This window comes from Crotalus tigris, unplaced genomic scaffold (genome assembly GCF_016545835.1).
Source record: "Crotalus tigris isolate CLP2741 ecotype Arizona unplaced genomic scaffold, ASM1654583v1 scf7180000020926.639216, whole genome shotgun sequence".
Lineage (NCBI taxonomy): Eukaryota > Metazoa > Chordata > Lepidosauria > Squamata > Viperidae > Crotalus > Crotalus tigris.
In genome coordinates, this window is record NW_024098259.1 from 7,692 (window position 1) to 151,870 (window position 144,179).

General features: G+C 38.5%; 1 pseudogene; it reads right to left on the reverse strand.

Moving 5' to 3' along the window:
- Positions 1–17,425: 17,425 nt before the first annotated feature.
- Positions 17,426–84,650, reverse strand: LOC120319660 (annotated as a pseudogene).
- Positions 84,651–144,179: the final 59,529 nt, after the last annotated feature.

A 144,179-nucleotide genomic window follows, 5' to 3' on the forward strand; every position in this document is an offset into this window, starting at 1 on the left:
AAGATTTGTACTCAGTATGCCTCCTTCAGCAAAGCAAAGCTTTTTGGCATATTTGTTTCATATGTGAGAACAAATGTATTGGGTTAGTTTATGCCCTCTTGTTGGCTGTAAATGCAATCTGGAAAACAGAAGATTGCTCATATGGTCTAGATTTGTCCTGTAATTGTTCCATTTGGATTTGAAATGCCGTGCTTTGTTAATATATTTTTACAATGATTATTGTTTCCAAAAGATGTCTTGCTGTTTTATCCCTATTACATTGGATTCTCCTAACAGAAAGAGTTATAGTCACTTTAGCCTAGGATGCAGCCAACCTTTACACAACACTGGAATGGCTAATCCAACCCTGACTGGCAGCAGTAGGTAAGCAGCTGACAGGTGCTTTCTATACATTTGAATGAGTTAGGGCAAGAAACAAAGGCAAAAAATAGGACTTTCAAGAAAGTTGATTTAACCTCTTTGAACACAAAATCATAGGGCTGGAGGGACTGGAAGATCTTTTAGTTCAACCTCCTGTTCAAGGCAGGAGACCTTATACCAGGAGGTCTACAAACTTAGCTATCAACGCTGGTAATATTGAATATTCTTGCTTTGACAAAATACGCCGAACTGTCTGGTATTTTTAGAGTTAACTCAGATGACAGAGAAAGGGGAGGAGAATTATAAGGAAAGCCCGAGAAAAGGAACGGAAGTGAATCTTTGCCCTCCAGGTTAATTGGAAGATGAGAATCATGACCCCAAAGTAGGGGAGGGGAACTGCCTGGAATGTTATGTGCAAAGGAAAGGAAATTCAGATCTTGGCATCCACCATGCCGTGGTGACACTGGTCTACACTAATAAAAGGCTTTTTAGGTTAAACCATGCCTGAAAGTTCTTTGAAGTGTTTCATTAGTCAGACACATGACATCAGCAAGTTTAAGACCTGTGGACCTCAACTCCCAGAATTCTTCAACCAGCCATGATGGCTGAGGAATTCTGGGAATTGAAGTTCACAAGTCTTAAAAGTGCCAAGTTTGAAGACCCCTGCCTTATACCACCCCGATCAAGTAATTTTCCAGTCTATCTTTGAAAACCTCCAGTGATGGAGTATTCACAACTCCAGGAGGCAAGCTATTCCATTGATTAATTGTCAGGAAATTTCTCCTTACTTTTTAGTTGAATCTCTCTTTAACAATCTTCCACCTATTGCTTCTTGTCCTGCCTTCAGGTGCTCTGGACAATAATTACAATAGCACTGAGACTTATATACTGTTTCATAGTGCTTTATACAGAGTCAGCATATTGCTCCCAACAATCTGATTTCTCATTTTACTGACCTTGAGCAGGGGACAGGACTAGAAGACCTCCAAGGTCCCTTTCAGCTTTATACTTATAGATGGAAGGCTGAGTCAACCTTGAGCTCATCAGGATTGAATAAGTCAACCTTCTCTTTTGTGTAATAGCCCCCTCAAGTACTGGAAGACAGCTGTCATGTTCCCTCCTAATCTTTCTCTTTAAGAGGCTGGACATAAGTAGTTTTGAATCCTTTGCTGTTTTGGAAATGATTCATCTTCACATCTTGCCTTTGTTCATTTAGACTGCATTATCAATGGAATGTACGTGTATAGAAGAATGCCTATGAGCTAATCTCCTACAATAAAATGATTGTTAAAAAGGGAAGCTTTTCAAAATCTTCATGAAAACAAAAAAGAAAGAAATCATCTAAGTTCTTCCCAGAAACCCAAATTGCTTTCTTGCTGAGAATTTTAGAAATTAGGAGACAGGCTGCATGAAATTAGAAGGAATTTGCAGAGTTTTGGTAGCCTTCATCTAACTGCATGTAGTTTCTATTTAATTTTTTAAAATTTGCTGCATAAGTCTCTACTGTAGTTATGTTTGGAATGGTCAGCTGTAAAAGGAAAAGAGGCTGCCAAAATACACAGCGGATAAACACTGTCAAAACTGACACCAACCAGAGCATAAAACAACTGGAAGAAGATGTATAAGATTGGAAACTATGGAGAGAGCTGGTCCGTAGAATAACCAAGAATCAGACACAGTTGGACGGATAGCATCACCCCATGAATCTCTAGGTCACCAATTACTAGATTACCCTTACTGCTATTGTTTTGTTTAATTCCAGAGGGGATTATAGAGGAATCTCTAATATTATAGGATTTTTTAACTATCTAAAACCTTCCTCTTTCTCTCCCACACGTAGGCTCAGAGAATGGAATGAATTGCTCTCAGACCATAAGATGAAACTCAAGAAAATCTGTCTGTGGATGATTAATGGCTCCAACTTTTACAGCCAGCTTGAATTCTAGTGCCATTAATTTCAACTGTTGCAGCCGGCTCCAAGAATCCAAGTTTGGCCTTCTTCCTGTCATTCGGCTCTTGCTGCTAAAAGAATGATGATTTTACTGTTCTTTATGTTGTCAGTCTCCTGAGCAAGGAGTAAGGTACATTTCAGCTGTACTACAGTTAGCATCTTAGAACTGCAATTTCTTCTGCAAGCATGGATGGATGGCCACCAATCACTTGGAGGAGCTTTGAGTGTTTTGCAAAAACCTCACCAAGATGAATTATTAAAGCAATGATGTTCAGTGAAACGCCAATGATTATCTCTCATCTGAAAGGCCTATTTGGCTTATATTGACTGTATTATCCATCAGAAAATGGTCCCGTGAATATTACAGCAAAGTTATGACTAAATTGAGACTATTTTGTAATATTTAGAATTGAGCTGGGCACAAATAATCTTTTGAACTTCTCTACCAGATTTCTCTACCAGAAGAAATATTGGGTGTCTGATTTCTCTGGATTTCTCCAGGGAAAGGAAGAAAAAAATGTAGTAGTAGTAGGGACAACAACATTTCAATTTTCCCCATTACTGAAATGTGAGGAATCAAGGAGGCTGACAAGTATTGGATTGAACATTGAACATTGAACCATTCCTGCCACCCCAAACTGGCCTATTCTTCACTAAGCAAGATTCAAGAATTCACACTGAGAATCTTTTTCAAAATTATCTCCTCCATTAAATAATTTTTTTAAGCAACTAATATTTCAAAGAATTGAGTAAGAAGAGGAGGGTATGTGTGTTCGGTGGATAATACTATCAAATAATGGAAATGCAAAAGTTGGAAAAGGCCTTGGAGCTCATCTGGTCCAAATCCCCTACCCTGGATAGGAATCTAGAACTGAAGCATGCCTGAAGATGATGTCTCTGTTCAGTGAAAAATCCAGTTATTTGCTTCCAGCTTTTTCCTGTCTTCCTGGACCATGTTCTTCAAGAGGAGTGTGTCATGACAATATTATCCCTGAAAGCTTTTCAGAGTCCTCAAGATTGTGTTTCCATGTCATTTGTTGCCAAGAATATCTGTATAAATGGGTATTGTGGCTAGAATCGAAGACTCTTAGAAGTGTTTCCATTACACACTCAAAGTGAACCAAAGAAAAACAAAGCATTACTCTTGACAAACTATCAGGCCAAGAGAGTGCTGACTTGATCCCTCTCAGTGGGGAATTTCCAATCACCACCATTCATTCTGTTAAGTACTTTGTTCACCTGCGAATGATGAAGACACATGGTGATGTTAAACAGCTCTTTATTCTTCTTCTAACAACTGAACAAAACCCAAAGGTACGCAAGCCTTTTTATGTGGCCAGAAACCCGGACAATGGCAAAACAAAGTAACAGCGTTTTTGCGCCTTGCGCATGTGCGCAAGGCTGGCGTCGCTCTGTCTGGTCCCGGGCAGCTTTTGGAATGCCCAGGACCAATGCAACGTCCCTAGCTTGCTTTTGCAGGCTCAGGACACAACACATTCCTTTCTCCTTTTCAGGACACAGGCAGGAATCCTTTCCTCTGCTGAGACTATATAGCCCTTTTCCTCAGTTCATGAGACTTCTGGCAGTGCTTTTCAACCAGGAGTCTAGAAACATCATAAACAGAAAGGCCCTGGAAGAAATAGTTGGTGGACAGCTTACTTTTAGCCTCCTCATCTTCCCTTACAGGTAAGCAGTTGGCATGCACTTAACAAGATGTGTAATTCTTGTATTGTCATCAGAGAGGAAAATGAATATGCTACATCCATTCCAGGTCACAAGTTCAGTCCATATCAATGTCTTTTTGATAAACAGAACCCTTCCCCTCAACAATTTCTGCCAAGCTCTGCTCCCTCAGTGAGCTTGCTGTCTGGAAACTTTTCTCTTATTTATTCTGCAAAGCTCCTCAAATAACTCATCAGGAAATTTCTCCAATAACCCACAGTGGAGAATCAACATCCCTCAGAAAACAATCAGCAATAGTCAGGAATCAATCTGGAACAGCACTCCCCCAGAAAAAGCTATCCATGATTTGGGGACTTTTTGAATTTATGGGTCTTACATGAAATATTGGTAGAGGCCATGGCCAAATGGCACTTTGCTCTACTTCAGCTTGTGACCCAATTATGGATTTATACCAGGAGAACTTGCCAAAGGTAATTCATGCCCTGTTCATCACTCTTGGATCACTACATTATACATTGTATAGAGTTGTCTTTGAAGATGACTTAGAAATTGCAACTGGTTCTAAATGCAGCAGTTAGACTCCTAGCAGGGAAACACACAATTTCAATGAATTGGTTACCAATAGGTTCCTTGGTACAATTCTAGGTATTTCCTATTGAGCCCCATATGGTCTGGCACTAGAATACATCAAGATTTGCCTTACTAAATATGAAACTGCTGACAGTCCAGATATTCTGCTGAAGATCCTATTCATGCAGATATAAGAAATAAATGGATCAACTACATTGTCAAATCTAGCACCTCAAATATATACCTGACTCTTCCCTTTTGGTGTTTTGAAAAGCACTGAAAACAATTATTTTTTTCAATTGGCCATTGGCCTGGAATGGGGACTTGTGCATCATCATTTAATTTTATGGCTATGAATAGGTGTGTGTTAAAGTATTTGCTAGAGTTACTACACTTTGCTTTGTATAGTAATAAAAGTCTCCAGATCGAGATGCTCTGCACTACAAATATTGTAATATCCACGCATCCTAAAATTATATTAAGCACAACTGATTCTCCTAAAATCTTTGAGGCAATGATTTGAGATTTGAACTTGATAAATCTCATTCAAACTCAATATTTCTTCTCCTTCAGCAAAGCTATAAGGAACTATCTACCATTCTTTGCTAAAGCTGCACAGTATCATTTTGAGACTGCAGTGTCAATATCATATCTCATCATTTTTGGTGGCCACTCATCAATCTTTTACAACAAATCTTACAAATGGTTTATTGTCATTTTTTCCAATGTATACAAATTGATATAACTTAAGAAATTGATCTAATTCCTGTTGTTAGACACTGATTTATTGTTGCAAAACTGTAAAATATATCCTTATTGGATCCCTGGTATTTAACACTATGTAAAATCGCTTCAACTAAAAATTTGACAGAACATCAAATAGCTTCAAAAATCTAACAGTGAAGAGAAATTTTATTCTGATCTAGTGTTCACTTACTGGCTCTATTAATTGTTTTTCCTAACAGATTGTGATGGCCATTTTCATATATGAACCAAAAATATCAATGATTTAGTTATTCTTATTTCAAATAATATTTCTCAGATTATTATATTGGGTGTGATGTGCAAAGATTTTTTTGGGGATACTGATACATGGGAATAATAAAACCTTTAATTTAGGATAAATGTTCTTAAAATAAAGATAATTTCTAGGATACTTCATAGTTTGTATGGAATTTCTAGATATATACTTGGAAAATATTTTCAAAAACCAAATACTTTGCTTCATCAATTTCTATGAGGTTCCTCAGTTCTGAAGATATTTTTTTTGAAAAAGATACAATTTTCAATTAAGGATTGGGTTTTAGTTTTATGAATCCCAAAATAATAGTACCAAATTCTGGATTTCTTCACTTAGTGTAATTTCTCTTCATGGGTCTTTTTGAGTACTTATATATAACATGTTAAGTTGGATGCTTTGGATTCAAAATATAAAAAAATAACAATATTTGTTATATCTCATGGTATTATATCAATTTTAAAACTGCAGCATATTATTTCTGGAAAAATGTGTTCTGTTTTATCCCATGATATATTGATGCTATGAATAATCCAGAACTCAGATTTATTTAAATCAACCAGCCAACCAATCAACAGTTTTACTGAGAACCTGGATGGATATTGATTTTTTTTTTTACTTTAGATCAACTAGTGGATAACTTATCATTTTCTATGTTAAAAGATAAATACCATTTGACAGTTGCCACCTACCAGCAGTATTTATAATTACAAAATTTATTGATAACAATTTAGATCTGTGCATTTTTAGCCTAAGGACTCTTAAGTTAGAAGAGGTCACTAAATCCTATGAGACCAAAAAGCCCAGCATCAGTCTCTATAGATATCTATTATCAATAAATGAATTGCAAATGCAAGTTTTAAAGACTGAATGGAGTAAGGAATTAGAGACCCTCAATTGGTCTATGGCATTTACCACAAAAATAGTCTTTCAGATTTATTGGACCCTATCATGTTTTTAAAGAAAAGGAATGAATAAATCACTATGCTGTTGGAGATTCAATCAGAATAACTTTTATATTAAAATGCAGCATGTTTTTGTAATGTCCTAAAGTTAATATGCTCTGGGAGAAGTAATCATATTTATTAATTTGACTCTGAGACAAAGCTCATATGTTTGGATACGCAAATCTTTTTTCACTACATACCCATTAGCTTTGGAAGACCTGAAGGACCAGGTTAGCGACAGATGGTCATAGAGGAAATATACTGTATCTATGTGGTCACTAAAAGGTGACATTAGTTTGATACCACATAATCAATGTGTTTGTGTGTGTATGTGTGTATGTGTAAGTGTGTGTGTGTGTGTGTGTGTGTGTGTGTGTGTGTGTGTGTTTGTGTACGACTTTGAGTCAGCATTGATTCCTGGAACTTGCCTAGACTAGTTTGCAGTTTTCTTGGCAAGATTTCAGAAGTGGTTTGGCATTGCCTCCTTCCTAGAGCTGAGAGAGAATGACTGGCCCCCAAAATAGCTGGCTTCATATGTAGGATGGGACTGAAACTCCCAGTCTCCTGGTTTCTATCCTGGAGTCTGAAACACTATAGCAAACTGGATCTTGTGTGTGTGTCTGTGTCTCTCTCTCTGTGTCTGTTTTGATTATGTGCCATCAAACCAGTATGAACTCTTAGTGACACTACACACACAGAGAGAAACTTCCCAATTTTTTTTAGTTTGTTTATTTTTCATTTTATATTTGGTTTCAATTACCTTCAATATTCTGCTGCTGCTGTGATCTTTTGAATTGGCAGCCAACTCAAAGGTCCCTGGGTGGGCTCTCTGGATGGTATCTATGGACCACATGGGAGACACTGTCAGGCTCACGGGTGAATCTGTAACTGTGATTGAAATTTTGCATGCAGAGCATATGCAAAAAAAGCATGGGGCTTTGCAAGGTCATGGCTGCCATCTTTATTTTTCTCACCGCCTATGAATGCCCTTGACCAGGCATTAGCATTTCTTAGGAATCAGCTTTCTTTAATTTTATTGATGGATGAAGCACGTCTCCTTGTTCAATTTATTTACTACTATATTTAGTTCAATTAGTGGAGGAAATAGGAAGCTTTGGTAATATATTTCTTCTGTAATTCATGTTTGTAGCAGTAATTTAAGCTTTTATTTTGGTTGATCTTTTTTATCAGAATAAAATGTAAACTGTAAGTCAAAATGTTTGGATAATTCCCAAGTTAAATATAAGGTATGAGCAGCCAATCCAAATACATTGTCAGGATCAGAGGCAATATAGCTTGGAATAACACAGCATCAGGTTCTGTGACAAGCTGGATGAAAAACAAAACCTCTTATTGCTTCATTTGCTATTTAGCCCAATGTGAACAAGTGGACCTTGTTACTAAGTGGAACACATGCTAGGAGCAATGACAGCAACATAGCTTAGAATAACAGTTACTGAGATACGAAAATGGAAAATGTTTTTCCTTTGTACCCTATTTATGGATTTCCAAGCGGTAGACTCTACTTTTTATACAAAAACCCAGCATGCTTGACTAGATATAGCCTTAATTCAACATATAATTTATACTTCAATCATCCTGATAAAGGCTTTCATTCCACACTATTTCTATTTCTTGCTTTGTGTGATCAGTTGCAACATGGATGAACAAGCAATGGCTCTAGGGCCAATTGCCCCACCCCATCTATTTATTATGGCTTGGAACTCTCTCTGAACATAACTGCTGAGAATTGTTGGAGGAGGAGTGGCAGAACCTGGGGGCGGAGTTAAAAGAAGGATCAGCCTAGAATTTCTATGTAGCTACAAGCAGCCATATCCCAACCCGCCTTGAATTCTATGGATCTATTATTTAACTCCAAGCAGATACTAACCATCGGTTGAGAAGATTCCTGTGACTGGGCTACTTAGCAACAAATCAGTTTAATTGGACCTTTATGTACGGACCTGATTTTTCACACCTAATATGAATTGATTTTGTAGTTTCCTGCCATTTTGAGGCAGGAAGAACACATGCTTCATTTATGAAGGTCCTAAATGAAGCTTAATACAGCTTAATAAAGCAAAACAGAAACCTCAGCTTTCTCATTTGCACTATCATTTTATCTACTGTAGCCTTAAGAGTTCTCCCAAATGTTAATTTTGGTCCTCAGACACCAAAAGTTCATCCAACCTGAGTTGTGTTATGAGGTTGATCATACTAGATTTGATCACAAGCAATTTCTTCTTTCTAGGTAATTGCATTAGCATGTTTCCTTGTTTCTCACTCTTCTTCTTTTTGAATTCCCTCCAATTATCTTTTAAAAATGTATTATAGAAAACTCTTCAGTTTTGTTCCTTTCCATCATGTGCTGGTATTGCCACCTTCATTTTATTTCAGAGATCCAGTGTGATATAATGATTAAGATACTTAATAGAAGACAGGAAGAGTCAAGTTCTGGTCTACCTTCAGCCACAGAATCTCCTTGAGTGCTTTTGGAGAATCTCTCAGCCCAATCTATCTCACAGGATTTTGTTGCAAGGGGAAAAAAAAAATATGAGGAAGAGGAGGAGAAGGGAGCACAATGTATGTAGTTTTAAGCTCCTATACAAAGGGTGGAATATAAATCTAACAATAATAATTCAGTGCACCCCATCTTTGGAATCTTCCAAGTTTGTTTCAAATGTTGTTATTTAGAACTTCATTAGTTTCAGTTTCTTTTTTATCTATATGGAGGTTGGGGGAATGCTTTCATAGCCAGTCTGCTATCAATGCAACTCATAAGAAATGTACGAAGAATGAGACTATACAAAACCTGGCTCCCTGGTATTAGTGTCTAATAAAAATGGCTGCAAAAATCTGTGTCTTGCAGTTCTGATTTGCTTGGGAGGCTTGATGCTGACATGTGATGTGAGACAGTCATTTTAGCATTAAGATTACTGGGAATCAATGGCCCTGTCATCTGTCCCTGCCAAAAGGTTGCACAGAGCAGTCCGCCCAGTTGCTCTGGGAAATGGCAAAATGCCCTGTTAAATTGTTAACAAGCTGACAAGTCCATAGCAAGTTAATGCATCCCCTGGTTTAAGTGAAAATTCAGCCATCCTTTCAGACCTCATTGAGTGAAGGCAAATATCTGACATAACAATGTCTACCTCCTGGTAGAAACAACAGCAAGCTGGATATTTCAATAATTATGGGCCATGTTATTAATGACATTGACAAAAGACTTTGCCTTGGCTTAGTCTCCCCATCACACCACAAGATCTTGTTCCAAATGAGAAAAAGTTTACAGCATCACAGACATAACAGTGTCTATGATGGGTAGAGATAAATGCCTCAGATTTTGCTTTCTCTTTTAAAGCAATAAAAATGTAGCTGAACAGAGAAAACCTGCATAAGCACATTTTACTCACTCACTTTCCTATATGAAAGACTCAATCTGTTGTGAAGAAATTCTGAGAGAACAGTGCTGTACAAATGAGAAGTTTCATAGGAAAGGCAATCTATAAGAAATATATGAATAATAATCTTGTAAGTAGAATTTACCATAAAAAATAACCACATAGCAATTGCAGATGTCTGCTGCAGAATCCAGGATAAAAATGTGCCCACTTTACAGAATTGCAGACATTGGTTATATTTACTGCTCTGTGCAATCTGGAGCATATTTTTGGAACCAAAAGTAGTACATACTCCTATTATCTGTGGCAAGTTGTCTTAGTGGCTGTATACTACTTCCTGAATCATAGGTAGTTTTCCTAGATGCTAAGGAGCAGCATTGGAACAGAGTTATTGTATTCCTGTTTATTTTTGTGAAATTTATAAATGCACCACTTGGTCACTTGGTAAAGAAAAATGTAGCATTAGATGACCCTTTGGTCTCCATGGCTAGCTGAAGAATTCTGGGAGTTGAAGTCCACAAGACTTAAAGTTGCCAAGTTTGGGGATCCCTGCCTTAGAATATTATTAGTACTAGAAGGACCTCTGGTGCTAAATGATGAAGCATTCCAGTCATTACCAAGTTAGAAAGCAACGGAACTGATGGAATACCCACTGAAATATGGCAAGCAGCAGAAGAAAACTTAATTGAGGTTCTAACCAAGCTATGCCAGCAGATCTGCAGAATGATACAATGGCCAATAGGTTGGAACAGGTCAATACAGTGGTGGGATTCAGCCTGTTCGCACCACTTCAGCAGAACCAGTAGCTAATTTTTTGTTGCCAAGGCCCAGAATGGACTTCCAGAAGTGGCATCCACACAGAGAACCAGTTGTTCACACATATTTGAATCCCAACACTGCGTCAATTTATATTCCAATATAAAAAACAGAGTGTGCAAGCTACATTACAATATCTTTAATTTTACGTGCTGGCAAAATAATGCTTAGGATCATCCAATACACATTAGAGCCCTATATAGAAAAAGAAATGCCAGATGTTCAAGCTAGCTTTAAATTCATGTTGGATAATTGAAAAAGCCAAGGAATACCAAAAACAGGTCAGTATGTGTATCATTGATTATAAAAAAAAGCATTTGTGTTGATTATATCATTGTGGCATGTGCTCAGAAGAATGGGAATCCCCAAAGATTTAATTGTCCTCATAAGAAACTATATACAGGTCAGGAAGCCACAGTCTGGACAAAACATGGAAAAACAGACCAGCTCTCGATTAACAAAGGGAGCAACAAGAGTGCATATTCTCCTTTTATTTATTCAACTTAAAAGCAGAGTATATATTAAGAGAAGCTGGAGTGGAAGAAGATGGGCTGAAATTGTAAAGCATCTGTAAGCAATAGTTCTAAATGTCAAAGAGGACAGTGAAAAAATGGGAATATTAAATATAAAGACCAAATTAATGATAATAGGTAGAATAATCAGCCTTAGAATTAGCTATTAAAGTGGTAGGTAGATTCTGTCTAGGCCAGGGGTGTCAAACTGCCGGCTGCGGGCCGGACGCATCACCAGAAAACTGCGCCCACCCCATTGCCGGCAATGGAGAAAAAGCTCCGATACATCGTGCAACGTCACGTGACGTTGTGAATTTGACATGTCTGGCCTAGGCTTATCCATTAACAGTAAAGGAACAAGCAGTGAAAAAATACACCACAGACTAGTACTCAGTAGAGTAACCATAAAGGCCTTAGAAAATATATTAAATGCTATGATATATCTATAACCATAAAGATCAAAATCATGCAAGCTATGGTATTCCTGTGACATTCTATGGAAGCAAAAGTTGGACTTTAAAGAAGTAGGATAGGACAGTATTTATGCTTTTGAACTTTGGTGCTGGAGAAGACTCCTGAGGATATCATGGACAGTCAAGAAAACAAACTAATGGTCAGTGAATAAATCAGCTGGGTGTTCTTACTTAAGGCACAAATCACCAGACTCAAATTATCCTATTTCTGACATATTATGTGAAGACCTAGATCTCTGCAAAAGATTCCAATGCTGGGGAAAATAAAATAAAAAAGAGGATAATCAGCAACAAAGTAGATGGATTTGGTTACAGAGATGATGTGTGCACGACTGAGAGGCATAAAAGAACACATTAAGGATAGATTGTCTTGGAGGAAATCTAACTATGTGGTCACTAGGAATTGAAAACGACTGGAAGGCATATAATTTATTTATTTATACATCAGCCTTCACATACGTACATGTATATGTGATCAACCTACCACCTAGATATTTTTTTTAAAAATTGCCATCTTAAAAATTCAGATAGTTATCACTAGTTGCAATAGTTTTATTAAATGCTGTTGTTATTTTTAAGGAAATCTCACCATATTGTCTGTTGCCTCTAATAATAACTCATGATTTTTTAGGTTTCCCCATAGAATCTGATACAGTAGTGCTGTCAATCTTTATTTAACAAGAAATGTCAGAAAAAGATACAATAAAAGCAATAATTTTCCATTATATGCTCAGCAACAAATTGATCAAATTCCCTTTGTGGTTGAAGAGAGGATTTAGGGAAGACAATATACTAAGAAGGTTGCAACACCTGCATTTTTGAAACTCAGTCCCCAGCCAGCAACTCACCAATAACACAAGGACCATTTTTCTATCCATGTCAGGAGCTTTTTCCAAATGGACCAATTCTTATCTTTGACTTTCTTCATTAAGGTGTCATTTAAGTTCTCCATGGTGCTCATGACAGGTTTTTGCCTCCTGAGGGATTAAATAAAAAATAAATGCATTGGATTTTAAGTGATGAGTTTAGAATCAAAACATTTTGCGACTTCACCATTGGAAAATGTTTCTGTAGCTAGACAGGAAAGAGTTCATATATTTGTTCATTTGAAGAGTTCACTTTACTTACACAAAGGAGTTGCCAGCCTGGCTGGGAATTTTGGAAGTCCACTATAGCTGTGAAGGATCAGACTGGACAGACTGAGTTTGAAAAATGTAAGAAGATTAAGAGCCGATTTTAGATTAAGAAACATAGTGCTGTTTTTCAGCCAACAAAAATGGATTGGAAAAAAACTACCTTTCAGTATTTTCAATTTTTTTTAGCATTGTCTTCTTAGTGCAGTCTTTATGTATTTATTTTAATACCAGCATTATATTTTATAAGCACTCCCCAAAAAACTGTATTTGTACACCATAACAAATTAGGATAAACTGGGCTCAGGTAGCTTTGAATTTGGTGTTCAGTTTGGGAATCCAGTCATAGTCTTAAACATTGTATGCACCAGGCATCACGTTTGCTGATAGTATGAGCTATTTTATCAAAACACAATGATTTGGTTTTTTTTTTTTTTGTTAACCAGTGGTTAGGGTTTGCATGAGCTCAGCCAATTGTTTTATCTTATCTTTAAGCTTATCAGATACTTAGGAGCTGAGGACTTGGCAGCATAAAGAAACAACAGCCAATGGCCAGCCATCAACACACCAATTAACCAATAGGAAGGCAACACATAAGTATGATGCATGAAATAGCCAAAACACTTATTCTGATAGAGAGAAGTTCTCTGAGGATAGGCTTCTCCATGAGTGTGAAAGCTCAGAAGACTAGTTTCTCTGGTCCTGATGACTAACCCAGATTGGATCTTTCCACTAGTTCTGTGTATGGCAGAACATAGCATGTGCTTCAAGATGATCTCTGGACTCATGTCACTGAGCTTTACGACTTAGACATATAAGTAATTGTGTCCCTTTCATTTCAGGGTTCTTTCCATTGTGGGAAGAATCCAAAGAAAGAAATATTTTGGGAAATATTAAAAAGGCAGAATATATTTCCCCAAAGGAATAATGGAGAAGATCTTTAAAAAAGAAACCAGCCCCCAGAAATCAGCCCAGCCCCTAGGCAGAAGCCAGCTTTTAGAAATGCACATTCAATAATCCTTTCAGAAAGGTTGGAGCCTTCCAGCTAGAAACTGAAGAAATTAGGAAGACAAAGAAACCTAAAATCTACACACCACCACCCAAATTCTAAGGACAGGAGACATAATAGGATCAACCCACCAATAGCAAAAGGGCATACTCAGACTCAGGTCAAAGTACATGACACAGGAAATTGTTGTTGTTAGTTGCGAAGTTATGTCTGACCCATCACGACCCCCATGGACAACGTTCCTCCAGGTCTTTCTGTCCTCTACCATCTTCTGGAGTCCATTTAAGCTCACAGATACAAGAAATACAAAGCCTCAAACAGAAACAGGAAACAACCTCAAGAGCCCCAGAAGGTATAAAAGCCCACCACTCTGTTCCATGTGGTCAGTTGTTTTTTTTCCAGAGTCATCTTTCTATCTTGCTCTCCTCTACAATGAACTACAACTTTCTTTCTAAAGCAGTCTCCACGTTTGTTTATTCCTGGCTTGGACCAGACCCCGATGAAGATTTTTCTTTCAATACCATATTGCAGCTAACACTGACCATACTACATCTGAGTTCATGCAACATGCTAAGCCATGGTTTGCTTAAGCCGAATTTATTATATAAATCACATTTGTCTTCACTCAACCAAAATGCTAAATCATTCTATGGTTATCATGGGACATCAACACAACTTTCCTCTGATATCCATATGAATCCTTGCTTACTTCTCCATGCATTTCATCCTTCTCCCTTGCTGTAGTTACAAACTGACAGCTACATCAATCAATTTGTAAGTGAGTCTCATTAGCTAAAAAGCAAAGCAAGCAAGAACTTCCCTCTGCAGAGATTTCTACTTAGCAAAACATCTCCAGCATCTAATCCACAGCTGCTCCAGCGGCTGTTTCCTTAACTAGAGCCTTGTTCACCTTATAGTTGAAATGGGTCCCATTGTGTGGCTAATTATAATGGAGATGGAAGTGAAACAAAAATCATGATTTTCCATAGGGACAGACTGAATCTTAACACTCAATTTTAATTTTTTTCCCCTTGAAAAGTAGCATTTACTCTATTGCCAGGATCTCTGGTATGGTGTTTGAGATGGCAACTGTCTTAAGCAGATAAAATATTACTGTGCTCTACTGTAGCTGAGATAGGTTTAAAAGATTCTGCATCACAGACTGCTGCTGGGTAAATAAAGTGACTTCCCTCTGCAAGTTAGTGGCAAAAACAGTGGAATCAAGGGTCCAAGAGGCAAATGCCCTCAGCACACTAATAAATGTTCATTTTTTGCACCGTTCAGCATTAAACAATCTCAAGCAAGAGACAGAGAAAAAAAAGAACAGATTTGGGAAGGAATGCTGAGCTTTGGATCATACATGCAATCTTGTATTCAAGATTGTAGGTCAAGGAGAGAAGCAACCTAGAACTAAGGAGAAACTTCCTGACAGTGAGAACAATTAATCAGTGGAACAGCCTGCCTCCAGAAGCAGTAAATGCTCCAACACTGGAAGTTTTTAAGAAGAGACTGGACAGCCATTTGTCCGAAATGGTGTAGGGTTCCCTGCCTGAGCAGGGGGTTGGACTAGATGACCTCCAAGGTCCCTTCCAACTTTACTACTATTACTATTACTATTCCTGAGTGCAATTTCTGGTAAGACCATAATAAGAATGTCATGAAAAATGGAGAGAATCCATTAAGACATTTCTATTATATGTTAAAGAATAACAGAATAATGGAATAATGGAGTTGGAAGGGAATTTGGAGGTCTTCTAGTCCATCCCCCGCTGAAGCAGGAAACCCTATACCATTTCAGACAAAGAGACAAACTCTTCCTTCCACTTATGCAGAAAAGCAGAATTGGCACTTCAGTGGGATTCAGCTGCAATTCTGCAAAAATATTTCAAATATTCCACAACTCTTCCTGTGCTTTCATTCAATGTCTGATGTCTCTTAGTTGAACTAGAGCTGCAGAAAATGAATGCAGCAGCTGTGTTTGCAGCTGAAGCCTTCCCACAAGCCTTTATGAGGCTGTATGGGTGACTCTCCCAATTTCCTGCCTTTTGAATGTCATTATAACTCCCATTAACCTCAGCCAGCATGAACACCTTGTATTTGGAAGCCTTTCCAGCAGCACCTTTGCTTCTGAAGATAATCATGTTTATAGTCCAATACATTTGGAAAGTATCAGATTGGGTGAATTCTATTGCAATTTATTGTTGGAGGATCTATAGAAGAAGCCTTTCCACATGTGCCTGGCTTTCAGTATGACTTCCTTAGGATTCAGTCACTGAGCAGCTCTTCAGAACCAGCCCCCAAGCTGAAAATTGCTTGCTTGAAATTTTATAAATTATAGCATTCTGATTTCCTTATTTATTAAATGATACTTAGCTTTGCCTTGCTTTATGTTATGATATAGGCTTGTTGAATCTTGACTTGTTAATTCTGTCTGGTCATTGACTCATCTAGCCTAACACCACATACTGCAGCTTGTTAGAAAGAAAATAAAAAAAGACAAGGATGTTCTCAGCCAGTTTCCTTTGATCTTTTTGCTGGAGATAGTATGGATTGTAGTGATATTAATCTCAATCAATAAAGTATAGGATGTGCATTTGTTCCCTCAAGCTGTAGCTTTGGGCTTGCAAGGAGGGTTATCTGCAGACTCTTTAAATATAATATGTCAGCAGGTGCTGTGGGCTGGATGTTCTTGTTGCTATTCTCTTTCTTTGGATCAGCTTTCTAGCTGAGATTTGATTGACACACGTCATATGGGGTTTTAGGACAATCCTTTTAACTTGGACCAACAGGCCTTGAAGTATTTTATTTTTTATTTGGGCAATGTATGTACGCTTTGATGTGAATGGATACCTGTTATAGCAAGAGTTGGGGTTTTTTTGGTATGGGTTATTGAAGCAGTATCTGTGAGAGCTGAAGTTACTGCATTTATTCTTTTCATTTTTTATACTGTTAAGTGGGAATGTAAACAGCTGAAAGTTCATTACTGAAATGACCTAATGAAATTGTTGAAAGAAAAGTCTTCATCGTGGTTCAGTCCAAGCTGGGAATAAATATGATGAATGCTTTAAAAAGAAGGTTGCAGTTTATTGAAGAGGAGAGCCAGACAGAAAGATGGCTCTGGGAGAAAGGGGACAGCACATGTAGGGAGTGGGTTTTTATACCCTCTGGAGCCTTTTGTTTGAAGTTGTTTCCTGTTCCTGTTTGAGGCTATTTCCTGTGTCATGTATTCTGACCTGAGTCTGGGTGTGCCCTTTGGCATCTGTGGGTAATCCTATTATGTCCTGTCTTAGAGTTTGGGTGGGGTATGTAGATTTTAGGTGTCTTTATCTTCCTAAGCTGCTAGCTTCAACCTTCCTGATGGTTTACCTCTGCATTTCTATAGAGCTGGTTTCTGCTAGGGGAAGGGAGGGAAGGGCTATTAAGAAAAACTGGGCATGCTTTTCTGCCTCTTTAAGATCCTTGGAGGAAATATATTTTCCTGCCCTTTTAATATTTCCTTCTCTGGGGAGCTGACTTCCCACAAAATAAATAAAAATACATAAGTATTTGTTCCACCTGTCAGCTTGTAGTCTGAGCTAATGTAGCAGTTTTGCTGAATACCAGAGAAGTGTAACCTTTTGAGTGCCTGGTGACCATCTTTAATGGGCTCCTGGATGCTGAGGGCAAAGGTTTGATACAGAGTGAGCAGCTCTACAATACACAGATGAGTGGGCTTTAAGGATCTGCATTCTTCGTGTGCTTCCCTGTAAAAAAGGGAATTTGAGAGAGCCAAATGTTTCACACTCTAATTTTGGATCTAAAGTATTCATAAGCCAGCTTTGTCTAACCTGGTCCCTTCAAAATATCTTGAATTTTTGTTACAATCCTTACCAATTCTATGGGGATGATCATCATCATCATAATGCAGACATCCTGGGTGGGTGTGAATGACAGGTGTTGTAACCCAATTATGCTAGGCATACTCACTCAGTCCAACTCTCCTCAAAGGGTTGTTGCGGGAAAATAGGGGGAGGGAATATTATGCATGTTTGCCACCTTGAATTATTTAAATAAATAAATAAATAAATAATCTACACCTTTCTTCTCAATATGATGATTAAAAGATGAGGAAGGAAAATCAGCCACAGTAAAATGAGGAACCAGAGAGTGTTGTAAAACACAATGGAGTGATATTTAAGTCTAAGTGGTATTGGTATTATTATTCCTACACAAACACACACACACACACACACACACACACACACACGATAGATAGATAGATAGATAGATAGATAGATAGATAGATAGATAGATAGATAGATAAACAACTTTAGGACATTATTATGATTATTATTAACTATTATTCAGTCTTATATGATCACCTGGAAATATATTTCTGCCTTTGCATGATGAATTCATCATGGCTTTTAGTAATCTTTCTTCCCTTGCTCAACGTGTTCAAGGCAATCTCTTACATAACATGACAAGTGGAATAACCCATCGAGATAAAAGGGTCATTCTTCAGAGGTGATTTAGTCACATTGTACTTAGGAGTAAATTACTTACTTTTCCCTTTGATCTATGACTGACTATAATTCCTGTCATATAAGTTTCCCGAAAGCGTTTAGAGTGATTTAAAGTAACTCAGATTCCAGAATTAGTAGTACTTAAAATAGTGTCACTCCTAATTTCTTCCTTTGGGAGGAATAAGAACATTTCTTTGGGGTCATCTTTCAGGGAGAATGAACCTCTCACTTAAATCTACTCTGAGTTACTAATGGAAAAGCTCTGGATTAAAGACCTATTCTAAAATCACAGGGATGAGATCATTTTTGGGTCTTCTGCATTGTGCACTGTTGGCTTTGGCATCTACCTCCCAAAAGAGGCAAGCTTAATGCGACCAAGTGGGTAGATCAATATTAGTAAACTGTTCTGTCCCTGAGTTGGCATCACTTAACTACCCAGTTGATAAAGACTATTAAGTGTTGAGTATCAGAAAAACACAAGATTAAGTACACTAAGCCTCTCAGAGGCTTAAGATATCTGCTTTAGAATATATATATATATATATATATATATATATATATATATATATATATATATATATATATATACACCAATGGAAACCACAATTTTGGCAGTGTGTTCTTGTGGGGAACTTTAACAGTTGCAATGATGAAAACTATATGAGTCCCACTGTCCTACAGCATAAAATGGCATCTACTTGAAAAGTTGTTTCAGCTTGGAATCCCAAAAGGCAAATTTGAGAGAGTTTAATCTATTTTGCAGAGCCATTAGGAAGCTGATGTTCCAATCTGGACTCCTTAGAGCAAAACAAGAGAAATGGGGAAGTAACTTTAATCTGAAAGCAAATGCCAATGATTGTAGACATCTGTTATCTGTTATGCCTCCTTTTTGAGCCATGCTGAAAAAGAACTGGGTGCTGAAAAATGCAACTTCTGACTGCATCACACTGATGGTTGACAGTATAATTCCACTCAATACTTTATGAGTTTTCTCAAGGATTTTGGTTGGAAATGGAATATACAGCTTACTAGGGAAATAAACAAGGCAATTATCAAAATCACCATCCAAGTGCACAAGGCAACTATAGTAATATCATCATCACCATCATCATCATCATTGTCGTCATCATCATTGTCATTATCATCAAATTTGCCACCATGCCCATGCTTTGCCTTTACTTACTTACTTTACTTTATACTTTCTTTGGCAAAGTGTCATTAGACATACAAGGACTTATAAATGTTGGCATAAAATGGATGTTCTTTTTATTGAATCACTTCTTGTAAAATGGGATGTAGTCTGTACTCCTCCTTAGAATGAAAAGAAGGAATGTCTCTTTGTGCATTTCTGTGCTAAAGTATTTAAACGGTGCACTCAGGCAATTCCAATTGTAGATTGAAAAAAGTGGAAACTGCAGCCTGTCTCAGTGATGCAAATCCAGCATTCTTACATAATCCCTCCTCTCCTCCAACATTTTTGGGGGTATAATTTAGTCTACAATATTTTTAGACGTTCACACTGTCTATTTTAATTTTGCAACTCAAGGGAATGGCATTCTTAAGGGAACCAAGGCTCCAATTCAGCAGTGTGGAATTTAATGCACTTTGAGTTGCATGTCGGTCTTGAGAACCCCAATTGTAGCTCCCTGACCACACCAAAATTATGCTGCTGAAATGTTGTCACAATAAGGTAACTGTCATCACAGTGATGGGAGTTTTACCCTCATATTTTTTTGGGGGGGGGGGATAAACTCTGCCAAGCATAATGCCTCCAGTAATTTTCTGACTTTTCTGCTGAAAACTTTCTCTCCAAAAGTTCAAGTATGGCACAAGAGAATATGTGATTTGATACCAATTGATAATAAAAACAATTAAGGAATTAGAAATTGCAGGAAGTTTGGAATCAAGGGCTATGTAATGCTGGAGCTCTTGATTTTAAGAAAAACTAAATCTGAGAGTTGCCAGATTTATGCTTTGAATTTAAAAGAAGTGGAGTTTGCAAAATTCAGAGTTATGTTAAGTAGGATCCTAAGACAGAAAAAGCTAATGAGAAAAGAAGCTTAAAAGGAGAAGCTCCTAAAGAAGGAGATAATTTTATATCATTCAAAAGAGGAATTTGGGTGGGGAGGGGGGAAGCAGAAGAAGCCAGTGTAGCTTCTTCATGAAAATGAAGACCTGGTTTTTTAAAAGGAACTTATATGGGAAAGGTGGGCGGATCACAAAAGAGTGCAGACAAGTATCCTGGAACTGTCCATCCGGAGCCCAGAAAGCAAATTCTCAGAGAAATCTGAGATTAATAAATATGCTATGTAAAACCAAATGAAATTCTTTGAATATGTGAAAAAAGGAGATGAGCATGAGTACTATCTACTGCCAGAATATTGACAGGCAAGAATGAAATAGTAGAAAGCTCCTATTTTGTTTCAGTATTCTCCCAAAAACAAAACAAAACAAAAAACAATGAGTTGCACTAGGAAATCTTGAAGAGCAGAATGAAGAGATATTGTAAGCCACTCAGGGTTACCATGTGGTAAGATGGGCAGCTAATACATTTTACAAATAATAGAATAACAGAGTTGGAAGGGAGCTTGGACGTCTTCTAGTCCGACCACTTGCTCAAACAGGAAATAGAATAGAATAATAACTTTATTGTCATTTTGAATGTATACTAATCAGCATATATTAAAATGAAATTTGATTGCATACAGCTCTCAAAGGATCACCACCTCTGATATACACTACATAAATATGACAAAAATAAATAAATACAGAATTATGCACATACCCATTGACAGTTAGAACAATTAACCAGTAGAACAACCTGCCTCCAGAAGCGGTGAATGCTCCAACACTGGAAGTTTTTAAGAAGAAACTGGACAGCCATTTGTCTGAAATGGTATAGAGTTTCCTGCCTGAGCAGGGGTTGGACTAGATGACCTCCAAGATCCCTTCCAACTTTATTATTGTTGTTGTTGTTATTATTATTATTATTTTTTATTGAAAAATTTTTGAAAGTTTTACAAAAAACAAAAAAAGACAACAACAAAAAACAAGACAACCCTCACCCAAACCCTCCCAAACCACCCCCTCCCTCCCCCCGAGCTTCCCAGAGCTGAATATAGGCTTAATTAAAATTTTAAAAATTCTAAAAAAAATAATCAACTTATAAGATAATTAACAATAAAATATATATAACAATAAAAACATAAGCATTAAGAAAAAAAATACTTAAAAAAAGGAAGAAAAAAAGATATAAAAGAAAAGAAAAGAAAGAAAGAATACAATCTATAAAATACAAATTTAAATACAAATTATGAAAAAGCTAGATGGTATTTCTTTATAGCCAATTTGTATTGTATGAAATTTATCCATTTTTCCCATACGGCAAAAAATTTCTCTTGTGATTGATCCTTTAAGAAAGCCGAAATCTTTGCCATTTCTGCCAGATAAGAAACTTTAAAAAACCACTCTTACAAAGTAGGCAAAGATTCCTTCTTCCAATATTGCCCTACTAACAGCCTTGCGGCTGTAATCAAATTTAGCATCAATATAGTCTCTTGAGTATCACAATAGGTAACAATACCTAACAAAAATAATTGTGGGGTAAATTTTACCCTCCTTCTAAAAATTCTTTGAATATTCCACCATATCTTAATCCAAAAAGCTTTTATATTTTTACACGACCACCAGATATGATAGTAAGTAGCATTCAAACATCCACATCTCCAACATTTAGGCTGTAAGTCAGGATACATACGAGACATTTTTTGTGGATCAAGGTGCCATCTATAAAACATTTTATAAAAATTCTCCCTTAGGTTCTGGGCTTGCGTAAATTTAACATTTCTCACCCAGATAATTTCCCAGGTGTCCAATAGAACTGGTTCACCAAAATTTTGTGCCCATTTGATCATACATTCTTTAATTAATTCTGATTCTGAATCCAGTTCCACTAGAACCCCATAAATTCTCTTAATATGAGTTCGCCTTTGATCTCTTACTTGTTTAAAGAGATTCTCATCTTCTCTAAGCAAGCCTGTACTACTATCCATCTTCCATCTATCCACTATCTGTCTATATTGAAACCATGAATAAGTAATATTTTCATATACTAAATCTTCCAAAGATTTTAACTGCCAATTTTGACCATCCCATTTAAGTAATTGTGTATAAGAAACCCTATCCATTTTAACTCCTCTCCTTATCCCCTCTATTGCATGCCCAGGTATAGCCCATAGTGGTATTTTAAAATCACTTTTGTAATATTTCCTCCAAACCCGAAGTAGAGGAGTCCTTATAATATGAGATTTAAAAACCCGATCCACTTTTTTATTAAAAATTAGATAGGCATGCCATCCAAAAAGTAAATCCCAACCCTCCAAATGGAGTATTTCTACATTTGTTAAGTTTACCCAATCACTAATTAGTGTTAAGACCACGGCATCATAATATAATTTCAAATTCGGTACCTTGAGTCCACCTCTTTCACGGAAATCCTGCAAAATTTACCCTTGATTTCTTTCCTGCCCAAATGAATTTATTAATACCTTTCTGCCATTCATTTAAATTAACCTCATTCTTTAAAATGGGTAACATTTGAAACAAAAAAAGAAATTTTGGTAAAACATTCATTTTAATCACTGCAATTCTTCCCATAAGAGATAACTGTAACTTCTCCCAATTCTTTAAGTCTTTCTGTACCCTGACCCACAGCCTTTCATAATTATATTTATACAATTTTGCATTAGAAACAGACAAAGTAACCCCCAAATATTTTGTCTTATCAACAACCTCAAAGTCAGTCAAATTAACCAAAATCTGCTTGTCCAAATTAGTCATATTTTTAGGTAATATTTTAGTCTTATTATTATTAATTTTAAAGCCCGAAACGCGTCCATATTGATAAATCAATTGTAGTAACTTTATTACAGAATAGGTAGGTTGAGACAAAGTAACCACCAAGTCATCTGCAAAAGCTCTTAACTTATATTCTTTTTTGTTTACTTCTATTCCCTTTATTTCCTGCGACTCTCGAATTTTAATCAGCAAAATTTCCAATGTTAAAACAAACAGTAACGGTGACAATGGACATCCCTGTCTTGTACCTTTTTCTATTGCAAAAACCTCTGACAAACCCCCATTGACAATAATTTGTGCCATTTGTTTTTGATATATAGAACCAAAAGCTTGTAATATTTTTTCTCCAAAGTTCATCTCCTCAATTACTCTTAACATAAACTTCCAGTTCAATTGGTCAAAAGCTTTTTCAGCATCTAAAAATATCAGCCCAGCAGAGATTTGGTTATTTTTATCTAAATATTCTAATAAATTAACAACTTGTCTAACATTATTTTTCATGTACCTACCAGTTATAAAACCCGATTGATCCTTATGTATAAGCCGATACAAAACCCTCATGAGCCTATTCGCTAAAATTTTTGTAAAAATCTTATAATCTACATTTAAGAGAGATATAGGCCTATAATTCTTTGGTAAGGTAAGATCTTGATCCTCTTTTGGAATCAAAGATATAAAAGCACTGCGCCATGACGGAGGAATCTCTGAACCCTGTAATATGTTATTAAAAAGCTCACATAAAGGCTGGGTCATCTCTTCTACTAAAGTTTTATAATAAATGGATGTCAAGCCATCCGTACCCGGCGCTTTGCCTAATTTTAATTGTTTAATAACTGTCACAATTTCCTCATTGGTAATTAAATCATTAATTTCTTGTTTCTGATCTTCTGTTAATTTAGGAAAATTGGCCTCACTTAAATAATTATTTATGTCTAAAAATTGTACATTAGTACTCTTATATAATTTTTGGTAATAATCTAAAAAAGATTTCTTAATCAACTCCTTCTGATACACTAATTTGCCATTGTAATTTATTTTATCTATAGTTCTCTGTCTCTGTTTCTTTCTTAATTGATAGGCCAACCATCTCCCTGGTTTATTAGCATTACAAAATGTATTTTGTTTCATAAACAATAAGTTAGTTGCAGTTTGATCAGCCATCAGCATGTTAAATTGTGTTTTTAACAATTTTATAGATTCTTTAATCTTTTCATCTGTAGGATTTAGAATCAGAGACTTTTCTTTTAATTTAATCTCATCTTCCAATTCCTTACGTTTCTGGATCTGCTTTTGTCTATGGACATTATTCATTTTTATCAGAATCCCACACATAAAAGCTTTACCTGCGTCCCATACCATTGATATTGATGTTCCCTTGTGCATATTTAAAGCAAAATAATCCTTTAAACACTCCTTTAATTCTTGAACATTCCTTTCTTGTCTAAATAAGTTCTCATTCACCCTCCAGGATCTCCTCTCCTCTTTTTCATGAACCAATTCCATCCAAACTGGACTATGATCCGTCAATGACCTAGGAAAGATTTTAACATTCTTTACCCTGTTATATAAATCAGTTGTAATCAAGAAAAAGTCAATTCTTGAAAAAGATTGATATCTATCTGAGAAAAAAGTAATATCTCTCTCCTCTTGGTTACGTTCACGCCAGTAATCCCTCAGCTCCCAGTCCTCTTTCAGATCAAAAAAAGCTTTGGGTAATTTAGCCTGTTTAAAAAAAGTGGAAGAGCCTTTTTTGTCCCTTTGTGTATCTAAAACACCATTCCAATCTCCCATTAATATCACAGATCTATAGTCCAATGAAATTATTTTCTGATGTAACAGTCTGTAAAATTGTTCCTGTTGTTGGTTTGGTGCATACAATCCCACTATAAGTATTTTCTTACCATATAAACCCAGTTCAATCATAACATATCTTCCTTGAAAATCTGATTCTACCAGACGAACTGGTAGATTTTGCTTGACATAAATAACCACACCCCCTTTTTTCCCAGGGGCAGGAGATACAAAGTGAGATCCCAGACGAGCGTTGAGTAAATACTTTTGATCTTTAAGTTGAATATGAGTTTCCTGCAAACAAATAATGTCATTATTATGTTGCTTTAAATAGTAAAAAATTTTCTTTCTTTTCTGGGGAGAATTAAGGCTGTTAACATTCCAGGTCAGGAACTTTGCCATCTCCCTTAACCAAAAGCCTGGAGAAGACTGCCTGAAGCTCTACCATTGAGGAATGTGTTGCAGAACTCTTGGGTCTTGCTCCTCCCACCGGCATTGAGACACTTTCATGAGAAGATTCTTTAACTTCTTTCTTCTGTTGTTCCTTTTCCTTACGTCTATATGCAGCACGAGTCATTCTTTGCTCTTTGACCTCTGTTTGGCACAGCCATTCCACCTGTGATTTTCCAGCAACCATCAAACCTAATCCTTCAGACTGCTGTTCCACCTCCTTGCCGCCCAGAGCTTTCTGAATCTTAGATGAAGATGAGCCTGCTCCCAGGACCGTATTATAGAACTCTTTAGCTTTGGCAACTGTATTAAGTCTGTAACGTGTCCCCGCATGGCTCAAAACAATACCCATCGGGATCTCCCATCTGAATGGCATCAATCTTGTTTTAAGCTCATTAGCTAGAAAGGCAAAATCTTTTCTATTTCTTAAAATTTTAGATGGGATTTCCTTTAAAATGATAACATCTTGGGCAGCAATCTGGAATCTCTTGTTATAAAAAGCTTGTATGATTTCATTACGCAGAGATCTCTTTACAAAGTAGATCACCACATCTCTTGGCAAGTTCTTTTGTTTCGCAATCCAGGAATTAACTCTGTAAATTTTTTCCACTTCTCTACGTAATTCATCTTTATCCCTATTCAAAACAACAGCTAGATCATTAATCACCATCTCCATCAGATCTTGGTTCATATCTTCTTTGAGACCCCTGATTCTCAAAGCATATTCCATTTGCCTATAGTGAGACATAAGAATATCCTCTTGTGAAGTTTCCATCTTTTTTTCCATATCTTGGAATTTATCCTCAAGGAAATCTACTTTTTCTTCAACTTCTTCAACTCTGGAATCCAGTTTCACAACCACAGAAGCCAATCCTGATAAAGCTGCAACTATGTCTTGCCTCAAAATAATATTATTCTCCACTAAAAGCTCCTTCATTTCCTCTTTAGTTTCAGATTTATTCTGTTCAAAAAGATCTTTCATTTCCTCTTTACTTTCAGATTTGTTCTGTTTAAGAAGGTCCTTCATTTCCTCTTTGCTTTCAGACTTGCTCTGTTCCAGAAGTTGCTTCATTTCCTCCCTGATTTGGGATACACAGCATTTCCCATTATATCTTTAATGTCTTGTGCAGATAAGCCTGGCAAGGGAGGAGAAGGTGGAGGTGTAACCTTAGGTTGCAGCACTGGTAGTGTAGCTTTAAGTTGTTGTTGTACAGTTGCAATTGCAGGAGAGGAAACCACCTTAGAAACTATAGAAGCTGGTTGTCTCTTTGAAGCCATTTTTAAAAATCTTATTCTCTCTCTTTCTTTCTTCTTAAAAAAAAGAAAAATACTAAAATCCTTAAGATTAAGAAAAAAGACCAGGGAGAGTGCAAGAAAAAAAACTTCAAAACCTCCAAAACCCTTTAAAAGAGAGAAAAAAAAACTTGAAAGAAAAAGGGACTGTTTTAAGTCCGTTCTTTCTTTCCGGAAGAAAAAAAAAAAAGCACTTTCAAAACGCCATCTTACTTTCACTCTCACTCTCCACCCAAAAAAAAAAACAAAAACAAAAGAGAATCAGCATAAACTAAAAGAGAAATAAAAAGAAATAAAACTCTACACTCTAAGTAAAATCCTTTAAACAGTTCTGTCCGCTTTAAAAGTCACTCACCAGAAAACTTTAAGCACGGAGATGGTAGCGGCGTTTCGCTTTGTTTCCAAAGAAACAAAGACAGCTGGGAGGCGGAGAAAGCACGAACTCCGAGGGAACACTCTTTCTACCTCCCCAAAAAAGAAATCCAGGGGGGGTTAAGAGGTTCTACCTCTATTCGTGTGGTCTCTACCCCTTCCCTTCGCCCGGGAAGGGGATTTCGAGCCGCGGGCCAGCTGGTGTGCGCTGTGCTCCGCAGATCTGACGCCGTCCCAGGAGGACGGCTACAAAGTAGCCGCCATCATCGTCGCTGACCACCGGAAGCTCCCGTTGTTATTATTATTATTATTATTATTATTATTATTATTATTATTATTATTATTATTATTATATGATACAGAGAAACAACAGTCTAGTTCGGGTTATGTATACATGTACATGGAGAGAAAAACTCTATACAATTTCAGACAAATTTTGTCCAATCTCTTCTTAAAAACCTCTTGTGTAGAGCACCCCAATTTCTGGAGGCAAGTCGTTCTGTCAAGTGGTTTATTGTTCTGTCAGGAAATTTCTCCTTAATTCTAGGTTGATTCTCTCCTTAGTTAGTTTCCATCCATTGCTTCTTGTCCTGCCATCAGGTACTTTGGAGAATAGCTTGACCCCCTCTTTTTTGTGGTAGCCCCTAGATATTGGAACATTGCAATTATATCACCTCTTGTCCTTCTTTTCATTAAACATACCCAATTCCTGAAACCATTCTTCATATAATTTTTGCCTTCAGATCCCTAATGATCTTTGTTGCTATCGTCTGCACTCTTTTCAACACATGGTAGGAGAACACCTATCAGGATCCAAAAAGATCTAGGCAAACTTGAACAATAGGCCCTATCCAACAAAATGAGTTTCAATGTGGAGAAAAGCAAAGTTTTACATTTAGGCAGGAAAATTCAAAGGTACAAGTACAGATTGGGCAAGACCTGGCTCAAAAACAGTAACTGTGAGAGGGACCTTGGAGTCCTAGTGGACGATCACTTGACTATGAGCCAGCAGAGTGCAGCAGCAACCAAAAATGCTAATACAATCCTGGGTTGTATAAACAGAGGCATAGAATCAAGATCAAGGGAAGTATTACTACCACTTTATAAAACCCTAGTAGGACCACACCTGGAATACTGCAGCCAATTTTGGTCACCATATCACAAAAAAGATGTTGAGAGTTTGGAAAAAATTCAGAGAAGAGCAACTAAGATGATCAAAACCTGGAGACTAAAACATGCGAATAATGGCTGTGGGATTTGGGTTTGGCTAGTCTAAAGAAAAGAAGAAATAGGGGAGACATGATAGCAGTATTCCAGTATTTGAGGGGCTGCTACAAGGGGGAGGGGGTCACTTTGTTCACCAGAGCACCAGAGGGAAGGACAAGAAACAATGGTTGGAAACTGATCAAAAAGAGAAGCAACCTGGAATTAAGGAGAAACTTCCTGACAGTGAGGACAATCAACCAGTGAAACAGCTTGCCTCCAGAAATCCTGGGTGCTCTATCACTGGAGATTTTTAAGAAGAGACTAGACAATCACTTGTCTGAGATGGTATAGGTTATCCTGCTTGAGCAGGGGACTGGACTAGAAGACCTCCAAGGTCTATTCTATTCTATTCTATTCTATTCTATTCTATTCTATTCTATTCTATTCTATTCTATTCTATTCTATTCTATCAACAACTTTTTTATATTGTGGTGACCAAAACTGGATGCAATATTCCAAGCGTAGTTTACCAAGACATTATAAAGTGATATTAACACTTAACGTGATATTGATTTGATCCATCTATTAATGCAGCTTAGGACTGCATTAGCTTCTTGGCAGCTGCAGCATACCGCTGGCTCATATTCAAGTGTTTGTCCACTAAGACTGACTGACTGACTGACCGACCGACTGACGGACTGACTGAATGTTACGTTTGAATGTTGAAAATGATGGAAGCATGGCCATGCAATACCTCTTTATTTTGAGATTAAATTTGGAGGACCAAAGGATTTGCATCTTAGAGCACTGAATGAATTAGCTGATAGTATGGCCCAATTCTTATGTCTCTTACATTATGTTTCATATGTAGACTCTTATTTTGTATCTTGAGAGATTCTGGACAATAGGTGAGATAGCAGAAGACTGTTCCTGTCTTTATAAAGAGACAAGGGCAGATATCAGTTTGACACTGATGTCTAGAAGATTTTAGACTAGGCCATGAAAAAAAAAATCAATCATCTTGGAAACAACGCAGTAATTAATAGATGTTAGCATCAATTTCTAGTTCTGCCTTAAGTGTGAACACAGCTATTTAATTTTGAGCCAGTCCCCTTCTCTCAGCCCTGGCAGTGGTAAGCCACTTTTGAAAATCTAATGGACTTGTCCAAGCAGTTGTCAGAAGTCAAGACTGAATCAAGGACACATGGACATATGTGGAAATGCTCTAGGCACAGTATATCTTGACTTTAGCAAATCATTTAACAAAAGGCTATTCACAATCACCCAAGACTTGGTTACCTCCAGTTTCGATTACTGCAATGCACTCTACATGGGGCTGCCCTTGAAGACATCCAGATGCTAGAACTGATCCAGAATGCAGCAGCACACATACAGTTTTGGGTGCCTTGTGATTAAGCTGAGTAACACCACGCCATGCAAGTAGTATTGTGAGTAGAATTGCTTTCCAGGTGCAATTCAAGGTGGCAGTTTATCACTTTTAAAGTCCTACATTGTTTCCAAATCCTAGAACTAAGAAGATATTTCCTGACAGTTAGAACAGACAGTTAGTGAAATGACTTGCCTCTAGAACAGTGGTTCTTAACCTGTGGGTCGGGACCCCATTTGGGGTTGAACGACCATTTCTCGGGGGTCGCCGAACAATGCAGTCCGCCATTTTCCCCCCCTTTTCCTTAGCTGTGCTACTCCCTTTTATTCTATTGGCTTTTGAAAGCCAATAGAATAGACTCTCTTGAATAGAGTCTAATTCTATTGGCTTTCAAAAGCCAATAGGAATTATCCAGGCTGTCTCTGCCCTGCTGAGCCCACCAAAAGTCCCATTCTGTAAACGGTGCTGCACCAGTTGAGTAGTCCTCGACTTACAACCAGTTGAGTAGTCCTCAACTTACAACCGGTTGGGGGTCACGGCATTAAAAAGGTTAAGAACCACTGCTGTAGAAGTTGTCAGTGCTCAAACACTGGAGGTTTTTAAGAAGAGTTTGGACAATCATTTGATTGAAATGGTATAGGGTTTCCTGCCTGAGCAGGAGGTTGGATTAGAAGACCTTCTGATTCGGCTTTGGATACACCCCACATCAAATGCTGTGTCCACTTCTGGACAGAGACATCTATAGAACTGAAAGCTTTTATTTAAATGATGAAAGCAGTGTCATAATGGAAACATTGCCGTTTTTGTAGATATGTGAAAAGTCACAATGTACTATAAAAAAGGCTGGAGCAGATGTGCTTATATTGGTATGACATTGCTTTTGTTGGTTATTCCTCTTGAACTCTTTCCATTCCTGTGGACATATTTGATTCTAGGCAACAAAATTTAAGGTTTCAGTTATATTGGAACAAGTTCAGAAAAGTGCAATGAGAATGAGCACAGAAAATAAGTTCTATAAAGACAGACTGAGCAAAGAAGACTTCAGGGAATAGTACTCTTCAAACATTTGAAAGGAGATCACACCAAAAAAGGTCAAGACCTGTTTTTTTTATATCAGAAAATGTGCAGGAAATAGGATATGGCTGTAAGTTTCCAATTAACTTTAACTGAATGTTACCAAACAACAACAACAACAAAAAACCCAACACCAAAACCCTCACCACTTCCTAATATAATAAGAGCATTTTGTCAGGAGAACTGCTGGTGGAAGTGGCAAATTTATGGATTACTTTACTCTTTTTCAACTGGGCTTGTATCTTTCTTTAAACTTGTCAGTGTATTCAAAGACTTTCAGAATACAATCTTTATTGTTTAGTGCTGAAAAGACAAGTTCTCACATATCAAAGGAAATATATAAGAAGAAAGAAAACATGTTTTCCTGTAGTTAAAAAAGAGGCCTAGATTGACCTGTTAAAAGTGCTAATATTACCTTTTAAAATGCAAATAATGAATCCTACAATTCCAAGTTACTGTGTATATTCAGCCAGAGACTAGATCAGTGGTTCTCAACCTTTTTAATGCCGCGACCCCCAACCGGTCGTAAGTAGAGGATTACTCAACCGGTCATAAGTCGAGGACTAAACTGATGCAGCACCGTTTGCAGAATGGGACTTTTGGCGGGCTCAGCAGGGCAGAGACAGCCTGGACAATTCCTATTGGCTTTTGAAAGCCAATAGAATTAGACTCTATTCAAGAGAGTCTATTCTATTGGCTTTCAAAAGCCAATAGAATAAAAGGGAGTAGCACAGCTAAGGAAAAGGGGAAAAAAATGGCGGACTGCATTGTTTGGCGACCCCCGTGAAATGGTCGTTCGACCCCAAATGGGGTCCCGACCCACAGGTTGAGAACCACTGGACTAGATAGCCATTTGTATGGAATATTTTTATCTGGATTTCTACCCCTAGCACAGAGTTGATGTGATTAACCTACTAGTTCTTTGATCTAAGATCTATGTCAACTGTGTGATTTTTTACAGAAACGCTATATGAAAGCAGGGAATTTGAATGCAAGGTTTCTGCAGGCATTCTCATTTGACTTCCCTACAAAAGGCCCCCAGAGTGGCCCAAGATTATGCTACTGAAATTCAGTTTATTATTTGCATTCTCCAATCATAGTTAGATCTGGAACTCTTACACATGGATGTTTTTTTAGCTGTAGAAAATGTTGTAACCATCTATGCTCATGACCCAGTAGTGTATAGAGGCTTTGTAATGCAATGAATTTTACAAAATGGTCCCCTAATTTACATAACTATTAATGCAAAGTGTTGGGAATTTTAAAAATGCTAACAACCCTGCTTTTGTACTCAATTATTTAAATTTCTCTCAATAAAGCTTTTTTAAAACATTAATTAATGTAACAGTGCCAGAAAAAAGCAAAAGAAAATGAAACCCAAAGGAAGACACAGGAGGAGAATGGCCAAAATGAAAAGGGAAATAATATTTGTTATAACTGTGGTGTGACTGGACATAGGCCTAACACAAGGGTAGGCAACCTTGGTTCTTTTATGCCTACCCCTGGCCTAACATTATTCCTCAGATGGTTCAAACCCTTCACACCTTAGTTTCCCCTCCCCCCTCAAAAAAATCACAGAAAAGAATGGGAATGGTTTTGATAAATGTTACTGATCAAAAGTAGTGAAAAAACATTAGTAAGACCACAACTAGTCACCCCATAAAGTGGGCTCAGAGGGCGGGTTCATCATCACTAGTGGTTTAGGGCAAACTAAAGATGTATCTGGGGTTGCAGTGTGTGTTCAATTCTCAGGGCTAAACCAGAAAATCACTATGGACGTTGTGGAGATATTATCCCACAAAGTATTTCTGGGTCCTGATCTATCATTCCATAGGCAATCTGTCTCTGACAGAACTATTGTACTATGCATACAAGAGGAAGGATTGGAGAAGATTTTGAGAAGAAGCTGACTAGCGGAGACTTTGGCTGGCAGCTAAAAGTATTGGATTAGACTCTTCTAGTGATTGTTGAAGGTTAGCTGTCAATCTTTCAGTTATAATCTGAGTAACATTTGTTGATAAAATTAAGCATAGATTAAATAGTTTCCACTATTGGGGTTGAAGATACAATAATGGAAGAAAGGAAATCAAAGGTCTTGCTGTCAGAGAATTGCTAGTCAAGTGACACCTGTCAGCTCTTCAGTTTGAGATGAATAATGGATAGTAAAATACTGATAAAGTGCAAATAGTTTTACTGATTTTTCTCTTTGCTGGAAGAGGATTGAGAACATCTGGCCTATATGGGGCAAAACATTTCCATCCCACCCTTAATTCCTTGTGAACCATCCAAAAGCCGGCCATAATTTTCAAGCCCATCTCTAATGATGTCACTGGGGAAAGAGGTTAGATGCGACATTTATGCTGGAAAAAAATTGCCCCACAGTGCAAATGAACAGAAATGATATGCAAAAATTATTTGACTTCTGAGAATTTGACAGGCATTGACCATTAGAAAGAACAGATTTGGTGAAGATTTACATGTGCTCTGAAAGTCTCCTTTTTGATGAGTTTGCTGAAAGGGTATGGGAAAATTCACTAGAATTAGGAAAATCATAAATGCAGTGTGATAAAGCAATGAATGTTGACCTGTTATTTCTCACACTTCTTATCAAAGCCTCAAAGGAATGAGTTGGCTTGCTAGAATTTTCAATAATGTCAATGGAATGAAATTTGATTTGTGCCCTGTGACAACAGAATATTATGCTGGAAACCCTATTTGTTTATCTCTTAGTCCCATTAGTTCCCCTGGGTAAAGAAAAATTTTCTAGTTGATATACCAGACATCCAGGCAACATCATGTTACCATATAGAAACTAAAAAGAATCACAATTAAACAAATGTGATAAAATGCAGAAATAAGTTCAAAGCATTTATATAACTGGAAAGTCTCGTTTGATTTTAAAGAATGGATTCAGGATATGAATTTGTTATTAGTTTTTGAAAAGCTTCTGTTTTCTAAAAGATGATGCCAAAAGTGGCTATATAGTCTTGATATTCAATGACAAGGACTGAATGAATAGAATAGAATAGAATAGAATAGAATAGAATAGAATAGAATAGAATAGAATAGGAGATGGAAGGGACCTTTGTGGTCTTCTAGTCCAGCCACCTGCTCAAGCAGGAAAACCTATACCATCTCAGACAAGTGAATGTCTATTCTGTTCTGGCTGTCTCCTGAACATCGGCCTTAGTTATGTGCCTCTCTTCCCATTTTTTTTGTATTTGTCCTTTTTGTCTTTCACTTTGTCAAAGAGATCTTTGTGCAGCCATGCTGGTTTCTTCTTGAATTTCTTGTTTTCCTTATTCAGTGGTATTGTGGTTTTCTGGGCTTTTATGATCGCATTTTTCAGAGTTTCCCATGCTTCTTGGATTAGATAAGATAAGATAACCTTTATTGTCATTGGGCAACCATAAGAAAGGCTGAGCAACAAAGAATTGAGGCTTTTGAACTATGGTGCTGAAGAAGATTCCTGTGAGTCCCTTGGACTGCAAGGTGTTCAAACCAGTCAGATCCTGAAATTGAAGGCCAGATCCTGAAGTTGAAACTCAAATACTTTGGCCACATAATGAGAAAGAAGGACTCACTGGAGAAGGGCCTAATGCTGAGAAAGATCAAGGACAAGAGAAGAAGGGATGACAGAAAATGAGGTGGCTGGATGGAGTCACTGAAGCAGTAGGCGTGAACTTAAATGGACTCCAGAAGATGGTAGAGGACAGGAAGACCTGGAGGAATGTTGTCCATGGTGTCGCGGTGGGTCGGACACAACTTTGCAATTAACAACAACAACAAATACTGTGGGCACAATGGCATACATCAAAAATGAAATTTAGTTGCCTGCTCTCAAAGTGAAACACATACATGACACACACCTAAACATACTATGAACAACATATGTATAGACCCACATTCCACATATACGTAGCAATAAATATTAAATATTGTCCATCTTGAATATATAATGGAAGGAGGAAGCTTGAGAGTTCGCAAGGTTAATGCTGTATGGAATGAAACTCTGGCTGAATCTGGATGTTCTGCTTCGGATACCACGAAGCCTCTTCCCAGAAGGTAACAAGGAAAACAGATTGTGAAGAGGATGTGTAGTGTCCCAGATAATCTTACGGACCCTGCTCAATCAGCACTTCTGTGCTATGTCCTGGATGGGAGGGAGGGAACTGCCAATGATCTTTTTGGCCATTCTCACCACTCTCTGCACCGCCTTCCTGTCTGAAGCAGTGATGCATCCAAACCAGACTGTGATGCTGTATGACAGGATGCTCTCGATTGTCCCCCCTGTGGTCAGGACAGGGGAAGGAAGATGTGCTTTTCTCATGCAGCACAGAAAATGCATGCGCTGTTGTGCCTGCTTCACCAGTTTCTCACTGTTGAGCTACCAAGTCAGCCTACTCGTTAGCTGCACACCCAGGAATTTGATGCTGGTAACCATCTCCACAGGTGAATCATTTATGCACAGAGAAGTGTGGCTGTGCCTGCCTTTTCTGAAATCAACAATGATCTCTTTGGTTTTTCCAGTATTTAAAACTAGGCTGTTTTCCTTACACCAGTTCACCAATCCTTCAACCTCCTTGTGGTAAGCTTCCACCTTGTCATCCTGAATAAGGCCCACTACTGTTGTATCATCTGCAAACTTCACAATATGGTTGGTGGCAAACTTAGCACAACAGTCATGAGTCAACAGGATGAACAGCAGCGGTCTTAAGACACAGCCCTGAGGAGAACCTGTGCTCAAGAAAATGGTATTAGAGGTATTTGTTCCAACTCACACATATTGGGGCCTGTTGGTAAGAAAATCAAGAATCCAGTTGCATAAATGAGTGTTTAAGCCTAAAAGGCCCAGTTTGTCTATTAGATGCTGGGGAATGATTGTGTTAAACGCCGAACTGAAGTTGACAAACAGCAAATGCACATGAGTATTTCTTTCCTCTAAGTGCTTCAGGCTCAGATGGAGAATGGAAGAAATAGCATCCTCTGTAGAGTGATTTGGTTGGTAGGCAAACTGAAGTGGGTCAAAAGCTGGCGGGAGGCTAGATACAATAGTGTCCTTTATCAGCTTCTAAAAGCATTTCATGATGGTGGATGTCAGTGCAACCGGACGGTAATCATTAAGGCCTGTAATTGTGGACTTTTTTGGTACTGGCAAGATGATGGCCATCTTAAAACACGATGGGACCACTGCCTGCTGCAATGAGAGGTTGAAAATATATGTGAAAACACAAGCCAGTTCCCCTGCGCATTCTCTGAAGACATGTCCAGGGATGTTATCTGGGCTTGCTGCTTTCCGAATGTTAACTGTCTGCAGTGTTTTCCGGACAGAGGTGACATCAAAGCTTGGCACTTGCTCATCTGGATGGGGCACTGCTTTCCTAGCAGGAGTGCTATTTGATGCCTCAAATCTACCAAAAAATGCATTCAGTTTGTTTAGGAAGTCTGTGTCATCCTTGCATCTTGATGGAGCCACCTTATAATCCGTAATGGCCTGGATCCCTTGCCACATTCTCCTGGTGTTTGTTGGGTCCTGAAAAAAGTTCTGAATTTTCTGGCAATGGACTTGCTTTGCATCTTTTATGGCACTTTTCAGATTTGCTCTGGCTGTTCTAAGTGCCAGCATGTCACCAGATTTAAAAGCCACATTCCGTGCTTTCAGCATCTTGTGGACCTCATAAGTCAGCCACGGTTTTTCATTTGCCCTCACAACAATGCAGACATCTTCTATGCACTTTTGGATACATGCAGACACCGTGGTGGCATACTCTTCGACATTTGTATGTTGGTTATCGGTAGCTGCTTCCTTAAACATGCCCCAATCTGTGCACTCAAAGCAGTCTTGTAGTGCTTCTGTAGCTCCCTCTGTTTTCCCCTTTAGGATTTTCATCCATAGGATCTTTCCTAGGTTCTCTCTGAGTTTGTTAAAGTCAGCTCTTTTGAATTTTAAGACACTGGTTGGATTATTTTCTATTGCTTGTGTTTGCATTATATTAAATTACAGTATGACGTGGTTTTGTTATTGTTGTTAATTGCGAAGTCGTGTCTGACCCATCGCGACCCCATGGACAACGTTCCTCCAGGTCTTCCTGTCCTCTACCATCTTCTGGAGTCCATTTAAGTTCACACCTACTGCTTCAGTGACTCCATCCAGCCATCTCATTCTCTGTCGTCCCCTTCTTCTATTGCCCTCAATCTTTCCCAGCATTAGGCCCTTCTCCAGTGAGTCCTTCCTTCTCATTAGGTGGCCAAAGTATTTGAGTTTCAACTTCAGGATCTGGCCTTCTAAAGAGCAGTCAGGGTTGATCTCTTCTAGGACTGACCGGTTTGAACGCCTTGCAGTCCAAGGGACTCGCAGGAGTCTTCTCCAGCACCATAATTCAAAGGCCTCAATTCTTTTGCGCTCAGCCTTTCTTATGGTCCAACTTTCACAGCCATACATTGCAACTGGGAAAACTATGGCCTGGACTATACACACTTTTGTTGGCAGGGTGATGTCTCTGCTTTTTAGTACGCTGTCTAGATTTGCCATAGCTTTCCTCCCCAGGAGCAAGCGTCTTTTAATTTCTTGGCTGCAGTCCCCATCTGAGGTGATCTTGGAGCCCAGAAAAATAAAATCTGTCACTACCTCCATTTCTTCCCCATCTATTTGCCAGGAATTGAGAGGGCCGGATGCCATGATTTTGGTTTTCTTAATGTTGAGTTTCAAGCCAACTTTTGCACTCTCCTTCTTCACCCGCATCAAGAGGCTCTTTAGTTCCTCTTCACTTTCTGCCATTAGAGTGGTATCATCTGCATATCTTAGGTTGTTGATATTTCTCCCAGCAATATTAATTCCAACTTTTGATTCATCTAGCTCTGCCTTTCTCATGATATGCTCTGCATATAAGTTAAATAGGCAGGGCGACAGTATACAGCCTTGCCGGACTCCTTTTCCAATTTTGAGCCAATCAGTGGTTCCGTGTCCAGTTCTCACTGTTGCTTCTTGACCCGCATATAGGTTTCTCAAGAGACAAATGAGATGGTCTGGTACTCCCATCTCTTTAAGAACTTGCCACAATTTGTTGTGTTCCACACAATCAAAGGCTTTTGCATAGTCAATGAAGCAGAAGTAGATGTTTTTCTGGAACTCCCTAGCTTTCTCCATGATCCAGCGTATGTTGGCAATTTGATCTCTAGTTCCTCTGCCTCTTTGAAATCCTGCCTGTACTTCTGGTAGTTCTCGATCTACATACTGCTGGAGTCTAGCTTGTAGGATTTTAAGCATGGACAGTACTAAAAGGCAAAAAGATATGACGCTGGAAGATGAGCCCCTCAGGTCGGAAGGTGTCCAATATGTTTTTAGTACTGTCCATGGATTACCCCTTTATGGATTACTGCCTTGTCATGGCAAAGGGGCTTGCGTAACTCAATGAAGCTATAAGCTATGCCGTGCAGGGCCACCCAAGATGGACAGGTTATAGCAGAGAGTTCTGACAAAATGTGATCCACTGGAGAAGGAAATGGCAAACCACTCCAGTATCTTTGCCATGAAAACCCCATGGACAGTACTAAAAGGCAAAAAGATATGACGCTGGAAGATGAGCCCCTCAGGTCGGAAGGTGTCCAATATGCTACTGGGGAAGAGCAGAGGGCTAGTACTAGTAGCGCCAGAAAGAATGAAGTGACTGGGCCAAAGCCGAAAGGACGCTCAGCTGTGGATATATCTGATGGTGAAAGGACAGTCTGATACTGTAAAGATTTTTTCTCCATAGGAACCTGGAATGTAAGATCCATGAATCAAGGCAAGCTAGACGTAGTCAAAAAAGAGATGACAAGAATGAACATCGACATCTTAGGAATCAGCGAACTAAAATGGACAGGAATGGGTGAATTTAACTCAGATGACCATCAGGTATACTACTGTGGGCAAGAATCCCTCAGAAGAAATGGAGTAGCCTTCATAGTCAATAAAAGAATAGGAAAAGCAATACTGGGATACAATCCCCAAAATGACAGAATGATCTCAATTCGAATCCAAGGCAAACCATTCAATATCACAATAGTCCAAATCTATGCCCCAACCACTGGTGCTGAAGAGGATGAAATTGACCAGTTTTATGAAGCCCTACAGCACCTTATAGAATTAACACCAAAAAATGATGTCCTTATCATCATGGGGGATTGGAATGCTAAGGTAGGAAGCCAAAAGATAACCGGAATAACAGGCAAGTTTGGCCTTGGAGTACAAAATGAAGCAGGGCACAGGCTAATAGAATTTTGTCAAGAGAATACGATGGTCATAACAAACACTCTTTTCCAACAACCCAAGAGACGGCTCTACACATGGACATCACCAGACGGTCAACATAGAAATCAGATTGACTATGTGCTCTGCAGCCAAAGATGGAGAAGCTGTATACAGTCAGTAAAAACAAGACCAGGAGCTGACTGTGGCTCAGATCATGAGCTTCTCGTTGCAAAATTTAGGCTTAAATTGAAAAAAGTAGGGAAAAGCACTAGGCCACTCAGGTATGAACTAAATCATATTCCTGATGAATATACAGTAGAGGTGACAAATAGATTTAAGGAATTAGATCTGATAGACAGAGTGCCTGAAGAACTATGGATGGAAGTTCGCAACATTGTACAAGAGGTAGCAACTAAAACCATCCCAAAGAAAAAGAAATGCAAGAAAGCAAAATGGCTGTCTGAGGAAGCTTTGCAAATAGCTGAGGAAAGAAGGGAAGCGAAAGGCAAGGGAGAAAGAGAAAGATACACCCAATTGAATGCAGAATTCCAGAGAGTAGCTAGAAGAGATAAGAATGCCTTCTTAAATGAACAGTGCAAAGAAATAGAAGAAAACAACAGAATAGGGAGGACCAGAGATCTCTTCAAGAAAATTGGAGATATGAAGGGAACGTTTCATGCAAAGATGGGCATGATAAAGGACCAAAATGGCAGAGACCTAACAGAGGCAGAAGAGATTAAGAAGAGATGGCAAAACTACACAGAAGAACTATACAAGAATGAGCTTAACATCCCAGATAACCACAATGAGATGGTCATTGACCTCGAACCAGACATCCTAGAATGTGAAGTGAAATGGGCCTTAGAAAATCTGAGCAACAACAAAGCTAGTGGAGGTGACAGTATTCCAGCTGAGCTATTCAAAATCTTAAAAGACAATGCAGTAAAAGTGCTACACTCAATTTGCCAGCAAATTTGGAAAACTCAACAGTGGCCACAGGATTGGAAAAGGTCAGTTTACATTCCAATTCCAAAGAAAGGCAATGCCAAAGAATGTTCAAACTATCGCACCATTGCACTCATTTCACATGCTAGTAAAGTTATGCTTAAAATCCTACAAGCTAGACTCCAGCAGTATGTGGATCGAGAACTACCAGAAGTACAGGCAGGATTTCGAAGAGGCAGAGGAACTAGAGATCAAATTGCCAACATACGCTGGATCATGGAGAAAGCTAGGGAGTTCCAGAAAAACATCTACTTCTGCTTCATTGACTATGCAAAAGCCTTTGATTGTGTGGATCACAACAAATTGTGGCAAGTTCTTAAAGAGATGGGAGTACCAGACCATCTCATTTGTCTCTTGAGAAACCTATATGCGGGTCAAGAAGCAACAGTGAGAACTGGACACGGAACCACTGATTGGTTCAAAATTGGAAAAGGAGTCCGGCAAGGCTGTATACTGTCGCCCTGCCTATTTAACTTATATGCAGAGCACATCATGAGAAAGGCAGGGCTAGATGAATCAAAAGTTGGAATTAAGATTGCCGGGAGAAATATCAACAACCTAAGATATGCAGATGATACCACTCTAATGGCAGAAAGTGAAGAGGAACTAAAGAGCCTCTTGATGCGGGTGAAGAAGGAGAGTGCAAAAGTTGGCTTGAAACTCAACATTAAGAAAACCAAAATCATGGCATCCGGCCCTCTCAATTCCTGGCAAATAGATGGGGAAGAAATGGAGGTAGTGACAGATTTTATTTTTCTGGGCTCCAAGATCACCTCAGATGGGGACTGCAGCCAAGAAATTAAAAGACGCTTGCTCCTGGGGAGGAAAGCTATGGCAAATCTAGACAGCATACTAAAAAGCAGAGACATCACCCTGCCAACAAAAGTGTGTATAGTCCAGGCCATGGTTTTCCCAGTTGCAATGTATGGCTGTGAAAGTTGGACCATAAGAAAGGCTGAGCGCAAAAAAATGGAGACCTTTGAATTATGGCGCTGGAGAAGACTCCTGCGAGTCCCTTGGACTGCAAGGCGTTCAAACGGTCAGTCCTAGAAGAGATCAACCCTGACTGCTCTTTAGAAGGCCAGATCCTGAAGTTGAAACTCAAATACTTTGGCCACCTAATGAGAAGGAAGGACTCACTGGAAAAGGGCCTAATGCTGGGAAAGATTGAGGGCAATAGAAGAAGGGGATGACAGAGAATGAGATGGCTGGAGGGAGTCACTGAAGCAGTAGGTGTGAACTTAAATGGACTCCAGAAGACGGTAGAGGACAGGAAGACCTGGAGGAATGTTGTCCATGGGGTCGCGATGGGTCAGACACGACTTTGCAATTAACAACAACTGTCCATGGAGTTTTCATGGCAAAGATACTGGAGTGGTTTGTAATTTCCTTCTCCAGTGGATCACATTTTGTCAGAACTTTCTGCTATAACCTGTCCATCTTGGGTGGCCCTGCACGGGATAGCTTATAGCTTCATTGAGTAATGCAAGCCCCTTTGCCACGACAAGGCAGTAATCCATAAAGGGGATGACGTGGTTACTTTCACCCAAGATTCTGGCAATTTCAATTCCCTCAATTCTACTCTATTAGTAAGGATTAAGTCCAGTATAGCTTTGCATCTAGTTCCCACTTCCACCTTTTGGGTGACAAAGTTGTTGGCTAGGTTGGTTAGGAATCTGATCTCCAGCTCACTGCAGAGTTTGTCTCCCAGTTGATTTCTGGATAATTGAAGTCTCCCATTACTACTGTGGTATGCATCCTACATACATTTGTTAACTGGTTGGCAAAGATTTCATCAAGCTATTTTCCAAAGCGCCTGAGGGCAGGACAAGAAGTAACGGATGGAAACTAATCAAGGAGAGAAGCAACCTAGAACTAAGGATAAACTTCCTGACAGTCAGAACAATTAATAAGTGGAACAACCTGCCTCCAGAAGCGGTGAATGCTCCAACACTGGAAGTCTTTAAGAAGAGACTGGACAGCCATTTGTCTGAAATGGTATAGAGTTTCCTGCCTGAGCAGGGGTTGGACTAAATGACCTCCAAGGTCCCTTCCAACTTTATTATTATTGTCGATCATCGCACAATGAGCCAGATGTTCAGACTGGATTTGGCATTTTGCCTACCTATCGAGTCCTTACCCAGGACCTGGGATAGGCAGATGTGGATGTTTGATGGTATTACAGATATCATCGCAGGATGGAAGCAGTTCCTAATAAGGCCGCCTTTTGCAATTGACTAATAGCGAATTTGTCAATGCCAATTGTGTTCAAGTGGTGCTCCAGTTGTTTTGGGATTGCACCCAAGGAGCCTATGACTATTGGTACTACCCTTGCTTGCTTTTGCCACAGTCTTTCTATTTCTATTTGTAGGTCTTTGTATTTTGTTATCTTCTCCAGTTCTTTCTCTTCTATTCTGCTATCTCCAGGCACTGCCACGTCCACTATCCAGACTTTTTTGTCTTTCTTATCGACAATTGTTAAGTCTGGGGTGTTATGTTGCAGGTGCTTGTCTGTTTGAATTCTGAAGTCCCAGAGCAGTTTAATTTTATCATTTTCTATGACTTTCTCTATTTTATGATCCCACCAGTTTTTGCTTACAGGCAAATGATATTTTTTGCAGATCTTCCAATGCACCATTGTTGCTACTTTGTCATGCTGCTGCTTGTAGTCAGTCTGTGCAATCTTCTTGCAACAGCTTACCAGGTGGTCCACTGTTTCTTCAGCTTCTTTGCATAGGCGCACTTACTGTCTGTTGCTGTCTTCTCAATTTTGACTTTATATGCATTTGTCCTTAAGGCTTGGTCTTGTGCAGCCAGAATTAGTCCCTCGGTCTCTTTCTTCAATTTTCCTGCTCTTAGCCATTGCCAGGTCTTGTTATTATCTGCTTTCCCAGCTATTTTTTTAATGTATTGGCCATGTAGTGTTTTGTCTTCCCATGCCTCTATTCTGTTCTTCATTTGGTCTTTCTTGTAGGCCAGTTTGGTCTCTCCAGTAGTTAGTAAGCCTTCCTGATATACTAATTTCAGTGCATCTTCATCATTGTTCTTCAGATATTCTTCCAAAGCCATTTTTTCTTCTTCAACCATCTGATGTACTAGTAGCATTCCACACCCACCTATTTGCCTTGGTGAATAAAGTTTGTCAATGTCACTGCGTGGATGAAGGGCATGATTCATTGTCATTATTTTTCTGGTCTTCCTATCCATTGCTTTTAGTTCTGCTTGAGTCCAGTCCACTATTCCAGCTGTGTACCTAATGACTGGAATTGCCCAGGTGTTGATTGCCTTTATGGTATTTCCTCCATTGAGTTTGGACTTTAAGATCTTCTTCACTCTCTTGATATATTCACCTCTAATCTTTTTCTTGACTTCAGTGTGCTTGATGTTGTCAGCTTGAAGGATACCCAAGTATTTGTAGTAATCTTCTTCATCCAGATTCTTAATGTTATTTTCATGGGGCATCCTGATTCCTTCATTTTTCACTATTTTTCCTTGTTTGATAGTAAGTGTGGTACATTTGTCCAAGCCAAACTCCATAACAATATCTTGGCTACATATATATATATATATATATATATATATATATATATATATATATACACGGACAGTGTTGAGCAGCGATTCTATTTTTATTAATATTACATTTATATTATAATATAAATATTATATAAATATTATATTTATATAATATTTATTTATATAATATAATAATATTTTATTAGATGATGATGATGATGATGATGATGATGATGATGATGATTATTAACAGTCCTCCTGTAAAGCTGAAACAATGCACTGAGAGAAAAAATCAATCAGGTTTCTGTCAGTTGTTCTATTCTTCCAACCATCTATGTTCCATATCAGGAGATGAATATAGGTCACTGGTCCTAGTGATTACTGAAGTGGTAGAGAAGTCTTGAGTTGAGGGGCAAGTCTCATTCAGTGAGTCTGCAGATGTGATGTGATCAAGGATCCTTTCAGTTGTTCAGTATACACACTGATTAGAAATTATCCAATCTTTGTCAGACCCTGGTGGCTAGACTGCAGAAGTGTTTGTGGCAGGCTAATGTTTTTGTGAGGCTTCTTGACAGAAACGTTTGCCAAATTGTTGATCTGCAGCATTGTTAGCTGCCCAAGAGGCTACTATTACTATTGACAAAGAGTGTTGTCTTATTTCAGGAATTAACATCTTTAATTGATAGGTTTATTTATCCATCAAATTGATATAAATAACCATCTCACAAGAAGTGTGGGATTGCATACAATATTAACATGGGATCATCAGTTTTTTTGAAAAGTCAATTTAGCTGAAGAGCAAAGGCTCAGGTCAACTCGTGGAACTCTAGAGTTAGATGCATCCTAGTTTCTAAAAAATTTCAGGTATAAACACACAGATTAGAAATCAGTGAAAATTCTGTGATCTTAAAGCATCAGATATAACTTCTTGGACAAAAGTAGCATCAGTGTTTATATTCTAAAGTCTATCAATTCAGTTGGGACAAATATAGGAACTAAAAAACTGTCAAGATTATACCCTAAATTTTTTTGGGTGGAATTATAAATATATATAACAAAAATATCTTTTTGATTGAAAGAAAAACTGAAAAAAGAAATAACTGCTGACATCTAGTGGAGACTCAGAGAACAGAACACTAACAATAAGGCAAAGTGCCTAGAAACAAAGAAAAAGTTGTTCCTTTGAATTGCAAATAACCTTGAAGACAGCTGGGAACAAAGGAAGAGCCAGCTATAAGATTAAAAAGTGTTTGAAAGAAAAAACAACAATACCTGGACTATTGCTTAAATCTAAGAACTGTTTATGGAAAGAAAAACCTTGGCTTTTTGGCTAATCTTTTATAGAGGAGAATCTGTAGGAAGGATTTAAAGTGACTTAACATACTGAACTGTAATTTTGACTGACTGATAAATTGACTTTTGAATTAAAACATTGATGAAAGATTATTTGAAGGGGGGGAGACAACATGGATATCACATACGCATCAAAAAATGACAGGATGCCACATTCAATATTTTCTCCTGAAGGACGTAGCCTGGAAAATCAAGGGCTTCCAGAAACAATATTTCAAGGCAAGATAAATACTTTCCAGGAGGAAATATATGTAATGTTAGGACAAATAAAAATGGCAATAGACTCAAACCACGAGGAAATGCAAAACAATTTAAATAAGCATATTTCCAATCTAAATTTACAATTAAAAAACACCCATGAAATAACAACAAAGGCACAAATAAATCAGACAGCAGACTATAAATTAGAAGAGTATGATCAAATTGATGAAACATCAAAGGAAAAGAATTATAATTTGACACAAACAGGAAAAAATCTTCAAGGTTCTGATACAACAAGAAGAATGGAATTATTAGGAGAACCATCAAAGTTTGGGAGACAGAAAGTATTTATCTTACTTTCTTCATCTTTTGTATTCCCAACAACATTTGTAAAAATACAGGAACTGCTGGGTAAGCAGATTACATCAACTTGGAAAATTACTCGGCAAAAGAAGAAGACCAGAGACAAATACAAGAGATTTGATTCGCCCTACCAGATGGACTATTATGTGAATAAATATTTGTTTGAATATGGCTAAAAGAACAGAAAATTTTGAACACAAAGGGGCCTTATAACAAAAAGGATAAGAGATTTAAGTAATATAGTATGTTTTATAATATATGAAATGTTAAAATAGTAGGTTGATATAACTTTTATTAATATATAAGTGAAATATAAACTGATTAAAAAGGATGTTATATCTAGATATTATAAGATAGATTAAAAGTATAGTATTTTTATAATGCATGATAAAAAATATTGGGAGGATGTATCTAAATGGGAAAATTTGGACAGTTAGATGACTAATATGAAGAAATTATGACTGATAAAAATTGGATTGAATATAAGGGAATTTAAGCAAACAAAAATTATAAAAATAGGATGTATGCTGAATTAATGAGATGATGGTTATGAGAATAATATAAGCTGAAAAAAGTTATATAGAGAGATTATTATTATTTGTATAAATACAAAAATTGCCTATATCTAATCATTTATATATTGAAAATATTAAGAATTATATTTTGGCTAAGGTTGAAGAAGGAGAATACAAACGGGAAAAGAGAAGATCCAAGAAATATATCATTAATTAATATATTAATTATGGAATTATCAAATTTAATTATTATTGATTGTTAATGAATTATTATTGTCTTTTTTTTCTTGTGAAAATATAAACCAAGGCAACATGCTGTACACCAGGCACTGGAAATTGTTATAGTTAAAAACTAATAAAATATCTATTAAAAAAAGAGAAAATAATCCAACCAGTGTCTTAAACTTCAAAAGAACTGATTTTAACAAACTCAGAGAGAATCTAGGAAAGAGTCCAAGGGTGAACATCCTAAAAGGGAAAATAACTCAAGAAGCATGGGAAGTTCTGAAAAATATGATCACAAAAGCCCAATCCACCACAATACCACTGAAAATTCAAGAAGAAACCAGCTTGGCTGCACAAAGTTCTCTCTGGAAAGAGAGACATATAACTAAGGCTGATTATCAGCAAAGATAAAATCAAGAAAGCAAAGGCTCAGAATGAACAAAGACTTGCAACAGAAATCAAGGATAATAAAAAAAAAGTTTCTTTCAACATATAAATAACAAGAAAAAAGTCAAGGAAACTGTACGTCCGCTAAAGAGAGAAGATGGCAAGGAAGCAACAGTAGGGAGAAAGCAGAGCTGCTTAACTCATTCTTTGCATCAGTCTTCACACAAAAAGAAACTATAGCCCAACATACCAAAAAAAAAATTACTGCAAAAGACAAACTAGAAACAAAAATTAAAATAAGCAAGAAAATGGTAAGAGAACACCTATCCAACCCTGACAAATATAAATCACTGGGACCCAACAGACTACATCCCAGAGTTCTGAAGGAGCTGGCAGATGTTATCTCAGAATCATTCACCATATCTTTCAAAAATTCTGGAGCACCTGGGAAGTACCTAAGGATTGGAAAAGGGCTGTGATTTCCATCTTCAAGAAAGGAAAAAAAAAAAAAAAAAAAAAAAAAAACGGATCCAGGAGACTACAGACCAGTCAGTCTAACATCAATACCTGGGAAGATCTTAGAAAAGATAATCAAAAAACAGATCTGCAGACAACAAAAGCAAACAAAGTTATAACCAGTAGCCAGCACGGGTTTGTTAAAAACAAATCATGCCAAATCAATCTTAGTTCATTCTTTGATAAAGTGACTAAATTAGTAGACCAGTGAAATGCTGTGAATATAGTATACTTAGATTTCAGTAAGGCATTTGACATAGTAGACCACAACCTACTAATTGGTAAGCTAGGAAAAGGTGTAGTAGACAACATTGCTACCAGATGGATTTGTAGCTGGCTGACAAACCATACTCAAATGAGTAGTCCTCAATGGTACTACATCCACATGCAGGGAAGTAAGCGGTGGGGTACCACAAGGTTCTGTCTTAGGCCCAATACTCTTCAATATCTTCATAAATGACTTAGATGAGGGAATAGATGGGTAACTCATCAAATTTGCAGATGACCCTAAACTGGCAGGAATATCCAACACACCAGAAGACAAACTCAGGATCCAGAAAGATCTTGACAAACTTGAACAATGGGCTCTATGTAACAAAATGAACTTTAATGTGGAGAAAAGCAAAGTTTTACATTTAGGCAGGAAAAATCGAAGGTGTAAGTACAGATTAGGTGAGACCCGCCTCAAAAACAGTAACTGTGAGAGGCATCTTGGAGTCCTAGTGGACGATCATTTGAATATGAGCCAGCAGTGTGCAGCAGCAGCCAAAAAAACTAATACAATCCTGGGTTGTATAAACAGAGGCATAGAATCAAGACCACAAGTATTAGTATGCTTTATAAAACCCTAGTAAGACCACACCTGGAATACTGCAGCCAATTTTGGTCACCATACTACAAAAAAGATGTTGAGATTCTTGAAAACGTTTAGAGAAGAGCAACTAAAATGATCAAAGGCCTTAAGACTAAAACATATAAAGAATGGCTGCAGGGTTTGGCTGGTCTAAAGAAAAGAAGAAACATGATAGCAGTATTCCAGTATTTAAGGGGCTGCCACAAAGAAGAGGGGGTTAGATTATTCTCCAAAGCACTAGAGGGCAGGACAAGGAACAATGGTTAGAAACTGACAAAAAGAGAAGCAACCTGGAATTAAGGAGAAAATTCCTAACAGTGAGGACAATTAACCAGTGAAACAGCTTGCCTTCAGAAATCTTGGGTGCTCCATCACTGGAGGTTTTTAAGAAGACACTTGACAGTCACTTGTCTGAAATGGTATAGGTTCTCCTGCTTGAGCAGGGGGCCAAACTAGAAGACCTCCAAGGTCCTTTCCAGCTCTATTCTATTCTATTCTATTCTATTCTATTCTATTCTATTCTATTCTATTCTATTCTATTCTATTCTATTCTATTCTATTCCCAAAAATGCAATGTTAAATGAATCAAGCTTAAGTATGCAGAATTTGCAAAGAGCATCTCAGAAAAAAGCATGCAATGAAAAGCATTCAGATTTGTAAAAAGAGCTTACATTGTAGGTATTTCTTTTTTGAAAGCCTCCGAGAAATTTAAGTGATATGGGCTTAGTAATCCTAGGTGTTCTGAGACCTGCAAAAATTAAGCCTGGTCTCATAAGGCTTAATTAGTAGGATAGATTAAAGGACAACTATATCCTGGCTTTTTTGGGACCCCTGAGGAATTAAACTTGCATATTTTTGCATGCAAAATTTGTTCTTTGTCACAGAGCTACAGCTAGCCCATGCTGATACAGCATCTGCTTTCAATGCATTCAGAAAAGAAAATTTGGTCAAGAGACTGTAGTTCTGCACACCATGGTGTAAAAAGCTCTTCCTTGAGTTCCTTATTTGCTGAGAATATCTTATTCAATTTTTTCTCCCATTGCTTCTGCCTGCTATATGATGGAAGCAAACAGGAAACTTGAACAAGATGCCAAGACTTTTCCAAATAGCCAACCTATCTGTTGATAAATGCCTGAAGTACACCCTGAATTCTCTAGTACACCTCCTTTGTCTGAGTACATGCATCGGTACTGATGAAACAGGAGAAAGCATCCATGAGAAAGCATTTTTTTCTTATGCACACCCCCCTCAAGAACTGTATCCTTTGCTGCTTCTCTTTTATAAGAAATCATCACACCGTTTGCCAGGGGTTTCCCACTTTTCACCAAGACGTGAAGATTCTTCTCCATATTTCATTTGATTCCAAGTCCTGGGTTGCCAGACTATGAGGCACAGTCAAACCTGTTGTCCTGTGCTGCTGTTTTATATATCATACATTTTAATCATTTAGTTGGAGGGCAACAGAAAGGCAGTAATGTCTCCACAAACAATAGCTGCCTGTTTTTTTATTGCTTAGTTGCAATCTTTGGCTCACTTTTTCAAGGAAACAGCCGTTAATGAAAAGCTATTTTCTGATGTCAGGAGAATGTGGTAGACAACTCATAGTTCAATTTCTTTCTTTTTCTCGCTCTTCTAAAAAAGTTTTTAAACAACTCTAATTATGTTCTATGCTAAATCCAAATGGAGTTCAATCCAAGATGGAGATTCTGCCAAATGCCACTAGGATCTGGGTTTTGTTATACAAATCAACTAAGTTTTCTTGATATTGTCTCATTGTACATTAACATTTCTCTCTGTTGCTGAACATATCATGAAATAACATCATGATCTATAACATATTTCATCACAAAAGGTTCATGAGCTTTTTGACACATCAAACCAACAGGAAACCTTTCTATTGGCTCAGTAAATTCCCATTATTGGCAGAAACAAGTGTCCAATTATAATTGCAATGATACAACCCATGTTTACATATCAAGTGGATTGAGAAGAAAACTTCATTTCTATCAGAAATACTGGGATTGGAGGCACTGATGGCCCTTGAGGTATTTATGAATTCCAACATCTTCCAGTGTCCTTTATCACTGCGTATGCTGATTGGGATGCCATGATCTTAGTTCAAGAAGCCACTGGTTTCTCATCTCTAGAAGCAGTTATTAGATGGGTTAGTCTATTAGTGATATGTCCATTAGCAAGAGTAATTTCTCTTCACTTAAGACAGAGGCTTCATTTTGAACTTCTCAAGCCCCAGAGACTTTCTGAAGTTTAGATTGGCAACCATTTGTGTTATTTGTATTCTTCCCAGTAGAGGAAAGAAAATGATTGTGGAATATTCTGTGTGTATGTGTGTCAGTGTTGACTCCTGACAACTGCCTGGATGAGTCCCTGCAGTTTTCTTGGCAAGTTTTTAGAAGTGGTTTGCCATTGGCTTCTTCTTAGGGCTGAGAGAGAGTGACCGGGCCAAAGTCACTGAGCTGGCTTTGTGTCTAAGACAGGACTAGAATTTACATTCTCCCAGTTTCTAGCCTGGTGCCTCACTACTGTACCAATCTCCGTACTCTGAGATTAATAAGATTGGAATCTCTATGTGATGTGACCCTATGTTTGGATCTATAATAATTTTCTGAAGTTGACAAGCAAAGAATCTGAAAAAGCCACTTCTCTGAAGGTTTTTGTTTGTTCCATCTGATTTTGTACTGCTCTGTTTTCTGTAGGTAAACACAATGTACTTTCATAGGCATTATATAACTGATGGATTTTTTCCCATGTATTTAAGACTGTATGTCTTTAACCCAAAGGTGCTTTTTCAAAAGTCAACTGGACTTTCTTTGCTTTTTTCTTTGAAGACGTTTGGCTTCTCATCCAAGAAGCTTCTTCAGTTCTGACTGAATGGAGGAGAATGGAAGGATTTATTCCTTGCAGTCATCTAGAAATCCTTCCATTCTCCACCATTCAGTCAGAATTGAAGAAGCTTCTTAAAAGATAAGCGAAATGTCTTCAAGGAAAAATCAAAGAAAGTCCATGACTTTCATGACTTGGATAACTGAGAATCTCCATAGATATGTATGCCTTTAACTTTTTCCAGTCACCTATGCTGAATGCCAAAAGTGGAAGCAGTGGTGGGTTTTGTTTTTATTTAGTTTTTAAATCTGAGATAAAGAAATGCTTACAGAAATGCAACAACTAAAAGTATTATAAGCTGTTAATTTTTTCCTCTTGGTTCCCTATCTTCTTGATTCTGAAGGTTTCTTATACTGTACATCTCTGGCTGGTGACAGTAGTTACGGTAGATATCATTCTCTTCCTTCATTACTGCCTTTTACTAGCTACTTTTACCAGCTACTTTGATTACATCACAGTATTACTTTTTTATACTTTAAGGTTAATTTTATCCTTTTAACTAGTCAAGAGCATTTTAGAGTATTCACACCAGCTCAGCCAGTGACAGCAAATTATGAATAAATTAGGATTACTTCCTTTTTTAAATAGGATTTTACAAAGTTCCACATATTTCTTCAAAAATAGGATGGAAAGAATTAATGATTTTTTTTAAAAAAAATGGAAAGTGAAATGAAGAGATTCTTGATTTAAGCTAAGGACTTTGAATGCTAAAGTCTTGTATAATCATGGACATTAAATTGTATCCCCATGCCTTCCTACTTCCTTTCCTCCATTGTTTCATCTGTAAGAATGGCTACAACTCCATTACTTGGAGCAGCGAGCTACAAGAATTAGCTTCCAAGAATAAATTATGGTTTACCAGAAGATAATTATGGATGACAACACTGCTTTTGTTTCTCTTGAAGTTTTATGAGCTAAATTGCTCAACAGACATGGGTGCAGAGAAAATAATTTCATCATATTATAGCAGTTGTGAGAAACAATCCTTGCACTTCCCAGCGAAGCAAGAAAATTTCTTCCTGGCGGTATAAAACATAGAATTAAGGCTGCAGAAAGAGCCAAATTTCCATTGAGACATTTTAAAGCAAATGCTGAACAATTAGTATCAAACTCTATATTCATGTCACTTACACTAGCCTCATCACAATTTCTTCATCCTTATCCATACTTTCTCTGTTATTAAATTTATTTATTTATTTTACAAAAACCTTGTTTGTTTCTTTTTTTTAAAGTTAACAGTAACTATTTGCAATGTTGTCCTTAGGATTGTTTACCAAGTAAATGAGGCTTATCTGAAAAGAGCTATAGCAAATGTAGCTTATTAAAATATTTACATACCTGTTCCCTCTTGCATGGTTCAAAGCAGCTTGTGCATTAAAAAATTAAATATAAAAGTTAAATAATTAAATATAGGCTTTTCAGTTTGATCCACGATGAAATGTGTGTTATGGCTTAAACTCTGTCCCTTGTGTACATGCTTCACAATATTGCACACGAGGGATGTTGCTCACATTGTAAACTCATGAAATTCTGTAATATTGATGAAACCTTGCTTATTGTAATGTTCCCACCTGCTGAGGCTTCAAATTGCCATGTTAAAATGGATTGCAAATCAAAAGTTTTGCTCATGGTCGTTCATTCCTTACCCACTTTCCAAATAGATTATTGAAATGAGCTCTAAATGGAGTTCACTAAAAAAGATGGGGAAGCTTCAATAGGTCCAGAGTGCAGTTGCACATGCTATTTTGGGTCTATCAAAGTTTGTCTGTGCTATACCACCATTGTCCAAGCTGCACTGGCTCCCAGAATGCTTCTGGATGCAATTCAAACTGCTGGTTAAAGTTCATCTTTAAAAACATGCCTGGCACAGGGAAAGATTATTTGTGCAATTGATTCTCTCTGAGGGTTTCTGTGCATCCCACTAGATCGGCCAGAATGGGTGCAGTCCAAATCCCCTTTATGAAACAATGCCATCTGATGAAAGCTAGGAGACATGGTTTCTTGTCATGATGACTTCCAGAAGACTAAGAAGGTCAAGCTTTCTTGAAGGTCATGAAGATCTGGCTCTTTCACCAGGTGCTATTGTATTATCTTCCTATCTATTTTTAGCTTTTATTATTTTTTATAAATAATATTCCTTCCTCCTCCATTTTCCTATTGTATTTTTTGAGAGCTGATTGCAACAAAAAATCATTTTAATGTAATGCTGATTAGTGTACATTTAAAGTGATAATAAAGATTCTGTTCTGTTCTGTTCTGTTTTGTTCCATTCCGTTCCGTTCCATTCCATTCCTCACAGCAATAACCTTGTGAGTTGAGTTGGGCTAAGAGAGTGACTGGGACAAAGCCACACAGCTGGCTTTCATGCCGAAGGCGGGACTGAAACTCAATCTTCTGGCTTCTAGCCAGATGCCTTAATCACTAAGCCAAACTCTTATAGTTGTTATAATTATGTTTCTGTATATTGTTAATAGTACTAATGTTAATATTGTTAGGTTGTTATTAGCTGCCCAGGGGCTATGTGTGTAAGATAGTTGGCTGTATAAATTTCCTAAATAAATATTAATCCAAGCTGGTTGATTTGAAATGCTTTGCAGCTTCTCAATAGTCTTTCACAAATTCAATGGTTGTTTTCCTGCTTTTTGTACTATTAAAGGTAACAGGCTGCAACGTTATTTCCATCTAAAAAGTTGCTAGGGCAGGTTCAACTTATATGATGGACTCTAATATGATAAAAACAGCTGACTAATAACTTATTATTGTATCCAACACTATGCTGATCAGAACTCTTCTGGAATGGGAAGATAGCAAGATAAAAGTGCTTTAGACCCTATATATTGCAACAAGCTTTATTTTGTTCTTTCTTGTGATAATGGAAGATTACACTCCTGTTCTATTTCAGCCAATACAACATACCAGAATAACAGAGTTGGAAGAGACCTCTAGTCCAGTGGTTCTCAATCTGTGGGTCAGGACCCCATTTGGGGTCGAACGACCATTTCACGGGGGTCGCCAAACAACGCAGTCCAACATTCCCCCCCCTTTTTCTTAGCTGTGCTACTCCCTTTTATTCTACTGGCTTTTGAAAGCCAATAGAATAGACTCTCTTGAATAGAGTCTAATTCTATTGGCTTTCAAAAGCCCATAGGAATTGTCCAGGCTGTCTCTGCCCTGCTGAGCCCGCCAAAAGTCCCATTCTGCAAATGGTGCTGCAAGTTGTCTGCAGCGAAGGCGAGCTGTCTGGAAGTTTCCACCCCTCCCTGCTGAGCAACTACTAAAAATGTAAGTAAAAGAGGGCCAGGGGTGGGAGGTAGGAGGCCGGCGGGCGCAGGGAGGGTTGCTGGCATGCATGGGGCCCGGCGGGTGCCTTACCTCTCTTGGGCTGGGTCAGCTGGTGTCCCAGCTGGTGGTCGGCCTGCGCCATCTCTGCCACTTGCCAGCTACGCCTCGGCCGGCTCAGGGAGCGGCACCATGCATGCGCAGCCATCCTGGGCAGGGAAAGTCCTCGACTTATGACCGGTTGGGTAGTCCTTGACTTATGACCGGTTGGGTAGTCCTCAACTTATGACCGGTTGGGGTCGCAGCATTAAAAAGGTTGAGAACCACTGTTCTAGTCCAACCCTCTGGTCAAGCAGGAGACCCGATACCATTCCAGATAAATGGCTGTTCATTCTCTTCTTAAAAGTCTCCATTGATAGAGCACCCACAACTTCTGAATTTATTTTTCTAACTTAGAACTTAGAATTCTGCTAATCTCCCAATACTCTGAAAATATGGTCATTCGAGGCTGAGAAGTCCAATATGCTCTTGGCTCAAGCTTCACTTTGAAATTCTGTATTAATACAGTTCTACCTTTTTTGACAATTAGTGACAATTCATAAGCCACTGTTTGCCAGACATGTGAATTACAAACATCACTTTTCTATCCCAGTCTTTCCTAGTAACTTATATATGTCTGTCAGCTTGTTTCTTCTGCCTCTACTGCAGGGGTGTCAAACTCGCAATGTCACGTGATGTGTCGCAATGTATCGTGACTTTTTTCCCCATTGTCGGCAATGGGGTGGGTGCAATTTCGGCATGATGCATCTGGCCCGCGAGCTGGCAGTTTGACACCCCTGCTCTACTGGTTACAGAACTGTGTGGACTGTAGAGCCAATAATCAAGCCTTGAAAGTGATCAAGAGGTCCATAAAGGGAAGTAACATCCTTCAAGTAATTCATCAGGTCAAATCTGGCATCTCAGAAAAATATGCACTTTCTTTTGAAAGTTTTTATTTTTAAGTAAGCGTAGGATACTTGCTGTTTTGGCTCAGCATAATTAAGGCTCCTTTTTGGATAATCTGCTCTCCTTTCCTTCTCCTTGTAATCTCTGCTTTAATAGAAGTACAGGGGAATATTTAAAAAATGCATTGTCATCATCCCTGTTAAAGATGCCATTTTGATTCTTTAAAGCAAGAGTACACAACATTTGTATTCTTAAGGATGCAACAGGCTTTGCAAGCATAGTGAAGCCTAAAGGGCTAAGCAAGTTTAGGGGAACAGGTTTTTGAATATTTTAAAAGGTTAAATTAGTGCCTTAATTCTCCAATACCTAAATTATCAGTTTTGCTTTTTAATCCACACTCCAGAAACTGCAATAAATAAATAAATAAATAAAAATGCAAATTTTGTTTTCACATTTCTGGGAAATTCTAGGGTTGCAAAATAAACGTTGAAGGGCTACATGTGACTCCTACGTGCTGTCTTGTTGTATAGCAAAATATGGATATATAATTTATTTGACTTTCCACATTTGCTACTTGTGGAAAGTTATGGATCCTGCTGATACTTGACAGCGTGTTTTAATATTTTCCTAAGGTAACTACAGAGACTTTTTCAAACTAATTTTGTATTTCTTAGCAGCTCAGCTTAATATATGAAGCTCAAATTGAATAATGTCATTTTTAAATCACTTGGAATCAAATCAGGGCTGATTTACAGAAGCCTATAATGAGAACGAGGATGGTACAGTGATTAAGAGGCCTTTCCTTCTGCCCTCCAAGTGTAGATGTTTAGCATCAAAAAAATCTGGATTCATCTTGGGCTTCTGACATTAGTTGCACTGATAACAAAGTGGTCACATGCATGTAGTAAAATCACAAGACAAATCTCATCCTTTCTTGTATCTCACCGTTAGATGCAAGCATAAAAATAATGGTTTTTGCATCATGATGTCATCCCACACTGATTTCCTCTTGCCCTCTATGGACAGCTGTGAAGCTTGCTTACTTTTCCTTGACTCACTCATTAAGTTTCCATAACTTTCCACAAGTAGCAAATGTGGAAAGTCAAATAAATTATATATCCATATTTTGCTATACAACAAGACAGCACGTAGGAGTCACATGTAGCCCTTCAATGTTTCTTTTGCAAGCCTAGAATTTCCCAGAAATGTGAAAACAAAATTTACATATATTTTTTGCAGTTTCTGGAGTGTGGATTACAAAGCAAAACTGATAATTAAGTATTGGAGAATTAAAGCACTAATTTAACTTTTTAAAATATTCAAAACCCCCTTCCCCTTAACTTGTTTAGCCCTTTAGGTTTCACTATGCTTTGCAAAGCTTGTTGCATCCTTAAGAGTACAAATGTTATGTACTCTTGCTTTAAATATTCAAAATGGCATTTTTAACTGGGATAATGACACAAAATGGCTATCAGAGAACCTGATGCACAACACTGCAAACATTTATATGCATATTGATGTTTCTTCTCAGTCTTCACTCAATTCTTCCAAAAATCCCAACCAGTATTCTGTAAAAAAAAAATGCTATTGTTATGTCCACATCACAGGCTTTTGGGAGTTACTAATGATGTAGTGTGGCCTAGATAATGTTTATATCAGGGCCTTAACTATTATGAATGTTTGGGAAAGAGATGGCCTTCAAATTTGGACCAAGAAAGAAACATCAGCTAATTAAACATTGACACTTTTCTAGCTGTCTTGAATAGTTACAGTTATCCAGCATATATAATAGGATGCTGGTTGCCATGGTGATTGTCCCCTACATTAAAACCTTCTTTGCAAAGGTTCTTTGATATAGATTTCACCTGTCATAATTTGAGGATCTCAGTATGGTGCTTGTCCTTCTTTTACCCGGTTGTCTATTCTACACCTCACTAATCTCTGCAGGGAATCCATTGCTTTCAGAAAAAACAGTTTCCTTGATGTCTTTAGAGGTAAATTGTTTCAGGTATCATGTTTCAAAACAAATCATATTATAGATTCATTTAGTGCAATTTATGAATTTATTGCTTCAAATTAACTATGTATAAAAACAAAAATTCTTTAAACTAAAAGAAATATATAAGGAATGAAGTGCAGTATCCAGATATTTTGGATTATATTTTATTGATTTGCAATTTGAATAGCTACATGACATCAAATGGGTTGGCTAAAACACAAATTAGAGAATGCTTGATAGTATATATTAAACTTTCCTTTAGGTATGGATGATTTTGTCAGTTTAATGTTTCTCAAGCTTCTTGTCTTATTAATGGTAATTATTCAAATTTGTCTTTCAATATTCATATCTACCCAAACTAACTTTACAACTGAAAAAGAAGCAGGGTAGGAAGGAAAAAAGGAGGGTTCTGAATAAATTGCTCAAAAGCCAATAGGTTGCTTTTAACTATGAAAAACCCATAGCAGGGATGTCTATAGAGATTCTCAATCATTCCAATCATGGTTGTCCCAAAGATGCATTTTCCAAAAGGCAACTGGATTTTCTTGTTTTTTTCTTTAAAAACATTTGCTTCTTATCCAAGAAGAGTCCAGAACTGAAGAAGCTTCTTCAATAAGAACTGAAATATGTTCAAAGAAAAACCAAGAAATTCTAGTTGCTTTTTGGAAAAAAAGCACTTTTGGGACAAAGCAGGGATGAACAATATTTGACTGAGTAGGTTTGGTGACAGAGAAAAGTATTCCAGAGTTGCAACTTAAGAACGCTACAAAATGTAGCAATCAAAATGTTTTCTGGAGTGAAAGGGGCGTTGTCTTACCTGAACGCCTTTTCTCAGCATGATGATGGAGAATCCACGGATGGGTTGTCTTAATCTATCTGCTCCAATTGGACTAAGTCTGAAATTGGTAACGCCCCCTCTGTGCCAAGTGCACCCCAGTTTTAGACTAAGGCGATATCCAGACTTTAGTCCGACGCGTCTGAACAAATGGGAACCAGGCCAACTGACCTAATGGGAGGGAGTGGAGTCTCCATCATCATGCTGAGAAAAGGCGTTCAGGTAAGACAACGCCCCTTTCTCCAGCATGATTGGATGGAGAACCCACGGATGGGACATACCAAAGCCCTGTGTCCCTAGGGTGGGGAATTAGATTGGGCCTGGGTCCCATCCAATGTTAATGCATGTTCTAGTACCTTGCGGCCAAATGAAGCCATAGAAGATGCGTATACATCCATCTTGTAGTGACGGACAAAGGAGGAGGGCGATGCCCATGTTGCTGCCCTACAAACTTCCTCTATGGATGCCTGGGTAGACCAGGCTGCTGTAGTGGCTGCACCCCTGGTGGAATGGGCCGTGATATGGCTGGGAGCTTGAAGTGACTGAGTCTGGTATTCCAGAGAAATACAAGCTCTAATCCACCTGCCTATAGTGGGTGAGGAAACCTTTTGTCCTAACGACGAAGGGTGAAATGACACAAACAGAGCCTCAGTCTTGCGGAAGGATGAGGTCCTCTGTATATAGCAATATAAGGCCCTGCGAACATCCAATCTGTTCCACTGAGCCTCTGTGTCATTAGATGGGTTCGGACAGAAGTCCGGAAAAACTCTGTCCTGGGACCTATGATACAAGGAGTTGACCTTGGGCACGAAAGAGGGATCTAACCTGAGAGTAACCCTGTCCATATGGAAATACACAGGTCCTTTCTTACTGACAGGGCAGCCAGCTCAGAGATCCTTCTGGCTGAAGTTATAGCAACCAGAAATGCCACCTTCATTGATAATTGTTTGAGCAAACAAGTGTCAATAGGCTCAAAGGGTGGTGAGACAAGAGCCTGTAGAACCTGATGAAGGTCCCAGGAGGGATATCTATGTACCGTTGGTGGTCTGGCATTGTTAGCTCCCTTTAGGAAGGAGCGTATCATAGGGTGCTGTGTTAAGGATTCCTTGCCACAGGAAATAACCGTGGCAAGTGCTGCTACCTGGCTACGGATGGTGCTCGTGGAAAGCCCTTTGTCCAAACCATCAGGAACTCCAAGATAACTGGCACTGCAGCCTGTAAGGGTTCAATTTTGTCAGCTAAACACCAATTACAGAAGCTTTTCCACGTGGCATCGTATATTCTATTCGTCGAGGGTCGCCTGGATTGCTGGATCATGGCTATGACCCTTGACGAATATGCGTCTAGGCCTAAGGCCTGCCTCTCAAGTGCCAGACGGTTAACTGGAGCCATTGAGGGTCCGGATGATGTAACTTTCCCTGAATGAGGGAGATCCGATTGGCTGGAATCCTCCATGGAGGGATGCGGAGAGCTCCATCAGGTCGGCGAACCAAGATCGTCTCGGCCAATGCGGGGCGACCAGGAGGACCTCTGCTTGTTCGCAAAGGATCTTCCTGATCGTGGCAAGGTAGAAGGGGCAGGGGAGGAAAGGCATAGAGCAGTTCCCTGGGCCAGGGACTGCGGAGTGCATCTGTTCCCTCCGCTGATGGAGACGGGAACCTGGAAAGGAATCTGGGAAGCTGTGAGTTGGCTGGGGAGGCAAACAGATCTAGGGTTGGGGAACCAAACCTGTCCACGATCTCTCTGAAGATCTTCGGATCCAGCTGCCATTCGGAATGGTCCACGGTGGCTCTGCTCAGTGAGTCCGCCTGCTGGTTGGCCACTCCGGATATGTGCTCTGCCCTGATGGAGGCAAGATTCAGTTCCGCCCAAGACCCCAGCAATCTGGCCTCCTGCATGAGAGGCTTGGACCTTGTTCCCCCCTGTCTGTTGATATGGGCCTTGGCTGTGATGTTGTCGGTTAAGACCAGGATGTGCTGACCCTGTACTAAGCTGCTGAATCTCTTATAGGGCCCTGTGTATGGCTCTTAGTTCCAGCCAGTTTATATTGTTCTTTAGATCCTGCCTGGACCACTGACCTTGGGCCCAGTGTGTGTGGAGGTGTGCCCCCCACCCAAATAGGCTTGCATCTGTGGTGATGGTGATCCTGTCTGGTTCTTTGAATTCTGCTCCCCGTGACAGTGCCGGAGAGTCCCACCAACGAAGGGAGTTCAACACCGACTGTGGAACTCGGACCTTCTGGTGGGATGTGCTGGTATGAAGTCTCTGGAATGGAAGGAGAAGCCACTGTAATTCTCTGGCATGGAGACGTGCCCATGGCACAATTTGCACGCAGGACACCATCTTCCCTAGTAGTTGTGAAAGGGATGCCAATGTGACTACTCTGTCCCTTCGGATCCGACGTACAAGAGTCTGGATAGAGTTCCGTCAGTCCTGAGATAGGTAGACCGTGCAGTTGTCTGTGTCTATAACTGCGCCCAAATGGAGGAGCCGAGTTGTTGGTACAGTATGACTTTTCTGGAAATTAACAGAAAAACCGTGCTCCTGCAAAACTTTGATGGCTAGGGCGAGGTCTGCTTGGGCACTTTGCCATGATGATGACTGAATTAGGATGTCATCTAAATAGCATTGAACTCTGATGGGAATTTGTCTAAGGTGGGCTGCAATCACTGCCAGTACCTTTGTAAATACTCTCGGTGCAGATGAGAGGCCAAATGGAAGGGCTCTGTACTGGTAGTGGCGTCGGGCATAACTGAATCTGAGGAATTTGCGGTGTCCAGGAAAAATGGGAATGTGCAAATATGCCTCAGTCAGGTCTATGGAGGTAAGAAAGTCACCTTGCCTGACGCTAGCCAGGATTGATTGAAGTGATTGCATCTTAAATTTTTTATACTTCAAGTAGAAGTTTAGACCTTTTAAGTCCAAGATCGCCCTCCAGCCCCCTGAAGTCTTGGAAATGATGAAGAGGTTTGAGTAAAACCCTCGTCCTTCTTGTTCTTGTGGAACTGGTTCAATTGCTTGTATCTGCAATAAGTGGGCTATTGCCTCTGACATAAGTTCAGCTCTGGCCCTGTTCGTTGAAATAGGACAAGAGCGGAACCTGTCAGGTGGATGGGAACAAAATTCTAGTCTCAGACCTTGGGAGACGGTGTCTAACACCCATGCGTCCATAGTAGTGGCCGCCCAAATGCTGGAATAGAGGGCCAGCCGGCCTCCTATGGGAGGTGAGGCTGCAGGTTCACTTGCCTCGCTTGAAGGAGCGGCTCCCTGCGCCTCGAAAGGACTGCTTGGTCTGGAACTGTGATCTGCCTCTGTATGCTGAACGATCTTGTTGTCATTCCTGTCTCTGAAAGGAGGGGCGAGAAGCCTGGGCCCAGTCCCAGGATGGTGCTGGCCGAAAGGGCTGCCTTCTGTAGTTACTCTGCGACAAGTTCCCCCAGCGTCTATCTTCCCTCCTTGATGTATTAACCAAGGTCTTGCGTTTATCCTTACCTTCGGTTAGGTATGGCTCTAGCGCCTTACCAAAGAGATGTCCACCTGTGTAAGGTTTAGAGGCCAGACGCCACTTGGCCTTGGTGTCTGCTCGCCAGTTTCTGAGCCAGAGGAGCCTTCATGCTGAAATGTCTGCCGCGATGGTCCGGGCAGTGTATCTGGCCATGTGTAAGGAGGCATCGGCTAGATACTGGGATGTGGCCACCAACTTACCCAGATTCTGGTGGGCTCTGAGCTGGTCCGGAGGGATCATGTCCTGGAGCTCCCGTAACCACAGGACCGAAGCCCTGGCAAAGAAGGCCATGGAGGTTGCTGCCCTCGTTGCCCAGGCTGATGCCTGGTGGGCTCTGCGTAGGGCGGACTCGATCTTCTTGTCCTCTGCCCTTAGTGCCTCATTTATGTCCCCAGGGATGTTGGACTTGGGAAACAATGAGTTCAAGGGCTCATCAATCTCAGGAATCTCCAAAAGGGAGGTCAGGGAAGGAGCAACACTGAACAATGTTCTCTCTACTGCACCAGGGCTCAAGGGGGATCCTAGGTTCTCCCATTGTTTCTGGACTATATTTAGAAAAAGGGGAGGGCAGGGAATATGATTCTGTGAGACAGAGGGCTCAGTGTATATGGCATGGGGACCCTGGGATGTTGGTGGGGTCTCCTGTTCTTGGGCGAGGTTTGCAGTAGTGCAGGCCTTGAGTAGCAGGGAATTGAAGAAGGAATGGTCAAAGAGACCGACAGGAGGGGTGGGTTCGGATGGGGCGATGCCCTCATCATCAGACAAAATCAGGCCAGGTTGTTCAGCTCCTGTAGATTCCAGATCCGATGCGGGATCATCCATCCAGTCCGGAGATTGTGAATAATGTGTGGTCTGGGGGGGTGGCTGTGGGGTGTTGGAGGCCATAAATTGAGCCACAGCCTGGGCTATCATGGACTGGAGGAAGTTCGGGTTCAGGGCCTGGTTCTCAGGAGGGCGAAGCCCTGCTGCAGTGGGGGTGAATGTGGCCTGAGGGCCCAAATTAAGGGTATCCTGACTAGTCAAGCCTGTCCCTGACCAGTTATACCCCTCCCTGAAGCCACTGTTAGGTTTGAATCTGACTCGGGAATTCCCTGGGGGGAGACCAAGCCCCTGGGGCTGAGGCACTATGTGAAGAAAGGGGCTCAAAAATAGACCTTCCCATCGTGCCTGCCAGATCTGGGGAGACCGCTCTCAGTCTTTGGCACCCTTCCTCCCTCTGTGGCTCCCTGCTAGGCCGGGCTCGCTTCGTGGTGCTCTTTCCACTTGCCTCTGATTGGCGACTCCTCTTGGCCATCTCGCTGCCTCTCTCTGCCATGATGAGTTGCTCTGGTCTCAACCTTGGCAAAACGCCCCCCCTCAGCGCTGTACTTCACCAAGGGAGTCTACAGAGATAATTCAGCCCAAGAGGGGGGAGGGCGGGGAATTGATGGGCACCCCGATCACTTGGGATCGATCAGGCCCTCCCCGGTCGAAACTGCTCTCTCGAAGAGCTGGCCACTGATGATCGAATACTGCCTTCAGGAGAAAGTTCCAGGCAGTCTGGGCCCCAGCCACACACAAAATGGCCGCCGAGGGCTTTAGCCACGCACAAAAAGGGCCTCCGAGGGCTTCAGCCACACACAAAATGGCCACCGATGACTTCAGTCACAAACAAAATGGTCGCCAAGGCTTCAGCCACAAACAAAATGGCCACCGAGGCTTCAGCCCCACTCAAAATGGCCACCGAGGGCCTCAGCCACAAACAAAATGGCCGACGAGGCTTCAGCCCCACACAAAATGGCCGCCAGTGACTTCCGCCACTCACAAAATGGCAGCCGAGGGCCTCAACCACATACAAAATGGCCACCGGGGGCTTCAGCCACACCCAAAATGGCCGCCAGAAGGCAATTCAAAATGGCGGCCGCCAATTTGGCGCCCTAAAAACAGCCGTTTGAAGAAGGCCTTGAGGCCTAGGGTCTAAGCTGCGACGAGCCCTCGTTCGGGTGAATCGCCTGGGCTCCTAAAGCAGCTGGTGGCATGTGATTAGGCCGGCTGGAAAAAGCTGTCGTCCAAGGCCTGACAGGCCCTCCCGGCTCCGAAAATTGGGCCGCGCCCAAATTCTCACCTGCTGCTGTCTGCTGGGGCCGAGGGACCTGGGAAGGCTCCCTGCAGGCCTGACGAGGCTCCTTAAATCGAAGGTTTGATCTTGCTGTCCCTAACTGAGGGAAAACAAACAAGGGGAAAGTTTCCCCCCCCCCCAGATGGAGAGGGTTGTGAGTCTGTCAGCCTGAATAGGCTTCAGACTGGGATAATTGATCTTTCTTCTAGATATAATCCATTCTGAATCAATAATAAAATAACAAATAATAATAGCCTGAGCTAAGTAATTAAATAGAATTAAACAGTCTTCTGCTCCAGGAGCGAAGACAAAACGCGTCTTAGAGCAAACAGACTAAGTCTAAAACTGGGGTGCACTTGGCACAGAGGGGGCGTTACCAATTTCAGACTTAGTCCAATTGGAGCAGATAGATTAAGACAACCCATCCGTGGGTTCTCCATCCAATCATGCTGGAGAATATCAAGGACCATATGATGCCTCTCATCATTAGAAGACACTACGCTGGGAGAAATATAATGCAATGATTTGCTTTATGGTAGTAACCTAAATGTGGAACTTTGTAGAGATTAGATTGTCCCCATCTTTGTCTAGCCTTAGGAGGGACATAAACACGTTGGTTTGGTTTTATCTAGCTAGACTTTTCATGTATTTTAGCTGTGCTTTATTTGCTGTTCCAGCTTTAGTTGCCTTATTTTACTGATATAATTTGATTCTTCCTGTTTTTTAAAATTGTTTATAAAAGTTTGATGGAGGGATTTAAAAATGGGACAAAACCTGTATTCAGCTCTGGGAAGAATGGGGGAGGGTTTTGGGGTGGGTTGGGAGGGATCAGGGAAGGGGGTTTTTATTGTAAAATTGTAAAAATTTATAATTAAAAAAAATGGGACAAAAATACCCCATCTTAATGTAACAACTGAAATTCATGCCAGGATGAACTGCCACGATCATCTTCCTATGAACTCAGGCAAGGAGAAAAGTGTCCGAGCTTGAGGCAAGAACACTTTGCATCCAGGTCCACCTTCTGTGAGACGGTCAGTGTGACCTCAAGCTTTTAAGAAACTGATGAAATTGAGGGAACTTTAATTTCACATAGTTTGTTGGCAATATGTATATATAGCCTTGTGATTTCAACTGGAAGCATTCTATGCCCAAAAAGAAATAATTTCATGCATGACAGTACCAATTGAAACTTTTTGTTCAGATGGTCTGAAAGCTGTGAAAAACAAAACAAAACAAATATATTGTTGAAAGAAAAGTCTTCATTGTGGTTTAGTCCAAGCCAGGAATAAACAACATGGTAACTGCTTTACAAAGAAGGTTGTAGTTTATTGAAGAGGAGAGCCAGACGGGAAGATGGCTCTGAAAGAAAAGAGAGAGAGCACATGTAGGGAGTGGGTTTTTATACCCTCTAGGGCTTTTGTTTGAAGTTGTTTCCTGTTCCTGTTTGAGGCTTCGTATTTCCTGTGTCATGTATTCTGATTTGAGTCTGGGTGTGCCCTTTGGCTTCTGTGGGTTTATCTTATTATGTCCTGTCTTAGAGTTTGGGTGGAGTATGTAGATTTTAGGTGTCTTTGTCTTCTTAATCTTCTAGCTGGGGGCTTCCAGCCTTCCTGGGTGGTTTATATCTGCATTTCTACAGAGCTGGTTTCTGCTTGGGGGAGGGAGACTTGGGGATATTAAGAAAACTGGCATGATTTTCTGCCTCTTAAAGATCCTTTGAGGAAATATATTTTTCTGCCCTTTTAATATTTCCTTCTCTGGGGGGCTGACTTCCCACAATATCTTAAATATATCCCCAAAAGACACCTCCCTGCCAAAAAATGTATTTCTTTATGTACAGGTATGCAAATTACATACCATCCAGAGTCACTGGGAGATGGGTGATGTACAAATTTAAATACTAATAAATAATCCATTGTCCAATAACCCATGAAGAACATTTCTATCCTTCAGATTAATGTGTCAGGCGTTCATAGTTTGCAACCTATCTAGCCAATTGTTCCATAAACATTGATGGTTATCTACTGTATCTTAGCTTCTAATCAGTGGCTTTGAGATTTTTTTATGTAGTATTTTATCATCTCTGAGTGGCTCCTTTGTGATATCTTCTTTTCATGTCTCAGAACACATAAGAAACTTGTTGATCTAATCAATAATGGGATGGGAGAATGATAAGAAGAGAACAGAGAAAGTTTATTCAGAGATCAAAGAAGGTTTTTGCCTTTTGTTAACTGTTCTTTTCCCAAAGAAGAGGCATGGAGACAAAGCGGAGTAACAAAAACAGTTTTCCTTTATTCAATTCACCAACAGAACAACAAACAAAAATGGCACAGGCCCTTTTCTAGTCCCCTGGTAGGGACAGCGTCAGCCAATCATTCCACGGCATTCTCCCACCTTGCGCATGTGCGCAAGGGTGGAGCCACCCTGTCTGGTCCCGGGCAACCATGTGGTCTGCCCGGGCCTCTCGGCAGCTTTTCTGAGCCTGCTGAGCAATTCAGCAGGTGCAAGACATAACACCCCTCCCCCCTTGGATAAAACAATAAGTACATATTATTTCTTTTAAATCCATGCACATATACACAGGTTCTTATGAGCATGTTGTTATTTCTAAATGTACTTATACCTGCCCCTTAGCAGACCACCCTTACATTTCTTGTATTTACAACAATATAATTCTAACACCCATTCTTTTGAGTGTGTTCTGATTGATAGAAAACTACTAGACTTCCCCCATACTTGACAGGAACCTCACATAGTCCTTTAAGTGTTTGGGTGGACCCTTGGCCCACTCTGACCTTCTTGGAGCCAGTGTGTGTGCCTGACCTGCCAGCTCACCTGCCAGGCTGGGCAGACCAGGACTTTGATGCCCCATAGAAACAGGCGACCCCCCATGCTGCTGACTGGCTGGATCCTCTGTACCCAAACCAGAGTTCCTTGGTGGGGTGGAATTCCCCAAGTCCAGTGGTGGGGTGGAATTCCCCAAGTCCACAATGGACCCCTCTTGGGAGAACTGTCCCTCAAGCCCAAGACCAGCAGATGGAGTGGCCTGGGTAGCCAATTGATAGCAATGTCCCAGTGACCCTGTGCCTATGCTGAAGTCAGGAGCTGCCTCCATGACAAAACCCCCTTCTGGAACATGTGCTGAAGCATGTGAAGATCCGCTTGGGTGGAGAGACTGATTCACAATTGTAATTGTGGTCCTCCTCCCACCCAAGAGCAGAGCCAGGAGTGGAGGTGTGGCTGAGAAGCCTCCAGTGCAGTTGTGAAGTCGGATCACATGACCATCATCCAAGGCCACTTCGTATGACAGTGGCCCAGAGAACTTGCATACCACTGCTGTCATCCAGAGATGTCCAGGTCCATAGTTTCATGCCCAGACCGGATTGCCTACCTGTAGTCTCCTAGGTGCCCGCAGCTGTGACACCTGTGAAGCCACCCGGTCTGGGTGCAACCTGTCCAATTTAGTGATGAGTCGGTGACCCCAGCGTAGTTTAGCTGGGCTCTTTCCAGTGGCTGTGCAAGATGTGGTGCGTTGGCAAAGAAGAAAGTCAGCTAACCTGTGATGCCAGCTGCCATGAGTGAGTCTTTTGAGAGCATCTTTGGTAGTGCACACCATCCTCTCAGCCTGGCCGTTGGAAGCTGGATGAAATGGTGCTGAAGTGGCGTGCCAGATCAAGTTGGCCTGTAGAAAAGCCTGAAACTCAGAAGAAGTGAATTGGGGTTCGTTGTTGGAGACAAGGACGTCTGGAAGCCCATGGGAGGCGAAGATCCCTCTCAGCATCTGGATGGTCCTAGCAGTAGTAGTGGAGGAGATAGGAACAACCTTTAGCCACTTGGAATGGCTGTCCATGAGGAGAAGGAAGAATTGCCCGTGAAAGGGCCTAGCGTAGTCAATATGAATCCTCGACCAAGGGGCATGTGTCTCCTCCCACCTATATACAAGGGCCTGAGGCATTTCAGGCCATGACTGTTGGCACACTTGGCACCCATGAACCTGGGTCTCGATCTCTTTATCGAGCCCAGGCCACCAGAGATGGCTGCATGTGTGAGTGCCTTCGGACAATTCCGGGATGTCCCTCATGTAGAGAGAGCAAGACTCTAGTCCTCAATGAGTCTGGGATGACAACTCTGTTTCCCCATAGGACACACCCCTTGAAGGTGGATAACTCGGACTTCCTCTTCCAGAAACTCTGGAACTCTGTGCCGGGACACGTGTAAGGCCATCCTGACAGCATCCATGTCAGCACGCGTGTTAGCGTGTGATCAGTGGCAGTTTCAGCAGCCACGTCCCTAGCAGTGAGGGGAGACTCAGGTAATTCCTGATGTCAGGTCTGTTCTATCCCAACCTATTGCCGTCCTTGTTAAAGGCACAAGGACCAAACCCCTGCTGATGCAATAGGCTGGAGACTTTGCAACAAAACAAAACTCTTTAATATGGTTGACAAACCTGTCAAATAGTCCAAAACACAAACAGCAAAATTCAAGTCCAAAGGAAACATGATGCAAACAGATGAGAAGTCACAAGCAAGATGAACAGATCAGGATTCCAAGAAGGCTTTTGCAAACGGTTGCTTTCAGCAACCAGTACCGCCCACACCTCCTCCATTTATTCAGCAGTCCCAAGGCATTGCCTCTCATCACCTTTTCTTTTTACTCTGGAGGTGTCTCATTGACCTCTGTTGATTTACTCTTGCTAATTGACGACGGGAGCGGGCGTCAATTAGCAAGTCCCTGAGGTGTGGGTCTTCCGGGTCTGACTCATGCTCCTCACACAGCTGAGCTTCATCAGGAACATGACTGGAGGGCCCAGGCTCTGCATCAAACTGTGAGTCCTGTAATTCATCAGAGCCTCCCTCTGCCCCTGATGGCCCTTCAAATGCCTCCTCCACCTCCTCCTCAGATTCCTTAGACTCAGCTGTTGCAGCTATCCCACCTTCGTCGCCAATGTTCTGTTTCCAAAGAAGAGGCATGGAGACGAAGCGGAGTAACAAAAACAGTCTTCCTTTATTCACCAACAGAACAACAAACAAAAATGGTGCAGGCCCTTTTATAGTCCCCTGGTAGGGACAGCATCAGCCAATCATTCCACGGGATTCTCGCACCTTGCGCATGAATGCAAGGCTGGAGACAGCCTGTCAGGTCCCAGGCAACTATGTGGTCTGCCTGGGCCTCTCTGCAGCTTTCCTGAGCCTGCTGAGCAATTCAGCAGGCCCAGGACATAACAATAACTACCACACACTGTCATGCCTCTGTTGGAACCTGAATCTGCTGAGGAAAATGAGCTGCAACATGACCCTATGGAGGTCGAGGGAGAGGTGTCTATGGCTCCAGAGGAATGTGGGGAAGAGCAGGCTGAAGCAGGCCAGCCAGGGCCTTTCAGGATTGGTGCAGGATGAACATGAGAGACAGAGCTCAGGCAATGAGCAAGGGCCACCCCCTCCTGATCCTAGAGCATAGAGAGTGGAGAGAAGGAGGGAACAACGCAGGCAGGCTCAACTACTCAGGAGGAGAGCACCCTGCCCCTATCCACAAGGCACACTTGGAGACTGAGACTTAAGGAGATGCTGTGGGGAGGGGCATTTGTTGGGAACAAAGACTGATTTCTTGGAGTTTTGTATGCTGTTGCTGATCTTGGAAACAACTCTCTGATCTCTTGTTCTGTGTTTGATTTCTGCTTGGAAACCCTGAAACTCTGACCATTGGACTGGCTGACAGATTTGATTTGGTGTTCAAAGACCTCGGATTGTATTTTGGCTTCTCTTCTGAAACTGCTCAGGCAAACTTGTATTTCCACAAACTCATTAGATTTTGGATGTATGTTTCATTCGTTGTTATCTACGTGGCCTTGAGTAAATTACTCTTCTGATCTAACTGTATGTGAAATTACTTGCAGCCAGAGCCTGCTGAAGGTGTGTGTGTCTTACTTTGTTCTGGGGATTGCCAGAAATGTGGGAGTATTTGGGGAAAATTTGGAACAATTAAGGGCGGTTTGAACTGCCAGCTGACTGCATTGCCTCTGTGCTGTGCCCTGGGTCATCACACACATTAACAATTCTACAGATAAGAAAGAAGTTGAAGCTTGAAGTTACTTGTAACAACTGAGATTGGACAACCTGAGGCAATGTTTTAGAACTCTGAACCACCTAATTAGAGAATGCCATTCTTTCCTATTGCATTCTAATATTCTAAATTGTTTTAAATTTTAATTGCTTAGTTTTTTAATTGGCTTCCTTTATTATCTGTTAAATAAATGCTAGGTGTTCCCCCCCCCAAGACTATACAGTTGATTACCATTCTCTTAAATTCCCTTCAGGGAAGTAGGAGCCTGCTAAGCAACAAGCATTCACACATACTTTTGAGTCTTTTATTTTTTTCTGTTGTGCCCAATCCTGTATTGTGAGCATAAAAGACTTTCATAGAGAGAACAAAAATAAGAAGTACAGCAACCAAAGTTCAAAATCATAAGACTTACAATTGGAAGGAGTTGTGTAGATGCTGTGTTCAGATGCCTGCTCTGGAAAGGCATCAAAATTAGAATACTTATGACAGATAACTCTCCTGCTTTTTCCTGAACATACCCAGTGAATTCCACTCCCAAGATTTAAAAAATGTGCATGTCTCAGGCATGCTATGATGGGACAGGCTGTTCATAGTTATTTTCATTTGTATACATGTTTGTACATTCAAACTATGGGCTGTGGAACTTTCAACAGCATGAAAGGGACTGAGAATCACATCTGTTGGTAAGGACAGCATTTGAAAGGAGGGAGAGTTTATTCCAGGAAAAGTTTGATCTTATTGAGGAAGATTTTCTGTTCTCATGTGCACATATCAATGCAGTATCTCCTCTCTTTCCAAAGCCTAATTGATGTGGAGAATAGTCTTTTTTGTGAAGTGCATTTCCGCTTATTTGAAAAGAGAAAGAGTCACAATCTTTATCAATCCTTTGTGCAAATCAATTTGATTTCTTTTCTTCAGTTACTGCAACATTCAAACAGAAAGAAAAATGGCCCTTATTACAATTCTGTCAGAAGACAACTTTCCGTCGAAATGATTTTGGTAACCATATAATTCTGACAGCTCTTTTAAGTAGGGAATAGCAACCTAGAAAAGTGATGATGTTGGTTGGCTTCAGAATGCTTACAGGCAATATTTCATAAAGTACATTTCTTCATACTTAACTAATTAAACTGCATTATTTGCTTATTCTGTTTTGGGCCATGATAAGGGACAGGGTCCTTCAAAGTAACAACAAACTGAATCCCCTAAAGCTGATAGAATGTGGGCTACTACTCACTCTAGATCAGGGGTGTCCAACCTTGACAACTTTAAAACCAGTTGAAGTCTACAAGTCTTAAAGTTGAGAAGGTTGGACATCTCTACTCTAGATGGTTTTCAGCCCTACTTCAGGTCTGAAACTTTAGCAAGCTTTCAAATATGTTCTTGCACCCAGCAACATGGTGAGCATTCAAATATTTGATTAAAACTGTCTTGTATCCACCTTCAATCAATGTCATAGGTTGTCATCAAGTCCTAAGATTTTGGAAGAAGAGCATTTTCCTGTTTTAGTGAGGTTGAATAGAACATAGAACAATAGAGTTGGAAGGGACCTTGAAGATCTTCCAATCCAACCCTCTACTCAAGCAGAAGTTCCTATATCCATTTCAAACTTCAGTCTTTTCTTGAAAACCTCTAGTGATGGAGCACTCAAATTATTAGGTAATTATAGACTGTAATCTACAAGATTATAACAAGACTTGTTCAGGGCATCATTTCTTCAACAAGTAATTTCTTCAACATCTTGTCTATAGGCTGCCAAGGGTGAATAACTCCTTTGACATTCTTATTCCTCATTGGCTGGTTGTGTACACTAAATATGCCATTCACTGATTGTTCCGGATTCTCCATGCATATTTATTAAAAAATTAAATCTTGAATTCCATTGCATTAATAAAAACATGGGTTTAAAAAGCATAAAAAAACATGTTAGCAATTGCTTTATGGGTTATGATTTTTTTAATCTACTTCCTTCAAGGAAGAATGAATCTGCTTCCTTTGTGAAAAAAGAGTCAATACAAATTGAAGGAAAAGAGAGTCTTGCGGTGGCAGGGCATTTTAAATTAATTTAGAAATACCTTTTTAAAATGTACATTTTAAAAAGCATTATCCCAATAAAAGAAGAAATGGAGAGGAAAAAGATGCAGCTGAGAAAGTCAAAGGAGGGGATGACTTGTAAAGGTTTCATAATAATAAACTTCAAAGATATGACTCACTGCACAGCCTCATAAAACTGGAGATGGCAAATATTGTTTGTAACTAGATCCCTTCAATTGAGTAACTGCTATTAGGCTTTAATGAGCAGGAAATATGTGTTCTATGAGTGGCATACTTCACATTTTGATTTCTTTGTTACAAATGGCTCTCACAAATCCTTCAAGGGAGATGAAAAAATATGTCACAGTGTGAGTTTTCTAAAATGGAGTTATGTATATACATTATATGCATGTAGAGGGCTTCTAATTTCAATATGATTGCCAAAAAAAATAGAATGTATATTGGGCTAAGTTGAAATGCATCTGCCAATTTTATAGTTTTGTGTTAGAAAATCAGGGAATCATAAAAACGGTATATGTGAATTAAATTTATTACTGGCAACAACTGTGATCTAAAATGTGCTGGAAGTTGATGTTAGGGATACTCAGTGTTGGTGTATTACAGGGCAAATTCATTTCTAGATGAAACAATAGTTATGCACTCTTCCTTTTTAATTTATGAACATTTCTGCTGGCTCCTGGTGATACTTCTGCCTGCTTCTCAGTCATTTTCTCCATCTTGTTTTAGCTGGAAAAATTCCATTAAGAAGGAAAAGATGGAATAATGCCACTTGATTGTTAGGCCTAGGATCTCTGTATCTGAAAGCACACCTAAACTGCATCTAGTTGATTAGTGAGATGTGCATAATTTAAAAGCCAAGGAAAAATAATCATAATCAAATAGATAATTTTTTTCCTTTCTTTTTATCAAGTTTCAGCTTCCAGCTAATTACTTGTCCATGTCTTCCATCTGTTTATTCAGACACAACTTTCTGATCAGACTTAAAATTGGAGAGACGTCCAAGCATACTGTAGTGTTTTGAACACCAGAGATCATCAACACATATAGGGGCATAAAGAAGGAAATGGCTCCAACCTTCTGCACTGAGCAAGTATCCAATGAAAGTATGGCCAACAGATGGATGTCTGCCATGGCTTGGATAAATCCAATGAAGAGGGATAGGCTATCATTCTTGATAACTACGGTAGTTCCCTTGTCACATTGCTCTTACAGGTAACAATTTTGTAAGTATTCAACTGGAATTTGTCTTTTTTAAACTAAGTCTTGAAGTCTGTGATGGTAGAAAACATATCTTGGTTTTCTTATGTGTTGTGTTGCTTGGAATACTTGTCAAGTGTTATTATATTTCCTTCTATCTTTTCTCAAGCAGTGGCGTATCTAAGTCCCACAAATTCTCATAGGACTTAGTTTGCAGTCTCTTTTATTATCCTCCTTGCCTTTCTCTGAATCCATTCTAAGATGTCTGAATTAGTGCCAGACCAGAGAAAAAATATTTATATCAACTAAACTTAGATGTATATAAATATTTATAATGCATTTATGTAAGTATTTTAATGTATTTAATTGTGTCAATTTGTGCTGTTGGATTGGTTACATAATGGTTTACATAAACCTTACATAATGTTTTAACATCTTGACAGTGTGGGAAATGAGTTGGAGCTGAAGTTCCCCACAGCAAAAGGAACTGTGACTAGAGGTATTCAGTATCTTGCTCACTTTGGAATCCATAGTGACTGGAGATTAGTAGGTAGTAAAAGACCTATTCCCTAATCCCAGCACTGCAGATTAAGTCTTGGACAAAGAATTAGAGCTGTGTTAAATTGCTTACGAGAGCCAATTTAGTGCAGTGATTAAGGGCTCAGGCTAAAAACTGGGATACTGTGAGTTCCAGTCATGCTTTAGGCACAAAGCCAACTGGATGACTTTGGGCCATTCACTTTCTTTTAGTCCTAGGAAGGAGGCAATGACAAACCACTTCAGGAAAACTTTGCTAAGAAAATTACAGAGATTTGTCCAGACAGTCTCTGAGAATTGGAACAACTGAACAGGAGAAAAACAATTGCTGACAGCTTTTTTTATGATAGTGGTCTAATATTTTAAAAGCTGTTAGCAATTTAACAGAGTCCTAATTCTTTTAGCACTGGTATATGTGAGGTAAACAGGAATGCAAATACAACACTCAAATGCACATCTATAGCAGACTTTTAGCAGTAAATATGTGAAAGTCTGAGCCAAGTTTGTTTTTGACAGAGGGGAAGAAAGAGAACATTTATGAAATCAGTTCAAAAAGTCTTGTTATGTTCATTTATTTTTACCCACTTTCTTGTTTTTTTTATTTATTCTTATTTAAAAAGGCCTATGATCAACTGCACTGGAAGTTATTATCCCTTTAATTTAAGACATATGATATCAGTTTAATGCACTGATCTTTATATAATGTTTCATTCATAAAGCAAATTATTTCTATTATATAATAATGTGACTTTTAAGAAATGGAAATTATCATTTTCCTTCCCCTCTTTGTCATCCAGGTTTTGACAGATTTGCAACTTGTAGCATTACATGTTGTTGAGTGCAATGGGCACAACCTACCAGTAACGTTCAATGGTTTAATTAGTTCTGGTAGATTAGACTGTATTAATTAACTCAAATTAAGCATTCTTTTAAACTGCCATAAACTGCCATCTCGACATGGCAGCTTATTAAAGAACATTTTCTGGTTGTTTGTTAAACTAGACTAAAGTGACAATGTAATTATAATTGTTTCATCAAACAGAAAGGTCAGCTGACAAGGCTGATGTGGCCAAGTTAATTACAAGTGGGTGATATAATATATGACATAAAGCTGAGAAAGAGATAGAATACTTTTGTAATTCTCCAGGAGCTTCACAGCAATTATCTCCTCTCACAAAAGTCTGATAAGATGGTCATTAATAGTGCCATTTTCTTGGGAAACTGAGGCAGAAGAACTTGCTAAGGATCAAAGCTAAATGCTTATGACTGAGATACAACCGAATTGAGTGTTTATGACTGAGGTAAGGTTGGAGCTTATCTTTTTCTAGACCAGATTTTACCAAATTGGCAGCATTATAAAAACTTTCAGAATTAAACATGTGTCTTATACAATTTGCACAGATGCATGGCTGATGTCCAGCAAAACTCAGTAAATGTGTTGCCAGCTTACTTGTTAGTTGCCACTTCCCTACTTCTTTGGTCTATAACAGGTGATAAGAACAACAATGACAAATAAACTATTGTTTTTAATAATGATGATGCAAGAAGTCAGAGTAGACTAAATAAGGAAAGTCAAGATGGATTTATTTTGTCCAGCATTCTAAATGCCAGAGCCTGTCAAATGTTTTAAAGAAGTCACTCAGAGGCACTTGAACCATGAGATGCATGGCAAATAAATTTGTTAAATAAATAAGAAATCTAAAGGGTATCTAGTTTTCTGGAAGTTTTTAAGAAGAGAATGGACAACAATTTGTCTGAAATGGTATAGGATTTCCTGCCTGAGGAGGGGGTTGGACTAGAAGATCTCCAAGGTCCCTTCCAACTCTGTTATTCTGTTATTTGTAAAAATGTATTAGCTGCTCATCTTACCACATGGTAATCTGGGTGGCTTACAATATCTCTTCATTTTGCTCTTCATAATTTCCTAGTGCAACTCATCGTTTTTTGTTTTGTTTTATTTTTGGGAGAATACTGAATCAAAATAGGAGCTTTCTACTATTTCATTCTTGCTTGTCAATATTCTGGCAGTAGATAGTACTCATGCTCATCTCCTTTTTTCACATATTCAAAGAATTTCATTTGGTTTTACATAGCATATTTATTAACCTCAGATTTCTCTGAGAATTTGCTTTCTGGGCTCCGGATGGACAGTTCCAGGATACTTGTCTGCACTCTTTCCCATATAAGTTCCTTTAAAAAAATCAGGTCTTCATTAAACTTTTCATGTAGCTGCACTGGCTTCTTCTGCTTCCCCCCTCCTCACTATATCATCATCATCATCATCATCATCATCATCATCATCATCATCATCATCATCATCATCATCCTATTATTTAAAAGTGAACTACAGGTGAATATAAAGGCTCCTTTATTTTTTTATGACTAATTGATCTTCAATGGTGTTTTCTTATATGAATTTATCCATTGACCTAAACCCACCATAACTCTTTATGATACCAAATTCCAAAACTTAATTTTGCCTAGCATGAAAATGACCACTTTTGCTTTCCTTGATACCTTAGCCATCCAATGAATCTCACAGTTTACTGTGTGTTAACTTTATATTCAAGCAGGAGACAAAGACATGTCCAGATCTACCAATATTTTCACATAGATCTCGAACAGTATGGGAAAATCAAAATGACAGTATGGTGTCAAAAAGAGTTAAAGATTCAAAATGCCTGCAGTGCTCAACTGCACTTTCAAATGGCAAAAGAATCACTCTTTTAAAATGAAATTTCAAAAATTTCAAACTAGTGCAAGCAAATGAACAAATCTGACACATATAGGAAGGATCACATGCACATTATATCAGTGCAAGCAAGATAAAAGCTCAATATATTATCCTTGGATTTCTTCTAGCTAACTGTTATGCCACCTAGAATGTGCTGTAATATGCAGATTCTCTCTTATCAAGATACTGGGCATTATTAATTTAGGTGCTACCACTGTAACTGTTCTGCCTCCAAGTTTAATGCCTCACAAATCAGCCTGATGCTTTTCACCTACTCATCAAATCATCATAAATTCAATTACTCTGCATCTACTATTTTAGCTGTGAATTGTTCCCTAACTGAGTGCATTAGTACAATATTAAACTTTGACTATGTTTGCTTTAAAACCTCAGCGGAGTTCTGTGAACAACAAACAGCTGCATTTTCAGCTGCACTTTTTGATAGCTTCTTGTTCTTGAATGCAATGTCAGCATAGTAGAACAAAGTGATGGAGTCAGATGACTCTTATTTATGAAGAAGCACTCAGGTGGTGGGGTGGGCATTAAATTATTGCTCAGCAGTTCAGGATAACAGGAAATACAAGATGAGATTGACTGCCTGTGAAATATGTATGCCATAAAAATAGAAGACCCATTTTAAGCAGAAAGATGTTAACTCAATCACTGAATGTCTGCTGTTGCTCAGATATTTATCCATTGTCATATGAGTTTGTTCCATCTGGGGTGATTTCAATGGGGCTTGCAAAGTTTTTGAGGCTGATTGTCTTGGAATGCCCATAACATCCATGATGGACTTCCCTTTCTTTCTTTTGTGCATCTTCTTTTTAATTTTCAAGGACTCATTTTGAATTGTCAGCCACTTGAGTCAATAATAAACTTTTGAAAAACTGTGTTAAAATAAGCCATTTAAGCAAAGAAATGAACAAACAATGAAAAAGCAGTTTGTGAAATACACTGATTCTTGTAGAAGAGCAGGCAGAGCTGGGGGCAGAGTTAAGCATGCTATAGACCTACACCCTTACATATAATTAACATATAAATATTAATCACTGTCCATCTTGAATACATAACAGAAGGAGGAAGCTTGAGAGTTCACAAGGTTAATACTGTATGAAACAAAACTGTGACTGAATCTGGATGTTCTGCTTTGGATACCACAGAGCCTCCTCCCAGAAGGTAACAAGGAAAATAGGTTTTGAAGAAGATGTGTAGTGTGGACCCTGCTAAGCAATGCTTATGTGCTATGTCCTGGATGGAAGGGAGGGAACTGCTAATAATCTTTTCCGCCATCCTCACCACTCTCTGCACTCTCTGCACCTTCCTGTCTGAAGCAGTGATGCTTCTAAACCTGACTGTGATGCTGTATGACAGGATGCTCTCGATTGTCCCTCTGTAGAAAGTGGTAAGGACGGGGGAAGGAAGATGTGCTTTTCTCATGTGACGCAAAAAATGCAGGCGCTACTGTGCCTGCTTCCCCAGTGTCTTGCTGTTGAGTGACCAAGCCAGCCAATTTTAACTGCACACTCAGGTATTTGATGCTGGTAACCATCTCCACAGATGAATCATTATGCACAGAAGAATGTGGCTGTGCCTGCCTTTTCTGAAATCAACAATGATCTCTTTGGTTTTTCCAGTATTTAAAACTAGGCTGTTTTCCTTACACCAGTTCACCAAACCCTCAAACTCCTTGCAGTAAGCACCCTCATTGTCATCATGAATAAGATGCACCACTGTTTTATTATCTGCGAACTTCACAATATGGTTGGTGGCAAACCTAGCACAACTGTCATGGATCAACAGGGTGAACAGCAGTGGATTTAGGAGGCAGCCCTGAGGAGAACCTGTGCTCAAGAAAATGGTATTAGAAATATTTGTTCCAGCTTGCACATACTGGGGCCTGTTAATAAGAAAATCAAGAATCCAGTTGCACAAAGGAGTGTTTAAGCCTAAAAGGCCCAGTTTGTCTACTAGATGCTGGGAATGATTGTGTTAAATGCTGAACTGAAGTCGACAAACTACAGATGCACATGAGTATTACTTTCCTCTAAGTGCTTCAAGCTCAGATGGAGAAAAGAAGAAATAGCATCCTCTGTAGAGTGATTTGGTCGGTAAGCAATAATAACAATAACCTAGAGTAAACAAGATATGAGCAACAAATTTATAAAAATATCTTGGAATGATTATTCCAAGATTTTTTTTGCCTTCTTTGTAAATTCATCAAATTATCTCAGGCGAATATTGATATAAGTAGAAGATTAAAGGAGCAAGGGAGAATTGGATGCAGGGACTGAGATTCTTGTGATCTTTGTGGCATGGTGGGTGGTAAAGTTCTTTGGGATATGTGGTGGTAGAAAATGAGGAGTGCGGGAAGAGAGAGTGATTGGCATATTTCTCTTCTTTTGCTCATGGCACTGTTGACCAGAATCTCTTTGCCTATGCAATGAAATTATTTAGGAAATGATTGCCTGCTTTTGTTTGGTTTGTTTTCCACCATTTTCATTTCCATTCTCCATTTGGTTACAGTTGCTTGTTTACCCATATTTCTATTGTTTCCCTTTCCCATTTCTTTGCTTCCTCTCACAATCTATTCTAATCTTTTATTTTCTTTAAAGACGGTACTTTTCATTAGCACAAGCATCCTGCTTTCATTTATCTCTGTTGCAAAAAAAAAAAAAATCTCATTACACATTATTAGTTCCTATTATTTTATCTGTATAAATAATTGTAAATAGCATTTGATTGAATGAGTTTTTCTTCGTTCTGTTTTTTGTCCTTGTAAACAATAGTCTCTTTCTAGTCCCATTTTGGATTGACTGAAGAGCTCTCTCCCTCCCTCCCTCTCTCTCTCTCTCTCCCTCTCTCTCTCTCTCTCTCTCTCTCTGTGTGTGTGTGTGTGTGTGTGTGTGAGAGAGAGAGAGAGAGAGAAAACCAAAAATTCCACAAATGTAAGTCATTTAGCAGTTTTATTTAAGTAATTTATTATTAAACCTTTCTATCTACAGTATATTATAATGCCTTAAAAAGAGATTTTGAATCATACTGGATTTTGCTCTGATTAAGAAAAGAAAGGCTAAGCACACAGAAAAAATAATCTGTCACCATCACCGACAAAGATCTCTGATTGAAACATCCGGTTGAAAAGAATGTTTTAAATGGAGTTACAAAAATTTGTACTGTTTTTAGAATTGAATTATTTTTGTCGAGCTGTTTATGATTAACAAGCTATGTGGTAATTAGGTAATTATTCATTCATTTATCTCTTTCTCTTTTTTCCCTACTAAAATACATTCAGCAACTAAAGGCACTTTTTCATCCATTTTTTTTACAGCAACCATTCTGTGACATGGGCTGTGTGGTATCGAGTGTGTCAGGCTCAAATTCACCAGTGAACTTTTGTGGCTGAGGCAGGACATGATCCTCAGTCTCCCTGGTGCCCATCCATTGCTTTGACAAATGGAGGTCCATTTAATTCTAGATTTAATTCTCCTTGGTCCCAATCTAATGCTTTGAGCACTTGACTGTACATACAGTATTCTCACACCAGGAGGTGCATTTAATTCTAGATGTAATTCTCCTTGATGCCAATCCAATTCTTTAACCACTAGTCCAGTAATGGTGAACCTTTCAGAGACCGAGTGCCCAAACTGCAACCCAAAACCACTTATGTATCATCGGATGCTGGGTGGGCGTGGCCTATTGGGTGGGTATGGGCCATTGGGTGGGTGTGGCCCATTGGGTGGGCATGGCTGTGGGGGTAACGGCAGACTGGGTGGGACTAAAAAGTTCAATCTATCAATTCCAACTTTGGGAAAAAAATTTTCCTGTGAGAAGTTGAATTTGATTGATTGAACCTTTTTTTTTTTGCACATGGCAGTGAAGGCCTAAATTGAAAAGGTTTTATAAAACCCAGCTGAAGGCCTAGGACTGGGGCGACGATGCGCGTGCCCACAGAGAGACTCTGTGTGCCACCTGTGGCACATGTGCCATAGGTTTGCCACCACAGACTTAGAGTTAGGGATAGGTCACCATGAACTCATAGAGCAAAATGGACACTGCCAACAAACTCGGAATACTTGGGTATGGGTAGGAGGGCACTTACTTTTCTAAGCTGCCCTATCTACGTTTCCTGGTAAAATACATGGGAAAATCACATTGGAGGAAAATTCCACTTAGGGGTAGGGTTAGGTAACCATGAACTCGGAGAGGAAAATGGGCATCGCCAACAAATTCGGAGTGCTTGAGTATGGTTAGGAGAGTACTGACTTTTCTAGCCTGCCCTATCTATGTTTCCTGGTAAAATACATGGGAAAAATGCATTGGAGAAAAAATCCACTTAGGGCAGTGATAGCGAACCTTTTAGAGACCGAATACCCAAACTGCAACCCAAAACACATTTATGTATCATCAGGTGCCGAGTGGGCACGGTCCATTGGGTGGATGTGGCCCATTGGGTGGGCATGGCCCATTGGGTGGGCATGGCTGCGATGGTAACGGCAGACTGGGTGGGACTGAAAAGTTCAATCAATTAATTCCAACTTTGCAAGATCTTTTTTTTCCCATGAGAAGTTGAAATTGATTGATTGATTGAACCTTTTGTTTTGCACATAGCGGCAGAGGCCTAAAGTGATAAGGTTTTATAAACCCAGCTGAAGGCCTAGGACTGGGACAATGGCATGCATGCCCACAGAGAAGGCTCTGCAGAGGTTACCATGATGGCATGGGGGACGTGAGGTTGCATGACTGTTTCAGTCTGGATATTGGAAGGAGGTTTATGGTCCACCCACCTCTCCCCTGCTGAGTGAGACTGCCTGTGATGAAGGAGGAGCATTCCTGCAGCACAAGTCCTCTTCTAGCTCTAGAGGCTCTCTAGTGCTGGAAGCTGCCAGGAGTCCTGTCCAGCACATGCCTCGCCTTCTGTCTGACATAACCTAGGGCCTGGCTTGTTCTGGCTCCTGTAGTCTACTCCTGGCTCTAGGGATGCCACTGTCCCCCTTTCCAGGAGGCTTGCAGTGCTGAGTAGGTGTTCTCTGCTCCCACTCCAAGATGCAGGAAGCCACGGAAATGCTGCTACAAGATTTTGGACACCTATGCAGCTGTGGCTGGCTTCTGGCAGGTGGATCATAGTTGTTAGGCAGGTGAGTAATACAGTTACTAGAAAAAGGTACTGGAGAAGGTGACAAGGATCTTTGCAGAGCTTTCTCCCGATCCTTTTCCCGTGAAGGCCTTTCAGGTTTGTTACTCTTAGATTCTGTGACGATGGCTTTTAGCTGCTTTAGCTTCTCATCTTTCATCCAAAGCTTGTTCTGCATCTCCAGTTGCTTGGCTGCCACACGCCACTCACATTTCTTTTCCCATTTCATTGTCGTCTCTGTCACCATGCCCTGCAAACGAGCTTCTGGTCTACGCTTGTCTGAAACTTGACGCTGCATCTTTTGACTCTTGCTTTCTAGTTCCTGCTGCAGATTGTGCTTTTCTTCTTCATAAATTGCTGTTGTTTTCTCCAGGATATCAATCTTATATTCCAGAGTTTTTGCTTTCTTCTCTAGTCACTCAATCTCAGTTTTGTGTCCTGTTATGATTTTGTCTCTTTCAGCTACTTTCACTTGTGCAAAGTTTTCTTTGGATACAATGCTGGCGTCAAGTTCTTGCAACATGTTCTTTACACACAGAACATTTTTGGCAAACTCTTCTGAAAGCTTTTGCTGGATGTGGTGCTGCTTTTCAAGTACTTCAATCAGTCGAGGCAAGGTCTGTGTGCCACAGGTTTGCAACCACGGGACTAAAGTAACGTACAATCAACAATCTTTGCTTATATGGTGAGTTTTTAGTTATTTCGGAGCTGTTGGTGAGGCCGTTAAAAGTTGTTTGCGCTATTTGAAATTGTTCTGCTGGGAGCAAGATCTGACTGCTGGCAGAGTGACAGATTCTATTGCAAATCAGGGCTGTTTCCAAAGGAGGCAGAGAGGAGAGGTCCCAGGGCTTATGGAGTGAAGGAACTGGATGAGGCTGTCAGCCGGCCCAGAGGAAGAGAGAGACGCTTTTGGAAGAATTGGAGGTGGTGGCTGCAGCAGCAGCAGCAGCAGCATGCTCCAGGGATGAAAAGGGGCAAGGCCCCTTTAAGGAAAAGGTGGAAGAGACAGGATCACAAAAAGAAAGAGGGGAGATTGTCATGCAGGAATACCAGCTAATTTGAGGGCTAATCCACATGGAGCTCCGTTTCTATTGTCCTGTTTGCCATCATTCGCTCCCTAAAGACTAAAACGGTCATTCTGAAACTTGAGCTGGCCATGAACAAGGAATGTATATCAGAGGTGATGACCCTTTGAGAGCTGTATGCAATGAAATTTCATTTTGATGTCTGCTGATTGGTGTACATTCAAAGTGACAATAAATTTGTTATTATTATTATATGTAGAACCTTTCTTTTTTCACCATTGAATTTTATTTTGTTAGATAGCGCCCATTGTTCAAGTCTGTCAAGATCCTCCTGTATCTTAAGCCTGTCTTCTAGAGTGACTATTCCTGCCAGCTTGGTGTCATCTGCAAATTTGATGAGTTCCCCATCTATCCCCTCATCCAAATAATTGATGATGTTGAAGATCACTGGACCCAAAACAGAGCCCTGCGTCACCCCACTATACACTTCCCTCCCTGTAGATGCTGAATTAGAAACTGAATTCTAGCTTTTAGCCACAAAATGACTGTCTAAAAAAATGATGCATGTAGCATATGTCAGTCAACCTCACATTTAGTTATTATGAACAAGTAAATTATCCTCATTCAGTGATAGTGTAATTTCAGTGCTCTCCAGCACAACAAAAGTCTGTAAACCACAGGGGGTTTATTTACTGTTTATCAGATTTATATAAGCTGCCCATCTCACATTTATGATGCTGAGTGATATTAAAATAAATAAATAAAATAAACAAATAAAATAATAAAATAAAGCTTCAGGAGAATTACTTACAGGGTAACCATCTTCGGGCTCCCCATTTCTGTGGGATCCCTAAATTTGCTGAAAACCAAATTTCCTAAATGCCAATATAGTCAGGGTTAATCTCACCTCAGAGGGAATAATTTTCCAAAGAGCAGGCCCCACAGTAGAAAAGGCCTGCTCCTGGGTCCTGTTAGAGATGAAACTCTCTGGCAGATGGAAGCCACAACATGCCACTCCTGCCTGACTTGATGGGAAGGGTAAATTAGTATCCCCCAAAATCTCCTCTTTTTAAAAAACGCAGTATCTGAATTCTTTAGAATCTTTTCCCAAGAAATGGTTTATCAGAATACAATTGCTTGAGCCAGAGATCACCTTGGATCAGAATTCCTCTTCTGCACAAGATTCTAAAGGGTTCATATGGGCTTTTCAGAAGGCTATTCTTTAGTTACTAACCATTTGCAATAGAAGGCCTTGCAACACCTTCAGCATTTATGTTCTCAATTAACTTAATCTATACTCTCTTTGGTCACAATCACAGAAATCTTTCTCTGAGCTAGAAATTAATTGGATGTGGTGATTCATTGAAATTTGTTTCCAGGCTCTTACCATCCTGGTGGAACTTCAGAGATAGTGACTCTCCATTGGATTATTTTTACGATAGGCATTCATCAGGAATTTAGTGATCAAACTCTAGACAAGTCAAAAGAAGATTCCACTTCCTCATTATTTTACCTGCCAACAGCTAATTGTAGTCTCTCAGGAAATTGCCTTGAACGTATCCTGAAAAATTAAGGTTCCTGGTAAGCACAGGTAGATAAGCCTTATAAGTTTTAGTAGTAAAGTCTCTATAGTTTTATCGTTTTTAAGTATTTCTTATTAAAAGGTTTACAAAAAATATGAAAACTATCACAAACTAATAAAACAGTCAAGAAAAATGAAGAAAAAAATGCAGAAAGAAAGACTAAAAAGAAATAGAAGAAGCTTCTGATTTCTTTTCAGCAAATATAAGTACACTTATAAAATTATCTTACTCTATGATTACAAAAAAAGCTCACTTTTTTCTATCATACAGTTTTTTTCCCCTAAACATCAAAACTACAAATTTATTTATTTATTTATTTATGAGACTTATATACCGCTTTAAGTGCAAGCACTCTCTAAGCGGTGTACACCAGTAAGCTATGTATATATATTTTACATTGCCCCCAACAATCTGGGTCCTCATTTTACCTACCTCGGAAGGATGGAAGGCTGAGTCAACCTTGAGCCGGTGAGATTTGAACCGCTGACCTGCTGAACACAGTCAGCTAAAGTGGCCTGCAGTACTGAACTCTAACTGCTGTGCCACCTCAGCTCATAAGTGTATTTTTTCTGTTTCATGCAAAAATTCTGTAAGGGGTTTCCAGTCAACCATAAATATACATTTTTTTTCTTTGATCAAAAATATTTAGCTACCTCCACAGGTTGCATCATTTTTACTAACCATTCTTCCATTATGAATAGTGCCACACCTTTCCACTTCTGAGCATATAACAGTCTCGCTGTAGTTTTCACATATAAAAACAACATTCCATCATGTTTTTCTAGTTCCTTGTCCATTAGTCCCAAAAGAAAAATCACGGCTTGTTTGATTGTTTACTGCAATTGACCATTTTGAACTTTTCTCTGCTGTTCTTTTTTCTACAAATATTCTGAACTGGGAATTGGAGTTGATATAATCTGTTTGTCAGTTATGGTTTTAACCATACATCACCTGCTGGGTATGCACATTTATCTGGATCTTACGTACAGAAAAGTGAAGTTCTGGAAAAGAGTCTATCCTTTTCCAGAGTGCAGATCTTAGGTCTTGAGTTTCAAAGGTTCAGTGTGATGTCTCCCTTGGAGGACTCCCCAGATTCTTCCTCAGAAATAAGCTCAAGGAAGGACGAGCCTATTCCTGGCATGTCAGGAACTCAGTTAATTAATGACTCTGAACAGCCAGCTGAAAGACAATCAGAGCCGCTTCAGCTGGGGAAAGCCTGCAGGGGCAGACAGCCAGCAGAGGAGGAGTGCCTTCTGGACCTGATCCGAGAGCATGCAGGGCAGAGAAAAGGCAGAAGCAACAGAGATCAGCCAGACTACTTGGGAGAAGAGGGCCCTGCCTGTCTTGATGGGCTGTACTGGGAAGCTGGCTATGACAGCAGGCAGAGGGAGGTGTTGCTGGGAACAATATGTTGGTTTGCTGGCTATTTATTCGTCGTGCTTCCTGCTTCACCGTGTTTGGAATTGTGCCTTGGAGACTCTGAACTTTTCTTCATGTGTGTATTTAATTTTTGCCTGGTAGATTTAAATTTGTTTGATGGAGCCATTTGTTTGAACAACTTTCATTTGTTTATGGACTATTGACCATTTGCTTTGTTGACTAATCATGACTTGCTTGTGGCTGGATTGAATATTGGTAAAGGGAATTACTGGGAAACATTAATAAACTCACTAAACCATAATTACATGTGAGTGAGTGGGGCAGCACATGCAGATGGAGGTTTAAGTAATAGTTGTAGATCATGAGAAGGAAATTTTCTTGGAAATGTATGATAAGGGGACTGATGGAAGACACCAGTGCCTTAAAAGGAAAGACTAGGGCTTAAAAGAATGATGCAAGCAGAGTTTGAGGACAATAATCCTTCCCTGCTTTGGGGAGATAGTGGAATGGAGAGAAATAATTCTTAACCAGGCTGATATAAAAATCCCTGACTACTGGAAGCTGATTGCAGTGGTGATATCAGCCTTGTTAATCCTGAAAGAGTTAGATTGAGGCAGGAGCTCAGCAGTAGAAATGTGGCAAAACTCTCTCCAATAGAAAATAAGCCATCTGTGAGTTGCAGATGCCCAACTACAACCTTTTTGCTGCTAATAGCTGTACCAGTAACAATGAATTTTAAAGGGAAAGGTGGCTTCTCTTCATTAGAGAAGAACAATGGGAAGGGCAGGCAATATACAACATGCTTCCACATCATGAAAATCGACCAGTCAACTCTTGTTGTATTAGTTTTCAACATTCATTTGGGAAACTGAAATAGAAGGTAACTGGAAGAGCTCTTATAAATAAGCAGAGCAAAACTCTGTGCTGTCTAAAAGACAGTCCCCAAGGTCATAAGGCTGGACAAGCTGATAAAGGAGAGGAACAAGTAGTTCCCAGGTCCCTTGCCTACAATCTCATATAACTAAGTCTGTTTCATCAATGTTTCACCATTATACCTGGCAACTGAGAAGTGACGGTCTTCAAGACATTTCCTAGACTAGTAATACAAAGTGATACGGCATTGCTCTGAAGCAAATTATGTCAGAGGGTGGGAATGATAGATATGTATGTAGTGTTCTATCACAGTGTACTTATAACAATCCATATTGTTGCATTATGGATAATTCATAGCTTCCAAGTGGTCTGCAAGAGCAGATGCATGTAAAGTTCATTGTAGTAGTCCAAACACAAGATCGCCAAAGTACGGGTTACTATGAACAGAGCCTCCTTAACCAGGAATGAGTGAAAATGGTGCATAGGAAGAGAAAAAAAGTCCATGGAAATGGGTATGTATAAAATGATAGGAATAAACAGTGGGTTTTTAATATTCCTTTTTAAAAATTCTACCCCAGCAACCTGTGTGTAGATTATCACTAAATTATGCCAGTGGTGTCGTGAAAGTTCTCTTGCCATTCTCTAACTTCTTTGGGTTCTAATTCTTGATGGAGTGGAAGATTTAGAAACTTGCCATGGGCATGTCGGAGGTAAAAATAATTATAATATTATAAGAATTAATATAATCATCAGTTCTTCTTGAAAGGTCTGAACCAGCTCTAAGAAAGCTCAAAACTGTTGGAGAAAGATATCGTTGTGTAACTGTGGAGGCAGCCAATGAAGCTGACAAGCCTGTAGGCAATTCTGCGGACACATCAAAACGACAGATTAAGGGTGTTAACTGGCAATGTGAAGCTGACAGGTTTTGGTAGAAGTGAAGACAAGCTGGAGGGTGTCTGACTGGAGGACGGCTAATTTGAATCACTGCTTTCCACTTGATTAAGAGTTTAGTTGGACGCAATGATGGACAGACAGACAGATTTGCTTGTGCATGGTATACAAATGTTTTCCAAAGTGCTGAGGTGAGGAATGAGCTGCTAAAGAAGACAGAGAAAAACAAGTTCATATGAAAGGTCTGCTGAACCTAGTTCTTTTAGGAAGAAGCTGGAATGATATCCATTTTTCAGGCATGACAGTGATGGTGTTTTGAGGATGATGAAGGTTGGATTAATCTACTGCTACCAGTTACATTTTATCTGGCAACTGGGAAGTGATGGTCTTCAAGACATTTCCCAGACTGTTAGTACAAAGTGATACAGCATTGCTTTGAAGCAAATTCTACCAGAGGGTGGGAATGATAGATAGGTAGTGTTGCATGAGTCTATAGCAGTGTACTCATAACAATTTATATTGTTGCATTTTGGATCATTTGTGGTTTCCAAGTGATCTGCAAGGGCAGCTCTATGTAATGTGCATTGTAGTGCAAACAGAAGGTGACCAAAGCATAGATGATTATTAGCAGACCCTCCTTAACCAGGAATGGATATGCAATTGGTACACAGGATAAATTTGTGCAAAGGCCCTTATGAATGCAGCTGCCACGTGCTCTCCAAACAAAATTCCCAAATATCTATCTATCTATCTATCTATCTATCTATCTATCTATCTATCTATCTATCTATCTATCTATCTATCTCCATCATCAATCATCTATCATCTGTCATCTAGCAATCTATCTGTGATGGTGGGGGTAAAACCTACAGTTACTGCATCTTGCCAAGGTAGTTAAGCAGAAGCTTGTTTTTCCCTGTCCATACTCTCATGCTTCCAAATACTGATAAAGAACATTGACATGTCTATTTGTTGCCCTTGATAATAATAAAAGTTGGAAGGGACCTTGGAGGTCATCTAGTCCAACCCTCTGCTCAGGCAGGAAACCCTATACCATTTCATAGATGTGTAGCTAAGTATCAGTGTATTTGTTATTTAACCTTATGCTGATGGATGATCTTTTCTATCAGCTTCATGTACAGTAAATGTTAAATAAGAGTGGAGAGAAAGTAGACTCCTGAAGAACTCTGCAAAGTAAGAACTTAGGACTGGACCTCTCCCAGTTCTCGATACTAACTGAAACTGGTCACAGAGGAAGGATGTTAACTACCATAACCACATACCCCTCTGCCTACTTTTATTCCCTTAAACCAGTGATGGCGAACCTTTTAGAGACCGAGTGCCCCAAAACCGCCTGGTCCTGCTGCTCTGCCCCAGGCCTGCCTGGCCCCACCCACCCAGCCTTGCAGGGCCACCCGCCACCTTCACAGTTTGCCACAGATTGCCCAGTGGCCTTGCAGCACCATGGCAGCCACACCTTCCGCTCGTGCCCTGCAGCATCATCTGCACGTGACAGTGCAAGAGTACAGTGCGGGCCGTGCCTGGGGGCAACTCTCCTCAGGGGGGCTGCTGGTGAGGAGGGGGCCATGGGGGAGGCGGGGCTGGGACGACGACGTGCGTGCCCACAGAGAGGGCTCTGAGTGCCGCCTCTGGCACGCGTGCCATAGGTTCACCACCACTGCCTTAAACCAATCCAGAACTTGATTAGTATGGATATTAATGGTATCAAAGGACACTGAAAGAATCAAGACAGATGTATCACCATATGAAATGTGACCATTGCTTCCTCAGTAGTATATCCATGTTAGCAATCTGACTCTAAATGGTTTAGGTAATTTCTTTCCTCAAGGACCCTCTGAAATTGTAATCTATTTTCTCAATAACACCCCTAGACAAATGGTCAGTTCTTGAAAAGGAAATGCTTTAAATGCTGGCAGGATTGATCTATCACATGAACCTCTGCCTCATATTTTGTATTTCTCAGGACTCTGATTTTTTTTCCTGCAATAGTTCTACATTCTCCTATCATTCAAATACTGGAAGGAGATTGAAGTCCTCTAAGTACTACTGGTTTTGGAACTTCACTGCTAAACTGGCCACAGAGATGTTTTGAAAGTTTTATCTTATATAATCATATTTCTTGTTGCTGACAGCCTTTCTGGCTTCCCATGCTTTAATTCAACCACAAGAGAAGACATCCTAAGGGAATTCTTGTCAGTTTAATTTTTTGTTCATATCGAGATATTGGAATATCCAAGGAGACCACCATCCAGACTTCCAGAGAAACTCTCAGAGAAACTCTACACTCTGTCTAGATACTGCTGAGACTGTCCATAATCTAGAGGGCCTCCTGCTTAGATAAGCATAGTTTAGGCTCAGTCCAACTAGTCTTCATTATAACCAAGTCTCATAATAGCTGATTACACCTGGCTCTGTGCCTTTCCTCAGTTACATCTAACTGCACCACAACATAATCTGGAACTCTTTTCTTTCTGCGGTGTCTTCATGATGTTGCCTTCATCTGATTCCAGGTGATATCTGAGACAGCCTTATGTCATTCTTTTGCAGTTTCATTATTTAAGAAGCATTTTCCCCACATCCAGACACAAATTTTGCTTTGGATATAATCTAAAATATTCCACTGATCACTCTATAAGTGGTGCAGCCAATGGTTTTAGATCAGCTTGGTATCTAGAGCAACTTTAGGTTGAGGCAGGCATATCACCTTCTGTTTTGTCCCTGGGCACTGTCTTTTGTGACATTCTGCTTTGGGAGTGGGAAAGTCTGGTTTCTTCAAACTGTGCTCTTTGCCTTCACCTGCAGGATTTTTGATCTGATTCCAATTCAGAGATTTGGCTAAGCTGAACAGAGGCTAACCAATGATGGCAGTGAGAGGGGAGAATAGTTGGGGAAGAAAATTGCATGCTTAAGTTTATCTATCCTTTCTTTTTGTCTGCTTTCTCCTACATCATGGTGCAACTGTTCGTACAGTATATTACTTAGGCTGTTTTTGAACATGAATTTAATACTTCTTCTGGAATAATGCTAAACACACAAAAAAGCCTGTCAATTAGCAGACTCTCTTAGTAATACTTGAGCAACAAATGCATGGTGCAAAAAAAAAAGGCATGTTTTGTGAGATGGCTAAACCTGTCCATTCTAGCCATCCATCAACTTTCAACTTCTCACCTATCCCCATCCCATATGAAAGAGAGTGGCTGCTGACTGGTGATGTTTAGTGGAGGGAGGGAGAGAAATCTGGGGAAATCCATTAATCTCTGCTGCTAATGTGCCCTGTAAAGTGAAAATAAGGACAGCACCATTTGCTAGCATTATCTCTGTGGCAGGAAACAGATTGCCAGTGGGGGCAGCAAATGATTTGTGAGTAACACTTTAACTTGGCTGTCAGGAAGAGCCCTTTGTTTTTGAGGAGTCATCATGAGAAAAGATGAATACAATCAACTGACTGAATAATGTGGGAAAAGAAGTCAGTTGATTATGGCTAACTGAGTCTCTTCTATGACTGCTGTCACAGAATAACAAAATGTATTAGTTCAAAAAGACCTTATAGTTTATTTGTTTTATTTGTTTAAAACAGTCTAGTCCACAAGGTGATCTTTCCCAACTGGGAGCTAGCAACACTGTCCAGTCCAAATGCCTTGGGATCTCCACTCAACAGACAACCACAGTTTAAGGTCCCAAGAGGCTCCAAGATGGCCACTTTGAGCCACAACAACTAGATGCTCTTGCTCCCTTTGTTGCTAATTACTTAGTTAATAGGAGTCTGTGTCTCCTCTCCTCCAGCCAAGGGGCCATTGCCCGAACCTGCAGTCCTCCTGTCCAATAAGCTTCTGTCTCTCCCTCTCCCAAACAATTCCAGAGTTAGAAAGCCCTCCAGATTAAAAATTGTGAGCATCAAATTTTGCCTGCTTTTCTCCCTTATCCTTTGTTCTTCCTGTTAATAATTTTAGTGTTCTTCTTATATATTCTAAAAGATAAATGCATTTGTAAGATGGTGTCCAATTCCTGCCCATCATAACAAGAAATTGAAACTATAATGATTAGGCTACTTTGGTGTCCTTGAGGGTATTTAGGTATACATTGTGAAACTATTGTTGTATCTCTGTGATCTCAGCCAATCTATTTGGGTGAAGGAGGCCTCTGTGTGTGTGTGATTACATTTTTATTTTAAGATATTAAATCACATACAATAGACAGTTTCACAAGCACAACAACAGAGTAATCTTCTTTTCTAAATAGCACTGTGTTCTTTTTTTTTCTTAAAAGAACAACCGAAATGAGGGAAAATGTTTTATTGACTGCATTGAAAGAACACTTGTCTCAGTGTGAACTGATTTGTAAGGAGAAGTGAGAACATCATCAACCTCGTCCCTAAATAGTGGAGAAATAGCATTGCAGCAATGCATGGCAGCATGGGGGGGGGATTGTTCTTCTTCACAATGGATAGAACGAAGTGGTGACTGGATACATAGCTGGTTTGGGTTTGGAAAGAATCACTAAAGCAAACCTTTCTCATCAAGCCTGCAAACATTTGACAGGGCACTTTGTTTCAACATGTCACCAAAGAAGTCATTCTTGAAGCTGCTTCATGAAGCAGTGAGTCACCTTATCTTCTGGCTTCATTTGCTTCTCTTATAGGGCAGCCTCTGAAGTCCTAGTCATCCAAAGAGGCTTCTGCAGGTGCTTCAGGCAACTGCAAGGGATGTGAAGCCCTTCACTGACACAGACTGCATTACGTCTTCACCTCAATGAGAAAATTCCCAGAGGTGAAGATGAATCATGTTGCAGAGATCTACTAAATCAGAACTCCCCCCCCCAAAAAAGCAGAAAAATTGGGATACTTCTTTATCATTACTGTACTTGTTAAAGCATTCCCCTTAAATGAGGGAGAACAGAAAACATCTAGGACAGTGTGTGTGTACAGACACATGCTCTGAAACAATTTGTGGCCAGAGCCAGAGCTCAAAGTGGGCAGCTTTGGACATCCTGGCTCTGATTCATCTTTGTTTTCTGACACCCGTTTTTCTCTTTTTCTGAGTTGCAGAAGAGCTTTAAGAGGCTTACAGTAGTACAAAAGTAAATAAAAAAGCTGAAAAAAGATACAACAACTAATGAAATCCCCAAACCCAATGACAATCAACTTCCTAATTATTGACACAAGGAGGAAAGCAATCTTAACAAAGCAATCACTTCCTGCAGGTGATGGGACCTACCATACCATCAGTCCCAAAAGGCTTGTAGGAACAGACAGATCTTGTTTTTTTCCTTGAATGCCAACAAGATTGATGCTAATCTGGCTTCAGAAGAGTGGCAACTACAAGAAAGGATGGAATTTGAAGGGGACTTTTCCCACTAGCTCTTACTTGGCATTCAGAACAACTGGAGGAAGATGTCCCAGGAATGTCCAGGTCCTAAATGACTCAGCACATTGAACTGCACTCAGAAAGCAACTATCAACAAGTGGGCTGCATGAAATTAGTATAGTTATACAAAGGCAGTCATCCCAGCCCAAATCATTGGACAGAGTATTAGGAAAGAGCTACAGCATTGCTTACTGAATAGTTGGATGCAGGTGTCATGATAGCAAAGATATGCCTCCTGGGCCCCACAAAATTACACTAATAGATGGGACCTAAAGAATTTTCAGGCTTTTAGAGTTTCTAACTGGACAACCCTGTGGGTCTCATAAGCATTTTCATTAATTACTTGGGTGAAATTGTGATTGGAAGATGTGATTATTTCTTTACATTAGTCTTTACAGCATTAAATAAATACTGGCCCAGTCATAGAGAGTGGATTGCATTATGAATGATCTAGAAGACTGAAACCAAATTCAAAATGATCTTGATAAGTTAAAGAGATGAGCCAAAAATAACAGAATTGTGAATTTATGCATGGGAAAAGAGAAATCAGATACATAGGTACAAAAGATTATACTTGGGGGATAAAGAGGGATGCCTGGTCTGGTAAAGCTATGTGTACAAAGGATCTTGGAAATATGGTTGGACATAAGCTAAATAAGAATCAACACATAGTTGATATAGCTGCCAAACAATTTTAGTCTGAATAGAAATATAATTATTAAATTGGAAGAATAATTCTGTTCTATTCTACATAATCCAATTCTCAATACAGAAGAGTTTACATATAGTGGAATAGAAAAAGCAGTAAGGATGATCAAATGATACAAATCTATGAGTAGAAATCAATGGAATGGGTATGTTTAAACTGAAGACAAGTTGAATGTGGGATTCTTCAAGATCCAAAGGAATATCTCACAGAGGACCAAAATCTATTTAATATCATCCCCAGATTGCAAGGCATGGAAGAAGTGTCTTAATTTTCAGGGAGCCAGATTCCATTTGAATGTTAAGAAAAATGTTTTGAGGGTTAGAATATTTTGATTTAGAAAATAATTACCTGGAGATGTGGTAGTTTCCTGTCCCTGGATGTATTCATACTGAGGCTAAATTGACATCTACAACAGATTCTTTAATTGGATTTTTACAATGAATTTGATGGTCTATAGTAAATGGCCTTCTAGAATTCTATGATTCAATTATTCTAAGCCATACGGTCATCTGTGTTGGCCTCACTAAAATAGAATGGGCTGAGGATCAAACCTAATGAGAATCTGTAGTATATTGAATCAACCAACAGGAAAGCCACTTAGTGACTTTATGACTTCCTAACTTCTAGTTCTAGGCAATTAGAAAACTTTTCCAAGGGTTATATAGTCAAATATGACCCAACAGAAAGTGTCAAATGTACCCATGATATGAAAACTTCCAGTTCAGGAAAGATCATGAAATATTATTATTCAGAACACACAGCTAAATCCGAACTCTTCCTTAATAGTTCTAGAGTTGCAGGTCTGGGGAAAAGATTCAAGGTGCAAGTGCTTGGTTACTTTCTGACTTATCTAAGCAGAACATTCTTAATGATGGCACCAATTTATCTCATTTACTTCTGCTCCTGAACTATATGACTGTAGGCTCTGAAGCATTAAGTTGGGAGTTAATGTTCATTAAATCTATGAAGTGCTCATGCCACTTTATGTCTTTTGATGAATAAAAGTCTGAATTGATGGTGCTGAAACAGAAGTATTAACATCACTGCATTGCCATCAATGACTGCTCAGTATTTGGAGCACCAAATAATTGTGGTTTAATATGGCAGTATTAAGATGATAGGTCAAAGAGAATTGAAAAAAAAAACCCTCCTCTAGCAATTCTTTTAAAACAATCTTTCTACTCAATATTACAATTAATATTTTTTAAAAAAATTAAAAATCCCAGCTTTATTAATATTTTTTTAATAAATAATTCAAGATAATAAACATACCTAGTAATCTTTTGTCCTCTTGTTTTTCTCACAACAGCAATCTTGTGAGGTGGGATGGGCTGAAAGTGAGTGGCCCAAGATTATCCAGCTTAAGATGGAACTAGAACTCCTGATTTCTGGGCCAGCACTTTAACCACTTTATCAAACTGGCTCTCTATTTTCTATTAATATTCCAGAAATAGGCAGATATTGGACTGTAGGGGCTATAACCCTTTCTTGTATCCGTTCCCCAAGTAATTTCTTTCCACTGACATGGATATTTCAATATGCAGGGATTTTCTTGGTATGATTCTATAGTGGGGGTCTTCAAACTTGGTCCTTTTATGACTTGTGAACTTCAACTCCCAGAATTCCTCAGCCAGTGTGCCTGGCTGAGGAATTCTGGGAGTTGAAGTCCACAAGTCATAAAAGGACCAAGTTTGAAGACCCCTGTTCTATAGTATGCATTAGTATACATACTAATTGCATCCTATAGAATGCATACTAATTGCATCCCAAGGTTGATTCAGCCTTCCATCCTTCCAAGGTTGGTAAAATGAGGATCCAGATTGTTGGGGGCAATATGCTGACTCTGTAAACTGCTTAGAGAGGGCTGTAGAGCACTATGAAGCGATATATAAGTCTAAGTCAGAGGTTCTCAACCTTGGCAACTTTAAGACTGGCTGAGGAATTCTGGGAGTTGAAGTCCACAAGTCTTAAAGTTGCCAAGGTTGAGAACCCCTGGTCTAAGTACTATTGCTATTGCTATCTGATAGAATGCATACTAATTGCTATCCGACAGAATGCATACTAATTGCATCCTATAAAATGCATACTAATTGAATTCTACAGTATGTAATAATATACTATAATATGCAATAGCAGATACCTAAGAAAGACAAAAAAGAAGAAGACACATGGTCTACCACATGCAACAAACAAAAGTCCCTGATTCAGTGGAGAAACCCTATTTGTTCATGTTGACTCTCAGCCTCCTAACTTGGACAGGAAAGTGATTCAATCCTTATAAAGGATGCCTTTCCCCCACCCCTCCAACCCCAAGGAGTTGCTCTTTTGCTTGACTGCCCTATCATTTGTAATTTGGTAATCATGCCTACCATTCTTCCTGTCTCACAGAAATCAGTCTGATGTTTGCTATTTTCATTGCCACAAGACAACATTTGCTTTATCTGAAATGACTTTGCTCAATAGTAGGTTTATATAGAACTGTATATAGCAGCATGCAGTATCATCTTTTCTGATTGGCTACAGTTATGCGCATGTTTGGAAGGGCTATTATTGAAAGTATATACTATTTATTTGCTTTATGGGGACTTCAGGCATCTGTGATGATGACAGTTAGGGATCATGTTGTCTCAGGTGCGTGGAGCAGCATCAAGAATGAGCTGAATGAGATGTGAATTTGGAAGTTTGAGGGTAACCAATTTGAAAACATGTGAATTTCTTTGTAAGATAACACATTTTATTGTGATTCAACCATGTCCCTTTCTAGTTAATGATCAATTTCTGCAAATGAAAAAGGCTGATTGCAGTCTAAATTGCATTTGGTCTGAGTAGATTGGCAACCCAGTAAGTGGCTATGTTTCTTTTTTTAATGCTGCTGTTAGTGTCCTTTTAATCTGCATAAATTCCATTGCTCAGTCCCCATGGCTAAATCATCAGCTCAGATGAAGCTCCTTTTGTTTGGATGGATACATTCATCATTCATATAAGTGTTGAAGTGGAATGAGGCCAGCCTGCTTTCCTCTGGTAAGTCATTCCACTAAACCTCCACTAACGACATGTATTCCAAGAAGTGGTGATTTTTCAATAAAGGTAAGAATCATTTGCATTAATTTGAAATCCTGTGCCAGACTATATATCTTACATAACAACATGCAAAAAGCAGGATATAAAAAATATTGACACTTTTGAACATATAAGTAGTAAATAGAACTAATCAATCCAAAGCTCTCATTTGAGGTACAGATGACCAAGCTTAAATCATCATATTTTGGACAGTATGCCTTTAATGCTGGGAAAAGTGAAAAGAAAGAGAAGAGGGTAATCATCCCTTTGGCAAGATGGATGGCTGTATAAATTTGTTTAATAAATAAAAACAAATAAATAATCTGCAAGAAGGATGCATTCAAGTACAGTGGAGATGGATGCATCAGCATGTCTACAAACCTCTTCTATGATTTGGCATCTCTCAGAGGGAAGAAAGCTGGCAGCTCAGGTTCGAGACCTAACCACCACATGACAGGGCGAGCTCCCATCCTCGTCCCAGCTCCTGCCAACCTAGCAGTTTGAAAGCATGCAAATGCGAGTAGACAAATAGGAACCTCTTCAGTGGGAAGGTGACAGCATTCTGTGACATCATGCTAGTTATATGACAATGGAAATATCTTCAGACAGTTGGCTCAATGGCCTTGGAACAGAGATGAACATCACCTCCTAGAGTTGGCAACAGCTAGAGGAGTAAAATTCCCAGAGACTTCTACCCAGGAGGTAGAAGGATGATGGCAAGGAAATACCTTCTGTAAGGAAGATGAGTCATGGCAACTGGGCTTCTTTTTTTACAGATTTGAAACATTTCACTGCTTCTAGAAGCTACTTGGATAAGCACTAAAACATTCATAACCAACAAGAAAAGAAGTCTAGTGGCCATGACTCAACTTCCAGACAATTCAACCTGGGTTCCTGAGAATCTTCATTGACTTACCAGGGAGGATTTATCTCCTACACCTTATTTTATTTTATATTTTATACCATTCTATTTTATCTTACTGTTTTTCCTGGCTCCTATGTACAATTTTTAAAAATGTTACTTTTTAAAAACTCCCCACCATCTGTCCTGACCTTTTGATGCATGGAGCAATGAGATTGATCAGAGGAACACTGTCAATGTGGGTAGGAGGAGGAAAAGGCAGCGCTCACATTCTACAGCTCAGGCTTCATTCCAACTCCAGAAACAGCTGAAACAAGAGGATAGATACTGAATATTCTGAACAAGCAAGTTCACTCTATAAGCGTGACTCCTCTCCTTGATGCTTCAGAATGGACTCTCCAGGGAGAGACTGAAAGCCAACAACTTCTAGATCTTTTCTTCATCTCTATAAGAGGAAATTCCCTCCCCATAGACCACAGCCACTTGGTCATCATCACTAGGGCTTATTTCAAATGAGCCTGAGAATTTAGATTTCAAATATTTAAAAGGTGTTAATATAGCTGACTTTATAGGCAGACATAGCCTGTTGATATTATATTCAAATATTCTCTTCTATTACTACTATAATCGTGTCAGGTGCACCAAAGCATTCTGGGATGAAGGGATTGAATAGTGACATCACCGTTGCCTGGGGGACACCCAATTGGGGGCTCCTTTCATATTCCCATTAAGCTGCCCATTGAAGTGGTACCCATCTATGTCTATTTGCGGTTGCCCTCTTTCGAACTGCTGGGTTGGCAGGAACTGGAGCATGTGATGAGAGTTCAATATCAGCCTGTGACAGCAGCTGGGTCTCAAATGAAAGCCTGCTGATCATCAGCCCAGTGTCCTAACCTCAGGAGCCATCATGCTTTTCTCTTCTATTGATAGACTGACTATGCAAAGATTTTTGATCCTTTTGACCACTAGTCTAAAATAAAAATAGACTCCCTGAAGGAGTATTTTTCAACTTTACAGAAAATTGATCAAACAAGACGCTGGAGAGTCTCAAATCCCAAGTTCCCTGCATTAATAGCAGACTACAAATATTGTGTAGGGAAGACAAGGTAATATGTATTCTTAATCATAACAAGGAAAGAGAGATGAGAGGAATAAACAAAGCAAAAGAGAAAAACTGCAAACCTATAAAGTGCCAGGAAGGGTATTTATCCAGCGACAAATAATGAAGCAGTTAAGGACAAGAGGCAAACAAATCATAAACTGTTAATAAACAAATCAGATTACCTTACAAAATTTAATCACAGAGATAAAACAGGATGGTGGGATTCTAGGAAAATGGTTACTTTGTCCTTGAGTTAACTACTATGTTGTGAAGGCTGATTGACAGACTTCCAGAATGTAGAATGCTCCCTTTCCAGTGTAGCTTTCATCGTATACTATTGACTTTTGAGTGGCCTATAGTCTCCTTCATGCTGTTCAAAATGAAGCCTTCCCTGAGTACTCTTTCAATCTTTCCACTCTGTTTTCTACTCAGAGGGAGCTAACTCACTTTTGAATACAAAGCAATCTGGACAAGGGAGTGTTGACACTTTAACACACACTTGCAATAGCTCTCCTCCAGACAAACAGAAGGACATCCTTCCAAAGTCCTTGAGAAGGAAAAACCCAAATAAATTCTAGTATTTGCCATTTGACACCCTGCACTGGTTGCTTGGAAGAATCCTTGAGTAACTTCTTCAATACTCTGCCAGACTGGAAACAGGCTGCCATTATTAACAGATTGGAAGATCTGAAAGAAATCTTATTGACAATACATCAAACAGCCAAACCACTGATCACTTTGGCTTTGCAATTGCCTAAGACAATCATGCCTACCTATTAAAATAACCTGTCATCCCAGACTGTGGCATTTCTCAGTGGAATTTAATTACCCAAAATCCCAAAGACAGTGTACCAGGAAGAAAGGATTCAGCTTTCTTAAATGTATATTTCAATAAGTTACTGTAACATTTGGAAATCTTAAAGAATATAAACACTGATGCTACTTTTGTCCAAGAAGTTATATCTGATGCTTTAAGATCACAGAATTTTCACTGATTTCCAATCTGTGTGTTTATATCTGAAATTTTTTAGAAACTAGGGTGCATCTAACTCTAGAGTTCCACGAGTTGACCTGAGCCTTTGCTCTTCAGCTAAATTGACTTTTCAAAAAAACTGATGATCCCATGTTAATATTGTATGCAATCCCACACTTCTTGTGAGATGGTTATTTATATCAATTTGATGGATAAATAAACCTATCAATTAAAGATGTTAATTCCTGAAATAAGACAACACTCTTTGTCAATAGTAATAGTAGCCTCTTGGGCAGCTAACAATGCTGCAGATCAACAATTTGGCAAAAGTTTCTGTCAAGAAGCCTCACAAAAACATTAGCCTGCCACAAACACTTCTGCAGTCTAGCCACCAGGGTCTGACAAAGATTGGATAATTTCTAATCAGTGTGTATACTGAACAACTGAAAGGATCCTTGATCACATCACATCTGCAGACTCACTGAATGAGACTTGCCCCTCAACTCAAGACTTCTCTACCACTTCAGTAATCATTAGGACCAGTGACCTATATTCATCTCCTGATATGGAACATAGATGGTTGGAAGAATAGAACAACTGACAGAAACCTGATTGATTTTTTCTCTCAGTGCATTGTTTCAGCTTTACAGGAGACCCGGAGGACTGTTAATAATCATCATCATCATCATCATCATCATCATCATCATCATCATCATCATCATCATCTAATAAAATATTATTATATTATATAAATAAATATTATATAAATATAATATTAATATAATATTTATATTATAATATAAATGTAATATTAATAAAAATAGAATCGCTGCTCAACACTGTCCGTGTATATATATATATATATATATATATATATATATATATATATATATATATATAATAAAATGAACACCAAGGTATATAAGAGTTTAATTTAAAAACGCCAAGCTTTCGCCGTCATCTGCCGGCATCATCAGGGCTGGACCGTCAGGGTGTGAGAGAGTCATTTTATAGGCAGGCTGGAGTCTGCACTCGGCTCCTCGATCTCATCACCGGACCCAATTGGTTGAATTGTGCTCCGGTGGTTCGTTTCTTTCTGTCCTTCCTAGCTGCATGCGTATCTTCATCTACCTTCTTTTCTTTGGATTCTGAGGAGGTGATGTAAACCCCTTGTCTCTTCGATTGCCTCTATCCCTCAATCCATTCCCCCTTTCGGGTTCGAGTGGTAGTTTGTATTTGTCCTTTTCCTTTCTCCAATCACGCTTCACCCAGTCACTTTCTCTATGAGTATCTTTCTTTTCATCCTTAATGCCCCTCCCTCGTGCCCATCTGTCATTAGAATGGTCGTGCACAATGTTCCAGACTGGCTGGGGTGGCTCAATGGATTGTTTTTCGATGGGGGTGATCTCATGGTTATAATTATCTTTGGCCCATCGGTGAGGTGTCAGGTCTAATGATCTCTCCCCATCTTTGTCTAACGTATCTCCTTGCATGCTAATTGGGATATCTCCAATGTTCGTGATGCAGGGGTTCTGGGCTTTAATTTCTATCGCTCTCTTAGTTTTTTGCAAGCATGTTAACATTGCGGGGGTAGTGGGAATTCTCAATCGTTGTCCCTCCTCTTCTGAATTGCATCGAGTTGGTTGGGGGGTTGGCACATCTCCTATGGTTCTCTCATTGGATTTACTATCGGGCCAGTGGTAACGAGATGGGTGGTTGGTCGCACTCCATGATCTAAGTGCTAAGTGTGCCGGACAGAGGTCAATATGCCGGTTGATAGAGCTGCCATTGGATAGCCATGCTTCCTTAAGCAGTCGGCCTCCCTTAGTACTGTCACTTGCCAAGACGTCTACTTCATTAAAATTAAAGCGGTGGCCCAATTCCGCCATATTCCGTCAATATCAACCGGCATATTGACCTCTTGATAACTGGTTTCAGCAGCAGAAACTAAATATATCATACAGCCTGCAAAATCTAACAAGGCACTGGGTGAGGAGTTTCTGCTTGCTAAGCTTTTAAAGTCATAATATGTATATGTGGCATAACACAAATAAATGACATCACTCATATCCTTTTTGACTGCCAACAGTATGCATCAGCCAAAGAACATCTTTTAAAGTTGCTAGATGGCAGGATAGCCCATTTGGGATCCCAATGAGTGATGTCATAAGATATCTTACTTACTTCAAGATACAAACACATTGTCAGTAAGAAGATTGCCAAGTTTATAAGTAAAGCCATTAGACTGAGAGTTATCTATCTATATCAGATTGGAGTCAACTGCCAAGAGGATGATCTCATATGATTATTTCATTGAACATTTTTATATCCCACAGTATGATGTTATTGTTTTATTTTATATGGTTATGAGACTAATCAATAAACAATAAACTGAAACTCAGAATCAACTTCAAGGTATTATAATGATAAAGTTGGGCATGCAGCCCACACAGGAATTTCCTATCAAAATCCATGTTGTTTCAGTATGAATTATTTCATCTACTGTAGCTGAAAGTTGGTTTGAAATTATCCATTCTTATTCCATTAGAAAACAATATAACTCAGGATTGAACTGCTCATGGTGCACTGATGTTACCTAGTTGGGCAATGAAATTATCTGTTAAATGAATAACCAAGCTCAGAGAACATCAAGGATTCACTATAAATCCATACAGTTGTATGGCAAGCATGAATGAAGATGGAATCTTTGCCAAGTTCTGGCAATGTTATAATATGTTAATGTAAAGGATAGGATAGGATAGGATAGAACAGAATATATAGAACAGAACAGAACAGAACAGAAAAGAGCTGGAAGGGACCTTGGAGGTCTTCTGGTCCAATCCTTCACTCAAGCCGGAGAACCTATACCATCTCAGACAAATGACTGTCCAGTCTCTTCTTAAAAGATAGGATAAGATAGGAAAGGGTAAAATGGAATGGTATGGTATGGGGTGGTGTGGCATGATATAGGATATGATAGGCTAGCTAGGATAGGATAATTTTATTATAATATAATATCTTTATCTTTATACATTGAACAGTTCCAGAAACTATTTCTTGGGATTTAGTTCAGATATACTTATTCAGCTTTTCTGGCTCTAGGATTTCACTTCAGTAAGGCATTTGATAAAGTAGATCACAACCTACTACTTGATAAGATAGAAAAATGTGGGGTAAACAGAATCACCACCAGATGGATCCAGAGCTAGCTGACCGGCCATACTCAGCGAGTGATCCTCAATGGAACTGTATCTATATGGAGGGAAGTGTGTAGTGGGGTGCCCCAGGGCTCTGTTCTGGGCCCAGTACTCTTCAACATCTAAATCAACGATTTGGATGAAGGGATAGATGGGGAACTCATCAAATTTGCAGACGACACCAAGCTGGCAGGAATAGCCAACACTCCAGAAGACAGGCTTAAGATACAGAAGGATCTGGACAGACTTGAACACTGGGCACTAACTAACAAAATGAAATTCAATGGTGAAAAAAAGCAAGGTTCTACATTTAGGAAAGAAAAACCAAATGCACAAGTACAGCATAGGTGGCACCATGCTCAATAGTAGTAACTGTGAGAGGGACCTTGGAGTCCTAGTAGACAATCACCTAAATATGAGCCAGCAGTGTGCTGCAGCTGCCAAAAAGGCCAACACAGTGCTAGGCTGCATTAACAGAGGAATAGAATCAAGATCACGTGAAGTATTAATACCACTCTTCAATGCCTTGGTAAGGCCACACTTGGAATACTGCATCCAGTTTTGGTCACCACGATGTAAAAAAGATGTTGAGACTCTAGAAAGAGTACAGAGAAGAGCAACAAAGATGCTTAGGGGACTGGAGGCTAAAACATATAAGGAACGGTTGCTAGAATTGGGTATGTCTAGTTTAACGAAGAGAAGGACAAGGGGGACATGATAGCAGTATTCCAATATCTCAGGGGCTGCCATAAAGAAGAGGGAATCAAGCTATTTTCCAAAGCACCTGAAGGCAGGACAAGAAGCAACGGGTGGAAACTAATCAAGGAGAGAAGCAACCTAGAACTAAGGAGAAACTTCCTGACAGTGAGAACAATTGATCAGTGGAACAGCCTGCCTCCAGAAGCAGTAAATGCTCCAACACTGGAAGTTTTTAAGAAGAGACTGGACAGCCATTTGTCTGAAATGGTGTAGGGTTTCCTGCCTGAGCAGGGGGTTGGACTAGATGACCTCCAAGGTCCCTTCCAACTTTACTACTATTACTATTACTTCTACATGTTTTCATCCCATCTTTTCAAGTCAATAGAATTCATAGCTCCTATTGGTCTTTAGTTTCCCTGGTTCCACTCCCAAGTGAAAATTTCAAGAGGAAACTCCTCATTGGTGTTTCAGATTGGAAAGTAAGGACATAATAGGCAAGACACATAACAGCAAAAATGAAACACTAATGGCATTGGTATTATATTATATATACTGTATATGTGATAAAGTATAATAACACTATACATTTTGCTACCTCCAGCAATAACATCAGCTTGAAATTCTACCACGAAAGTTTTAAAAGAAATTCTTAACCATCTTGGAATAAAGCAGAGAAGAAGAGACATATTTTGACAGGGAAGAACATTTTTGAGAAATTTCAAGCTCCATTTCAGCAGAGCATCCATTTTAATCCAAAATATATGGAGGTCAACAGCTCGCCTACCTAGTTCATATTGACTGACAGCATGGGCTTTCCAGTTTTTCCACTTCTTTGGGGAGTTGATAGGAACTGAAAGTGGAATCCGGGCTTATAAAGCATGCAGTCTTCCAATAAACTGAAGATCTTCTCAGCATTAGTGATGAACCTGAACCACCATTTCCAAAAGACCATGACTGATTTACAGCAGAGCTTTTATTTAAATTAGGGAATAATGGGTTCTGACTATAATAAGTCAATCTGTTTCCATTCTGTCCTAAGTACAAAAGACTGGGTATAATGAAACATTCCTTTCTCCCTATCCTACACTTATTAAGGGGACTTAAAGCTCTTTACCAGCCTAAAAAAAAGTGCTTATTTCATTGTGAGGCCATATATTCCTGCAAGAAGTAGAAGAAATAAAGTGTTCTGCCTGTGCCAAATGGGTGGCCATATTAGGACCAGCATCTAGCATGATGTCCCTCAGGAAGAAGACCAAGAAGAGCTGTATGCAATAGCCCAGATCAGCTAGATAACAGCTCTACTTCACATTTTGAAAGCTGACTTTACTAGCTGTCAATTAAAGACAATGAAACTAATCAAGGTAACTAATACCATTCATCCACTCCTTATAAATATGCTCTAGAAGACAGATGTGTTGGTGTCTGGTTATTACATAGCTGAATGGTGGCTGCCATTTGATTACAAAATGGCAGTCATGACTGTATCATCTAAATAGCTTTTTAATAAGTCCTACATCAAAGAATTTGAGATGATTAAATTAACCAAAAAGTAATTATTTTCATTTCTTTTTTATTTATTCTTAATTGAGCGGGAAGATTTCTACCCTGTAGGGAAATACACACATTTAAAGAGAACAAACTGTATCATTTGCCCTCCCAAATATATTATTTTGCCTTGTGTGTTGGATTCTGATTACTGGCTTCTCTGTCCTGAATTACAACATTGGCCCTCTCCTTTTCTTTCAGAGAGATTAAGTATTAAAAATCATGGATATTTCAGAAAGTTGTGCACAGACATTCCATCTATTAGGGAATATTGTGAATGGCATAGAGGCACAGGTACCTGTAATTCTTAACTCATGATCACAACTGAGCCCAAAGTTTATGTAAGACAGTTGTTGAATGAATTTTGCCCAATTTTATGACTTTTTTTTTTGCCACAGTGGTTGAGTGAATCACTGTAGTTGTTAAGTTAGTAACACAGCTGTTAAGTGAATCTGACTACTCCATTGATTGCTTGTCAGAAGGTAACAAAATGTGATCGCATGACCCTGGAACATTGCAATCATTAATTTGAATTTTAATCACATGACCATTGGGATGCTTCAATGGTCATAAGTGTGAGAAAGGTCATAAGTTTCTTTTTTCAGTGTTGTTGCAATTTCGCACAGTCACTAAATGTAAGTTAGGATTGTCTGTACAGACTTTTTGGTGCAAAGCTCAGCTACATAAGGGGAATATAGGTGGAGAACTTATGCCCACCCTATTAGCCCAAGTCAAGCAAATAAATATGTAAGTGACAAAACTTTTCTCTTTTTTTCCTTTGCCTAGTGTGAAGAAAATGGCATTTTTCTGTACAACCTGGATCTTGTTACTGTACAACCAGCAATTTGACAAGAAGTGGTGATTTTCATTTGTTTCCAAGAGGGGAAAAGCCAAGAGAGTGAAACACTAATTCTTTGACTGAAATAAAGGCATGATTTGATTTGTTACATTTTAAAAAAATGATAAAGAAAAGAAAAAGAAGGCTCAAAATAATGCCCCGTTAATACAGATTCCAGCACGGAAGAGTGGGAGAATTATAGAATAATGTAGCTTAAAGGGGGCACTGAAGCTGTTAAGTCCAACTCTTGCTGAATGCACGGATCCAAATTAAACATCCTCAACAGGATGCCTGTCTAGTTTTTTACACAAATCTGCATATCACTAGTATTTACAGCCTTGTGTTCAATTATTCATGAGCCTACTTTCTGCCTGACCTATAGCCTATCCTTTTCCCAGTTGGCCAAAAGATTTCTGCAGATGACCTCTTCCTGCAATAGAGAAAGATTGGCTAAACATCTTAATATGAAGGCATTATAATTTGCGATGAAAGTTATTTCCCAATATCCCTTTCTCCTCCCTGCTACTATAGCAATGCCTTTAACTTTTGGCAACAACTTCACATTCTCCCAATTGGCAAAATTTACATCAAGATCAAAGATCACCTAATTTGTGTGCTGCTCTGGTTTGTGCAGCATAAAATGGAAAGCAAACTTCTTCTTCCTGACCCTTCTGAAACACAGAACTTTTGACATTCTTCTCTTTTTTTCCTCAAGATAAAAAGAGGTGGGGATGGATTATGTTTAATCCTTTCAGCCAGGAGGATTGTTAGATATTTTGGTAATGAGCAAAAATACAGGACATACAGACACATAACACACACAGTTTGCCAATTAGCTGAGTTGCATTAATTAAAATGTGGAATGAAGCATTGAACTGTCAACACTCATGTCACCTCACATTAATGTGCACTAGAATGAGAGAGAGAGAGAGAAAGAGAAAAAAAAATTGGGAGGAGAATAATGTGCCAAATTTGTGAGTCACCACTCTCAGCTTAGTTGAGTTTCTGCTACATTTCCATAACCAATCTTTCAAATGGTAATGGTTCAACATTTAAGAACTCCCTTGCTTGAAGAGAAGGGGAAAAATAATTTCAGAGGTTCAAATATAAAAGAGTTAAGCAATCAAAACTAAACTTGTCAATCTAGAGAAAGGCAGAGTCCAGCAAAGCTTGGGAAACTCAAAATCTACATAACCAATCAGTAGAAGTAAAGACCTCTCTCCCTGAAGTTAACTCTGTAAAGACGAGGAAAGAAGTTCCAGAGTCCTATTGTTGTAACAGAAATATTGGATTTCACAATGGAAACTTCTCTGGTTTTAGTAGCATTTTTTTCTGATTACTTCAAATCCCTCTGAATATTGGCAGCTTTGAAGCTGAAATGATGGCAGCTTTGGTTTTGAATGGCTTCAATGGAAATCTTCACGACAACTGTGCTGGAAAACTCTTCGGGACTTTCAGAGTAATATATGACAATTCACTCTCTGAGTATTCTTTGGTTGATTGCCCTTAGAGGAGAAGAAAGTTTTATGGGAAACTGAAGCTACTGTTGTCTGTATGAAGATCTGTAACTTTTTAATATCAGGGGTAAAACAAAATGATTAGCATCTGATCTTGTGATAAAATGGGTGGTCAATAAATTTAATAAATATCATGGGAAATGCCATTTTTCTACTGCAAAATTTTAAGTTTCCCACAAATTTATGAGGTCATTGCTAAATGAAAACATGAAATGGTAGGAGGAAGATGCAGTATATTTGGCAAACTAGCAAGTCATAATATTATAGGCCTTAAAACCTTTTATCTCACATCTCTTATTTTATGCTATACTGAACCAGAAATACCATTGCCTACTAAACATAGATCCTGGACTCCAGGATCGAAGATTTTTCCTAGCAATCATTACAAGACGATATGTAACTCAGTTGGATCTTTAGCACAGTTGCTGATATCTCCATATAGACTGGGGGAAAACTTTTACCACCTATCTGAAATCTATCCTAATAGTGCATATGCCTTATTATAGCTGTAGCTATTATTATTAGTGCTGTTATTATTACTATTATCCTTTAGAATTCTCAACAAACTGGGGGATAGATTGGGCTGAAAATTGGAGGGAAACTAATCCATGACTCGAAGGAACAGGAGTTCAGTGAGTTTGACCTTCAGAATATGGATATGAACCTGTTTTTTCACTGGGTCTAACCAATTTTAAGCAATGCACCATACTAGCTATCTGCCAATTATAATTTTAAAAATTCTCAGCTAACAGAAGACAAGTTGAATATTATGGTAAGATAATCTTTGGGGCAGATAGAGACAGAAAATGGATGAATGGTAGATAGATAGATATTTTTTGGTATTTTATTTTATATATTTTTATCCAAGCTGTTTAATACTATAATCAAGATTTCTTGTATATAAGTATTGTGTGTTTGAGTACACTGTTTAATAAATAAAGATTATATCCTGCATTTTCTAACAATCCCAGTGCAGGGATTTTTAAAAAGTATCAGCTCATAAAATATTAAAAATTGAATGAAAACACAGAATTTCTCAGGACAACAGATGAACATCATCCCAGCCAACGTGGGGATTATTTGAATGGTGGGATTTGTAATTCCACATGCCTGCCTTGCAGAATGGGAAAGTTTGAACAATTGGGTACGTTTGATAAAAGTAAAGAGGCAACCAGACAGAGGAATGGTTTAGAAAAACTCTTATCCATTTTTCCACTATTTTTTGAAAAATTATAGAAAGAGAAATGATACACTCTGAAGATAAATTGATGCAGAAAGAAAGATCAAATAACTAAGAATAAATAGTGCACAATTCTGATGTCATCTTTATAAGAAACAATGTTTTATCCATGCTGTGTCTGAAGCTTTAGAATAGAAAATGAGTTTCAAGGATATTTTGGAAAAAGCCTGCATCAGAAACTTCCAATATCTTGAATCTGGGAAGTATTTTGTTTAGTTCTGGGCCATCAGGGTAACTCATGGTATAGTATATTTTCCTACATTTTAAACTGGAGACATTTAGGATGGAAGGAAGGAAGGAAGGAAGACAGAAAGAAGAAAAGAAGGGTTAGAAATACAGTTAACTTTCTAAATTAAGGATTCTAAACTTCAATATTTTAAAAATATGTATATATTTTAAAATATTTTTTGATGTGTGAAGGACTACTTCTTTTATAGTTTTTGGCTGATTCACAGATGCAGAGTCACTTCATTAATTATTATTTATTCTCCATTGAATAATTGAAAAATCTCTACTGTATCCAAAGGATAGACAACATGGCACAGTGGTTAGGCTATTGAATTGGGCTTGGAAAAAAAATCCAGGTTCAAGTTCCAAATCAACCAGGAAGCTCTCTGGGTGACTTTGGGAAAATCACATTCTTTCAGCCCAAATTACTGCACAGGATTATTGTATGAATAAAATGTGGTTATGTCTATTTCCTATATAAGCCTGGGGGAAAAATGAGATACAATATAAAGGTAATGATTGCCATGAAATAAGTTTGAATCTTGGAAACAGTATGCAGGCATCTTTATAGTCTTCTTAGCAGCAATAGTGTCATTGCTTCAAGTCACCAGAAGATGGTAGCAAACAGATACAGAAAACAAATTCTTTGCTGCCATCTAGTGGTTGTCTAGATTTTGCAGTCTAGACTGCTAAGCAATCGTTGCTGCTTTCTAGGACGTATTTGGACTTCCTGATCTAGCCTAATTCCTGGATTGTCTTACTGGTCTCGCATCCAAGTAAAAACCAAAGTAATGACTTTAGGAAGCATACAAAATTAAAACAATTGAAACAATGCAAATAATATATTTTCAAAGTCAGAAACAACATTCCCAACTTGCCATAAAACAACACCAGTCAGCAAGAGCTCACTTAACATCCTGGCCTAAGTGTCTGAAAGAACAGTCAAGTCTTTAAAACTTTATTAAAGGATAGCACAATCATAGCCATCTGGATCTCAGAATGATTGCTGTTCCACAGGGCAGATGCTCCAGTAAAGAGAGCTCAATTCCAATGATGACATTGTTTAATGGAAAAGATATGGCATATGGATCTGGTGATGCTAGCAGAGATAATGCTAGCTAATGATAATGGATGATAACACTAAATGCCTACATTTAGGCAATCATTTTACCTCCAGACCTTCCTTCGTGTGAAGCCAACTCTGAGGGCAGATAGGGTGGTGATGGGGAAAGAAGGAAGGCAGATGGAGGAATATACACACTTGCTTCAACTGGGCTGCACAACTCTCACAAAGCTCATCCACCATCAACTGATGTATAGGAAGATTGGCAGGAGAAGAAAAGGTACCCAGTGACAGCAGTATGAAGACTAGCCATCAACAGATAAATAGAGGTAAACCATACTTACACACCATTCAAATGAGACAATAAAAAAATTAAAAAGGAAACAAAAAGTCCAGAACACATCCTCTCCAGCAATCAATACCTGTATAATTAAGAATTAACACCAAACCTGTGAAAAACAGTAATCTAACTAAGAAACTACCAAAAATAAAGCCATACTGCTACCAAAACAGGCAGGGCAAGTTATCATATATAATCAAAGATTAAACCTCAGACTCATTCACTCTCATGATGTTATCTAGTTGATAATGAAATATTTGCAAGGAAACAACCAAATTCAGAGTTGCTTTATCAGTGAAATGAGTGCCATATAAATTTAATAATAAAAAAACACTAAGGGCTTCCCAGTTAAACTCTGAGCTACATGTATTTTCTTTTAAACTTTCTTCTTGTTAAACTAAAAATTGAATTAAACCAAACATAATTTATAATCTATACTACTGATATAAATGCACTGATTTATCCAGAAATATGTATTGGGTAAACATAATATATGGAAAGATATACTGCAAAATTGGGAGAAATGTGAAACTTATTTTTCAATTTTGTATCCTGTCAAATTTTACTTGATTCCTGGGCATTTGCAGCAACAGCAGGAATAACAAGCAATGTAATAAACTGCATCAAAAAATTAAAATATCCTTGGTAAAATACACATTATATTACAATAAAAATAGAGCAAAAAGTCAGTCCAATGAAACCAATAGTTTCTTCCAATCTGAAGGATAATTGCAGTTTGCTCTGCATTAATTAAAGAGAAGCAGATCAAGTGTTTCTTATTAAATTGCACAATGGCTAAATTCTGCAAACACCTAAAATTATTGCCACAGGATTCTTTGCTTTATGAATTCAACTTCTAATGAGTCAATTGGATTTTATTTATTTTGTGAGCCTCCTTGAGAGCTTTGATTTGAAGAACCAGCTATAAATCCAGTAAAGAAATAATAGACCCACAAATGACTGTGCTTATGGACATTCATCACTAGTTAGGCTTTTACACTGATAGTGCTATGAAAAGAAAATTGTCCTTATCATCATTAGCCAGTACTGTCAATGAGTGATGAACATATCCTTATGATGAAACAGCTCTTAAAGAAATGAGAAATCACCCTGAACTAAGCCTTTGGAGTTGATTTGCAATTTTACTTTAGGCCAACAGCCCAGCCCACCCTTTAGAAATCTTCTCTCAAAATCCCTCTAGTGCAGGGATGTCAAACTGCCAGCCCACAGGCCGGATGCGTCATGCTGAAACCGCATGCACCCCAATGGAAACATCGCAACATGTCATGTGAAGTTGCGAGTTTGACACCCCTGCTCTAGTGTCAGGAGCCCCCAAACCAAATGAAACCATGCATGACATTTGAGTGGCAAGCTGGTATTTATACCTCAAAAGTTGACAGGAGCAAAATAAAAAAAAAATGGTGATGGTTAGGGCCAAGTCTTCTTTAGATAATAGCAGTGTCAATTCTATTACCACTTTTCCCTCAGCTATAATTCAGATTGTTGATGTTGAGTTAAATGTAATTATTGAATTTATTGGATCGAACTGAATTGCTTGTATTGAACTGAATGTATTTATTCAAAATTGGTCAACTCAAAAAACAGTCTGGGCGGCCTCCATCATTTACAACAATACATAATTCAAAGAAATATGACCACCTGGATAGATTAACCATACCAAAGAAAAAAACAGTTTATACTGATGAATTTATATGGTTGCCCATCTCGGTGAATGACTTTGGGCAATGAACAAAATAAAACAAAAAGGGTAACAAACTGAGCAACAGCTGAGCAGCAACAACCCAAATCACAGTCAGAAGCGGGTTCCTGCAAACATTGGACATCAGGCTTGGACACAGAACCAGGTTTTTAGGACTTTATGATAGACTAGCAAGGTTGGGGCCATTTGGATCTCCAAATGGAGGAGTACAGTACAGGACAGGACAGGACAGCAGGAAAAGAACATCTTCTAGGCTCTGCCAACTGGCAATATTTGGCTGATGGGACCCAAATCACAATTATCTTGCCTGACTGGATCAGATGGGTAGAAACATTTGGGGAGAGATGGTACCAAAACAATACCTGCTTTTAATAGAATATATCCATCTATTTTCATGATGTAATACTTTCTTCTAGTATTTCCTCCTTGTTTTTTTTTAAATCTGGTGTTAAATTTTTTTATTAATGTGTTATTTATCACCCCAGGTAGTGTTTACACAGTGGAAGAGAGGATACTGAATGAATTAGGGCTATCTAGCATTTGAGATTGGAAGGAGAAAAAGTGCTTTGGAGCATGCAGAAATGTGCATGGAGTATCTATAGGCCATTTCTTAAACAAGTTGTGCTTGCACACCTATACACACCATGAAAATGTATGTATGTATGTATGTGTTTTTATGGTGTGTATAAGTGTGTAGGCACAGCTGCTTTAAGGAATGGCCCACAGATTCTTCATGCATATTTCTGCATGCTCCAAAGCAGTTTTTGGCCCACAGTTGCTTTCTGTGACTCTCCTCCCAAATGTGTGTGTTGTGTGTGTGTATACATGTACTTGGGAAGGGCAAAGGGAGAATAAAAAAAAATCTATGATCAACATGATCATGCAGTTGAAATCCTGCCACTTTTTATCTTCATTGCACACAAGGTGCTTCTAAATAAGAGGCAGAGTTTTGACTGTATAGTTGCAGCCACCATCTTGCCCCAACCATGTCCCTGCGTCTCTCCCCCCCTCTGAAAATTATTCCACATATAAATTGTCTTTTCTCAGATCTTCCTCTGTGAAAAGTTAGCCTTTCTCTCCTTGCTTTCCTTCAGCTGCTTGTCATCATATGAGTTCCAAACTAGCCTGTGTAAATCAGTGTTAATTTGATTTGAATTGGAAAATCAAGATTCAAAGAGGGAATAATTTGATTGGAGTTTGTGGCTTGAGATTCAAAGGTCAGCTGGTTCAATAGGAGCTGCTTCTATATTAGATTTAAAAACAAAAGTTGTCCATGGGCTATATTGGAGAAGCATCAAAGTGCTTGAAATGCTTCCTTTTTTCATTCAAGGAGTTAAAATAGCATGGATGGGAGATACTTCAGAGGATATTAACCCTGTCAGATTTCAGTTGCATATTTTCAAGGCTTTTACCCCAATATCTTTTTACAATATTCTCCCTGTATCTCCTTCAATGCAGTGATAGCAGAGATGAGAAAGGACAGCAATTGTTGAATGAATGCAGCAAGTATCCAATTTCAATTTAAAGATAACCCCTTTTAAAAAGTGTTTTAAAATGAGAAACTGTTTGTTTTTCCCTGTGTTTTTCTGGGATGTGAGGTTACATATGATATTAAAGCGTACTCACTAACAAGACTTGCCCAAATGGAGTGGTATCAGCTCTGGATTAACCATTATATAAAATAAAACATCTGTTTAGGCTACAAAGGAAAGAGGGCGTCCCAGAGTTTTTTGTCCTAGCTATCATGTTCTTAACTCTTTCACTGCCACACTTGACTTTAGATTTCAATGACACTCTGCTCATTGTCGAGTGACTTCAATCTGCAAAATAAAATTTAAAAAATGATGCAAAAATAGATGCCATATTGCTCAGCCTTGATCCTATCTTTGTTTACTTAGAGGTAAGCTGAACTCTTGAGTTTTACTTGCAGGAAAAATCCAGAATATTTTATTAGCACCAGAGAGAACAGCTTGTGACTGGCCACATTAAAAAAAGAAAAGAGAGAGAGAGAGAGAGTTAAGAAAGACAGTGAAACTGAAAACCATGTTAAATTGTCACTTCAAAAGATGATTGTGTTCTAAATTACAAAATGCTCAGATTTTAAAACCCTTTTGATCTCTTTTTCTCTGCCCACCTCCATTAATTATATGTGTATATTAGGAATGAGCAAAGAGACCTTTGCAGGTTTCAATAGAGTGTAATTGTTATGCACAGTGAAACATGTGACCTTTTTTGTCAGTGGACTAAGGGTTAATTTCCCAAATAAATCTTATCTGGCATCTTAATTCTATTTTGCAAATATGAGTGGCTTATGTGTGGGCACTTCATATATCATTTTTGCAGAGTGAAGCACAAGGAAAGGGATCACTAATACCATATAAGAGAAGCTAGAATCCACTGAATTTCTATATATAAATAAGAGTTCCACTTCTGCCAGCTCATCCAATAATGCAGTCTCCCATTTTTCCATACCCTGTGTTTGGGAGGGTGCAGAATCATGGAATAATATGATGCATAAAAATTCTCCTGCATTTCCCCTCTACCATTTCTCATTAAACTTGATGAAAATGAATTTTTAAATATTTTTTCCAAAGGAAAAGAGAATTGTTGTTGTTGTTGTTAATATTATTATTATTATTATTTTATCTAGGCGTGCCTTAATTCAGTTTTTAGATAGCCAGGGAATATGTGTGGTTATCCTATTTTTTGCTCTGTATCTTGTATAATGAGCAATTTTTTGGAGATTGAGAGATGAATATTGGCAAATAAAAAATACACTTTTCTGAAAGGCGTAGATCCTTTTCAAGAATAGAATAGAATTATTTATTGGCCAAGTGTGGTTGGATACACAAGGAATTTGTTTCTGGTGCATAAGCTCTCAGTGTACATACATGTAATAGTGGTAATCATGATCATATACAATATGAAAATACATTCATCATAAATTGTGAAATACAACACTTCATCATAAACCATAAGATGCAACACTTAGTGATAGTCATAGAGTACTAGCTAAGCAAACAACATAAATCATACTAGGGTACAAAAAAACCCAACCCCCCCCAAAATCCACAATATAAATTGTAAGGTACAAGTAGCAACTTATAGTCATAAGAAGATAAAGATAGGTAATAGGAAAAATGAGGAGTATCATACTAATACAGCTTTACTAGTATTTTTCTTTTTTTTATTTTTTTATTGAAAGTTTTTTGAAATTTTACAGAAGAAAAAAAAATTCCCCTCCCCAAACCCACCCAACCCACCCCAACCCTCCCCCAACCTTCCCAAAGCTGAATACAGGCTTAATTAAAACTTAAAGGAAAATTTTTTAAACACATGTAAACCATAAGCAATTAATTACAATAATTAAACAAATTATAAAATACTTTAAGACCAATATATAAAAAACAAAAAAAATATATCTAAACATACACTACCTATCTAAAATTTTCATTCAATCTCCATAATATCATACTTATATTATATAAAATCTATCCCTCTTTCTTTGTCATCAAACTAAAAAATACACATATAAACATTAATTATACCATTAAAACAGAATATTCTTTTAAATACTCCTTAAATTATTAAACTTAAACTTCTTATCTAGAATTTTCATTCAATCTCCATAATCTTCTCTCCTCTTTATAAATTATTCAAAAAAACCTAAACATTTTCTAATGTCATACTTATATTATTTAAAGTTTATCCATCATTCTTTGTAAACACCCTCAAAAACACACATATAAACATTACTTATAACATTAAAGTTCCCTTATACATATTTAAAACAAAATATTCCTTTAGATGCTCCTTAGATATCTAAACATACACTATCTATCTAAAATTTTCATTCAATCTCCATAATATCATACTTATATTATATAAAATATAATCTATCCCTCTTTCTTTATCATCAAACACAAAAATAAACATATAAACGTTAGTTATACTATTAAAACAAAATACTCTTTTGAATACTCCTTAAATTACTAAAGTTAAACATAATATCATACTTATATTATATAAAATCTAGTCTATCCCTCTTTCTTTATCATCAAACACAAAAGTAAACATATAAACATTAGTTATACCATTAAAACAAAATACTCTTTTGAATACTCCTTAAATTACTAAAGTTAAACTTCTTATCTAAAATTTTCATTCACTCTCCATAATCTTCTCTCCTCTTTACCAATAACCAATTCCATCCACAGTGAACTGTAATCTATCAATAACCTAAAAACAATCTATACATTCTTAATCAATCTCTCTTATCCAAGAACCTCGAAAGAAGTGCTTGGAAATCTGCCCTTAAAGGTTGCTCCAAAAAGTTTGTAGATCTTGCTTCTCCCAGTGGCTCGGAAACAAATACTTGTGAGGCTTCCTTAACATCCTTCTTCTGTTGCTCCTTTTCTTTACGTTTATATGTTACACAGGTTATCCTCTGCTCCTTCATCTCAACTTGTTGAGACCCCTCAGTCTGAAATTTCCCAATTTTCATCAATATAGGCTCTTCAGACTGCGATTCTACCTTCTTCTCTTCCAGAACTTTAGACATAATAAGTGGCGATGAACATACCCCCAGGACCGAAGTGTAAAACTCTTTTCCTTTGAAAACAGTATTAAGTCTATAACGTATCCCCAGATAGTTCACCACCATTCCAGTCGGAACGTCCCATCTGAACAACATTCGCCTCTTTTTAAGTTCATCTGCTAAAAAAGCAAACTCCTTTCTTCTTCTTAAAATTTTAGATGGGATCTCCCTTAAAATTATAACATCTTGTGAAGCAATCTGAAACCTCTTATTGTAAAAAGCTTGTATAATTTCATTGCGCAGGGATCTTTTCCCAAAATAAATAACCACATCTCTTGGCAGGTTTCTTTGCTTTGCCACCACAGAGGTAACTCTAAATGTTTTTTCAATTTCACTAAATATTTCCTCTTTTTCTCTGTCCAGAATCACAGCAAAGTCATTTGCAACCATCTCTCTCAGATCTCCTTGCAGAGACTCTCTCAAGCCTCTAATTCTTAAAGCATATTCCATTTCTCTATATTGAAGCATAAGAATCTCATCTTGAAAATTTTCCATCTCTTTTTCCATACCTTCAAATTTTCCCTCCAAGAACTCCACTTTGTCTTCAACCTCTTCTACACAAAAGTTCAACTTTTCAAGAACAGAGGCAATCCTTTTAAAGCCAAAACTATATCTTGCCTCAGAATCCTATTATTTTCCAGTAAAATCTCTTTCACTTCACCCCTGATTTGAGATATAGCATTTCCCATTATGTCTTGCAAATCCTTTACCGTTAATAACTGTGCCAAAGGAGAGGGTGAAGCTATTGATTTAGATTGTTGCACTGATGATATCGCCGAAGAAGAAACCGCCTTAGGAGCTGTAGGAATTACTGGACGCTTTGGAGCCATCTTAGAGAATCTTTACTCCTTCTTAAAAATTATCCAGAAAAAAGAGGGAAAGAAAAGTTAAGCAAAAAAAAAAGGAAAAAAAAGGGAGATTGACTCCAAAAAATCAAAAACTCCTTCAAAAGGAGATCATTATAATAAAAAAAAATTAAAAAAAAGAAGGAAAAGGAAAGAGAAAAAAAAAATTAAATAAAAGAAATCCGTTCCGTTGTTTTTTAGAAATTCAAAAAACAAAAAAAATCCTCCAAAAGATAAAAAAAAATTAAACAGAAAGGGAAAATAATCCTCCTAAAATCCAAACCCAACATCAAAAAATCATTATAAATAATCAAATCCATTCCATTCTGTTCCAATCGTTTTTTTTTTAAAAAAAAACACCAAAAAACCTACCGATCGCCATTTTGCTTTCTTTTTCAACAAAAGAAGAAAACAAAAAGAGGGAATAAAAGTAAATCTTTAAATTTAAAATCCAAATAAAATCGGAAAAAACAAAATCCTCTATTCAGCTCTGTCCGCTTTTTAAAAAAAACTCACCAGGTCACTTTAATCGCGGAGGTGGTTGCAGCGGCTTGTTTTGTCCCTAGAGACAAAAACATCTGGGAAGCGGAGACAATCTGAACTCCGTGGGAGCACTCTTTTCACCCCCCAAAAGAAAACCTTGGGGGTGCATAAGAGGCTCTACCACTATTCAGATGACACTCTTCTCCCTCCCTTTGCCCGGGAAGGAGATTTTGAACCGCAGAACAGCTGATGTCTGCTGTTCATAGTGGTTCTAACACTTTCCCAGGAGGACGGCTACGAAGTAGCAGCCATCGTGCGCGCAGATCCACTGGAAGTCCAACTTTACTAGTATTTTGACAGTGTTGTAGGAATTAGTTGTTAAGCAGAGTGACAGCATGAGGAAAAAACTGTCCTTATGTTTAGTCGTTCTGGTGTGCAATGCCCTGTAGCATCGTCTTGATATGAAATATAGATTTGATATATAGATATGAAATATAGATTTCAAAGAATTTGGCTTCTAGGGTTTCTGAAGTAGAGATATTACCAAAGACTTTTTTAAGATCACAATCTTATGAATTTGCTTCATAAAAAGAAATCCAGTAATTTTAGATGGAAACTAAATGAAATGCTGTTACAGAAAGAAACAATGGTAGAGGATTATAAAAATAAAATAAAATAAAATAAGGAAACTATAGGTTAGTATCATTATTGAATAATGACTAGGGGTAGTTTACAAAGATTCTGGCTGATAGACTGGAAATTTTGCAAGAATTTAGCCATGAAGATTGATGTGGGTAAAAGGGAGTAAGGTGGCTTGCGTGATTAGGATGCTGGCTTGACAAGCTGCAAGCCCAGGTTAGAGACCAGAGCACTGCCAGGAGACAGGGTGAGCTCCCGTCATTTGCTCCAGCTCCTACTGGGAACATCACCAGACAATGGTGATGTCACCAGCTAATCCTTTCAACTCAGAGGTGCCTCGGTGCTTCTGACATGAGTGCAATGCGATGTGGGTAAAAAACTAAAAGTCTTAGAAATGTGTTGGATTTTTTGAAATATTTGGAGCAACGTAATTAAGTGTCCCTCTCTGAGTGAGAAGGATGGTTAAAAAATATGAAATATAAATAAAATAAATATAAGTAATGAAAAACAAGTCTTATTTAATTTTCAATTTTTCTTAGACTAGGAGAAGGCCTTTGACAATTTGAATTGGGTTTTCCTGTCCAAGTTTTCCAAAGTTGGAGAGAATTTTATAAAAAGGATAAGATTGATTTATACTTCAGAGAAAGTTCAGATAACTTAATGGAGATTTAACAAAGCCTTGTGAGATACAAAAAGAACCAGATAGGGATCTCCTCTCTTCATATCTCTGAACAGAGAATTAAGACCAGGTGAGAGAATTGTAGGAATAAAGAGCAAAAAAAGATACTTATAAGTTAAGGGTGACCTGGTATTGGTTTTGGAGGGTCCTTTAAAGAGAATTGAAATATTAATGGGAAAACTAATAATAATTTGGTGCATTAGCAGATTGTAAGATCAACAAAGAGAAGATGAAGATGTTAATTAAAAACATTAAAATGGAAAATCAAAAAGAACTGATGAATCAAATGAATTTTAAGATTCAAAGGTAAAATACTTGGGTATCACTATCACAAATATCAATTTTATGTTATTTCAAAATAACTCTGTTAAGACATGCAACAAAGTTAAAAAAAGAAATATTAAATTGGGAAAAATTATAATTGTCATTGCTGGGAGAATTTATGTGATAAAAATGAATGTCTTGTCTAGAATTATGTTTTTGTTCTGGACAATACCTATTTTGACAACTGATGCACAAACCAAAGGAGAGATATAAGTTTGTGTAGCAAGAGGAAAAAAAACACAACTTGATATAACTTGTTAGAAGATAAAAAGGAAAGAGGAGGATTGGATTTACCTGATATGAAGTTGTGTTTTCAAGTGTGTTGTTTGGTTTGGATAAAACAGAGGGTACTGCTGTGAAATAGAAGTCTCTCTGAATTAGAAGAACATGACCCACAGGTCATTTGGCTGGCATGGATATTTACAGTGTGCAAAATCAAGGATAATGTGAATTTTAAAAATCATTATGTTGGTTATTCCATATTGAGAACATGGAATAGACACAAATCCACATTGTATCTGAAAACACATTTGTGGCTTTCAGAACAAAAAGCATTTTTAGATGAGAAATAATAGATAAGTCAAAATAGATAACATGTTGAGATATGCTAGAATTTTGTTAAGGGCAATATAAAATAAAATCAATCGGTGAACTGATGGCAGAGAGGCATAGTTGCCAATGGTTTTACTATTAACAGTTATTAGAAAGATTTAAATGCCTTCTTAAATGAACAGTGCAAAGAAATAGAAGAAAACAACAGAATAGGGAGGACCAGAGATCTCTTCAAGAAAATTGGAGATATGAAGGGAACGTTTCATGCAAAGATGGGCATGATAAAGGACCAAAATGGCAGAGACCTAACAGAGGCAGAAGAGATTAAGAAGAGATGGCAAAACTACACAGAAGAACTATACAAGAATGAGCTTAACATCCCAGATAACCACAATGAGATGGTCACTGACCTCGAACCAGACATCCTAGAATGTGAAGTGAAATGGGCCTTAGAAAATCTGAGCAACAACAAAGCTAGTGGAGGTGACAGTATTCCAGCTGAGCTATTCAAAATCTTAAAAGACGATGCAGTAAAAGTGCTACACTCAATTTGCCAGCAAATTTGGAAAACTCAACAGTGGCCACAGGATTGGAAAAGGTCAGTTTACATTCCAATTCCAAAGAAAGGCAATGCCAAAGAATGTTCAAACTATCGCACCATTGCACTCATTTCACATGCTAGTAAAGTTATGCTTAAAATCCTACAAGCTAGACTCCAGCAGTATGTAGATCGAGAACTACCAGAAGTACAGACAGGATTTCAAAGAGGCAGAGGAACTAGAGATCAAATTGCCAACATACGCTGGATCATGGAGAAAGCTAGGGAGTTCCAGAAAAACATCTACTTCTGCTTCATTGACTATGCAAAAGCCTTTGATTGTGTGGATCACAACAAATTGTGGCAAGTTCTTAAAGAGATGGGAGTACCAGACCATCTCATTTGTCTCTTGAGAAACTTATATGCGGGTCAAGAAGCAACAGTGAGAACTGGACACGGAACCACTGATTGGTTCAAAATTGGAAAAGGAGTCCGGCAAGGCTGTATACTGTCGCCCTGCCTATTTAACTTATATGCAGAGCACATCATGAGAAAGGCAGGGCTAGATGAATCAAAAGTTGGAATTAAGATTTCTGGGAGAAATATCAACAACCTAAGATATGCAGATGATACCACTCTAATGGCAGAAAGTGAAGAGGAATAAAGAGCCTCTTGATGCGGGTGAAGAAGGAGAGTGCAAAAGTTGGCTTGAAACTCAACATTAAGAAAACCAAAATCATGGCATCCGGCCCTCTCAATTCCTGGCAAATAGATGGGGAAGAAATGGAGGTAGTGACAGATTTTATTTTCTGGGCTCCAAGATCACCTCAGATGGGGACTGCAGCCAAGAAATTAAAAGACGCTTGCTCCTGGGGAGGAAAGCTATGGCAAATCTAGACAGCATACTAAAAAGCAGAGACATCACCCTGCCAACAAAAGTGCGTATAGTCCAGGCCATGGTTTTCCCAGTTGCAATGTATGGCTGTGAAAGTTGGACCATAAGAAAGGCTGAGCGCAAAAGAATTGAGGCCTTTGAACTATGGTGCTGGAGAAGACTCCTGCGAGTCCCTTGGACTGCAAGGCGTTCAAACCGGTCAGTCCTAGAAGAGATCAACCCTGACTGCTCTTTAGAAGGCCAGATCCTGAAGTTGAAACTCAAATACTTTGGCCACCTAATGAGAAGGAAGGACTCACTGGAAAAGGGCCTAATGCTGGGAAAGATTGAGGGCAATAGAAGAACGGGACGACAGAGAATGAGATGGCTGGATGGAGTCACTGAAGCAGTAGGTGAGAACTTAAATGGACTCCAGAAGATGGTAGAGGACAGGAAGACCTGGAGGAACGTTGTCCATGGGGTCGCGATGGGTCGGACACGACTTCGCAATTAACAACAACAACAGAAAGATTTAAAGTAGGTAAAAGAGTTTATGGTTTCGAATATTGTAAGACTGAGTTTGAATTTTAACAAATGATAGTTAAAATGCATACACTTCCATTGAAAACTGAGATGCACAAGAACATATGAAAGGATGCATGATTAAGTTGGCTAAAATTTTGGTTTCTACAGATAGAACACTGGAAAAATTTGTACTGGAAAGGATCAGAAACTTCCTTTGAAGCTGATGGACAAAAAGCTGGAACAAAATAACAGAATTCTGTTTTTATACATGTAACAATTGCAATAAAATTATTATATGCTCAGAAGTAAAAACCTTCCCCTTGATGGAGGAATGGATGGTGAAGATGATGAAATTTGCAGAGATGTCTAAATTGACTTCTTTAATTAGAAAAAAGGTATCAACTACATTTTTTTGCTGATTGGAAGGCCCTTATAGACTTTTTGAGTGAAAGGGGAAAAAAAAGAACTTATGACTTACATTTTTTATTATTAGAAAAAGCAAATAATACAAAAAAGAGTTTGTTTTTGAAACCATAGAGTAAGAAGAAATTTTGAACCTGTAATCATATTTGCTTGGAAGTAACTTCTTTCTATTTATTTTTCTTTGTACTTTTTATTTCTTTGTTCTTCTCCTTTCTTTTTTCTTATACTAGGTCTTGTTTGTTTCTCTATTTAAAATTATTGATAAAAACTATATACAGCATCTTTATAAAAAGAATGTGTAAAGGAACTTAAAATACATATTGGAAATGGCAATAATCAGAAGGGATATTTTATCATAACTGGTATACATGCAAAAATGCTAGAAAAGTTTGGTTTCAGGTACATACACACTGATTCAAAGCATTTTAAAATCAGAAAAATAGAAGTCTTCTTTTTGGGATTGATGAACAGAGAGTTTGAAAAAAGCCATGGAGAGCCATGGTGGCATTGTGGTTAGAATGCAATTTGTTGTTGTTGTTGTTGTTGTTGTTGTTAATTGCGAAGTCGTGTCTGACCCATCATGACCCCATGGACAATGTTCCTCCAGGTCTTCCTGTCCTCTACCATCTTCAGTCCATTTAAGTTCACACCTACTGCTTCAATGACTCCATTCAGCCACCTCATTCTCTGTTGTCCCCTTCTTCTATTGCCCTCAATATTTCCCAGCATTAGGCCCTTCTCCAGTGAGTCCTTCCTTCTCATTAGGTGGCCAAAGTATTTGAGTTCCAACTTCAGGATCTGGCCTTCTAAAGAGCAGTCAGGATTGATCTCTTCTAGGACTGACTGGTTTGAATGCCTTGCAGTCCAAGGGACTCACAGGAGTCTTCTCCAGCACCATAGTTCAAAGGCCTCAATTCTTTTGCGCTCAGCCTTTCTTATGGTCCAACTTTCACATCCATACATTCCAACTGGGAATACCATGGCCTTGACTATATGCACTTTTGTTGGCAGGGTGATGTCTCTGCTTTTTAGTATGCTGTCTAGATTTGCCTTGTAGAAGCTAGAAGGCAAATCTAGACAGCATACTAAAAAGCAGAGACACCACCCTTCCTTCCCAGGAGCTAGAATGCAATATTGCAGACTAATTCTGCCAACTGCCAGCAGTTTGATCCTGGCCAGCTCAATATTTTGACTCTGTAAACCACTTAGAGAGGGCTGTAAAACACTTTGAAGCAGTATATATGTCTAAGTGCTATTGCTATTTTATATATGATAACACAGCAAGATTATTGTATACACAAAGATGAAAAGGCTCAGCAGCAGTACCAACTATAGTAGTAGACAAGGACCAGAAGCCATCAGTGGTGATAAATGCAGTGGTGTCAAGTGACAGCAACATCAGGAAGTAGGAGTATATGAAGCTGGAGAAGTACTAGACCTGAAGGAGGTAAAGTAAAGATCAACATGGTCCCAAAAGTGACAGGAGTACTCAGGGCTGTGACTCCTCAGCTAGAAGAATGGCTTCCAACAGATCTTAGGAATAACATCAGAGCTCCCTGTGCAGTGCTAAGGAATAGCTAAAATACTATACAAAACTGTCAAACTCCTAGGCCTGTAGAGGAAGACACAGGCCATTTAACAAGAGCTAAGTACTTTAGTACTTATTAGTACTAAATCTTCACTTTCGGTTTTAAGCCATCATTGCTCTAGGCATATTTTCATTTGCTTTGTCTCCTGCAACTCTTCAGAAAACCAAAGTTCTGGTTTAAATTGGCTATGGAAGAAATATTACATGGGGTAATTTCATCCAGCTACCTTGCTCTCTCTGTACTTCAGACAACGGAAAGCTGCTAATATGGGTAAAGCAAGGTAACCATCTGCATGTACTGGAACAAATAACATCTTTCAGAGGCAAAGTTCATAATACAAGAGCTGTTTTAACCAAATAAAATAAACAAAGAGTTCATAATTCCTTTTACTACTTTTTGCTATTTAAAGTTATTTGCTCTTCATGAAGGTCCTCTCTCAATTGCTTTAATGATTATTGAAAAAGCTCTTTAGTTGCAGATTTCCTTAAGATATAATTGTGTACCTTATGAGACATTGGCAAAAAAATGAATGTTTTTTGCAAAACCTTAGTCAGTAAATATGGCAAGCAAAAGAAGTTCAGTCTGTTAAGTTTATTTAAAAATCATTGTCCAAATATGGACACTGGTTGCTCATCTTTAGAAATGGCTAAAAGTAATCTGTCATCTTTTAAAAATGCAAATGGAAAAATCTCTACAGGAGAAATTTAACAGGCAATTGCAGGAAATGTATATATCATAATGAACTACAATCATCATTTTATACAAACCGCATTTTAAAACTTGTAGTATTTTGTTCCAGTTTCCTTAAATAAATCTGACATTTTCTAGAAACGGGAGAAATAAAAAGGGAGTTATAAACTAGAATGTGATAAATACGGGAGAAACAGTGTCAATGAAGCTTTGGATTGAGTTATGTATTTAATATTAGAATTTGAGATAGCTGAATCATCTATGTTCCATGATGGTGACATTTTTTTAAACCCTAAGCATTTCTTTATGAATCTTTGAGAATGTTTTTTCCAAAAGTCATACAAATGTTGCATGCATTATTGTATGACATTTCCTATAATGTGCAAATCAATTTTCCCTAAAAAATCTCTTTTTTAAAATACAGTTTTCCCAGTGTATTCATTTTTACACATTTCTTATACTATTAATATTTCGGAGTAATGCAAAAACTGAAGAATGATGACATTCCAATTCATGCATTAGTTCAGGGAGTGCAAATGAGACTAGTTTAGATTCAGATTGCCACAATGGAATTGTTAGAAAAAAATTATCAGATCCACTGTGACTTACAGACTTTTGCTGACTATTGCTTAATTTGTCTTAGCTAAGGGGAAAAAAAACCAATGGGAAAAATATTTCTGCAGAAGCAAAAAATACATTTTGTCATGGAAGTTTTGAAACTTATTACTGAGGTGGAAACCAGCCCAATCAGCAATTTACATTTTCACTCTACTTGTGTAGCCATCTTTGGCAGAAGAGGGCAGAAGTCAACAGCAATGCTAAAGTGCCTTGGTACACAAGAGGAACAAAGCCTTCCCAAAACCTGTTGACCTGCCAGAAGCGTTCAAGTGCCAGAACTGCCAGTCAGCAAGGCCAATAAGCATGCAGAATGATAATCATGGGATTTGAAGCCCAATCTGGAAGGCATTAAGCTAGGGAAAGACTGAAAGGCTAATTTTCAGTTTTTGTTTAGTCATCCAGCTTTGCCTTCTGCTCTTAGGGACCTATAGGATAGAGAACACACTTTGCAGATGTGAGTTTTAGGAAGTTTTAGGGTGATTGTGTGGAGCAAAAAGGCTTGAAAAAAATGAGCACTTTTGTTCAAATGTGACCAGCATGGAGGGCAAGGAAGCAGGAAAGACATATGTAAGCATATGTGATATTTTTTAATTTCATTTTTAATGTGTGCCATTGTGCCCACAAGGAAAAAATGACAATAAAGGTTTGCAAGAAATAGAGAAAGTGCTAGTTAAAATGGATGAGCAGCTTTGCTTTGCTTGAGTCAAGAACTAATTTTTGTTCTGGCACATTGGTTTGAGGCAAACCATAATGAGAAAATATCCTTTGAGTTTAATTGAAATATTTTGTTGGCTACTGAAATGGCAGTTGTGTTGGTTACTTGGGTGACCTACTGTACATAATAACAACTGTGAAAACCTTCACTGCAACATTTATTTTTATTTGCACTATGCAAGCTCTTAATTAATGTTTGTTTATTTTGTCCAAGGGAACTATGGCATTGAGTTATAATTATCAATAATTGCACAAAGAAGTAATAATAACCCAAACAGTTTTAATCCCAAATGTCTCTTTTTACAATGAGATTGTTCCTACAGAGCCCTTTAGAACAGAAAATGTTTGTCATCTATGTGTGCACACAGCTTTTTCATTTGTTTATTTTGCTATTTTGCCAATATAGATTGTTCTAATCCCAGGGTTCCTCTTTTCAGACTCAATTCATTTTGAAAGAAATATCAACACGAGAGACCTCACAGTTATGGATTAGTGAGTTTCAAAACTGTACTAATTTAAGTTGGTGCAATTGCAGGAACTATGTATGTCTGTTCTAACAAAGAGAAGGACTATGGGTGACATGATAGCAGTCTTTCAATATTTTAATCAGAATAGAGCTGGAAGGGACCTTGGAGGTCTTCTAGTCCAACCCCCCGTTCAAGCAGGAGACCTTATACCATTTCAGATAGGTGGCTGTCCAGTCTGTTAGGAAGTTTCTCCTTCATTACAGGTTGCTTCTCTCCTTGAATTAGTTTCCATCCATTATTTCTTATCTTGCCTTCTGATGCTTTGGAAAATAAGTTGATTCCCTCTTCTTTGTGGCAGCCCATCAAATACTGGAATATTGTTATCATGTCACCTCTAGTCCTTCTTTTCTCTAGACTGGCCATACCCAATTCTTGCAACCGTTCTTTATATGTTTTTGTTTCCAGGTCTTTGATCATCTTAGTTGATCTTCTTTGCACTTTTTCCAAAGTCTCAACATCTTTTTTGTAATGTGGTGACCAAAACTGGATGCAGTATTCCAAGTGTGGCCTTACTAAAGCTTTATAAAGTGGTACTTATACATCATGTGATTTTGATTCTATGCCTCTGTTTATACAACCAAGGATTGTATTAGCTTTTTTGGCTGCTGCTGCACACTGTTGGCTCAAGGTTTAAGTGATCGTCCACTAAGATTCCAAAGTCCCTCTCACAATTAATGTTTCTGAATCAGGTTTTGCCTAATCTGTATCTTCCTGCTTAGGTGTAAAACATTGCTTTTCTCCACATTAAATTTCATGTTGTTGGATAAGGCCCATTGTTCAAGTCTGTTAAGATCTTTTTAGATCCTGAGCTTATCTTCTGGGGTGTGGCCTATTCTTGCCAGCTTAGTGTCATCTGCAAATCTGATGAGTTTCCCTTCTATTTTTACTGTCACAGAGAAGAGAGGGTCAGCCAAGCCAGCAGGACAAGTAATAATGGATGGAAACTTATCAAGGAGAAATCCAACCTGGAATTAAGTAGAAAATTCCTGACATTGAGAACAACTTACCAATGGAATGTCTTGCCTCCAGAAATTGTGTGTTCCATCACTGGAAGTTTTTAAGAAGAGATTGGACAGCCATTTTTCTGGAATGGAGCAAAGGGTTGGACTAGAAGACCTCCAAGGTCACTTTCAACTCTGTTATTCTGTTATTCTGGTTTTCAAGCATCATACTTGATACTGCTGTGATACAGGAGAACTAGTTGACTAAAACAATGTTGCCAATTATAAAAATGCCTGATTTGAATATTATGAACAGTTTTACTAAAGTATATTAGAAGAATTCTGCTGTATCAGGATACCAGCCCCTCTAGTCCAGCATTCAGTGTCACACAGTGACTCATCTGGATACACCCCATGTGCTTTTTTACTGTTGCTTCCCAACAACCAGTATTTCTGACATTCAGGAGTTAGCAAATTGCCATCAATATTAGTAGTTGCTGATAGCCTGGTTTTCCATCAACCTATCTAACTGCTTTTTAAAACCATCCCAACTAGCACAGTTATCATAATTGCTGTCAGCAATTTCCACTACCCACCTAGTAGTTTGAAAGCATGCAAATGCAAGTAGATAAATAAGTACCACTTTGGTAGGAAGGTAACAAGGTTCCATGTACCTTTGGGAATAGTATGCTAGCCACATGACCACAGAGGTGTCTTCGGACAATGCTGGCTCTCTTGGCTAAGAAACCAAGAGGAGCCCTACCCTCTAGAGTTGGATATGACTGGAGAGGGGAAACTTTTACCTTTACTTCAAATATGCACATGGGAAGTATTTCTTTCTCTGGTGCTGATTCTTCTGCATTTAGTTTTGGTGAATGATTTCAAATCCTTTGTGAGATGGAGGAAAACCTCTATCTACATTTAAGCTATGAATGACTTTTTATATATATATTTGTAGCTGTCCTAACCTTCCTATGTCTTTTAATTCCCTTGAATTAAAGACTGAAGATTGCTTTTCTGAAGGAAGGAAAGAAGGAAGGAAGGCAGGCAGGCAAGCAGGCAGGCAGGAAGGAAGGAAGGAAGGAAGGAAGGAAGGAAGGAAGGAAGGAAGGAAGATTACGTTTTGATTTCCTTGCTTCTTTTCAGTGTTAGACTTTTTCCTTCAAACCACTAGCACATGCTGATGGATGATACCAATTTGCATTATAGTGTTCACTGAGTAATATCGTTCAGTATTGGCTAATACTGAATACCAGAACACTTCTCCCCCTTCTTTTAATGCTTTTCAATGTTTACTTCTTCCTTTTTAAAAAAGACAGTGCCTTAAAATGTAAATTATATTTCATAACCAGAAGAAACAAACCATCATGGAGACTGTTTCACCATCTGCCCAGTTTTGCTGTTCTGTGTTTCTTTTGATCATTCCTCATGAGAAAGAAAAGTTTAGAATGACTCACAGCCTTCATTTTAGGCACAAAATAGGCAATAGAGAAGCCAAAATTCCAGTCTTCATTCTGTCCATCTGAGACTAGAAATCTCTATAACTGAGTCAGTTGATCAACTACTAATATTCCACCAAGTTCTTTAGTGAACAGGATCAATACCACTATAGATAAAAATCTACTTGCGAAGAAGACCCTTGCTATTAAATAGGAAATACTGAATCACTCCCAAAGGCCCAGCTCTTGGAACTTTGGGGTGACTCTGGGTAGTCCCAATATTACCAGCCTTCAGTTTGAGTTAATGTTGTATCAACTATGTCTTATAATTTACCCAATATTTAATTTATCTGTGAGAACATGTTTTTTAATCTTATTTTCAGATAATTTTTTTCAATTTTTTTTAATTTTTCTTGATGGTGCTTTTGAATTCCTGTTATTGTTGGTATTCAGTGGGAATTCTGATGTTGTTTTGAGTGGACATCTTTCTAATATTCCAAAGCCTCCTGATTGCTCACACTTCCCAGTCAGAATAAATTCAGGAAGGATTTAATAGTAGAATGCAAAGTCAGACATTTGAGCACAACCCTTAGCCCTCTTGTAACTAAATAAGTGCAACAATACTCTATTCTGTTCATGGAAATTTCACCCAAAATATTATTTTTCTTTGACAGTAATTTTGGAAGTAGATTCTCTTTTGTTACATGAAAGAGAAGTCAACGTCAGGAGAATAATTTGACATAGCATACATTTGGGCTCAGTTTGTGCAGGGAACAATGTTGTCTTTATATTTCTTTGAAAGTCTGATCCCTATTTCTTGGTTCTTTATTTTCCTGGCTTTTAGCCTCTGAAGTGATTTAGGATTTCACTCTTATGTTTACAATAATATAAAAAATTCTCCAACTTCTGAATCCCAATTGTTTAAACACAAAGTTTACATATTTCTTTCTGTGAAAACTATTTTGCTGGAAACTTCTGTTGCCCTTGAGATTCCAGTAAATGCTGCTGTCTGTCTAATAGAAGTGTCCAGAGATATAGATTCAGAACTTAAAGTGTTATTTGGAGTGTTGTGTGGAGGTGTGGGAAGACTTTCAACTCAAGTGTGTCTTTTATTGGAACATTTGCATGATGGCCTTTATATGCCATGACACTTGTATGAGGAGTTTAGTGACATATTTAGAGTTCTCCTTTATATATATAAAAAATCTAGAAGCTTAGACTTCATTCTGAGTTAACCTGATTGTTTTTCATTCTTGCTTGAAGAATAAGATGTTGGGGTGGGGTAGCTTCACACAGCTGTAGAAAAATCTTAACATTTTTAAGCTTTCCACTGGCTTATCAGTAACTTTCTCAATTCCTATCTCAGTCTCATTACCATGAACGCAGAGTTATAAAGTTTGGTACCAGGCCATAATAACAATCATAGTGCTCTCCAATACAAGCTTGAGCGCACAATACTGTATACCCTGGCTATATTGGGGTCTCTCAACTATTATTATAAGGGCTTCAAACTGTTGAAGGGAGACCATCCTTCCTGATATATCAGGGTTTTATGATTCTGTTTACAGAATGCCTATGAAAATTATTAATAAAGCTTAAAATGTCCTTACATATTGGGTTGTTCATTGTTCCTAGTTCCTCAAAGAACCAACCTGACACATGGCAAAAGACTTCATCAGTTATGAAGGCACAAAATACACCAGCTAGACTCCTGATGGGACACCTGGAAAGGTTAGAATAACACCTATTTTAAAGTAGCTACCTGTTGTCTTCTAATCCAAAGTACTGGTCATTATGTTTAAGGCCCTTTGTAGCACAATATTGGGATATATCAGGCAATGTACTGCCAAAATTGACTCTGCCCATCTGCTCTAGTCATTAAGAGAGGCCTATTGCAAGTTCCCCCCTCCAGATGAGCTCCAAGGGTTATGAAGGGAATGGCAAGACAGGTAGTCCTATTTCACAATATTTCCACTTTACAGATGTAGAAACCGACCCAATGTGGATGGCATTTCATAAGCAAGCTAAAGCAGTTATAGTTCAGTATGCACTCAACTTGATTAGACAATTAGTTTAGTTTTATGGGTACCTAGGGATTGAAAGAAGGAAGAAAGGAAGAAGGTTACAAATATGCCTAGGATGCTGCAAATATGCCTATGCACACTTTCAATCATGTTTAGTTGTTGTCTCTTTGCCGAGTCCTGCTGTCTAACTATGCTTGCTTGAATAAAATTCCTACCTTTCTGTTTTGTTTCATTTGAAATCAGCATACCTGAATACAGACAGACAGACACCCCCACACAGAGCCAAAGAAGCCACTTCAGGTTGTATTTTAGATTATTCAGTTTGTCATGCTCTGCTGAATTAGGAATTGAGAATCATTTCTTGAGCTATTTCTTTGGGTCAGTGTTTTAAGAAACACCTATAGTATTGTGATCAACATTCAATAGACCAGATTTCCCCAAACCAGCTGCTCTTAGGAGCGTGCACAGAATTTCTTTGCTGTTTACATTTTATATTGTTTGTATGTCACCAAACTGCCAAGTCTTTTATAGCAGAACCATAATCTGCAAATGAGTCCAAGGTACATGAAGAAATAAAGTGGAAAAATAACAGAGCCAAATGAAGATGTGATGCCAAGGCAAACTATAGCTCCCTTGAAGTATTGAGATAATGTGTGATTGTGGCATTGTCACTGAGCTTGAACTAATAATACAAGCTGGGAAAGGATGCTTGAATGTGAAAGATTTTTTTCGTAACGTAATTACATTGACCACCAAGAGATCTGAATGGCTTTATCCTTACAATGTTATTCTAGGGGGTTCAAATCTTTTAATATAAATCGAACAGAGGGAGCTTCATATTTGTGTGTGTGTGTATACATACATACATATATAAATCTGGCAGCTACCTGCCTCTCTGTTTTCATCTTGCCACTAAAATAAGGAGGAGGTGGGAGATGTTGCTTTTGAATGGCTAGTTAGGGAAATGAAACCTCTCCAGTTCTACAGAAGCTTGCTGAAACTTGGCAGAATGGAAACCTTTCAAGGACATTCTAGTAAGTGTGAAGAAGATAGCAGATGGGTCCCATAACAAAGAGAACATGTTTACATGAGCTACATGGACATCTGGTGGTGGTGGGGGGGGGGTTGGCTGGGAAAGTTATTGCTATATACTATGGTCTGATGCCTTGGGATTTTAGAGTTAGTTTTACCTCACCTTTACCAGGCCATGTATTCAATAAACAGTAAGGTTTTCAGAAATGAAAATAATCCTGGACTTTTATTTGGATACTTGAGCTAAAAGTTGTCAGCTTTAGTTTTAGAAGTTATTAAGGTCCTGTGGCTCAGCAGATGCAGGAAGAAGTATAGAAGCTCTATCTACTCTGAGAACTTAAGGGAAGGTGGACTTTATATATGAGGGCAATTTGGAAATAAACTGCCGTTTGGTTATCAATGACAGACACTCGTAGATACAGAACTTTTATTATACACATTAGAAAACTACAACATTACATTACTTTCCAACATAATCACCATTCAAATTGAGGCATTTTTCACAACATCTTACAAGGTTTGAAATTCCTTAGTAGTAGTTGCCCGATGCCAAATCTGGGTGTGTCTAGTGGTGTGCGGGTGAGCATTATTGTGAACCGACACCACATTGGAAGTCAGCATGAGCTGAAGCTTATTATGGATGGTTCATCTGAGTTTTCATAACATTTCACAGTAGACTTCTGAATTGATGGTCAAACCGTGCTCCATGCTCCATGAACTTCACTAGCAGTGCTCCTTTGGCATCTTCACATTTGGCAGGATTTTCTATGGCACCACTTCTGGTGTGGTATTGGTTCATGATAATGCTCACCTGCACACCGCTAGACACACCCAAGAACTTTTGAAGCAGTTCCTTTGGGATGTTTTTGATCATCCCTCCCCCCAAAGCCCACTTTTTGGCCTTTAATTTTAAGTAGAAGAAAAAGAGATTCTTACTTTGTTTTGAAACCTTTTTGTTATTATCCTAAGAGATTGAAAGACAAAGATTACTCTGGATAAGGTGACTAAAACAAGAGAGGGTGAGAAAAGTGATTTCAGTAATGCCACCTTACATGCAGAATTTCTGAACCAATTGCAAAATACACAGACAATTTATTGTATTTCCTTCATGCCTTTGGGGTCTGTCAATGATGTAATTTCAACACACGTTCTGTGTGTTGCCCTTAAAAATAAATGGAATGTCAACTATTTTTGCATTAGCTTGCTGTGCTAGATTGGGCTTGAAATACCTGAGGAATTACTGTCTTGTTTTTAGATTTTCTCTTCTATAAAGTATTAGGTGGGAGATGAGGTTCTTGTTGGGTCTGGTTGGCTAAAGACTTTTACAAGTCTTCTGTGTTTCTTAGAAGATGACAATTCAAAGACACAAAGCAGCAGGATTCTGCTCTGAAAGCTCATTAAAGCAAATGGACCCACATAATAAATTTTGCTGTGTATGAGCTATGGATCAAAGATGAATACATCATAACACTACAATGCAAACTTCACAACTTACGTATGTCTATGCAATCTTGCAATGGAAACTTGCATCATGGAGTCACCATGCATCTTTTATCATTGTGGTATCATCATGATTAGGAACAGAAGCATGTATCGTAAACAACTGTCCAATATACTGTCTGATCATTGGAAGGCTCTAGATTTGACAGGTCTCAAGATCAGACCTAAGATTTCAGCTCATAATCTTGCTGAACGATTGCAGCACCACCTTTGGATGAGATGTCCTGGGCTGCTGGGGATCATGATATAGTACACTCTGGAGGCTGTTTGCCATTTGTATTCCATTTCATCTTTACTTTGAAGTACCAAGTATAGTTAATATTATTCCTAGACTTGCTAGATACCTTTGTATCTACTAATATGCAGCAATGATTTATTCGAGAGCCAAAAAATCACTCATTAATCTACCCAAGCAAGCTGAGTGAAAATGAGGAGTAGGGCTTAATGGAGTGACATCAAGAAAACATTTTTTGGTTGACATATAAATTGAGAAAACAAAAAGAGAAAATGAAACAGTAGAGTCTTTGTTGCTCTCTGAGCTTGGTTGTTTGCTTGCAAACATTTTGTTACCAGACTAGGTAATACTGTCAGCGCTAGAAGGGAGTGGGGTTTACTGTTTGTTTATATACAATAATTGGCCATATCTGGGCTGGTGGGGTGTTGTTTTCTGCTTGGTAGTTCCTTGATTAGGCTGTTGTTTAATGCTTGATTGTATGCTTATATGTTGTCTCTGAAAATCGATATCTAAATTTTCTTATGAAGTATGAGGTTTGGGGACAGAAGTTGGATGTTATTCCCAGATGAGACCATCTTGATAACAAAACTCAGATTCCTCTTTGCATAGCCTAGTAACATGGCCTTTAAAAGATGATTGAAAATCCAAATTGTAATGTGGTATTGCAAAACCAGTTGTCAAACTTTCTGTACTCTGCAAATCAATGACAGTCATACTGTATTCAATAGCATTGCCCAAGGATTTGGAGACAATGAGAACATAAACGTATGCTTAAAAGTAGAGTGGAATTGCTTATTATTTGACAGTATATTTTTTTGCCTATCAGCAATGGATTCATCTTAAGGCCCTGGGGATGTGATTTCTTTTATTTCTCAAACAACCTTCCTGATAAGCATCAGTTATGGCTTTTGGATGTCAAATGCCATATGGTTCCTGCTGTGCAAAAAACAGAGGAAAACCTGCTAATCTTGGAGAATCTTAGCAAATTGACGTAATGAAACTGGCAGGGAGGAATCTAGCAACTTATCAGCTGCTTACTAATAAGTTGATGAAGAGTGCAGTTAATATCTGGAACTTGCAGAAGGAGAAATGAAATCATGAACAGGGTCTCTCTATATAACTGTGCAATTATCATAAAATCAGATCTTGCCAAAAGCTCTTTTGTGGTGGAAGTAAATTAAAAAATGAAAACCTCCTCAATGAGCATTCTTTACAATAATTCCTGGTATATTGTGTCTCTGTCTATGTGTGTGTCTGCATGTTTTCCAAAAACAGGATCTCAACATCTTTAGCCATATGGGACTATAAGCCCCAGAAGTGTTCTCCCATAAATCAACATTAACCTCTATTTATGTAGGAATGTGTTCATATTAGGTGAGCTACAGGAAATCCTAAGTATGTACAATGAAGCCTAATTAGCGTTGGAATAATAATAACAAGTTGAAAACTAAGGGTTGATTTGTTTTTACAGTTTTCATGTTGTGATAGCTGGCATCATTAAGGACATAGAGCTAATTAAAAACCTTATGAGAATACCTAAAAGTGGGTGATTGAAGTGAAAAAGAATTTATTTGCTAGCCTAGGTTTCCTAGTGTTTTCACTGCTTGTGTTCCTTGAAAATCTGTTTTATTGCTTATCAGAGAACTTGGCCTGTCAAGCTTTTATTTTGTTCAGAACAATTTCAGTCTTATAATTATTGATTTTACTAAAATTTACTCAGTGGGTCTGATAAGCCCTTGTTCCTATTTGTTCAGAAATTAATCTACCAATAAAGATCCCAAAATTTAAATTCCATTTTAGTGGAAAGACATATAGCAAAATTTTCTCTTTATCCAGAAATCTGTCTGCCAGGGATATTCTCTTCTCTTATGGCTTTATGAGATATTCCTCTTTAAAACTGTTATCATGCTTTTGTTCAGTTCCCAAACCCACACAACTTATAATCATGGCTATCATCAACCCCAGAATAATGACAGCTTAGCCTATGACCTTAGCTAGAATGACAAAGTGTTTTACAGTTCACTCATTCATTGGATCAAATGATCTTGTGAGTGCACAATGTCATGGCTGCTCTAACAGTATTGATGTTTTTCCATCTGCTCTGTGAGAACTTTTGTTTGGCACCATTTTAAATAAGACATTACTTGCTTAAAAAGGATTTAAAAAATGGTTTAAGAATACAATATGGAGAATGTGAATCAGAGTAATTCATCCAAGTGTATTTGTGAAGTCATTCATAAACCATCAACTATCAATAATTTGCACTATGCTGATGACACTAGTCTAATAGTAAAGAGGCAAAGAATCTGCAGGGCCTAATAACAAACATTCTTAAACACAGTGAAAATAATGGGATTAAAATTAAATATAAAAAGATGAAATTAATGACAACATATAGAACAACCAGCCTTAGAACTGCTAATGAAGATATCTAAGTGATAGATAGCTTTTGCCCGCAAGATCAAGCATCAACAGTAAATGAACAAGCAGCCAAGAAATACAATGCAGTACAGCAGTCATGAAGGTCTAGGAAAAGATGTTGAGATGATGTGATATGTCTATACTTACATATATCAGAGCTGTGCAATAGTTTTGCCTGTGATATTTCATGAAAGTGAAAGTTGGATTTTGAAGATGCAAATGTCATGGTTCGGACAGATGAAACTCTTCAAAAGAACTTCAAGGCATTGTTTACCTTAAAGAATCTTTTATACGAGAAACGAAGTATCGGCACTACATAGTTGAAACCAGAAACTAAATTCCCCTCCCCTGGATACAAAGTAATAAAGTGCAATTCCCTCCTCCAATAAACAGTCATAAATCACATTCCCCAATTAGCTCCAACCCCCAAAACACTATCAGCTCTGGGCCCAAAGTCCTTGCATTCCCATGATTAAGTTATTATTGTTATGATTAACTGGATTCTCATCCCTATTCCCCCTCCCAGCAGCAACTAATTCTAAAAGCAATAGAGAAAATGGCTGCATTTCCATCTGTTGTCAAAACAAGAACATCCGATGTTAGCAGCATTGACAGCAACATAGGAAGAGTATTGATGTTTTTAAACATTGCTATTGGAGAAAACCCCTGAGAATACCATGGACAGACAAGAAAACAAATAAATAGGAGTCATGGTGGTGCAGTGGTTAGAATGCAGGCTGACTCTGCCCACAGCCTGGAGTTCAATCCTGACTGACTCAAGCATGATTCAGCCTTCTGTCCTTCTGAGGTTTTAATTTGCCTCCCTCACCCCCTAAGAACTCTTATTGTGATAGAAAAACTGATAAAATTGACTCTAGCTTCTGTTAGCTACCCTGGAAGAAACTTTGTTCATTCTTTGCAGCTCTTGAAGTGACTTCAACCTATCTCCAATATTTTCTTGCAGCCCATGGTGTTCCCTGGGAATTCTGGATATGATAGTCCCAATATATCCCAAGGGAACCAAATAGGGAAAAATTGATTTGCCAAATGAGTTGTGTTGAAATGAATAACTGCAACTGACCATTCAATTACTGTTTCTTCTGATATCATCTGCATATTGAACATTAAACAATATCTCTTCAATCATTGGCATGGAATGTATGGCCTTCAAATATTTGAATTACATCTTACAGTATTCATCAGTATGGGCCATGCTAGCTTGGGCTGCATATTGTTTGTTCATGCTATAAAGAAGCAGTCTCCAGCTTTGGTGTTCTCCAAATATATGGATATTCATTCCCAGAATTCTGGAAATTAAGAATTCTTCATCTCTGCTACAGCCAGGTTGGGAACAGTTGCCTTAAAGATTCCTGTCTTAAAGATTAAAGAGAAACATCTCATTCATCTTCAGCTTTTATAATGATGCCCCCTTTCCTAACCATTTCCTTATCCAGCCATCCTTTATATAAACCCAAATCAATTTGCTCCATTTCCTCACCTCCCCCAATAAAATAAACTTCCAGGAGGCAAAAAGATGCAAGTTTGTTACTGCTAACCTTTACTATTTTAGAAACAGCAGAGAGAAATCACTCTTTGTTGTTGGAGGTGAATATTAGTTTGAAAGAAACATTGCTACATAAGATAATTTGATACAATGACTTCAAAACCTTCAGAGGAAAGCAAGAACTTTTTCTTTCCCATTCCCAATAACTTTTTGCCATGTGAAGGATCAACTTTACATTTTCTTGTAGTTCTAATTGCTCACCATAATTTGTACACTATGGCATTGATGCCCAAGGGAAACAAGAATCTTTTATGTTACATGCTTGCATTCAGGGAAGAATGCAGTGGGATACTTCAAGGTTCTGTCTTAGGCCCAGTACTCTTCAATATCTTCATAAATGATTTAGATGAGAGGATAAAAGGGGATCTCATCATATTTCCAGATGACACCAAGCTGGGAGGAATAGCCAACACTTTAGAAGATAGGCTTAAGATCCAGAAGCATCTTGACAGACATGAGCTTTATCCAACAAAATTCAATTCAGTGATGAGAAAAGTAAGGCTTCACACTTAGGCAAGAAAAAACAAATGGCACCGCAAGACTCCTTCTATTGCTTTATTGCTTACACTTTATTTGGTTATTTCAGCTTGGTTGTGTATATTCATATGAAATCATAGAACTTTCAATTCTTGAGATAGCCTGGATTTATTTACAGTAAAGTTAATTTAAAACAGAATGGTCAATATTAAATCAGAAGATTGATCAAAACTGTAAGGGCTTCTAGAATAATTTGACATGGTAGATGTCTCTTCATTTGAAAGAGAGAAGCAATTTGAGAAATTGATGCTAGGACAATATTTTATTTATTGATTTTCTTTATTTCTTATGGTTCATTGAAACATCCCTTCAAAAATTGTTTCTAAATTGTAATGTTTAATGTGACAAAAAGGGAAAATTGATCAATAAGTAGGGCATAATTATATTAACCATTGAAGCCAATTTAACTTTATTCCCTGGTCCTCTGCTTATGTCTCTGAGAGATATAAACTCACACTGAAAGGCCTTCAGTCAGAAAAGAGTCCTTCCATAAATTAACGTCAGAACTATTTGGTTCAATCCAGTTGGTGTTTTGAACAAAGTAAACCACAAAGGAGCAACACTACTCTAAAACTTTCTACAGAAGTTCATTTCCAAATTCTAGCAAGTTTTCCTCAGATAAAGAAAAGATCTTCTAAAAAATAAAAAAGAACAAGACCTGTTTCAGAATTTTTAGTGATGTCATAGTTACACTGTGACAGTCTTGAGAAGCTTCTAGAATATATGGCAGTTGAAATTAAGAGCAGGAAGGTCACCACAGCCAAAAAGGCAGGTCCAGAGTCTTAAGGCTACTGTTTCAATCTAAGGGCCATGATTCCAGCTGGCTGTCAGTAGGAAAGGAAAAAAAAACCCATCTTCCTCTCTGGACAATGAAACAACTTATCAACAACTTGCAGCCCTAATGAGAAGACGGGATAAAAAAGAAGTAAAATCATACATGAGGGAAAGGTGCTCTCCAGCTGTTTTAAGTGTGGTGGGTTTAATTCCAAAGAAGGGTGCCAGTCAAGAGGCTTGGGGAACTTTCACTGGCAGACTAAGGAATTGTGCATTGATCAGTATATAGGGCACAGGAAGAGGAAAGGAGGATGGATGATGACCTAGATTCTACTCTTGATCAGGTAATCCTTGAAGGCTCTGAAATAAATGAGCAAATACTCAATGTTGGGGAATTGCAGAAATGCAATATTGAGGGTAATGAGGAGAACAGTGTCCATCAGGAAAGTGGGGATAATGGCCCTTTCCTAGAGCAAGAAGTCACAAAGAAAACTTCTTCTGGCAAAGATGGACCAGACCTAGCTTTGCAGACAAATAGTGATATGAGCGTTCTGAAAAGGAAGGAATTGGTGGATCAAAGCCAGACACCAGATGCTGCTGAAAGCATCAAAAGCAGCACAACGTCTTTAAGGAAGCCATCCCGCCGAAGCCTTCAGTGGTTCCCTGGCCAGGATTCTCACCACAACAGTCAACAATCTGTTGGTCAGCAGACTCCAATAAGTCAGAAGACTTCCCGCGTACAATTCACCAATGAAGTGGATAGCAAGGATACCACATGGATAAATAATAAAACAGGGAAACTAATGAAGTGTAGAAGTCAGCAAACAAGTTCCAATTGGGAACAGAAAATCCTTTCTGAAATTCTTCATTGTTCAAGTGAATTATCTGATAAAAGCAAAGAGGCTTATATTGAAGAAGATACCACTTCAGCAGAATCAACGCTTCCAGAAACATCTTCAGAATCAGATGGGCACCAAAACAGTCTAGACCAAGAAGGGAATTCAATCACAGATGATATCTCAAAGCAAAACTCTTTCAGGAGTAGCCAGGAATCCAGTGAAGAGTCATCTCTACTGATCCCAAAGGTAATAGATTCTGAAGAGGAGACACCTTGGATCAGCCCCAAAACAGGCAAAGAGATGAAAAATAAAACTCAACAGACCAGCATCCTTTGGGAGCTCAAAACTCTTTCAGAAATTCTGCGTTCATCTAGTCAAGTAACTTTTATCCTGCCTATAGACACAGATACTACTGAAGATGCTGTCACTTCTTCAGGGGATACAGAGGTGGAACAGTCAGACTTCAGGCAAGATATCCAGCAACCCGAGGAATCCAAAATAGAGCCACTCATAAAAAAAGAAACATATAAATATGACCAGTCACAACAGACAGACAGTGTTGAGACTTTAAAGAAAGAACTGTTAGACTATAGCCAACAAACAGACTCTTTTACTGACTCAAAAAGTGCTTCAATTGACTTGAAAGATTCTTACCATAGCACCCAACAATTAGAAGCCAAACAATCTCGGTATGGCAGTCAAGATTCTCAAAAAACTGTTCAAAATTTACTAGGACCTGCATCTCAGGAGAGTGTTGGAAAGCAGTCTGAGGTGCTTGCTAGTTTCAAACCTGAGCAAAACCAAGAACCTTCTTTTACTGATGAACTTGATGAAAATACTTGGATAAGCAAAAAAACAGGCAGAGTAGTAAAGAATCAGTCTCAACAGACTGATAAAAGTTGGCTCCGATATTGTGCTCTGAAGAAGCAAAAAGTAAAAATATGTAGCAGCCAACAAACTGATGAGAGCTTTCTTCAATGGTATGCAGCAAACAAAATGACTATGCCTAGTAGAGAAGTCCTAGTAAAATATAATGAACAGGGCCAACAGGGACTTAGGAAATTCAGTTCTGGATGTCATGACCTTGATGCTCCTAATATGCAGTTTAGTGATTGGGACATGTCACCTCTAGGGCAAGATGCAACTAGAAGAAAATACTCCAATGTATATGAGCCAGAAGGACCTGAAGGAATACAGCAGCTGCATTACGGAAATGATAGACCTACAGATCAATCACGTGTAACTGAAGTCCAGTGGCCAGATGAGTCTGAAAGCAGATCAACATTGAGTGGCTCATCCATTGCAGAAGAAGATGCTGCCCAGCAAACATACAGTATCATTTCTATGGAAGATGGAATTTGGTTGAACAGAAGAACAGGCAAAATATTAATAAGTCACAGTCAGCAGACGAGTCAAACTGCAATTCCAACAGTTCTGAGTACAACATCCCTGCAAAAGGCTGGCAGTGGTGTGAAAGAAGAAGAGCTTCAAAATCCTGGAACTGGGAAGGAGGAAACCAATGAAGAACAGGGAGAAGCAAATATGGTTGGACAGCAACCTGCAGGTAAGGAATCCCGCCACAGCAGTCAGGCAAAGCCCGATTATGACACCCAAGCCATCCCAGCAAAACCTTTGGGAGAAAATCCTCAGTCTACTGATGAAGTTGAAAAACTGCTTAGTACTCGCCTGAGTGAGGCAATGTTGTTAAGTGCAGAATCTCCAGATATGGAAGATGAACCTGTGGATTTATACACCCCTGTAAAAGAAGGGAGCTGGATGAATTTGAACACAGGTATGCTATTGGCTTCTCAGACTCAGCAGACAGAAGAGGATGCAAATAAGTTTCTTGTAGCTGATGATCAGCTTTCTGGAGATACTTTCCAGCAACCCCCCGAAATCCTAGCATCAAGTAACAATGGTATGCAATCATCTGCAGGGGAAGGCTTCGATGATGATCCTGTAATTGGTAATAATGAGTCAGTGCTGGATCCACAGACCATGAATGCTGGCACCTAGAAGAGATGGGGAAGATCATAGATGTGTCCATGGTGGGAAAGAGGAACAGAGTGGTCAAGAATGATGAGTGATCCAAAGCAATGATTCCAGGAACATGAAAGGAGGCTCAAATAAAAACGAAGAACCCCATATACTGTTATGCTCATCTGATTGACTCATTCCAATCATTTAACTTTACTGAATTTTATCTGTAGTGGACAAAAAAGGTCTTGGAGTAAAAGAAGGCACTGGTGCTAAACTGGAATTATTACAGACCAGCCAATGAGGATTATATTAGGAGTTGTTCAGTAATATTAGGTTTCTATGGGTTTCTTTTCTTATATAATTTTTATTAAGAATTTTGATTATAATCATAAAACCTAGTACAAAACTAAACTTAAAGAAAAAAAGAGAATAGAAAGGAGCAAAAATGCAAAAAAGAAAAAAGAGAGAAGAAAGAGAAGAATATAATAAAGAGAAAAGAAATGTTTAAGGAAGTGATTTCCAACTTTCACTACAGCAAGTATAAACAAATTTATACTTCTAAGTGTAACCCCTTCTAAGATTATATTTATCTCTTCATCCCATATCCCATCTCTTATCTATAAACAAATCCATAAAACATTATCTTTTCAGTTCTGGTATCAGCAAAAAATCCCTAAAAGTTCTAGAAGTAATAACATATCCATGTTGTTTTAATCTTGATCAAATAACATTCCATCATTTTACTTTTAATAGTCTTAATTTTTAGTTCATTAAAATATTGTCATAGAATTTGTTTCTCTTAATTTCTTCATTGTCCTATTGCGAAGAGTTCTTCAAGGAATTAATAAGTAAATCCAATACATAAAATTTATCCATCTCACTCTCTAGATTTATCATTTGTATTTCCCTTTTACATTTTGAAATCTCAGCTAATTTCTCTTGCAATGAAACATCCTTTCTAAGACATTCTCTTGGCCTGTCTGTTGTAGATTTGCTTTTGATAACATCTCTTATCTTTTTTTTTTTTTTTTTTATTGAAAATTTTTACATTTTACAAAAACAAATCCCCTTCCCATACCCCCCCCACCTCACCCCCCCCCTTCCCAACCTCCCAAACCCTCCCCTGGACTTCCCAGAGCTGAGTACAGGCTTAATTAAAAAAAAAAAAAAACTTAAAACACTTTTAAAACCTAAACAAATTTAAATACAATCATCATTCTATATAAGCTCCCTCCAAAAACACAAATTTAAACATTACTTTCTTTGAATATCTATATCTATAGTATAAAATCTAATTTCTCCCTCTTTCTTTATCCTAAAACGAAAAAATAAACATACAAATCTTTGTTATACCATTAAAGCTAAATACTCTTAAAGAACTTAAAGTAAGTACATATTTCCTTCAATCTTCATAATCTTCTCTCCTATCCAAAAAGAAAAAAACTTAAAAAACCTATAAGTCCTAAACAAATCTAAGCACATTTAATTAAACAAATTATTTTCTCTTAAAAATATTAATAATAATATTTAAAAACTAGAAACACTTTTAAATCCTAAACAAATCTAAATACAATCATCATTCTATATAAACTCCCTCCAAAACCACAAATTTAAACATTACTTTCTTTCCTAAACAAATCTAAACATTTAATTAAACAAATTATTTTCTCTTAAAAATATTAATAATATTTAAAAACCAAATTTAAGCATACTTAAAACTTGAACAAGTTATACTCCCTTCAAAACACAAATTTAAACATTACTTAAAATTTAAAACATTAGAATCCCCTCACTAAAATAAGCAAATTATAATCCCTTCAAAACACAAATTTAAACAATATTATCATTAAAGGTTCAAAACTTAAAACAACAAAATTAATAAACACATTAAACATTTCAATCTTCACCAATAACAAATTCCATCCGTAAGAAACTGCATCCTTATCAGTCTCAATTATATTAGTATTATTAATTATTCACATTCCAGTTTTTTCCATTCTCCATTCTTCCATTCTTCCATTTCCCTTCTCCATTCTTGTATCAAACTCGTAAGAAATGCTGCAAGTTCTGCCTTAGGAGACTGCTCCAAAATTCCTGAATCTCCCATCGACTCCGAAGCCAATAAGGGTTCCTTGAATTCCTCCTTGTATTGGTCTTTACAATTGTAAGTTGTACAAGTTATCCTCTGCCCGTTCCTCTCTTGTTGATGCCCCTCAAACTGAGATTTCCCAATTTCCATTTCAGGCAGCAATTCCACCCTTAAAGATTGCTCCAAAGACTTTGTAGGTCTAACATCTCCCAGAGATTCAGAAACCACTGAATATGAAACTTCCTTAACCTTCTTCTGTTGCTGCTTTTCTTTGGAATTGTATACTGCACAAGTTGTCTTCTGCTCCTCAACCTGGACTTGTTGAGGCCTCTCACACAAAGATTCTCCAGTTTTCATAAATATAGGCTCTTCAAACTGTGATTCTACATTCTTTTCTTCCAAAGCTTTAAACTTAATAGATGGCGATGCACATACCCCCAGGACCGAAGTATAAAAATCTTTTGCTTGAGAAACAGTATTAAGTCTATAACATGTCCCCAGGTAATTCACCACCATTCCAGTCGGAACATCCCATCTGAATAAAATTTTTCTCTTTTTAAGTTCATTTGCTAGAAAAGCAAACTCCTTTCTTCTTCTTAAAATTTTAGATGGGATCTCCTTAAAAATTATAACATCTTGTGAAGCAATTTGAAATCTCTTCTTATAATAGGCTTGCACAATTTCATTGCGTAAAGATCTTTTACCAAAGTAAA